Source organism: Salvia splendens, chromosome 3, assembly GCF_004379255.2.
Source record: "Salvia splendens isolate huo1 chromosome 3, SspV2, whole genome shotgun sequence".
Taxonomy (NCBI): Eukaryota; Viridiplantae; Streptophyta; class Magnoliopsida; order Lamiales; family Lamiaceae; genus Salvia; species Salvia splendens.
In genome coordinates, this window is record NC_056034.1 from 4,827,876 (window position 1) to 4,928,836 (window position 100,961).

At 36.9% G+C, this 100,961-nt stretch overlaps 9 protein-coding genes, 2 long non-coding RNA genes and 1 pseudogene across 18 annotated transcripts; 4 read left to right on the plus strand and 8 right to left on the minus strand.

Moving 5' to 3' along the window:
• Window positions 1-2,394: 2,394 nt before the first annotated feature.
• LOC121797293 (IRK-interacting protein-like) lies at window positions 2,395-4,959 on the minus strand. The gene is made up of 2 exons (XM_042196049.1): window positions 4,457-4,959; window positions 2,395-3,956 (listed from the first exon to the last, which is right to left on the minus strand). Exons 1-2 carry the CDS (start codon window positions 4,643-4,645, stop codon window positions 2,583-2,585), a joined length of 1,563 nt encoding a protein of 520 aa, XP_042051983.1. The 5' UTR covers window positions 4,646-4,959; the 3' UTR covers window positions 2,395-2,582.
• A 4,133-nt stretch (window positions 4,960-9,092) lies between these two features.
• LOC121793620 lies at window positions 9,093-12,456 on the minus strand. Of its 2 annotated transcripts, XR_006049136.1 has the most exons (4): window positions 12,335-12,456; window positions 10,550-10,636; window positions 10,297-10,413; window positions 9,093-9,417 (listed from the first exon to the last, which is right to left on the minus strand). It is a non-coding gene; the product is annotated as an uncharacterized LOC121793620 (long non-coding RNA). The 2 variants fall into 2 exon arrangements; XR_006049135.1 differs by lacking the exon at window positions 9,093-9,417 and having other exon boundaries at window positions 9,971-10,413.
• A 2,194-nt stretch (window positions 12,457-14,650) lies between these two features.
• Window positions 14,651-16,679, plus strand: LOC121794494 (annotated as a pseudogene).
• A 226-nt stretch (window positions 16,680-16,905) lies between these two features.
• Window positions 16,906-19,412, minus strand: LOC121794493 (protein NETWORKED 4B-like). 2 transcript variants are annotated; one of them, XM_042192674.1, is made up of 3 exons: window positions 19,263-19,412; window positions 18,616-18,696; window positions 16,906-18,526 (listed from the first exon to the last, which is right to left on the minus strand). In XM_042192674.1, the coding sequence occupies exons 2-3, from the start codon at window positions 18,686-18,688 to the stop codon at window positions 17,094-17,096; spliced, it is 1,506 nt and encodes a 501-aa protein (XP_042048608.1). In that variant the 5' UTR covers window positions 18,689-18,696; window positions 19,263-19,412; the 3' UTR covers window positions 16,906-17,093. The 2 variants fall into 2 exon arrangements, with proteins under 2 accessions (XP_042048608.1, XP_042048607.1); XM_042192673.1 differs by having other exon boundaries at window positions 19,204-19,370.
• Window positions 19,413-20,432: 1,020 nt separating this feature from the next.
• On the minus strand, window positions 20,433-25,780 carry LOC121794495 (methylesterase 17-like). Of its 2 annotated transcripts, XM_042192676.1 has the most exons (4): window positions 25,278-25,773; window positions 25,069-25,212; window positions 21,086-21,229; window positions 20,433-20,895 (listed from the first exon to the last, which is right to left on the minus strand). In XM_042192676.1, the coding sequence occupies exons 1-4, from the start codon at window positions 25,572-25,574 to the stop codon at window positions 20,617-20,619; spliced, it is 864 nt and encodes a 287-aa protein (XP_042048610.1). In that variant the 5' UTR covers window positions 25,575-25,773; the 3' UTR covers window positions 20,433-20,616. The 2 variants fall into 2 exon arrangements, with proteins under 2 accessions (XP_042048610.1, XP_042048611.1); XM_042192677.1 differs by lacking the exon at window positions 21,086-21,229 and having other exon boundaries at window positions 25,278-25,780.
• On the plus strand, window positions 25,418-26,195 carry LOC121794496. Its single transcript, XR_006049296.1, has 2 exons — window positions 25,418-25,559; window positions 25,839-26,195. It is a non-coding gene; the product is annotated as an uncharacterized LOC121794496 (long non-coding RNA).
• Window positions 26,196-38,705: 12,510 nt separating this feature from the next.
• On the minus strand, window positions 38,706-40,758 carry LOC121793468 (plant intracellular Ras-group-related LRR protein 3-like). Its single transcript, XM_042191480.1, has 3 exons — window positions 40,449-40,758; window positions 39,566-39,732; window positions 38,706-39,480 (listed from the first exon to the last, which is right to left on the minus strand). Exons 1-3 carry the CDS (start codon window positions 40,683-40,685, stop codon window positions 38,865-38,867), a joined length of 1,020 nt encoding a protein of 339 aa, XP_042047414.1. The 5' UTR covers window positions 40,686-40,758; the 3' UTR covers window positions 38,706-38,864.
• A 5,881-nt stretch (window positions 40,759-46,639) lies between these two features.
• LOC121794497 (BAG family molecular chaperone regulator 7-like) lies at window positions 46,640-49,187 on the minus strand. The gene is made up of 3 exons (XM_042192678.1): window positions 48,513-49,187; window positions 47,368-47,649; window positions 46,640-47,065 (listed from the first exon to the last, which is right to left on the minus strand). Exons 1-3 carry the CDS (start codon window positions 49,125-49,127, stop codon window positions 46,856-46,858), a joined length of 1,107 nt encoding a protein of 368 aa, XP_042048612.1. The 5' UTR covers window positions 49,128-49,187; the 3' UTR covers window positions 46,640-46,855.
• An 843-nt stretch (window positions 49,188-50,030) lies between these two features.
• On the minus strand, window positions 50,031-57,296 carry LOC121794498 (E3 ubiquitin protein ligase RIN2-like). Of its 2 annotated transcripts, none has more exons than XM_042192680.1 (13): window positions 57,175-57,296; window positions 55,796-56,220; window positions 55,187-55,264; window positions 54,505-54,591; window positions 54,302-54,423; window positions 53,715-53,811; window positions 53,525-53,630; window positions 52,160-52,317; window positions 51,898-52,035; window positions 51,748-51,815; window positions 51,434-51,661; window positions 50,672-51,014; window positions 50,031-50,433 (listed from the first exon to the last, which is right to left on the minus strand). In XM_042192680.1, exons 2-13 carry the CDS (start codon window positions 56,036-56,038, stop codon window positions 50,377-50,379), a joined length of 1,725 nt encoding a protein of 574 aa, XP_042048614.1. In that variant the 5' UTR covers window positions 56,039-56,220; window positions 57,175-57,296; the 3' UTR covers window positions 50,031-50,376. The 2 variants fall into 2 exon arrangements, with proteins under 2 accessions (XP_042048614.1, XP_042048613.1); XM_042192679.1 differs by having other exon boundaries at window positions 57,164-57,276.
• Window positions 57,297-58,870: 1,574 nt separating this feature from the next.
• LOC121794499 (leucine-rich repeat receptor-like protein kinase TDR) lies at window positions 58,871-64,710 on the minus strand. Its single transcript, XM_042192681.1, has 2 exons — window positions 61,904-64,710; window positions 58,871-59,405 (listed from the first exon to the last, which is right to left on the minus strand). The coding sequence occupies exons 1-2, from the start codon at window positions 64,539-64,541 to the stop codon at window positions 59,020-59,022; spliced, it is 3,024 nt and encodes a 1,007-aa protein (XP_042048615.1). The 5' UTR covers window positions 64,542-64,710; the 3' UTR covers window positions 58,871-59,019.
• Window positions 64,711-68,527: 3,817 nt separating this feature from the next.
• LOC121795760 (protein FAR1-RELATED SEQUENCE 5-like) lies at window positions 68,528-70,680 on the plus strand. Its single transcript, XM_042194353.1, has 3 exons — window positions 68,528-68,581; window positions 69,472-70,234; window positions 70,410-70,680. The coding sequence occupies exons 1-3, from the start codon at window positions 68,572-68,574 to the stop codon at window positions 70,678-70,680; spliced, it is 1,044 nt and encodes a 347-aa protein (XP_042050287.1). The 5' UTR covers window positions 68,528-68,571.
• A 24,933-nt stretch (window positions 70,681-95,613) lies between these two features.
• On the plus strand, window positions 95,614-99,836 carry LOC121794500 (splicing factor-like protein 1). Of its 4 annotated transcripts, none has more exons than XR_006049298.1 (2): window positions 95,614-99,419; window positions 99,498-99,836. XR_006049298.1 is itself a non-coding variant. In XM_042192682.1 (2 exons), the coding sequence occupies exon 1, from the start codon at window positions 95,748-95,750 to the stop codon at window positions 98,064-98,066; it is 2,319 nt and encodes a 772-aa protein (XP_042048616.1). In that variant the 5' UTR covers window positions 95,614-95,747; the 3' UTR covers window positions 98,067-98,101; window positions 98,943-99,836. The 4 variants fall into 4 exon arrangements, 1 of the variants encoding a protein (XP_042048616.1); XR_006049297.1 differs by having other exon boundaries at window positions 99,512-99,836; XR_006049299.1 differs by having other exon boundaries at window positions 95,614-99,411; window positions 99,512-99,836.
• Window positions 99,837-100,961: the final 1,125 nt, after the last annotated feature.

Consider the following 100,961-nt stretch of genomic DNA (forward strand, 5'->3'; position numbering starts at 1 on the left):
CAACTTTTCATTATCCAAGTGATGTTTGCGCATTTTAGTTACGCATCATACATTGTAAGAATGCATATTTCCTATTTTGTTGAGTCAAATGTGAACTTTTATTGTGGGACTCCGCACAAGAAAATTAACGTTGGCCTTTGGGGGACACACGTCAAGACTTTTACTGGGTCTTGGTCTTCCATCTACCTAGATAATAGTAGTAAGAATAAATTTCAGTCTGTCATTCTAATTTCATTGTTTTATTAGTAAATATATACGATGACACTTTAAATTTGAAACTATAAAACCCATTAGTTTTGTTCATCTTTGGTTGTTTTTAAATTTAACTTGCAAAAATTATGCTCGTTGGCAAAAAAATTTGATCAGTAAGAACTAAATCAGGATGAGTGTATTTTTCAATTTATTTCAGAATAATTGTCATTAATGTCAATTTTACAAGTATTTAAATTGATATACTATAAAATTGGAGTAGTAACTTTTCAATTTTTTGGTCAAAAATAAAATTAATATAACAAAATCAAATATGATAGGTTAATAAAACCACATAATTTTGTAGAAATTATGTCAATTTGATTAACATTCTAGAATATTGGGAGGGAGAAGTGAAGACTTTTACTGGATCTTGGTGTTACATCTTTCTTGTGGTTAGAATGTATCACAGTCCACAGTCAATAGAAAAGAAAAATTGACCACAGTATGCAGTTGAATTGTGACGTAGTAGAGGTGCGGGTTGTGAATGCTCTAAACGATGAACTTTAGATACTTAATCAATTATTGGATTGCTTATTCCGCGTAAAAGCCTTAAATATCCAGTCTGTTCACTATAATCCGACAACGCTTATGGTTTATATTACTTTAATAAACAAAAGCTAGTCAATAATTGTAAACAACTGTCCTTATGCTGAGTCCATTGTCCTAATAAATAAGATTAGGCCCAAGCCCAAAGAATACGATAAAATAAAACCCATGTAAAAACTATAGAAATGGGAGGAGTTGTAAAACAAAGCAGAAAGCATCTTTTACCATTAGGCTACATTCTACTATGTTGTTCTTTTATTAATATATAGAGATGTCAGTTTAGACCGAATCACATGGATGAACTCGAATAACCTGCTAAATTTACAGGGCAGTGCTTGCTTAAAAAACACAACCCAATCAAAATTCGGGCTAATCGGGCCAACCAGAATGGGTTGACAAATTACTTTTTTTTATTTGAGGTTTTCAATTTGTCGGTGCAACCAACTCCAACAAATTTGCTAAATCACAGAATCCTAAGAAAGAATCAAATGATTCAGCTAGAAACAAATGATTGTGGCGGAGCCGTTGGCAATTGCTATGGTGCCGCCTAGTGCATAGGCAGAGGCGCTTAATTGTTGGGGAATAATGACAACAACCTTCATTCGTAGAGAGAGAATGGGGTACTATTCCAGGCAGTGGCGGGCGCAATAATTTTTTAGTGAGGGTCCAAATTCCTGTTAACAATTGTTACATATGGTAATATTTTAAAATAAAAAATGTTATTTTCAAATTATATTACTAATATACTCCCTCCGTCCTCAAAGAATATGCACTTTGGATTCGGCACGAGTTTTAATGCAAAATTGGTAAAGTATGAGAGAGGGGTAGAGAGAAAAAGGATTTAAAGTATTGTTAGTGGCGAAAGTTTTCAGAATTGAAAAGTGCATATTCTTGTACGCCAGCTGAAGAAGTTGAACTCAAACTCCAGACCCTCGGCTTGGAAGTTCAGCTGAACAACCAACTCAACTACGCTATGTGTTGCGTTTTACTTCTATTAATATAGTATAGATAGTCATAACGAAAATTGTTGGGGGTCCTTGGGACTCCCATGTCTCCACTTAGGTCCGCCCCTAATTACAGGGATAGAAAAGTAGACGAGGATGAAGTGGAAGAAGTAGCGATAACTAGGATTAAAAATGCCATGTAATCCATTCGGTTCCAATTTTGACCCGCCCGTGGGAAAAAAACAACGACTTCGTAAAGTTTATGATTTTTTCGTACCACTTTTATAATTTATGAGAAATATCAAATTTTAAAAAAAGTTAATGGTTTTAGGGATTAAAATCTCTATAAAAATATGCATGACAAACCCGATTAACATGTTTAAACTCGAAGGTTCAGGGTAAGATTGCAAACTTTTAACCCGAAAAAATGTAAGCCTAATTAGCCCGCAACCGGAATAAGACTAGCCCAAAACCAGTCAAACTGACCCGATTGACATCCCCGTGACAATTCATAAAGTCACTTTATGTTATCCCATATTTTCATCTCACACAAAAAATGTTAAAGAAAATAGAAATGGGCGGCGGCGTTTAATTAACTGTGGTTTTCTACAAAAAAAGGTGAATAATTTGGGGGTCATTAGTCCAAACATAGTTTCCGAGTTAACTTCTGGTAGAATCATTTCCATTTTACCTTGGTGTTTGAGAAAAACACGCATACACAATGAATTTGGTGCTAACATTGCACCTTATATATCCAATCAATACAACAAAAGGGTTAAAAAAATAGAATGGAAAATGAGTAGTAGCTAAGACACAGATTCATATAAAAATGACAAGAGATTAGGACACAGAATTATATCTGCAGAGAACCTTGCACCTAAGCACTTGATCAAGCACATAAAATCCAGGCATCACCATGATTTTGACTCTACTACTCCCACTCCCACCTTGTGATGATCTCTGCCTATCTCCAAATATATCCTCCATATATGCTCCATCAAACCCCATATTCTCCTCCACTCTCAGAATCCTCAAAGGCTGCTCAAACGAAAGCGCCACCAAATGCAGCAACCATATACATTTCGCAGCAACAAAGAACCCCTGCAGGAGCTGCTCTGGCCACGGCCTCGTGCACCCCAGCGTCCCAACAATGCCACTCATCTTATGATCACAGAACCTGCTCAACTCCTCACTATAATATTTGGTCCCCTTCCTCAGCACCTCATTCCAGTCCAGGTCTCTCAACGCAACGAACGACTGGAACTGCACCTGCCGGTGCTGCTGAGGGTCCAAGTGCTCCGTTGCCCCGTTCCTCCTGAAAACACAGTTCTCAAAGTCCTGGTACAGACACTGGTTTATGATGGCCTCCAAATGGTACACCACTGCCTTGGAGTGCTTGGAGGCGAGCGACAGCTTGTACGGCTGGAGCAGCGCGTTCAAGCCAACGATCAGAGCCTCATCACTCTCCGCAACCTGCCACAACAGAGCCTTGCAGAACTGCCTCACTGATGACCTCGCTTCAGACACCATCTGCAAGAATCCCTCCACCATTGCTTCCTCACTCACATTTTCATACATGGATAATCTCTTAGTTTGTCTCAGAGCTTTCCTCAGCTCTTCACAGTACCCCTCCAAATGCTCCAGCTTGCCCTTGAGCTCGCCCAACGATGACCTCATCTCCGCGGCCTGACACAGCGCTGCATCCCGGCTCTCATTCGCCTCCACCAGCTCCCTCCTCAGCCTCTCCCCCCCAACTCCATCGCTCTTCTTCTTCAGCCTCAGCCACGAGGGCAGGGCCAGCCCTCTGGTCCGTGGCTGTGAGCGGAGGGAGGAGTGTGAGTCGGTCAAGGGGACGATGATGTTCGACTTCCCCCCTCTTCGGGCTAGGCCTTGCTCGGGCTCGCTGCTTATAACTGCAGGTTTGCATTTGTTGCAAGAGGAGGAGATCGATGCGATGTCGCCCATGCTGTTTCTCCTTGACTTGGAGTGATGGTGTGGGGATGATCTAACTAGATTGGTTGATGACAAGTGATGGTGATCGGCTGGACAGACATGTATGTTTGTGAGGCCTTTTCTTGAAGATTCATTCGCGCTTGTGTAGTCGGATATGAACGATTCCTCTGCGTTTCCAACTCCGTCGCACCAACTCCCGGCGTAGCTTCGACTGTCCATCATGATTTGCTGGTATCCTGGTAATGGATCATCATCATAACTCTGTCCACATTTTCACCACAGAGTCAATGCTAATGTTTCTAAATCAGTATTTGCATAACTTGCTTCATTTTTAACCATATAACTCAGTTTGGTAGCCATATTTCCCTAAATCTATTATACCAAACATAAATGAAGTTATCTGTTCTAAACACCAATCAATGTTAGCTTAATCATCCAAAACTATTCGGGGTACTTATTTAACATAATTTTTAACTAATCCTAAAATTCTTTGTAAATACTCTAGGTTGAAATAACTACATTGATTCACATCTAATGTAAGAGTAGGATTGGAGAGGTTCTAATGACTAATTTTTATCGAAGAAACCATCTTATTCAAACTAGAAGGAGAAGGATAATTTGGTAACATTAAACTTGTGATATAATACTTGGTGATAAACAGAACATCCAAGCTTAGAACAACCACAATAATATCAAATATACTAATCCCCAAGATGAGATAAATAAAACATTAATGTGAAGGAAAAGAAAAAAATACATACAGGTGTGAAAACAGGGTAATCTTGAGCAGATAAATGTGAAGCATGACGCGAAATGGGGGAAGCAGATGGAATAGCAGCGGCGGGACTGTGCTGCTGCATTAGAGCAGCATGAAGAGCCCTCAACTCCGCCGCTTTCGCCATCGCCGCTTTAATACCACTGCCGCTCTCTTCTCTATACACATCCGCCATTAATAACACTCTATCTATCGCCTCATTATTTGGATTTTATTCACAGGCAACAGGCCAAAACCGAATGAATGAAATCCAACGGCTGGATTTCGTTTGTACACACTCGTGAATGAATCATATCATTTCGTTTGAGGTATGTCGACGATTTTATCTGTCTGCTCTGAAGCAATAGAGAGAAAAGAAAAGAAAAGAAAACTGAGTGCATGTGAACCCCAATATGCAAGAAGAGGAATATTGCTTTTCACCATTTTATCATACATTTGTGATTTGTTCTTCCTTTGTTTCTTTATCCTTTTCTCTTTTAATTCCAACAAAAATCTATTTTTATCTTTTTTTGTGCAGTGGCTAAATCTGTTGTAACATGAAAATCACACAATACTCAGATTTGGTTTCTTTATCACTTTCTTTTATAATCTAAATATATCCATTCCTTCTTCAAGTAACTGTTTAAAGATGTGGCGTGTTGGTGCACTCTATATTAACTTCTGATAATAATTTATCACCATTATCAAAATAGGTGATCTATTGACTCTCTATTATCGGTATAGTGTTATCTATTCAGTGTTTATTATAGTCCTATAAAAAATTATTTAACCGGGATAAGTTTATTTCATTATTTATTACTAGAGCGGTTGTTGTGATTAGTCCCAGTTTATTAACTTATTCAGATCTATACTGACAATGTGACGGAGGCATAACATGACTAGTCTCTAATTTGATGATTAATTCAGGACATGATTAAAATCACAAATGGAATGGACTCTTCTTTTCTTACTATAAAGTGATTATGAAATCATATTGTCGATTGGGATTATCATAATTGTTTCCTAAAAATAAGCCTTTTTACTTTCTACGATTAATCATGTTTCACACTATGGATTCACTAACCAAAATTTTTTTTCTGTCATTATATAATGTCTTACGATGATATTACAATGATGTATGAATTTGAATTTGGTGAATGCTAACAATCTATCGGAATTGCAAAAAAAAAAGAAGATAAAATAATTATATTTTGATAAATAGAAAATTTATGAATTAAACCTATGATCTAAGTATGCTGCATATAAATTTCAAGTTTGACTTATCTTTCCCTATGATATTGCACCGAGGCAGAAATTTACCCATCGCACAGTGACTACAGTTTTATATACTCCATGAAAAAAAGTCTGGTTTTGGAGGGCAACTTACGATCTTAGAGCATCCACAATGGGGCGGACGACAACGCACCGTGTGGCGCGGACGACGGACGATGCGTCGTCCGCGCCCTAAGCTTAGTCCGCGGACGAAGCGCAGACGATGGCTCAGACGATGCAACGCGTTTTGTTTTTTTTTTAATTCGAAAATTTTGTTTATATAAATACCTCATCCTCAGATTTCATTTGTAACTTTTCGATTCACTTTTCAACTCTCAAATTACGCTATAAAATGGATTCCGGTGGATACTCAAGTCCTGGTAGCCCGATATTTGGAGATGGCGCACGATGGCCGGGTACACAACCTGGTGAATATTGGTCGTTCGACGACAACACGCAGTACGACCCCGACTTCAGTACGGATTCATACGGTCTCTCTGACATGGAGCCGTCTTCAACTCGCCCTGCCGCCCCTTCCCGTCGCGCCGCCGCCCCCTCGGCCGACAATTGCCTACTCGGATTTGGCAACGGCCTCGATGGCGCGGACGTTGTTGGATACGCACAACGCCCTTATGAAGTGTACGGATCCGACCAGAGCCGAATACCTCCAGGGGTTTATCGATGAGTTGCGCCGGAAGTTGGGGCTTTTGTAGAATAGTCAATTTTTTTTATTTATAACCATTGTAACTTTTTTTAATCAATGTATTATTTGCCGTTTCTATTTAATCGTTGTGTTTTTTAATTAGTTTGCATTTATATATTTGAAAACATTTAAATTAATTAATAAAACAATAGTAAAACCTATAGGGCGCCCCACTGCATGTGGAAGGGCAGGAGGATAAAATGCTGACGTGTCGGTGCATAGGACGGGCTTTAGGGTGCCCCTTGGGGCGCCCCACTATGGATGCCCTTACTCCATATGCTAAAAAATAAAAAATTACTCTATATGCAAAGTTAGGTAAAAAGAGGTGAGGGTGGAGGGGACAGAAAAGTCCAATTGCTTTCGTAATTTCATTTTCCTTCCTGCGCTTCACAACATGGAATTTTTGTTCTCTTTAACTATGGACCCAACCATGGATTCCAATAATTTCTGTATTGATCTGTTGGAAGTATCCGATCCAATAAAATCCCAACTAGTTTTTTATAATTCATCCATCCCTAATAAAAATATAAGTAGAATGAGTTAATAGAATGTGAGGCCTACTTATATTTATGATAAAAAAAATGGAAGTGGACAATAAATGGAGAATGGACGAACATATTAAAAGTGGACTGAGAGACGGAGAGAGTAATATTTTATGCAACTATAGGTCTATAGCTAAGAAATGAAGCAATCACGATAATGTTGTAACGAAGAAATAATTCCTTTTAACCTTTATTTGATGCGCTCAGACGCAGGACTTTTTTCGTGGCATAATACGGACGAGTATCATTTTGAGGTAACATATTTCAACATATGTAAACTTTAAAATTAGATGATATAGTATTCATTTGCTAATAAATAGGAGTAAAATTTAGAGAGTGATATATGTGTTTTGAGGTAAACTTTAAGGAATGCGCATTATTTATTACTCTCTTTAAGAATGAAATTATAATTATATAGTATTCCGGATAGGATCATAGAGCTTTTGAAGTCATCTATTCAAAAGTTCTTGTTTTATAAAATAAATAAATTATTAATTCAACCACTCCATCTCAAAAAAGCAAACAAAGTTTGTCAACCTCCACATGGCAAAAGTGGTATACCGCTAGCAATTATCTCCTCGAAAAGAATTATTTATGTAATAATTTATATCATTATGCATTTATGCTAAACTCTCTTTCCCACTTAATATGATAGTATGATTTTATTTCCATTAATTATAACATACTACATGTATTACTCCTACTTTCGTCCCTCCATTTTTGAAATGAGGGATCCTATTAAGATAACCATTTTCTTTTTACACATTTATTTTGGAAAAATAACAATTAATAATTAAAGTGGAGAGAAATTAAAATAAGAAAGAGAATAATGTAGAAGAGATTATCCTCTATATTATTCTATCTCTTACTTTACTTTCTCTTCACTTTAACTATTTTATACTATCATTTTCCCAAAACATGTTTATTTCCACCTTTGTTATTTTTAATTAATGAAGCTTTGTTATTTTTAATAAATGAATTGAACATCCATACTCATTTTACTCGTATTTTATTATAAAACTTGTAAGACATTTATCCATGAGCGCAGATAATACCAGCATTATATTAGTTGAAACTTGAAAGTGAGGTTTTGCTACGATGAATGATTTTATTCACACAAGACCTCAACGTAGGGAATCTATTTACCAATAAAAAAGAACGTTATTTGAAAGTGCAGAAAACTTTTTAACTTGAAAAGGAACTTCATTGACATTCCACTCCACTTTTATGATAATCTCCTTTTCTTTCATCCTTTTTAAAGATGATTTTGACTGTATTTCAGCACTTTATAAGGCACTCTTTTTACCCGTCCCAATATTGTAATGATTTGGAAACAACAGTAGTAATGTTTATTTCAACTGTAAAAGTCAATAGTGATATGGTAGTGGTTGGGATTAGGGAACACGAGTTAAGCAAATTAAGGAGCAATTTATAGCTATTGTAGCTCGATATTGGATCCAATAATTCAGTTTTTCTCATTGCCTACTTTTTTTTTATCGGCTTACACCAATTAATTGTTCACGAAACCCTAGTTAGATCAACAAAGAATGTTTGCCTAGTACCTTTTCATTAATAAATACTCCCCCGTCCCACATAATTTGGGACACTTTGACCGGGCACGGGTTTTAAAAAACATAATGAAAAGTGAGTTGAAAAAATTAGTGGAATGTGGATCCTACTTTTATATATTAGTTTTATAATTAACTGTGAGTAGAAATGAGTTAGTGGAATGTGGGGTCCACTACCAAAAATGGTAAAAGTGAATTGAGTCAAATTATGTGGGACGACCCAAAATGGAAAACTGGGTCAAATTATGTGGGACGGAGGGAGTAGATATTATAAGTTAATAATTTTTATGCAATATATGTCTCATTTGGCAGTATCGAAAATCATGATAATCAAGATGCTTTTTAATGATAATAATTCTACCTTTGTTCGTTCTTGAATGTTTGCTTTCACCTACTCCTTTTACAATACACTTGTATTCAGCCGTTCAAAAATTCTTTGTATTTTATTTTGTCCAAGTTATCGGATCCAAAACAACTCTATGGGCACATTTGGTTTGATTAAATTTAATTTTTTGTATCAATCAAAATTTATTATATGGAAACCGAACAGTGCGTACATTAATAAAAATTATGGTATTTCTATAATTATTGATGTGTAAAGTCGATTAGTACTATATTAGATAGAAAAAGATAACAGCAGCTAGCAAATACAACAAAGGCAATAACATTCCAACACCACTCATTAAGAATAACAGCTAAGAAGATGATACAAGAAATGAAAGAAGAAGCCGTGCAAAAGAAAACCAGATAAATAGTCTAACAGAGTGACCATTGAACTGCACTTAGTTTGTTGGCACTGAATGGATATAGGCTGGTCTTAAGCCCATAACGATGAAATGATAAATAGTCTAGCGATGAAATGATGAATGTCTGAGAGCATGTTCTGCATAAGGTAACCAGATAAACTTTCACTATTTTAGGTTAGCTATAATGCAGTGCTCGAGTATCACAGTTAAAACCAGAGATAAGACTTTTTAAGTTAAGTAGAAAGAGAGATAGGTGATTCCTTTTAGAGCCCAGATCAATTCCTCTTCCAATGGCAAAAAGTTGGGAGTACAACACAAGGAAAAATCAAGTACATGGTGAAACCATAACATCTACGAATCAATAATTCTCTAGATATTATTAATCAGGAGTGTGCATGGAGCTTTTGGCTACTAATATCCCATGACTAATCATTTAACCAGCTAGCACAAATCCATGTCCTAACATAAGCTCAGTTTTAACCTCAGTATGATAATCAAACTACATCACATGGCCCAAATCCATCAATGCTATATTTTAACAATGATGCTCCTCTAAATTAGAATCCAAATGCCCTTTCTTTTAGCTCCCCTCCCACATGCCATTTCTAAGCAAACAGTGGAAGCAAACAGCACATAAATTCATATTTGTTGTAATGAAGACTAGAGAAATGTAATGTTCTCCTAGAGTACTAAACAAAAATTCGGAAGCCATTTTTCCACCATTCTTTATTTTTAGCAAAGGATCTAAATATGAGTAACTTACAAAAGGATGCTCATGTGTTTCCCCACAGGCTGAGAACAAATATGTTACATACCCGCTCACGATAGATACATGGTTCCTTTATCAGAAATTCAGAAATTCTAGTAATAAACTGATTATCTCACTAGCAAACCCTCGAACTCTCCAGCACTCATTATAAATTACTGAATATAACTCATAGTTAAAAAAAAGATCAAACTAATTTAAATTCCTAATGCAAAAAAACTGATTGCAAAAGACCCGAACAGTCAAATACCTTAGCAATCTTGATTTCATCCTCTACTTCATGAAGGCGGTTGTTCAATCTCCCAAACTTATTGATATTCTGTTGATCTTCCCACGTCACCTCAGTCTCCGATGCCGATGATCCCGCCTTGCTCATAAGAAAAAAAGACAGGATTTAATATACAAATTAGAAATGAAAAAAACAAAAAATAGTAGAATTACTTCTTACAGTAAAAAATTTGAAGCAGCATACATGTATGTTAGTGTGTGCAATTCTTACTCACCTGTTGCATTGTAGGAATAGATGAAGGTTGAGTGCGCAGAAGAAGGCTTTACTGCCCGCACTGAAGAGAAAGGGAAATAACAAGAACCTACACTTAGATACGAAATGGAGTATTTGAGTAGGGTGGGAAGGTACAGTTGTATACTGAAAATTGTATACCGTACCATAAATATCGTCTGAATTATGCTAAGATAAGTTAGAGCAACTCCAAGAAAAAGATAAATGAAAAGATAAAAGGCTTTACAAAGATAGAATGCTGATAAAATTTCTCAGTTCATAAACATGTAGGATTAAAGTAGTTTTGAACAAGATGTTACTGTCCTGCTAATATTCATAAATATCCAGTTTTAAAATAGTATCCAAATCAATAAAACTCCAACACAACTAAGTAAATATCGTTCACATGTCAATCATCACACTCTAATACAAAAATAATAGAAAAAATTACAATCATGACCACATACAACACAATAGTCAACATCTCACATCAAGTTTTGCAATGAGTAATGGTATGCTCTTCTAAGGTGCTTTTAGAATCTGCTCTCTCCCAGAAGGTTTCCATCTTACATCAAGTATGTAAATCTCATACTATAAAAAAGTTATGTAAATCTCACACTATAAAAAAGTTATGTAAATCACATAAGTATAAAAAAGTTATGCAAAAAGTAAAATTTCATCAACAGACAACAATATGTGATAATTCTCAGTTCATAAACATGTAGAATTAAAGTACTACCTCCGTAGCGCTTTAGCAGTCCTAGTCACTTTTGAGCACTCGTTTTTGTAAAAATGATAATAAATAGTTAAAGTGGAGAAATGGTAAAGTAAGAGAGTATAATGTAGAGAAGAGTCTTCAATACATTATTCTCTCTTTTACTTAACCATTTCTCCACTTTAACTATTTATTATCATTTTTACAAAACAAGTGCTTAAAATTGACTGGGACTGCTAAAGCGGGACGGAGGAAGTAGTATTGAACAAGATTTTACTGTTCTGCTAATATTTATATATATACAGTTATTCCAGTTTAAGAAAAGATGTCTTTTCTTAACAAGTTTCTTATGTGAATGAAAGCTCAAAATATAGTTATAAAATGCAACAATCTCTTAACTTGTCATATCATGTCAAACAAACTAAACAAGCAGCTAATATATGCAGTAAGATTTGTGTCAATAGATGAATATAATAGATTGGTGTTCCAAATTTCCAGCTATAGCAGACACATGTAATCTGGTTTTAGTTTACAAAATTTGAACGCAACTTTTAACATTACACGATTTTCACGAAGAAAAATACTCCCTCCGTCCCAGATAGTTTGTCCATTTTTCCATTTCGGTTCGTCCCATATAGTTTGTCCCATTTCATTTTTTACTAATTTTTGTAGTAGACCTCATATTCCACTAACTCATTTCAACTCACCGTTTATTATAAAACTAATATATAAAAGTAGGACTCACGCTCCACTAACTTTTTCAATCCACTTTTCATTATATTTCTTAAAACTCATGTCCGGTCAACGTGAGACAAACTATCTGGGACGGAGGGAGTAAAAGGGAAGAAGGTCCACGGTGTTTGTCTAATTTAATCCAAATATCTACCCTAGAAACAGAAAATCTAAGCCAAAAATCAAAGTGTTACATCCAACAATGAGAATAAAGGCATAACTTAGCATTTCAACAAATGCCTAATAAGAATTTCAGTTCAAGTAACAAAAAAATCAGTAATTAAATCACTTAAAAAAGAAGACAAGAACGGCGGTGAACAGAGGTCAAAAATAAAGGTTTACCTGAAGAGGTGAACGGCCGTGAGCGTTGGCTAGCGGCACAAAAGATGGCCGGAGGAGAGTTGTCGACAGACAGACGAGATGAAGAGAATAGGAATTGAGGTAACGGCGTGATTTTCTTCAATAATAAACTGATTTACTAGTGTTTAGTTTTATAGTAGAATAATTATATAGAAGTTCTTCTCCATTTGACAATTAATAAAGTAAAATAAATAAATAATAGAAATATTATTGATAAAAAAATGAACTATAAAAAAATTAAAATTAAAAATGCATAATTATATAGGAATGAATTAAAATAAAAATAATTTATATATTTTAAAGCAAAGAGTGGAGTAATACGGAGTATTTTATTAAAATATTTTATAATGAAAATCGGGTATTGAATTTTAGGGGTGGCAAATCGTGCGTGTCGGGTCGTTATCGTGTCGACACGATAACGACACGAACACGATAACAACAAACACGAACACGACCCGTTAAGAAAACCTCAAACACGAACACGAACACGACACGAAACCCCACGACACGAACACGACACGAACCCATTAACGACACGAACCAATTCGGGTCAACACGACACGATAACAACACGTACATGAGATGACACGATAACGACTCGATAACAACACGACCTGATAACGGTTAAACCTATTAAAAATGAAAATAATAAGAATTAATAATATTAAAATATTATTTGTTAACGGATAACACGAACACGACACGAACACGACACGGACACGTATTGTTAACGGATAACACGAACCCGGCACGAACACGACACGGAATTTTCGTGTCCTTAACGGGTCGACCCGATAAGGACACGAACCCAATAAGCTCTGACCCAAACCCATTATTTTCGTGCCGGTTCGTGTCGTGTTATCGTGTCGTGTCAAAAATTGCCAACCCTAATTGAAATTGAATCCTGAATTCAAATATTCGGGTATAGGCCTGTCAAATGGGTATCCCGAATTTTTCAAAAACTGATACCCGATACCTGATCCCAAACTGATTTCGGCTATCCAGTCCCGAAAAATTGAGTATCCCGTCCCAGTTTTGGATTATATTTTTTTAGAAAATTAACTATAAACTTTTAGAAATACAAACTTAAAGTAGTTCGAATTTAAGAGGAAAAATAAACTAAACAACATGTATAAAAAATGACACTAAACACAAAATGAGCATTTCATCGTCAAACAAAAGTAACTAAACAATATTAATCCATAAAGTTTCATGTGAATTTGAAACTAAACCATTGCCAAAACATATCATGTATCAGCTCACATTAAATAAAATAAATAAGTTCTATAGATAAATATTAACACTAATAATTAAAAGAAGTCCATTGAAAATTCTAAATATATCTCAGATTTGAGATTTTTATTATGTTGCCAAGTGTTAACACATACATACACAATAATGTCTCCAAGTATTAATCGCAGTGGACTTGGTTTTATAATAGGCAAAGTATTAACATATAGTACATAATTTATTAAATTAAAAAAATTTAAAAAAAATCGGGTAATTCGGGTATACCCGATCGGATATCGGGTAACCCGATACCCGACAATTCAAAAATCTCACTACCCGATCCCGATCCGAAACCCGAAAAATTGGGTATCGGGTATCCAATTACCCGGCTTTTCGGGTTTGAATATCAGGTACCCTATACCCGATATCCATTTTGACAGGCCTATTCGGGTACATCTCCACCTTATACAAATTGAAATTATGAATTCTGATATTCGGGTATGTGATTAGTAGAGTTCAGATAACCAAAATAAAATTCGGAAGATTCTCTACAAAATGAACAGGAAGATGCAACACCAATATGCAATTTGTTAATAGTATACTGTATAAGATTTTCTCTATTAGTTAGTTGAAAATGGGCCCTATAATTTTTTGCTTTTATATATCTTTTGGTGAATTATTCGGTCTAGGAATAAATCCATTTGTGATTTAGTGGGGTCCCATTTACTAACAAAGCCAATCTATATCGATTAGCAATTTAGCATTAAACTTTAATTTTGGGTTCAATCGAGAGTCTTGGTCGAGAATTAGACGCCATGGAAAGCAAATAACATCAACTAGTTCCATTTATAAAATTATGAATGAAATCAAATTGTACTAATTTGGCTTAACAATCTCCGACAAAACCTTTAATTTTATCGATTTATTAACTGTAGTGGTAGGACCAAAGGTAAGATTTCCTACATCTTCAATGAATTAACTAGTCTCCTAAATACGTCTTCCAATCGCAACTTTTAAATTTCTTCACATCACATCTTTTTCACACATTTCCTGTTTTCTTCAACGAATGACATATTTGAGGTACGAAAAAGGGGATCAAAAGAAGAAAAACAAATCCCAGCATGTTGAAATGAGTATGAGCCCCAACCAAAATAAAAAGAAATATATTCACTATGTATGTTTATGAATATATAAATGTAGCTAGTGAGTTGAACGCGCACACACAGACAGGCTTAGAGAGAGGAATGAAGGATAGTAGTAAAAGGAGAGGAAGTGCGGCGTCTCCGTGCGCCGCGTGCAGGCTCCTTCGGCGAAGATGTGCCCAAGATTGTGTTTTTGCGCCTTATTTTCCGGCCGACGAGCCACACAAGTTCGCCTGCGTGCATAAGGTCTTTGGTGCTAGCAATATCAACAAAACGATCCAGGTCTCCCTCTCTCTACTCTCTCCATACATTCCTTTTTTTTTTTATCTTTACGAATGCTATTTTGATAGAATGTCATCCATAGAAAACTATGCTACGTTACTACGTATATACAAAAACTATTTGATAAATCTATACCTATATAAAAAAATAAGGAGTCTTGTATTACAAAATTTGGTTTACCTATCATAATTTTTGCTATATACTACTACATACCTTATGTGGGCTTCTTATTAATATTTTGTATAACACGAACTAATTAGGATATTGATATAGTACAAGATAGATTTCATATATATGCATTTGATATGGTAGATGCCATTTACAGTATATATCATACTCCCTCCGGCCAATAATACAAATCTTATTTTAAATATCATATTCTTATTTTAATCATATTTTATTACTCCGTTTAACACTAAAATATAGAGTACTATAAAATTAGGAGTATGATTTATATTTATTTACAAGAGGGGAATTCTAACGACGGATGAAGTATTATCTTGATTAGTGGAGTAGGGTGTAATATTGGTTGTCGACTGATATGAACATGTCAAACAACATTAATTAATAGTAAGATATTTCAGTGGGAATCTTGATTTTCCTCGTTTTTTTCCTTTTGATTTTTGGTGCTAAGTGCCACCTTTACTTTATAATTTGATTGGTACGGGGAAAAAAGTATATGGTGGAGCATTTTTCCGTTAATGACTTGAACACAAATTCACTAAGCCGACACTAACTATATATCAACACAGCCTTTCCTTCCATCATACCAATATTTACTATTAAGTACTTAGTACTCACATAATTTATCTAAAATGTATACACCTGCACACCAAGACTCGTGATCTGTTGCTAAATTTCTTAAATTACTAACACTGCTAACTCTTTAATACAATGCATTAAAAATGTCAACGCGATCATATTAAAATGTCAACATAAACTTAGTTGATATTTTAATACACTGTGTTGATATTTATATTTAAAATGTCAACACAGTATATTAAATTATCAACACAAATTTGAATTGAATTTTTAATGTGACTGTTGACATTTTTAATGCGGTCGTGTTGATATTTTTAATACATCGCTTTGATAAGTTAGCAAATTCATCCTCTGTTCTAAATCAATCCCAAACAACTTAGGTAATTTACAACAAAAATCTGGATGAGCGTGGATCTTTATGTTGACCATTGATCTTAATCAATAATAAAAATAACAATAATAAAAACAGCTTTACTTAATAGTAGCATACATTAGTACTAATACTGTTTAGATTTGGTAATGTTAAAGTAAAAGAAAAAAGGGAAATGTAGGAATTGGAGGAGCATGAAAGAGGCGACGCAGTGAGGTCGATGGTGTACGAAGCGAAGGCGCAAGGGTGAGGGATCCTGTATATGGATGCGTGGGGGCAATTTCGTCTTTACAGCAACAGATCGACGACCTCCAGACTCAGCTGGCCCTTACGCAGGCACAGCTTGTGCACATGCGGATGCACGCACACAATAACCACACTCACCAGCCACTAGCATTCAACTAACTTATAGGTTTATTACATGATTACCACTATTCACCATATTGTAAATGCTTTATATAATTAATTATCAAGTATAGCTACCATAACTCTATCTATGTGCTTTTTGAGGAGTAACAGTAACACCCTTGTTTGATGTCAACTAACATGACAACACTAAACACAAACTAGTTTCTGAAGCTCAAACTCTCTGGTTGTTCAGGTGATTGCAGCTGAGCTGACATCCTATTGTTTTATCTCATTGTCTTACTACTGGAGTACAAGTTTTACTGTTTTAATGAATTTATTTACCCATCACAAATGAAAGACTTACTAATTGGGGATGGACTAAGTATATAAAACCAGAAAAAGTGAGAAGGCATCAGAAATCGAATAAAATCATAAATAAGCTTAACAAACAGAAAAATGCATCAACTATTTTACACAAGATTATAGTTTCTACTTCACTCTCGACATTGATTCAGAAACATGCTGCAACATAACATGAAAAAGCAATAAGCATATTGCACCCCCGGCTCATATAACTATCGGAAAGAACACCCCAAGGAAACAACAACTACAACGCGATAGCTGCAGGCCGCCTGCGAATTGCATATTCCTTGCACACTTCTTCATATGCGCTTCTAAAATGATCGATTGAAAAGCACAGCTGCCTTATAGCCTCTCTTTTTCCCTCAGCCGTCTCAGAGATCACTACTGTCTGCATTCCAATCTCCTTCTCTAACTCAACAATTCTTGACTTCAGTTCCGATATTCGCTTGTTAGCAGTATCAGCCTCTGCACGTAGATGCTCTTCTTCGGATTTCAATTCAACCAGAATGCAGTCCAAACGCTGGATTTGATCATCACGGGCACTTATGTCAGTGTTGAGTTTCTGCAACTTTGCATCGACTCCATCTTTCTCCGCCATCAGGATGCCATAATTTAGGTTCAGCTCATCAAGATTCTTACTCAAAGTGTCCACCACTGAGTTTTTCTTGGTTAGCTCTATCTTCACTGACTCAAGATTATCTTGCAAGCTCTTTTGCAGAGCTTCATGCTTTTCTACAATCTCAATTCTATCAGCTTCAAGTGATTCACATTGCTTCTGCAGCTCATTGGATCTTCCCTCATGGACAGTCAGACGTTCAGATAACTTAGAAACGGAGGATTCGAGCTGCCATTTCTCTAGAGCAAAAATCCCTGAAGCATCCTGGAGGTCAGAATTGAGCTTCTTTATCACAAGATCATAATCAGACAGCTTTGCTGTGTGCTTTTTCACACTCTCCTGCAGCTCCTCAACTTGTCCTTTCTCCAACTCAAGTTTGGTTGCCAAATCAACAATCTGGTTTTGGAGCATCAGAGACCTTTTGTTCTCCTTGTCCAAATCAGCCTCCTGCAACTTAAGCTGATTCTCTGCTGACGCAAGTTGAGCTTCCATGCTGCCCATTTTAGCAATGTATGCTTCATTTTTCAGCAACTCGCTCCTCAGTTTGGCAATTTCTCCTTCTGCAGAAAAAAGTTTTTCTTTCGAAGCCTTCAGTTCTTTTTCACAGTCAGAAAGCCTCATTACCATTCCTCCCATTTCTGAAATCTCGGTTCCCCCATTCACAAATTCATGTTTCAGCATTTTGGCAACAGGAGACAAGTTATATGATTCGGAATCAGAATCTGATGACAGCAGTGAAGAATCAGAGCCTTCAACTGGAGTTGTGTCCGAAATTCCACCGCCGGAACTCAAAGATGAATCTGAACCAACAACTTGGGATTCGATGTTTTGCATGCCCAGTTTCTTGTCTGGTGTTAAAAAAGGATGGTTTAATCGGCTACTTATCTTGTAATTCATCATTTCATTGTAGTGGTGAGCAAGCAAATGGTGCCTGTGGGAGATGTCCTTGACACAAGCAATTAATTCAGGCTGCAAGAGCTGATCATCTCCAAGCTTCTCCTCAGAAAAATTCCCATGGTTCTCAACCAAAAGTTGCATTTCGTTGACAGCCTGATCCAAACCTAGTATAGATATTCAAGGATTCCATTATGTTTAGGAACATGATGTCAGTCATATGAGCATAGATCTGCATACAGAGTTTAGATCTTACCCTTAATATTCTCAGCTAGCCATTCATGATTCTCCACACGAATTGATGATGGTGACTTCACTTCATTCTCCATTTTTTATCCTGCTTTTAAAAACATAAACAGTTGGTAACTGAAAAGCAACAGTTCTAAGAGCACTATCTTCTCTAAATTCATGAATACCAAGAATTTTTTTAGCAAGCAGGATACTAATAACAATAAGTTCTATCCATTGAGGATTCAAAAACACATCCGAAGGAGGTTAGTATAATAACAACAACAGCTCAGAAAATCCTCTGCCACCATTACTCAGCTATTTCAGCCTTCAACTAGAGTCATCTTCAGCTAATTCAAATTGCAAATCTCATAAACTGTTCAATAACTTCACGATTCATAGAACTTTAGTAAATTGAAGTTTACATTAACTCTATTGAATCATGGCATAGACAATTCTTTCTACGAATTACTAATTTAGTTAATAGAACATCACAGCAACAAGATCCTAATACAATATGAACAAAATAATTCATAATCGCGCAGCAAGTAAGTGCCGTAAGTTGTGCAAAAGGCAGAATTTCACAAACATTCATGAACAGGGTTGAGTCAAATACCGAGGAAACACAGTTGAGTGAAGAAAAGCAGGAGAAAATGGAGTGGCGGGGGAACTCACTTGTAAAATGAATGGAGAAAAACTGAGATTTGGGTAGAAAGGGAAATGAATTGTAGGGAGGGAAAGAGTTGGAACTTGAATTGAACCAAAACAAAAAACAAGGAGAAAATGATGAGAGGGAAAATATGAATGGGACACAGCTCACATGATGGCATCACAAATTGACAATGACTCCATCCCAAAGGGCCCATGTTTCCCGCCTTTAACGTTATGAATTTAAAATTTAAAAGCTATCGACAAAAAGTTGTACCCATTCCATTTTCACTTATATCGTTTTCTTCTTGTATTTCAATTTCTCTATCATACTCAATTTGGACGAATAGACCTCTATTTTCTAAAATTTAGGTATAAAGGACACAAAAACATACATTCGCACACATATGAAAGATTATAGACTCTAATTTAGATTTAGATTGAATATGACATGAAACAGACGACAACAATCCAAAAACTAAGAAACACATGAAAATACCCAAATATGAACTAATAATTCATTTCCGCAAAGAGAAGTCCATAAGATGCGCATTAGCTATCACAATTATCAGCTCCTACCATGGACGGTATCACCAAAGTTATGGTCGGACACTGATCTGACTAAGGAGGGGCTTAAGCACTTCCCAAATTAATTTTTTTTAGTTGTATTATATTATTATCTCATCCAAAATTTAGAATATATAGACCCTACACTATTATAACAATTTTCTGCATCCGCCCCTGACTCAGAGTATTCACAACGGTAGAGAGGGGATTAGAGTTGCTCGTAAGCCACCATTAGTTACATTATATTACTACATTTTTGTCCTTCAATTTTATACTCTCTTTGTTTAATTTAAAGCGAAACATTTTTTTGTCAGGAGTTTATATGCAAGCCTAATGTGTTAAGTGGTGAGATAATAAAATGGAGATAGTGGTGTTTTCATTTTAGAAATGTGTGAGTTTGAATAGAATATCCCAAAAAGGAAAATGTGTCATTTTGAGTGATACGGAAAGGGTAATAGGATTAAATAACTAATGCAAATTGTCGTTAAAAATGATTAATTGGTAAGACGTTTCACCTCCAATTAGTAAGGTGACAGTTCGAATCATCTAATTTACATAAATGTGAATATGTTTGAGTTGTAAGTCAAAGCAAAAAAACATAAACATCCATAAATAGATAGATAGATAACATTTTACACAAGACTCTTTATTCATGTTCAATTAAAAATATCCACAGATTCCAATGTGCATGGATTTGTTCCCTCCAATTAAACTATTAAAGCATCTCTAGACTTCACATTTTAATAGATACACTAAAAATTAAATATTGTGGTTGTGATGAACATATGGAGTAGTTGTGGTTGCATGAAATGAATCAATATCCAAAGGAAACAGCAGCCTTGACTAAGAGACCAAACAACAAGAAGGGAGCAGAGAAGAAAGGGCTGTGATCACTCTCCAAAACATACACATGTTGAGGCGGCCATTTGCTGATCATGGCCTCTTGTTGCTCTGCTTTTATTACATTATCCTGCGTCGTTTTGATGTAGATTCTCGGCACCTCATCTTCATCCTTCTCAGCTAATGGAAATCTAGCCGTTACTAAGGCCTGAACCGGCCCAGGCCTTAGCAGCATCTCTGCTAAAGTCGCATCCTGAATCCAAATAAATTGAAATCAAACATACTCTTCTTTCATAAATATTAAAAGCATTTACTTTTTTTTAATGATTAAATAAATAAAAATTTAAAGGTCGCGTCAGGATGGATTCAAATCCAACTTTAGTCTCATAATTAATCACTCTACTGTTAGGCCAACAAACATACACAAGAAGCATTTACTTCACCTCGTGAGGGGATAGATTGTAAATGATCTTGCGCTGGAATTCCCTTTTTATAAGTGTTGTAGTTGGAGGATTATCTTCTCCCAATCCAAACCCAATATCATATACTTCATTCAATTTTCCAAATCCTGTTAAGTCTGGGACTCCCTGTTATTTATGCACAGCATAAAAGTGAAGATTATGCTAATGTGACCATTCCAAATTTCCAAATAAAACATCACTCAACTTTAACAAATTTTAGATATAACGCAACTGTGTCTTACAATTTTAATAATCACGCTTATGTTGCCCCATATATAAGTCGGTCCTTAAAACTTAAAAGTTCAAATTATTCACGTGCTTGAAAAGTCCTAAATTATTTAGATTTGGGGAAATAATTGCGAAGCCTACTTTATTTTAGTGAGTCTTTTCTCTATCAACATGACTCGACGATTCTTTTCTTTCCCACTTTTCACATTTTTCAAAACCATTCATCTTTTGATGCTTCCCTACAATCTTAGAAATTAATAGAATTAAATGAAAGTAATTATCAAAACAACATGCCCCTGACTTTAATTACATATGTTTTCATCCAAAGTAGTCCATCAATAAATATAGGGAATAAGTATCCCGAGCTTTGGAGCATTTTTAAAGATCGATATATATGAAGTTTCGACTATTTTTTAAAAATCTCAAGGGATTTCAATCTTGGTCTGTGATCCAGAATTCAGTATAGAAAAAAATGAATTAATTAGCTCGGTAATGAGAACCCTTGTTTGAAATAATAAAACTCGTTCCTATCTCATGTATTTTATTGTCTATTCCATCATTCCATGTAAGAATTTGGTGACATTATGTCGATGATATGCAAAAATTCAAAATTTCCAAGAAATAAGGATGTAAGAGGAGGGCTAAGAGCATAAATAACCCCGTCCCAAGTTCTGGCCCCAAGTCCCCTCCACGTCATCATTCCTCTACAGTTGCGGTCCGGCCTGAGAAGCCTCTAACCCTGCAGGCCGCAACTCGGGCCGCAACTAATAAATGACACTATTCACAACTCCTACCTATTTTAAACATAAAATAAAAAAACGCCAGAAATTTATAACACGGAAAATTTAATTTCGCCGAATACTGCAAAATTACAACATATAAATTTTAAAACTGAAAATAAAATACATAAAAACATAACGTCAATGCTGGAAAACGTTGGTGCGAGTCCAAATTTCTTCGATTAGATCGGCTTGGTGGCGAGTGTGTTGTTCCTCTTGGCGCATCGCAGCTGAACGGGCCATGACATTGCGGATGTCGGGAGGAAGGCCCTGCACGGGCGGCTAGGTGAAAACATAGTCACTCCCGGTGCTGGCGAGCGGATCGTCGCTCCACGATGTGACGTTATCTTGCTCGTCCTCAACGACCATGTTATGCATTATGATACATGCATACATGATGTCGGCGATGTGTGACCGCTGCCAACCACGGGCCGCTCCCTTCACGATAGCCCACCGCGCTTGGAGGACTCCGAATGCACGCTCGACATCTTTCCTAGCCGCCTCTTGCCTTCGGGCAAACATTGCCCTCCGATCGGTTGTCGGAGCTGTGATAGTCTTCACGAACACGGGCCATCGAGGGTAGATCTCGTCTGCCAGATAGTACCACATACTATACCGACATTGGTTGGCCGTGAACTCTATGTTCGGTGCTCGCCCGACACACAAGTCGTTGAACAATGGAGACTCGTTCAACACATTGAGGTCATTGTTGGACCCCGCGACACCAAAGTAGGCATGCCAGATCCACAATCGTTGGTCGGCAACGGCCTCCAAGACAATCGTCGGATGTGTGCCCTTGTGCCCGCTAGTGTATTGTCCTCTCCAAGCCATTGGAAAATTCTTCCACTGCCAGTGCATACAGTCGATGCTTCCAAGCATCCCCGGGAAGCCGTTGGCTTTCTCAAGTACGTATCCTTGAATTCTTCGATGACTGCCCGACAGAATCTCGCGAGACACTCCCGTCCAGTAGGCTCGCTTACATGGAGATACTCATCGAACATATCTGATGTAGTTCCGTAAGCCAGTTGACGAATGGCAGTCGTGCATTTCTGCAACGTCGATATACTTTGCCGGCCCACAGCATCGGTAGTTTGGCCGAAATACATGTCACGAGATACAACTGCGTTGACAATGCGTAGGAACAAAGGCCTCCGCATCCGGAACCGGCGACGGAACATCTGATCACTCCATCGCGGATCTCTTAAGAAATAATCCGTGAAAAGCCGCAACGCAGCTGCTTCACGGTCCCGGTGAATATACATCCGGGAACGTGGTACCCGGGTTTATTCTTCGTTCCAAGCTTGGAAGCGTTCAACTTCGTTGTTCATTTCTTCTTGGATTGCCGGCAGCGCCTCGCCTAACACCCGGGTCAATTGATCTTCGAATATTCTTTGACGAGGAGGCATTTTTTGGAATTATAAGAAGAGATTTGAAGTTGAATGTGGATGAAAATGGAGTAGTATTTATAAAAAAAATTTCGAATTTAAAAAATAAAAATCGGTTGCGGCCCGGCCCGAGAAGCGTGTAACGCTGGGCCAGGACTCGCGAATGCGTCCCGGCTCCCGAATAACGCCGTCCCAGGCCGGGCCGCGGGACGGGCACCAGGCCGCGATCGCGGCACGGGGACCGGCCCAAGCCGTGCCGCCTCCTCCTCCAACGCGCGGGACGGGCCGGGACTCGCGAGATGCGGCCCGGCCCCAAGCGTTATTCATGCTCTAAAGGAATAAAGCATAATCACATTTATATGATATGAAGGTCGGTCCCATTAAGGTTGCTAATAATAACATAACATGTGCAATGGTTCGAAAGATATGCGATGGATAGATTGGACTCAGACAAAGACCTGAATTTTGTGACAGTTGTCATTTCTTTTGAACCATCCAAATTAAAACCCAACTTTGAAAATAATTTGGTATTCCTTTTCAACTTAATCAAATTGATATGGTAATATCAATCACAACCAAACTTTGACAATAATTCCGTTACCTAATGGCAACCCAACAAATTAATAAGCCCAAACAAAAGTGTCGATGGGGTAGTACTTAGTATGCATGACAATAGTTTTTTATCCTTAAAATATGATTGAACGTCGGAAATGTTTCTGAAAAATAATAGTATGATGTTTTTTTTACATATATATGTATTTTAAATTGATATGTATTTCATACTTACCGGTTCATCTCCAAATAGACAAAAGGATAAAAGTAAAACAATAAAAGAATAGGAAAAGAGTTGAGGGGAACGCATTTGGATTTAGAACAATCCACTTAATCTATTGCGTCTCACGATAACAAGATTAAGTGGAATTGAATTTGTTAATACTACCACTTTGTTCAATTCTTACTTGGTATCATTATTAGTGCCCTTTAAGATCTTACAGAGGAAATAGTAGCATTGAGGCATAGTATTAGCTAATTAACTCTCGTTTGACCAACAAAGTGCTAATATTATGCTTAATTAATTTTACTTTCAACAATCCTATCAATTAGTCTATCGAAATGCTAATTAAATTGGTTGTAGTATGTACACTAAAGATACCATATATACTTATTACCAAAAAAAATATCATATACTACTAGTACTCCGTATCTATTGAGGCAATAAAATAGTCGAACAATGAAAACTGCAATTCCATGTAATGACGTTCAAGACATTTTTTGAAAACCAACAATCAGGACAATTATATAAGTAAACTTCGTTCTAATAGTCATTTCATCCACAATTAAATAAATTGATCATCTTATCAAAAACTAATAGTATCTTCATTTCATTTTTAATAAATATGCATTCATATTTTATTAATATATAAATGAGAATTACTACTCCATATACTCACTTTTATTTTATTGGGATATTATATGGTGTAGATGATGGGCATTACTAAAATGCTAGCTGCCAAGCATGCATACATAGATATAGAAATTAAAAGGGGTAAATAAAAAGAATAGGAGTAGTTACGTGTTTAAGGTCTTGGTTGGTGAGATAGCCTGATTTCAACATGGTAGCTGCAATGAAAATAGCAAGCTTGATCTTCTTATTTCCATACCTATGAATAGCATCACTCAAACTCAGCCCTCCTGCACTATGCCCCACCAAAATCACCTGCGCCATCAAACATATCCATGATTTATTATATGATGACAATTGATGGGTGATGAAACAAACACCTGTTGGTGGTCGTGCAAGGAGGAGAGGAAATCAAGGAGTGGCTGATTGTAGTCTTCAAACGAAACGACGGCGTTTGGGTCAGTTTGATCCATGCCGGCGCCTTTCAGGTCAAGGCATGTCACCTTGTATCCACAATTCTCCATAAGGCACTTCATTTTGTACCAACACCACGCGCCGCCGCCAATCCCATGTATCAGCACGAAGTGAGCCGCCGCCGCCGCCGCCGCCGGAGGATCATTACCATTACCATTCAACTTCCTCTCCTCTTTCATCATTACAGGGTAGTCTTCTCCCATCACTACTTCTCTCTCTCTCTCTAAAAAATTCACTGTATTATTTTTTTTGGGTTACTATAGTGTGTGTAGACTTTGTTGGTATATTTTCATTTATATTGAGTAGTCAGACATGTAATTCTGTATGCATCCTAATTTAACCCATAAAATAAAACCGGCATCCAAAAAATAATATCCACTATTCCCAAAAAATAATAAGCCATTTAGATTCTGTTATTTATTTTTCAATCTATTTATAATTTGTTGTTGTTGTTTCAACTGTTCCAGGATTCCAGCCAGGCCTTCTTGTTTGATGAAAAAAATAGTACTCTCCCTATTTAAAATCGAGTATGATTGATAGTGGCTGCTACCAAACATGACGACCTCAGATGATTTCCAAGTGCTCCATTACAATTCTTCAATAAAAGCATTTTTAGTGTCGCACCAAACATTCATGGTTCAAAATCAATAGACATAAAGTTTTAAAATAGATAAATTAATTCGACAGTAGCACGAGAGGTCTGACAACAAAATCAAGATAGAAAATGAATAGAGCGTCAGATAATTACTGTTTTGACATTCAATAATTTTGTCAGCTTTACTTGACAATTATCTCCTTATCACAATGCAAGAATTATCTGAGTGACCAATATCTACATGGTCCACAAACATGTTTTTTTTTTTGGGTAGATTTTTTTATTGTAAGAGAATAAAAGGTAGTAGTAGATTTTTCTTTTTTCCTTTAGCCAGCCCAGCAGTGATGCTGGTTGGCCAGCTGTTTTACTCTCTTTCTGAATGCGTTACAGTTACTGCCTACTAAATATATTGCCCAAATGCTTTGAATCTATCATAAATTACAAAACCTTGCCGAATTGTTAGTCTGATGTATACATATTGTCATATTCTAATTCTGGATCCAGTAATTGAACTATTTTAAGTTAGAGTGATGCTAAATGGCCATAATGTGGCCGGCCATAAAGAGTTAATTTAGTCCATTTATATGTATAAAAAAATTAGAATTACCAATATAAACTTATATGTGTGTGAATTGACTTGTGAGTTGATACTTATCTTTGAATTCCATTACGTAAAACACATTAATATCACGAATTACTGTATACGTTGAGCAACAATCAAGAAATGACAGTAGTAATAAGTTGAGCAAAAACTACGAAAGAGCAACACTAACATGTTGAGCAACATATAATGAAGATGATATAAAAGTAAAATCAAGTACTATTAAACAAAAAAATTTTAAAAAATTAATTTTTTTTGTTATTTAATTAATTTATGGCTGGCCATAATGTGGCCGCATAGCTTTATTCTTTAAGTTATCGACTTATAATTTTTTAGATCCGCAACTCATAAAAACAGTGAAACAATAAAAGAAGAATTAGGGGCTTTTTTACCATTACACATTCCAGTTCCAACATAAGTTTTCAAATGTGATTAAATTATTTCTCCAGATTATCCTAATTTCTCTTTCCAATGCATATTATTGTATGCGTGTGAGTGTCCCAAAAGTGAACACGTACATGTTATGGTTTCATGAAATCGTTCATGTACTATGATGGGGTACGAACTAAACAAGCCCAACAGCAGTGACGGCCCATCAGCCCAAAGCCCAAGGAAGAGTATGAGTTCGGCATTACCAAAGAGTTCGGAGGAGTTCGGCATTACCAAAGAGTTCGGCCTCAGCCTACAGCTCGGTAAAAGCCAACCAATCAAGCTCTGCTCTCAGGTCGGCATCAAGCTCTACTCTCAGATCGGCAACCAAAGCAGTTCGGTCTCAGTATTCGACCGAACAAGGAGTTAGTGGACCCATGCAGGATTTCCACAACTTCCAACACACCCACTACCACGTGGCGTCAACTCAGGCCACGATCTTAGGCCATGACCTACACGACCTCCACGACCTAGAGTGATGATGTAAGCCACGATCTTAGTTCAATGTATAAATAGAACTTAGATCTGATAGAAAAGAGTTAGAATCTCTCTAGAGAAATAATCATATAGCAAGTCTGTGTTGTAAGCTGTAATTCGCAGATCAAGCAATACAAACCTGCCCCCATTTCTCCCCGTGGACGTAGATTTACCTCAGTAAATCGAACCACGTAAAATTCTCTGTGTCGTAATTTATTTTTACGAGCATTTATCATCATCAAAAATTCGCGGAATCATCACTGGCGCCGTCTGTGGGAAACAGAGAACAAAATTTGTGATAAAGCGAATTTTTGATCCATTTTTTCCACCCAAAAAATGCATACCAGATCGCAGAGTACCCGTATTCCTGCCCGTGAGAACCAGGAGGAAGCCAATCCATCCCATAGGTCGGGAAAACAGCCTAGGGATAAATCCACCACCAGTTCTCATGGTGGAGGAACAAGCCGCTCCAAAAGCCGTCACACCGAGTCTTCCCAGCAGCCCGATTTGAACGAGGCTGTCAAGCTGTTTTTGGCGGAAAAGCAGGAGGAATTCTTAACCTTCCTGCAAAAAAGCCAAAAGCAGCCGGGGACAAAAACGGCGGATTCTCCCTCTCCCTCCATACGAGACAGTCACTACCGCAGTAGTGTCATGTCTTCCAGAAGAAAGAATCCTCGGTACCGGAATCACAGGAGAACTCCATCTCCTCCATACCGAAGAAATGTCGGGTTCGCCATGTACGGAGCATTGAGGACTCCGTTCTCGGACGATATTACCCGAACTCCCCTTCCACAGAACTACCGAACTCCGTCGATAACCTATGACGGACTCGTGGATCCTCATGACTTCCTGGGACGCTATCAGTATAATATGGCGAACCAAGGTCTCAATGAGGTCCATATGTGCAAGCTGTTCCCCGAGCTGCTCATCGGGAACGCCAGAAGGTGGTTCGACAGCCTTCCTCAAGGCAGCATTAGATCCTACCGAGATCTGATGGATGCTTTCCACAGGAGGTTCTTTCAGAAAGCGGAAGCCCGAAATACTTCGGCTCAGCTGCTTTCTATACGTCAAGGTCGCGACGAAAAGATCAGCGACTTCCTGACGAGATTCCATAAGGAATGCCTACAGGTAGATAATCTCAATGATCTACTTGTCATTTCGGCATTCCAAAATGGAATCCTGCCCGGAGCTCTCTACAGAAAGCTCGTGGAGTGCGGTCCGCAAACAGCTCAAGAGATGTGGGACCTTGCGGACAAGTTTTCTCGTGCCGATGAGGCAGACCGTCGAAAACGGTCTTTAGACAGCTCATCTAGAGAAGACAAAAAGAAGCCCGGTCATAGCGATCAGAGGCATCCTCGCCGAACACCTTCTCCACTAAAGGAGAGATAGCGGTCATCCGAGGTGATCGAAAAAGAGCAAGTGTGTTCGCAGATTGCGCTTAAAAGTGCCGAGCAATCAGTTCGGCACCATCAAGCATAGCAATCACAGCAGCCGGAATCAGAGGCCGGCGAAATGACCGAAGTCACACCGGAGCCGAACTCGATGGTGTACGGCACTGGAGCCGTGATTCCGGTTGAGATCGGCATATCCAGTCCCCGAACTCAATTTCTCCTCAGAAATGAATGGTGACGGACTAAGAGCCGAACTACATCTGGCCGAAGAAAGAAGAGAATTGGCCTGCATAAAAGCAGCCAAGTACAAGGAGCAAGTAGCCCGGTATTATAACCAAAGGGTGAAAAAGCTGCAATTTCAAGTGGGAGATCTCATCTTGAGAAACAACGAAGTAAGCCGAGCAGAAAAGCTGGGCGAACTCGAACCCACATGGGAAGTTCCATATCGGGTGTCAGAAGTCCTCGGCAAAGGGTCTTACAAATTGACTCACGTGTCAAGAGCACAAGTACCCCGAACATGGTACGTTTCCAACCTCAAAAAGTTCCATTTGTAAGAGACAGTCCGGTCAATGTGCTTTCTTTGGTTTGCTTGGTTTTTGTTCGTCTCTATGTGCTTTTTATTTGTCTATATGCCTTGTCTGTCTATGTGCGTGTCGTCTCTTACAAATGTTACTGAGGTATCTTGTTCTTCGAAGGCTGATCCCCTTCTTAGAACATATACAAGCCCACGATTGTGTGTCAAAGCTTCTAAGGAGGATACAAGACCACAATTCAGCTTAAACAAGCAGTTCGTCCGAAACGAGCTGCAACAAGCCCACGATTGTGTGTCAAAGCTTCTAAAGAGGATACAAGACCACAATTCTGCTTAAGAATCAAGCACTTCGTCTGAAACGAACTGCAACAAAAGTCCGATTCTCGCGATAAAACTTGCCTGAATTAGGACAAGGGAAAGTCCAATCCACGCGATAAAACTCGCCGAATTAGGACGACCAAGTTCGGTCAAAGCAGTTTACCTCATAAGACCGAGGACGACCATGTCTAGTCAAAGAGGTTTACTGCATAAGACCACTTCGGTTAACTGGGAAAGTCCGATCCACGCGATAAAACTCGCCGAATTAGGACAAGGGAAAGTTCGATCCCGGCGACAAAAATCGCCAAATTAGAACACAGACCAAAGACGAGTCCGGTCAAAGATGTTTATTTCATCAGACCAAAGACGAGTCCGGTCAAAGATGTTTATTTCATCAGACCAAAGACGAGTCCGGTCAAAGATGTTTATTTCATCAGACCAAAGACGAGTCCGGTCAAAGATGTTTATTTCATCAGACCAAAGACGAGTCCGGTCAAAGATGTTTATTTCATCAGACCAAAGACGAGTCCGGTCAAAGATGTTTATTTCATCAGACCAAAGACGAGTCCGGTCAAAGATGTTTATTTCATCAGACCAAAGACGAGTCCGGTCAAAGATGTTTATTTCATCAGACCAAAGACGAGTCCGGTCAAAGATGTTTATTTCATCAGACCAAAGACGAGTCCGGTCAAAGATGTTTATTTCATCAGACCAAAGACAAGTCCGGTCAAAGAAGTTTACTTCATAAGACCGAGGACAAGTACGATGAAATTTTTTCGCTAAGCTGTAAATACACAGTGTTAGAAGCGAAAACAAAAACAAAATTTCATTTTCAAATCTTGTTCGGCACACAACTCCGCTACCCTACAAAATGGCGTTACGCTATTACAAAGGACTATTCTACTGTCCAGGGTTGCTGAAGTTAAGCCACCTATCTGCAAAATCCTCTGGAAGCCGATTTCGGTTGTTCCGAGCAGATGAAGAATAAGCAGGTCGACGAGATGCTATCCTCGACCCAACGCCTCTTCCCCGAGCTCGAGAAGTCCTAACACCTCGGCGATGAAGAGTCTCTGCAATAAGCATCTGCTGATCTTGCTCGCTCATAGTCACAACTCCTCGGCGAATTTCAGCCCGTTCTCGTCTTGACGTTTCCGGCTGTTCCGGAGTTCGTTGTTGGCTGGGAGTAGGATTTTGAACAAGGGAACCAGAGGTTTGATCTGGAGTGCGAGCATCTGTTGGCGCGATATGCCGAAGGAATCTTTCTATGGAGGGGCGCCGAGAAAGAACAATGTTGTACCGAGAAGCCCAGCGCCGCAATGATGTCACGACTTGTTGGCAAGCCGAGCTCTCCAGCGCATTGTTCCTCCGGAGTACATTATATTCCTCCCACAGTTCGTCAACTCGACTCTGAGCATCTGATATGGTCATTCCCCCGCGCACACGGATGTAATCCTCGTACGCAGTCCTCTCAGCAATGGTCGTATTCAGCTCGGCCTCCAGATCATTCTTATCGGACTCTAAGTCCTTATTATCGGCATCCAGCTTCACTAAACGAGCCAGAAGCTCGTCATTCTTCGTCTGATCAGCTATAGCTCTTTTCTCAGCTTCGTCTAAAGCCGAAGAGTACAGCCGCTTCCAGTGAAGTACCTCCAGCTCCTTGAGAGTTAAGAATACAAAGCAGCTACGTCAGTTCGGCATTTCAGCTTACCGAGCAGGTAGTAAACCACAACAGGAGTAAGAGAGTACGAAAGGCTAAACGAAGACACAAGAGCAGAAAGAAGAATTTTTTCATTCATAAGAAAAAAAACTTTTCTATACAAGGAGGGCTTCAAGGCCATTTTACATAAAGGAAGAAACTAAACTAAGAGAAGGGAGACGAAATCATACTTCGCTAGCTTCGTCTCCGCCTTCTCGGTGAGGTTCAGCTTCCTTCTCCTTATCTGCTTCAGCTTCAGCCTCTGCCTCCTTGCTCTCCCCAGCCTGCTCGGCGCCACCGTAGCCGATCTGCTGCGCCTCCTGATCGGCTTCCTTCTCCGGATGCCCGGCTCGCTCGACTTCGGCCTCCCGCTCCAGCGGCTCGGCCTCACCCTCTCCGTTGTAAGTCGAAGCGGGTGAAACGGGTCCCACGGAGGCAAAGATAGCCTCCAGGTTCTCGTCCCGATCAGCTCGACAACTCCGGACTCGGTCTGCAGAAAGCAGGACCGAAGATGAAGCGAGCTCCTCAAGGAGCGGCAGATTCTGAAGCCGAGCTGCTATCTCTCGGCTGTACAGAGGCAGTACGACATCGGCCCCCTGCTCGCCCTTATCGGCAATTAGCCTTACCAGACTACCGACAAAAGCCGAGAACTGGCTACTCAAAAAGAGTTTCTCCGTGTAAACACGGAGAGCCTCCCCCTGGGCAACCACGGCGGCAGCATCACTCCGTTTCGTCTGCTCTCGCTGGATGACGAGCTGATTTTTGGCAAACTGAGCTTCATCCTGGGCCGAAATCCTAGCAGCTCTGGCTTTCTCAAAGTTTGCCTCGGCCTGCTCGGCCCGGTGACAAGCAGCCGCCAATTTCCTCTGCATCTCAGCATAGTCGTTGGACGCTTTGGAGAGTTCGACGGCGACGAGCTTGGAGAGCATATCGTTCCTCTGAAAATGGACAAGGAAAAAAGTCAACAGAGGGCACCAAAAATACAGGACAGAAGCCAAGCCAAAGAATCAAGAAGACAATTCACCTCGGCGAAGTCCGTGGGCCATAAAAATGGCTCACAGATATGCTCCGAAGGAGGCGCCAAGACCACATCTTTCTCTGGCGCTCTCGGGGGCTTCTGGGTCCTCCCCTTCCTACTTGCCGAAGTCGACTCCGGCTTCTTTGGACCCGAAGAGGTCTTTTGCCTCTTCGGATTCTTCTCGGCATCAGGCGCCGAGCTGGTAGCCTTCTCTTTCTCCGGCTCCTCAAGCTCGGAGGACTTTCGGATAGCCTTATTCAGCATGAACACTGCCAAAAAGCAAGAAAACAAGGTTAGTTTTCTTCGTTAAAGCAGTAGAGCATAAAGATAAAGAGAAATCCTCACCCTCGGCCTCTTCGTCCGAAGACGAGATATTGAACACGAGGTCGCCCTTGACGAGCTCAGTTTCCGAATACTGTTTCCTAATCATAGGAATCTTATTGAGCTCGCCCTCGAGCTCGGCCAACGGTTCTAACCGAGGATGGGGAATCACGGACTTCGGCCTTCTCCAAGGAAAGCCCGGAGCCGAAGTCCTATTATAAAAAAAGAAACGGTTTTGCCATTTCGGCCACTTGGTTCGGCAGAAGGCCCTAAAAGGCTGTAAGGGGATCAAGTAGAACCAAGATCCCTTCCTTTTAAACTGGAAAAAATTAAGGATTGCCCTCAGAGACAGATCCTTATCTAGCCTACGCAGTTCGGCAGCAAAAGCCGATAAGTGCCTCCAAGAGTTCGGAGTCACCTGACCTAAAGGGAGTTGAAAAAAATCAAGAAGCTCTACAAAAGGTGGGGGAAGAGGAAAACGAAGCCCGCATTCTAAGCAGGCTTCGTAAACGGTGGCATAACCCTCCGGCGGGTCGTTAGCCCTATGATCATCGTCGGGAACCACCGCCTTCCCCCCAGGTAAAAAATATTTCTCGTGAAGGGATATCACAGTATCCTTACTCAAGATACTGTGAAAATACTCTACGGTCTTCTCCCCGGATTCTTTCCGGCTAGAAGACCCCTTATCCCCTTTCCTACCGCTACCCGACACCGAAGAAGAAGAAGAAGACATTTTTCTTACTTTTTGAAAGTGAAGAAAGTCTGAAGAAGCTCTTGAAAGCGGAAGAAAATTTCTCGAGAAAGAGAGAGTATAGAAGACGCAACAGCAAAGGTGTTCAAATGAGGAAGAAAGAGCATATTTATCAGATTCGGCGAAGATTTCAAAATCGTCGCACCGTTTCGAATCCCACCTTTTCAGGATTCAACGGCCGGATTTTACTGTCGCATTTAATGCAGTCACATGCAAGGCACGTCCCCTGACGTCAGCCTCCCCCGTACCTTTATCCAGAATGCCGAAGTGACTCGCTTCGCCGAAGTGATTCACTTCGTCTTTCGGGGGGGGGGTAGTGATGGGGTACGAACTAAACAAGCCCAACAGCAGTGACGGCCCATCAGCCCAAAGCCCAAGGAAGAGTATGAGTTCGGCATTACCAAAGAGTTCGGAGGAGTTCGGCATTACCAAAGAGTTCGGCCTCAGCCTACAGCTCGGTAAAAGCCAACCAATCAAGCTCTGCTCTCAGGTCGGCATCAAGCTCTACTCTCAGATCGGCAACCAAAGCAGTTCGGTCTCAGTATTCGACCGAACAAGGAGTTAGTGGACCCATGCAGGATTTCCACAACTTCCAACACACCCACTACCACGTGGCGTCAACTCAGGCCACGATCTTAGGCCATGACCTACACGACCTCCACGACCTAGAGTGATGATGTAAGCCACGATCTTAGTTCAATGTATAAATAGAACTTAGATCTGATAGAAAAGAGTTAGAATCTCTCTAGAGAAATAATCATATAGCAAGTCTGTGTTGTAAGCTGTAATTCGCAGATCAAGCAATACAAACCTGCCCCCATTTCTCCCCGTGGACGTAGATTTACCTCAGTAAATCGAACCACGTAAAATTCTCTGTGTCGTAATTTATTTTTACGAGCATTTATCATCATCAAAAATTCGCGGAATCATCATACTACGTACATGGGTAAGATAAGTTCTACTTAAAAAGATAGTAATAAATTAAGTAAAATAAATAAATAGTTAAAAAAAAGAATAAAAGAAGATAAAATAGATTAAATGCATTACATTGTGGTGAAACAGAAATACTAGTAGTATAATTTTGCATTTGTAACAACCTTAATAACTAGATCATCCTCCTATTCGATTTGATTTTTGAAAATTCCCAATATTTTAGGCCGGTTCGTTCCTTATCTAAAAGTGCAATATCAAATTTGAGGAAATTTCAGTTTTGTTCGTCTTTCTACTCTACTCTCCTATTTTGGTAGGTTGATAACTACTTTTGCTAGTTTAGAGAAAAAGGGCATAGCAATTTTCCCAAATTGATTTCTATTGTGTATGTATGATACTGGAAACTTTATTGAGGCAATTATTGAGAAAATGGCAATGTTTCAAAAAGTAACTGCAACTGGAAATGATTGAATTTCCTCGGTAATTGAGCATTTAAATAATCTATATTTGTTTTTATATTAAAGATTACCAAAATAAAGAAAATACTGGAGTACTACTACTAGTGAATATATTCTCTAAATTAGGTTGTGGGTGGTGATGGGCGATATGTGCATGTACTATTTCAATGCATTGGAGAAGCAACTTAGGTGATATGTAGCTATCACACGTCCCTTTTTCAGGAATCCATTACCTCTTTCTCAAACATTGCCGCCTAATTTTATAATGACAAATAAAATAAAATAAAATAAAATAAAATTAAATAAAATAAAATTATAATGCATTGTTTATTTATTTTCTTTGGCCGGCTTAGAGTGTCCATTATAGACGGACATAGCCCCAGTTTATTTCTCCGCGCCTATAAAAAAAATTGTTCGCAGCTATAAGGTGGACACTTCCAATAACTCCAAAATTTTTAGTCACTTATCATTTTTTTCGTCTATATTAAATCAATTAAAATTATCGGAATGTAAATAATTAGAAAACGATGTAATTGAGACTGAATATTCGTTGTATTAGAAACGGTAAAATTATACAACGAACATTTAAAAACAATACAAATAAAAAAACCGTCACCGTCTACTCGGTGGCAAAATCGGATTCCTCCTCCTCTTCTCCGCCGCCTCCCCCGCTGCCGCCGGCCGCCCCAGTACAATCCTCATTAGATAAGTCTAGCCGGCGCTGGATCTCCCCTATGAGTTTGTTTGAAAATGATGTAAAATGGGTGGTGGTGGTGTGATATTTATAGTAGAATTTTGGGGGAAAAATTTATGAGGCCGGTCGGCGCCCCTGTAGTGGACAACCTTAGGCACCGGCTGAAACATTGAATAATTCACAATCTTTGTTTTTGTCTGCAGGGGGACAATCTTGTCTATCGTTTTGACTTTATACAAAATTTGCAAGTAGAGAGTATGAGGTAGGCTATTAGATGGCCGGTCAATTCATCTACTATATTTTTTAGGTATATGTAGAATGACTTGGAAAGCATATACTGCTAAAAATAAATTACACGTGAATTGTTCAAATAGCAAGTTTATATCTCATGATTAAATATTATTATATTTTAGGTTTTATTTTTAATTTTTTTTGTTCTTGTCTTTTTTTAATATTTGTGTTATGTTGATATTTTCCCACTAGGATATTAGGTGGAATATATTTAAATAATTAATATATGATGTGTTATTTTATAACGGAAAAGTTAACTGTTCCGTTAAATAAGAATTGTAATATATCGAATAATTGTACAATGATCTATTTGAATAAACAATCAAAGTATAAGGACTTAAAGATCTGTTTTGCCCTTAAATGGATAATCATATGATAATTAGTCATGCAATCGAACGACGCCTAAGGCCATCCGCAATAGGGCGGACGATGGCACGCCCGATGGCGCGCATTGTCCGCGCCAGCCATCGTCCGCCCCATTGCGGGTGCGTGACATAGGCCGCGGACGATCGTCGCGTCCTATACTAAGGGCGCGGAGTATAGCGCGGACAATGTCCATCGTCCGCGCCATCGTCCGCCCCATTGCGGCCTACGCGGACGATGGCCGCGGACGATAGGCCATCGGCCGCCCCACTGTGGGCTACGCGGACGATGGTCGCGGACGATGGCACGCGTTTTTTATTTTCTATTTAAATCTCGTTTCTCATTCATTTGTACGTACGAACATATCGACTATCTCTTTACATATTCTCTCTCAACATCCAACCAAAATGAATCTCGGCGACAACACCAATAGTTCTAGTTCGTCTGAGTCCGGTAGTTCGACGTCAGAAGCATTAGATGCAGCCGTTAAAGAGGCCATGGCGGCATGCTATGCGGCAATGCAGCGCGAGGAGGAGGCGGCGGCAGCGGCGGCAGCGGCGGCAGCGGTGGCTGAGCAAGTCCATAGGCCTATTCGACATAGGACGTATGTCCGACGCGACCACCCGGAAGCTCACAAACGTCTGGTTGAAGACTATTTTGCCAATCAACCACGATGGGGCCGACTGTTTTCCACCGCCGGTTTAGAATGTCGCGGTACTTTTTTCTCAGCATTGTTCGGACATTGTCTTCACGTGATGAATACTTCACGTTTCGGGAGGACGGCATCGGCAAACCCGGCCTTACACCATTGCAAAAGTGCACGACTGCTATTCGTCAGTTGGCATACGGCACCACGGCGGACCTTTTTGACGAATACCTCCACTGCGGGGATTCTACAGGCCGCGAGTGTCTGAAGCGCTTTTGTCGGGGGATAGTAGAGACCTATGGCGACACATATTTGCGCAAGCCGACTGCCACTGATTGCCAGGGTCTGATGCAGATGCACGAGACGGCGCACGAATTTCCTGGGATGTTCGGGAGCATCGACTGTATGCACTGGCAGTGGAAGAATTGTCCGACGGCGTGGAGAGGCCAATTCACAAGTGAATAAAAGGGCAGCCACCCGACGATGATCCTCGAAGCCGTCGCTGACCATCGACTCTGGATCTGGCATGCTTACTTCGGCGTAGCCGGGTCGAACAACGACATTAACGTCCTCAACTCGTCCACCCTCTTCACCGAGCAATGTAACGGCAACGGCCCGACCATCGAGTTCACTGCCAACATGCGCCAATACCATATAGGGTACTACTTGGCCGATGGCATCTACCCACGGTGGCCAGTTTTCCTAAAGACGATCAGTTGCCCTATTGGTGAGAAGAGGGTTTTATTTGCGCAAAAGCAGAAGTCGGCGCGGAAGGATGTCGAGCGGGCATTTGGTGTGCTCCAATCACGGTGGGCAATTGTGAAAGGGCCGGCTCGTTCCTGGTACAAGGAAGTCATCGCCGATGTCATATATGCGTGCATAATCATGCACAACATGATAGTCGAGAATGAAGGCGGAAGCATCACCGATTGGAATGAAGATGACCGTGCATCTAGCTCGTCCGGCACGTCGACCGAGACACCCGATAGAGGGTTACCGTTAGGCTTCAATGAGGTTCTATCTAGACAGACCTCAATGCGCAACCAACAGGATCATGCGCAGCTCATGAGCGACATGATTGAAGAAGTGTGGGCTCGTAACCGCCGTCGCTGAGTTTGCATTTTTTTTAATTCGCATTGTAATGTATTAATTTTTATTAAATGAAATGAAGTTTTTGAAATTCGTATTTTAATTTATTAGTTTTTTTAAATTCGTATGAATTTTGTAAATATTAAAAAAATTATGATGTGGCGCGCCTTAGGGCGCCCCACTGCAGGTGGGGAGGTAGGAGGATAAAACTGATGACGTGGCGCGCCCTGCAGTGGGGAGGTAGGAGGATAAAACTGATGACATGGCGCGCCATAGGACGCCCCACTGCTGATGCCTTAAATATATTCTTAACAAGATAAGTAGAGTATAATTTCTGTTTGAAAAGTAATTCTAGTACTGTAGATGAGTTTTCTCTTCCTGTCTATTGACAACTCAATCTAGAATGACAAATACAATATGTCAAGAAACAATATTCTAGCTAGTTATTACAAATTCATAATGTCTGTTAAGAAGGTTTTGAAACCCAAATACAAGCTATCAAAAAAGAATCTTCTGTTTAATACAACTTCATAAAGTCTGTTAAGAAGGTTTCAAAACTCAAATACTACAAGCTATCAAAAGACGGTATTCGGTTTATTACAAATTCATAAATTCTGTTAAAGACTTAATAAAGTTTAGAAACTGAATACAAGCTATCAAAAAACAATATTTTGGTTAATACAAATTCATAGATGCTGTTACAAATTCATAATCTGAATGGTAAGACTCATATATCAGCTCAACACCACAAATTTAACAAGAGTTACATACAATAGGTTACTTATTCAGCATTATTTATCCAACAACTGAGAGAATATACTCATAGTCAATACAAACTTTAACTTCGTATAACCACAAAAAAGAACCATACATGTATGAAATAATGATACCACTTACAACTGCTGATCCAAAAATGGATCGGTTCGAGTATTTCCTCCGGAATAAACGTTTTGGAGCATGGATGAGCCCCATTCCATCCATCCCATCTCAGAAGACGCCTCATTTTTTGCAGACAAACTTTGTTCTTTCTCAGCTTCCAAAATATCAAGCCGTCTCTTCACCATGTATTCCTTGATAGCTTGAAGTCCTTTGTTCACTACATCTATTGGAGGAATTACAAGTGGATTTTGATCTAGGTTAAGCTTAGTTAGATGTTCAAGCTGATAAATAGTGTCGGGAATGACACGAATTTGGTTGTTGCTAACATCAAGTTCTCTAAGATTTAATAGATCACCAATTGAATCTGGTACCTCAACTAAATCAGTAAAATTGCTGCTCACATTCAAGACCTCAAGTTCTGTCAGTTTACCAATTGCATGAGGTAGACTATGAAGGGAATTGAAATGAGCATCTAAACTTTTCAATGATTTCATTTCACAGATAGAACTTGGAAAAGCTTTTAGCTTGTTCAAATGGACAGAGAGTTTTTCAAGATTCACCAATCCATAACCAATGTTTTTTGGCAAAAACATCAAGTCATTAAGGCCTGCATCCAGCTCAATCAAAGACCTGTTAATTAAGAAGAAAAAATATTCTAAGATACAATGATGCATTTGAGTGGTATGTCTATAATTCACCAGCATTAAATGGTTACCTGCAACCAGCGAGGCTTTCAGGGAGTTTCTTTAATTTATTGCTAGAAACATTCAAAACCTTTAGATTCACCAAGAGTCCAATGGCATCCGGCAAGGTTTCCAAAATATTTGATGACACATTGAGCTCTTCCAATTTTTGTAGTCCTGAAATTGAGTCGGGAATCATCTGAAACAAAGTCATGCATCAGAACTTGAAACACATCAAATTCTATCCAGTAAGCTTGTAACCTGAGTATGTTTACATTAGGTTATGTAAGTAAAGGACCTTGAAACCGTTTACAAAACCAATATGCACGAGCTTCATCCACATCAATGACTAATCACTATTTATTTCAAAAATATCAAGGAAAAAGCATCTCCAAGTGCAATACAAAGAAGCATATTTGTAGACAAATAATACACCATACCATTACCACTCCTCGAGGTTTAAATCATAGAATAAAAAAGAGCGTTTGATAGCTAATTTTATACTTAGTAGTTTCTTAAAGTGGAGACAGTAACAGAGGACAAGAGTGCTCATAAGAATGATGTCAAAAAGTAAAGCAGAGTCGCAATTGATTAATTCATCAATGAAGAATCCTGCAGGTGAGCTTGTTCTTACGAGCTACAGACTGTAGGAAGGAAACAATACAACTCATGACCGTAAAACAAGAGAAGATGATTTCAAACATAGCACCGATAGTATTTTTTTAGATTGAAATAAACGTTAATCATAGAAAATCATCAGAATTAGTGATTCACAGTCAGTAACAAGTTCAGCAGTAGAAATAAAATGGTTGGTTGAAACTTGAAGGTGAGTTCCAATCAATGTGATCAGAAGTGGAATTCCATGACTTATTGAATAAAGCAATCCGATTGAGATCCGAAGAAAAGGAAATAAACCTGGAGTTGATTGTGGGAGAGATCGAGAAGGAGGAGGGCATGAATCTTGCCAAAGAGCTCAGGGAGAAATTTGAGGTGGCGACCGGAGAGGTCAACTCTTTCGACCACCTTACCAACGTGGAGGGCTTCTCGTAAAACCCTAATAACCTCATCATCCACACTTTCTCCTGCTTCATCTTCACCTTCCACCTGCCCCTTTTCTCCCTCATCAATCAACTCTATATCCACAAAATCCATCTCAAATCTCGATCAACTCTACTTCTGATTACATTTTTCTTCAAAATGGGGATTTTAGGTAATTATGACTTTAATCGGGAGTATAAGAATAATTGTTATTTAAATGATTACATTTTGATTACTTTAAAATTAAAATATAAATTACACTCCCCCTCTCCGGGAGTCCAATTTTTTTGGCACAAGTTTTAAGAAATATTAAGAAAAGTAAATAGAAAAAAGTTAGTGGTATATGAGCCTCACTTGTATTTATTAGTTTTAAATTGAGATTCCTATTTGCGGACGGACTAAAATGGAAAATCGGGACTTCTATTCGCGTACAGAGGGAGTACCTACTAATATTTAGTTTTTCATAATTATTTATACCTTAGTCAAAATCAAAATTAATAAAAAAAATCAAATATGATATAATGAAATAGTAGTACTCCTTCCATATTTTAGAAATAAAAATTCTTCTTTTTTAAGTTCGTTTCTTAAAAATAAAAACTTTCTATTCTAGAAAACTTCTTTTTCTCTGATTAGGTGAGACCTATTTTCCATTAACATAGTATATCTTAATTTATCAATTTTGCATTAAAATCTGTGTCTTAAAAAATTTATATTTTTAAGAAATAGATGGAGTATTATTTTGAAAAAAACTATTTCATTCAATTTTGAGTTTCTTATAAATAAGAGTGAACTATAAAAACAGTCTTTGGACTATGCGTTTATCTCGCCCTTAGTCCATGTACTTTCAAAATATCCTCAGACAACCATGGACTAAGCGTTTATCTCAAAAATGGTCATTTTTCACTGTTTTCGATCGAAAATACCCTTTTGGGGGGTTTGGGGGGTTTGGGCAGTTTGGTCTTTTTACACTTTTAACATTTTAAATCTGATAGTATTTCAGTGATGTACTAAATCTGATATTATTTCAAAATTATCATTCTTCTTCCCTTTTATCATCCTTCACTTTGTTTCTTTATTTCAATATTAGATTTAATTTTATAAATTTAAATTTTAAATTTTGATTTTTAAATATCAATAAATTTTTTTAATTAAAACTATTAATTCATGGACACTATAAATATTGATTAAAACTATTAATTTTGGTTATTTAATATTCAGATGAATTAAAGAAGTACAGATTAAATTGAAAAATATGAGCTATTCTATTTAGCCTTTGTTCGGTTATTATAATTGCTTGTGATTAAATATTATGAAGTTGACTAAAAATTTGATACTACTAAAAATTTGAAATAGGAGAATTTTTGTTGAAATTTTCTAGTTAATTTTGATTGCTTTCAAATTAATAAACGAAAATTATATTAGTCTTACATTAGATGCATATTTATTTCAGAATAAATCGTGTTATATGATCTATGTATGATTAAAACTATTAAATATTGATTAAAACTAAGGCGGCGTCGTACCTTATTGATTAAATATTAGACACTATCAAATATTGATTAAAACTATTAATTTGTTATTTAATAGTAATTTTAATAATTAATAAAAATTTATTGATATTTAAAAATCAAAATTTAAAATTTAATTTTATAAAATTAAATCTAATATTGAAATAAATAAACAAAGTGAATGATAATTTGGAAATAATATCAGATTTAATACATCACTGAAATAATATCAGGTTTAAAATGTTAAAAGTGTAAAAAAGGCCAACCCCAAAAGGGTATTTTCGACCGAAAAAAGTGAAAAAAGACCATTTTCAAGATAAACGTTTGGTCCAGGGTTGTCTGGGGATATTTTGAAAGTACAAGGACTAAGGGCGAGATAAACGCATAGTCCAGAGACTATTTTTGTAGTTCACTCTATAAATAGTGTCAATTTACTAAATTTAATGTGATATTGTTGTGACATGAGTTTCGTTTTTGACCATTGTGGCATAATTGCAAAAACTTAAAAAATTGTTTCAATATTTTAATTTTTGAAAAGAGTAGTGATAAACGTACATAAATTCTACGTACATAATTGTATATTTTAGGAATTTCCGTTTCAAAACCGGTTCATAATTTTTTATTATTTTTAAATTAATTAATATATTAATAAATATACTTAGAAAACGTTTTTTCTATAATCTCTCCCCTCTTTCTTCCTATTTTTGCTAAAATTCTGGAGCAATTCTCCCTCCTATTTCTCTCTCCTCTATCTTCCAAAATGTTGCTATGATTGAATGCAGTTCTTTCGTCTCTCCCTCTTCTCTCTCTTCCACATTTTTAGAGTTACCATTATAATATTATTTAACAATTTCTTTTTCATACCCAACTAATCTTCCATGTGTGCAGATTTATGTTATTAATAATTAATAATATTATAAAATATATTTAAATTTTAGTTTCAAATACTTATAAATAATAATTGTGATATTGTATAATTAGTATGTTTTGTTCTTTTACACACACTATAGAAATTAAATTAAATTTATAAATTGAAATATAATATAATACAATTTATAAATTTAATTTAATTTAACTTATAAATTAAAAATATTAACAAATTTTAAATTCTTACTATGTTATAGATATTGTTTGTATATTTTCTTAACTTATAAAGTTTAATTGAGATATTCAATTTTTTTATTAATTAAATTTTATAATGTTATAGTAATATAATAAAAAAATATATATAAAATAATTGCATCCAATTTTATGTTTCATTAACTGTTATAATGCAGTACAAAATAAAAGTTCTGATTAAATTCAGTGATTTAGTGGACATTAATTTTAATATAGTTTATTTTGAAACATTTTATTATCTTGATGATGAATATATGCATAATTTATTGAATAAATATTTGTGGACTTTAATACAGTTAAATGTGTTAAAAAAAGTAATATGGAGTAGCATATAATTAAATTTAATTTTAAAAATATACTCTTTCTTTTTTGAAATGATTGTTTTGCGAATATGAGTCTCGTTTTTTCACTTTAGTCCATCCACGAATAGGAGTCTCGGTTAATTTATAGTACTATAAATGGTAATAGACTTCATATTCCACTAACTCACTCCACACACATTTCATTTAAAACTAATAAATACATGAATTAAGAACGCAATTCAATAAGCATTTATATATCATACGAAGTATAAGTACGATAAGATTTTTAATTTGTTGCATGGTATAGTGAATGAACCAAGAACTGTAACGGAATGTTTTTAAAGAAAGAGAAAATATTAACTATATATTTTTAGAATATTAAATATATGAATTAAGAACATGTGATTATTTTATCAAGGTTCAATGTAATGTTCCAACCAAGCTGCTCTAGTGGCTTGGGAGTTGATATCAGGGAGCTTTCACTTCCTAGGAGGTCGCAGGTTCGAATCCTAGGAAGTGCAGATTTGGGGATTAATTTCTGCTTGGGCCTGTGGGCCCAGAATGACAACGAAGCGCACCTACGGGGTAAGACGCTTCACCTCCAACTGTTAGGTCGGGGGTCCGAGTCACATCGGAGGGTAGATGGGGAACCATCGTCGATCCTCCTAATTTTAAAGAAAAAAAAAAAAAAAAAAAAGTTAATGAGTACTATTTCATATATCATATATTCAATTTTAATTGTTGCATGTTACAATTATTTGAGATAAGAACACTAATATTCTATATAAAAAAAGAGAAAATATTACTTACATATCTTTAAAATATTAAATAGATTAGTTATGAACATGCGATTAATTATTTTTTCGGGGTTCACCATAATCTTCCAAAAATTATATATTAAAAAAAGAGAAAATATTAACTATATATTTATAGAATATTAATATGAATTAAGAACATGTGATTATTTTATCGAGGTTCAATGTAATGTTCCAAAAATAAAGACTTAAAATAAACTAAAATTTTAGAAAGTAAAAAATTAAAATTGAAATTATGAAATTATTAAAATCAATATACGTAAACTTAATGTGTACTATTTCATATATCATATATTAAAATTTAATTGTTGCATGTTACAATTATTTAAGCTAAGAACTCTAATATTATGTAACGAAAAAGAGAAAATACTAGTCACATATCTTTAAAATATTAAATAGATAAGGTATAAACATGGGATTAATTTTTTTCGGGTTCAACATAATCTTCCAAAAATTAAAAATTAAAGAAATTATAATTTTGAAAATTTAAGAGTTAAAATTATAAAATAATTAAGATCAAAACTGTAAATACTAAACTCAGTTAGTATTATTACACCATATATCAAATTTTAACTTATTACTCCATGTTTATTGGGACGAACGAAAAAGAAAATTCGGCCTATTTCTATATGACAAAGAGAGTCTTATATAAAGTAAAAAGAGAAATTATTATTTGAAAATATTAGAAATATGAAATAGATAAGATGATAATATGATATTTTTTATCGAGGTTCGATTAAAGAAATCAAAATTTTAGAAAATTAAAAAAAATATAAAATTCTTAAAATCAAAACCATATACTACTTGATTAGTTACTAGGAGTATATAATATAGTATCAAATTTTAATTTGATAGGTGTTATAGTGAATTGAGCTAAAACTCTACTATTTTATAAACATTCTTGTGACTAAAAAGTTACTAAAAGAATAAGTTTATTAATATTCAAATTTACAATTTAATTAAAAGTAATTATTTTTGTTATACGTTATAGATCTGATTATTTGCAGTTCCATAATTATTAGTAATTAACAAGTTTTTAATATTTCATAGCGCTAATTATTTGTTATTAAATTATTTGAATTAAAATTTATAAAGACCAATTTGATAAGAGATCCGATATTATTTATTTACTAATAATACATATTTATTTAATATTTTAAATTTTGAAGATATATTTTTAAATAAATGCAATAAAAGAAGAAGAAATTTAAAAATATATTATCCAATCATATTTTAAAAGTTGTTTGCCACACACAAGTCATTAAATACATAAACAATATATGCATAATCTACATCTATATCCTTAATACGTGTATTTAATAAACAAATCAATTTAATGGTAATAAAGTATATACACAAAATACAAATTTAATTAAAAACAAAATATAATATACAAATTAATGTTTCTTTTAGGACTAGATATGGATATTTATTATTTAAACGATGAACTATGAATAGGAGATTTAGAATTGCGGTTCATTTAATTTGATGGAGTAGGAATGGAGATTTAGTTAGCAATATAATGAATAATTCACCTAGGAAATATCAAGATAGAATAATGAATAAACAAACAACTAAAGTGATAATGTTTATAGTAGTAATTGTTTTGTAGATACTAATAAATATTTGAAGGAGAAAAAAGGTGATTAATCGATGGGTAAATATTTGAAGGAGCAAAAAAGGTGGAATTTTAAAAGATTAATCGATGGAGTAGGAGTATATAGATATGGAGATCTTAATTTGGAGATTTATATCAAAATTAATTTTAGTTTTGAGAATTTAAAATATAATAAGGGTAATTCAGTAAGTAAATAATATAATTTATGATAAAACCGGTTAATATAAAACCGGTTCGATCCAATTAAAATATTAAGGGCATTATGTACGTAGATTCTATGTACGATTATCTTTTCCCGAAAGGAATAATTAGATTAACGAGAAAACAACTAAAAATTATGATATAATCATATAAATGTCAAATATCCCTTTTTATATTGATACCTTCAATGTTCAAAGGTTAAAAATCATAGGAACCATATTCTGAAGTAACAATACTATTTTCATTTATACCAAAAATCTACCAATAAAAAATCATTATAAAAATTACTTAAAAACTGAAACAATTCGATTTTGTAATAACCTCATTTTGTAGCACTAAAAAAGATACTTTTCAATTTGAAGGAATAGATAACATAAGCTGGAGGAGTGTCGTGAAATGCAAAAGCTTGTAATTGTAATTGCCCAAAACAAAGAAAATTTTTTTCATTTGGTAAACAAACCAAAATGAAAAAAATAAGACAGCATGCATGTGAAAGTATAGGCGATGAACATAAACAGACTCAGTTTGATTCTTTCAATAGAAGAAGAAATTAATGAAGAATCTCTGATGTTCGAAACACGAAAATAAGTGCTGAAGAACAGGGAAACTGCCTATAGCTGAAAGAGCTAGGTGAGTGATAGTAGAATTACAGATACAAAGTTACAACATCCGGTCAAAGCTGAACACCAAATTATTAGATATTTGGAACTGATGCATGATTTCACGAAGCAGCGGACTCCTCCTCATCAAGCATTTCAACCACCTTTGCAACCCCTGCAGCAAGTTCCTTGTTGATCACACCGTCAGGCATATCAAAAGTTCTCCTCACCAACGACGATTTTCCTCCAGGTTGAGGGTCCACAACATCCAGCATTGCTTCCAGCTCGTCCACCATTGATTTTTTTGCACTTCGAACCATCAAATCTGCACCCTGCAACGAGGATAGAAAACAAACATGCAGCATAAAAGATTGCTCCAACAATGAGCTGGATAGAAAACAGTGTCACTTCCGACGATAAATCACACATTTGAATCCTCAAACAACAGAAATTCAACCAGGTTTGTATTTCATGTGTTGTTATTTCTTACGACTCTCATTGGTTGGCAAAACTATAAGCACATGAGTGTATATTTTTTTCTATTGAGACAACAGGTAACAATCCATGATTATAAAAGAAAGATAAACTCTGAATTTGACAAGGAAGAATAACAAATATGGCAATCTTTTGCTACCTCAATGGCATCGACAGTGAGAAGCAGGACAATGATCTTCTCAGAAAACCTTTGACACTCTTCTGGAGCACAGGAAAGAAGGCGACGATATGAGAAATTGTTGAACAGAACCCTGAGCTCCTTCAACTTGTTCTTAGCAATTGCCAGCTCCCGAAGTGCACGCAGAGCCTGAGACCTACGGATAAGATAAGCTCGGAAACTCATCTGAATTAATGCAGCTGCGTCTAGTGGAGACAACTCTTTAGTCTTTCCCTTTTTCTTCTGTGGCCTCTTAGTGAAAGCCTATTACCATAAGTCAAGAAAACATCAAGACAAATATAAGCTGATCGTCAAATACTAGAAAGATAGCTCAAAAGGAATTCACCAAATGCAATACAAATATCCAATATCACAAGTACTTCATACTATCAGAACAACCTCCCATAAACACTAGCATCTCAAGTTAAAATAAACCGACACAATGTGTGAAAATTACAAGCATAGCTCAAGTGCACTAACAAACACATTTCCCTCTGAACCACATTTACATTCTCCTTCTTGGGATGTCTATTATCTTAAAGCACCAATGGGAGACCACTAACTCCTAACCGGCATTTCCTAGAGAGTAACACAGTCACCCTTTCGATGAATCTCTTCAAACCTAACTTGTCAAATCACATCTACAATATTAGGACAGGGTTACACAAACCCACATTGTATCCCCTTTTCCCTCAAAATCACAACTAGAGCTAAATGCTCACATATGCAATATCCAGGCAAGAGCAGTTTCACTCAGCATGAAGAACTCTAATGGTGAATTGATTATCTAATAGTAACATCTAAGGGTATAATCTTAGATTCACATTTTCTTCAAACCACATCAGTAATTATTCATAAGATTATAGCAGTCCCAAGCTTCAGTTCAAAATGCTTCAAGATCGTTTTCATATCATTAATCACATTGAATCCAATGCTTTAGATAACTGTTAGTAATGAACCAAAATCAAACAAAAGTGATTGGTATCCACCCTAATGATAATCTCTAAATGCAAAAACCTAAAATTATAACAAAGATATTCTATAAACTTGTGTACTGTCATACAAAGCCAAAACATAATTTTTGAAATTGATTTAAAAATAAAAAGAAGCTCAAAACAAAACAGGACCTGTCTCAAGACAATGGCGCCATGATCAGAGGGCTCTTCAATCTGAATAGTACGAGGATCTGATTTAGCATTCTCCTTCTTCACTTTGTTTTTCTTCGGCTTGCCACTGGAGACCTCAACAGTGTAAGTCCGCTCGACAGGGCAGCCATCTCCTTTAATCTGAGCCGTCCATTTGTAGGTTTTCTTCTCATCTTCCCCGCCCTTGATCTCGGTACTCCATTTGTACTTCCTGTGCTTCTCCGCAGTCCCTATCTCAGCCGTCCAGGAGTACTTCTTCTCCTCGAACTTCTTCTTCTTTTCCCTCTGTAGCCGCTCGAATCCCAACTCCAAATCGGAGACGCGGTCGCATAGCGCCTGCAGCTGCAGCTCACCGAGTCCGACTCGGCGGAAGAGAGCCGTTTCGATCTGGATCAATTCGGTGACGGCGTCGAATTCATCGAAGAAAAAAGGGGGAGAAGTGTGAAATTGAAGCACGTCTTCGGGAATGGGAAATGCAGGGAAGCAAGGAGAAGGAGTGTCGAGGAAGAGAGTTTTTGGAGGGGAAAAGATGGTTTGTTCGATGAAGTAGGAAGGTCTGCGGCGGTCCACGATCTCGAATCGCCGGAATCTGCTCATTTTTCGAGATGGCTAAACACAGCTAGTAAAAAATTCGTACGTCAGAGATGAGCATCAATCATCCTATACTCTATAAATAGATAGAAACGGTAAGCCGAGTAAAAATAGTTACTATGCTATAGAGCTGTAATTTTTCTTTAACAGCTGCAGAATTGTTATATTTCGGTGCAATGTATGCATAAATTGGGTAAATTAGTTGCAAAAATGAAATTCCCAATCTATAATGGCTTCACTAATTTTAGTACAGACGTCCCAATTACGCACGCCGTTAATCAAATTTAAATATATTTATTTATGCCTGGAAACAGAAGTTGGGACTAATATAAGAAATTAAAAATAATTTTTATTTTAGTCAATCTTTCAAAATTATGCATTTTTTTATTTTAGAAAACTTGTTTAAATGCAACTCATTCTCTACTAACAATATTTCAATTATTTTTTCTTTCTATTTTTCTTATATTACTAATTGTGCAATAAATATGTCCTTTCAAAAGTTTTTAGTAATAGGAGTATTTTTTAGAGATTAGAATGAAATATTTTAAAGGGTCATTCTCTATTCACAATACTCCATTATTTATTAGTATTAAAATTTGTGTCACTTCCAAGGAAAACTCATGCTTACTGGATATCATAGTTTCAATGAGTAATCTAAAGCAAAAATAAGCAATTTGAAGCAAATACGACAGAAAAATAACCAGTGTTTATCAACCTATCAAACCGTGGCAAAACTCCCTTAACATAATAAGGTAAATCAAATAATTGCTCTACTAAACTTTTCTGGCGAGACGTTATTGCATATTTATAGGGGTAAACTAAATACTACATATAGTTGGAAAGAAAATATAGGCAAGAGTGAACGAAGATATGCTCGGAGATTAAAGAAATGGAGTAACTTTTAAGATATAGACGGAGAAGTTACACATTTCATGAAATTAACATCAAAGAGGTATAGAGTAGAAAGACAACAACATTCCGCAGAAGAAGTAAAATTAACGAAAAATCGCAACTACAAAGAGATACAACACAGCCCCTTTCCTTCTTTCATCCATTCAGTTAGACTGAAATTGGCTTTATTCTCCTAACAAAATTAAGTATTTGCACATTTTCTCAAGGATGTTTTAGTGTGTTGCTGCTGTACAAAGGGGGGAGCTTCTACTGCACAAACCTTATAATCATGTGCATTCCGAGCTTCAACACGCTTCAGCCTGCACTGTTAAAAAATCACTGGAGAAGAGTATCGCCACTTCCATCACATTTGCAGAAGATTATTCACAGTGGTCATTGCAGAATTTGTCAGCTGCAAATCCTGCATGTTTCAGTGGTTAAATCATACACTTTCCCATAATAAATAAGTATAAGAGATACCAGCAGTTTAAGTTGTCTTTACAATGCGATAGGAAGGGGAAGAAAAAAAAGAGAGAAAAGGATTTAGTGATGATCAGATCTGCAAGCTAGCTAAAGGACTTAATATATATCAAGATAAACAGATAATGGGTTTCTATAATTGTTACAAATAAGCAGAGCATCATTCAGTGTAACTGTACCTGAATGATTACATCGTCTGGAACATGTGGCAGCACTTCTCTAACTGCTTCGGCCATTGCAATTATGTTTTCTAGGTTGGTGTTGGCAGCAGTAGATGTTGACCTCATATGCAAACCACTAGTGCCTCCAGGATATCTTGTTGAGGCAGCAGGAGGGATAGCTGATCTGGAGGTACTGGTCTGAGATGGGTTTGGAGGAAACAGACTCCACGCAGCATCTTGAAGCGTACTCTGTGCATAAGTTTCTCCAACATCAAGTTGCCTCATTAACATCTGAACACGATTTAATCCAGATGGGCCAGCTCCATCTAACCCCAACCAACTTAAATTAACACCAGTCCTCCTACAAGGGAAAAATGAAAAGAAAAGAATTGCATCATTGCTTCTGAAATTCAGGAATTAAAGAAAGCTAGAAGAATAGCTAAGCACTGGAAGAGAGTAGAGCACAGAACAAGTAGGCCATATTTTAACAATCAAACAAGAAAGAAGAAAAGAAAAGAGTGCAATCAGACCAAATACATCAATCACTAGTAATGTCTCATCACCAGTGAACCTTTCACAATCTTGAAGTAACATGTAACTTAGAAAATTCAGTTCTCACATATAAACATGGGACGGTAAGAGAATTCATCCTAATCAGCAATCAGCATAATTATAACCAAGATGCCACTACATAGGCAAGAGCTTTCTTTTTTTACTTATACGAAAGAAAGCCCTATCCAAATATCCGTGATCTATTAGAAATCAAGAAGGGATTAAGACCTCCAATCGCTCATTTCTACATTCTGTGCCTGGTTGGGAAAGACTCCACGGTGCATGTTATGACCGGGAAGATCTGGCCCATTGAGTGCAGTACTAATCTGATGAGCAAGTTGCTCATCCCTAGACAAATCTGCAGCATTTGGATTCACACTACTTTCGGATATGCTTGTAAAGAGTGGCTTCCGACAAGTGGGGCATGAGTAGCTCTCATTTAAACATTGATCCAACCTGCGTTGACACATCAATCAAATGATACTTCTCACAGCTACAACAACTGCAAGAAGGTGTCTTCAGAAATTACATATCAAACTTACCAAGATCTCAAACATGCAAGATGGAATAAATGATTACATGACAGCCTCTTAGCTTTTGCCATCGGTTCCTGTGATTATTGGAATACTCGCAGGTTTATATACACTGTGAAACAATGAAATTTGTAGCGAGAAAATATAAGTGAGCATTACCCTACAAATTGCGCACTCATCATCATATGCTTTGAGCTCTTCAGATGTAGCATCAGGAAGTGCCCCATGAAGGGTTCCCAAAGCCATTCGCAGTTTGACGAACCCTTTTAAACGCTTCACAGTAGCACTTAAAAGGGCCTGTAAAGTATGATCAATATTCAAAATAAGTACAAACCAGTAAGGGGAAACCAGAGTTACACATACAATACGACAACATCATAAATGCACTTTAAGACCATAAAAGGGAGACTAGAGAACTTGCACGAATATTTAGGAAAAGGACCACATCTATAAGATGAAATGCCATGCCATGAAGCCACCAAATATATAGGTAGTGAGCGACAGCCGTTAGCAACGTCATCATGTCAAGGAAAAATCCCAAATTCCGGATAAGCTTGCCCTTCCATTCCCCCAGTGAACCTAAGAAATCAATAATACCCAAAGAAATACTTCAATAAACCTCGAGGGCTCAAATTATTTCAACTCATTATTCAATATTCATAGTAATGCTAAATGAGAAATACAATCATGGAACTTGGAGTAGCTTTACAGAAAATGTTACGCACTTGATTCATGGCCTGGGCATATAGTTTTTTTTTCTTAGTTGAGTTAGTTATTTCAGTCATGGACTGTGAGCCTGTGAGTCGCTGACCAATGCACCTGTCAGCACTGAAACTTATGCTCTTTTTCTTTGATGGTAATTTGATGTATAGCAGGTATTGAGTGGCAGCAGAACATGGCCGGTTAGGGATAGTTATGTCCCTTTTGCAGGCACACTCTTGTGTTGTTAGTCTACAGAAATGTTTATAGGAGCAGAGTGTTGAGTATGGAGCGTGAAAGGAAGTTAACTAATCCCAGACGGCGGCGAAAAATTGGGCTACGGTAGAATTATATTTTAGGCCCATTCTTATCTTGACTAGGATTAGCCAGCGTTCATTATTTTTGCCTTTACAATCTGCTCTTCCATTGTATCTTGTATCCGAAAATTGTATAGTGAAAATTCCTGGATTGGCATCGCCCCCTCACGTAGATACACATCGTATCGAACTGGGTAAACAGTTTCTTGTGTTTCGTCTTTTATATTCATTATATTATTTGTGTTTATTTCCCAACACAGACAGTGGTGGAATACTTGTTTCTTGTTGTTTCTATCAAAGGTTTGCAGATAGATCTATCCAAGGTGTTGCTATTCTACGTTCGCCAATTCCTACTTCAGTCAAAGGAGCGAGGGGTTTTTTGGGCTCAACTTAGGCATATAAAGTCAGCTCATCTAGAATTTCTACAACTTTGGAGACTGGCGACTGTTGCACTTGGGAAGTAGAGTTATCTCTTCAGATTTTATTTTATCATTCATGTTTAGTAATCATTCCTACCTGATTAGTAATAATCAGCTTCATTATCATTTACTATAACAGAAAAACAAAATCACACATTTTCCATCTAAGAGCACCCAATGAATCTCAAACCTGCTAGATTATATTTGATTTTTCTATTTCAGCACATCTATCTGAACATGATAACAAATAAATATATCGCATCGACCATAATTTCTACTAAATGGAGGTCATTCAAATATGATCACACTTATCCTATCCTGTTTACAAAAACAAAATTATTAGCAGAATACCTGCTGAAAACATATTGAATATTTCAGATAATCGGAAATTTGATGCATCTCCTGCTGAGTGATGCATCCATATATCAAGCAACTGAAACCCATGGACCACAATGGCCTGTAGAAGGAATTGCCAAACTGTCAGACCCAATTGGTTCACCATATTATGCTTGTTTTAGTCCAACATAAAAGGTAACAATACCTGTAGTGTCTCAAAAGCTATGCTAGAAGGCTCAAAAAATAACAACAAAAATATTGATGAAGTCATTGTACTGTATATTCTCAGACATATCAATATCCTGCAAAAATAGACCGATGCAAACATCTCAGGTAAAAACATCACAGAAACCGTAAAGTAGCGTAAACATGAAGTTCAAAGGTTTTTAAATATACAGTAACAAAAAATAATCTCAGAAGTCTTCTCCCAATTGTTTAGAATTCAGAATTCCATACAAGCCATGCGGGTAAACAAAATCAGGTATCCTTCACATTGCTATAGCCCTTCACTTAGGTACTGAATGTAGCAAACAACTCATACTGTTTATTTCTTACATATGGGCGAAAGAAATACACAGGATAATAAATGTCTCAAATCTGAGTGGATCATGTGGATTTATAGGAGTGTTTTCAGTATCTGACAGTCATCTATATCTAGAAAAAAAATCACTGAGCAATTATTTTTATGTACTTCAACTCAATATAAAATTCAAAATAATCAACTAGTGCTTGCAAAGAGAGGGAAACCACAGCATATATGATATAATGACACAGAAGGTGTGTAGGAAGTACCAAAGCAAGTCAACTGAGAAAACAAGCAACAAAGCAGAATATACACGGAAGTATGTCCATGGAGTGACAGAAGGAGAAGCATTCAAGCGTTCAAGTCGATCCCTAGCTAAAGCTTGAAACATCTGCATAATTAGTGAATATTAGATCAGCTGTGCGTATGCCATCATGTTAGGCTAATTATCTCGTTTTCTTGTAATGCGTACCTTTAAGAAGCAAAGCATGGCTAGCCAAGTTGACCATAGACCTGCTTGAAATATTGTTGGTGGGACTACCAATGGAAGAAAAGTCCCCTGTCAAAAGCTGAATAATCACAACTCTTTTAACAAAACAAGCGAAGCAATCTTGATGCATGTATCACTAGATCCTCATTGGATAAGTATTTTGCTCATCAGTTCAACAACTTTAATAACAATTTCACACACACGAGCTTATAACCCCTTTCCATGAAAATAATACTCCCTCCGTTTTTTAAAAATAGCAACTATTTCCATTTTGGGTTGTTCCTTAAAAATAGAAACTTTAGAATCTTTCTATTTTAGGACATGGACCCCACAATCCACTAACTCTACTTTCACTACTTTTTCTCTTCTTCTCTCTTACTTTACTCATTTTTCTTTTCCTCTATCTTACTTTACTCATTTTTCTTTTCCTCTCCCTTACTTTACCAATTCTTCTCACTTATTTTACCAATTGTGCATTAAAACCCGTGCTGTTTCAAATGTTTCTATTTTTTGAATACGGAGGGAGTAATAAAAATTGCACCACTTCCCCAACAAAAAGATTGATGATATAACCTCAGGCACTTTATAATCAGAAATTTCAAGTATCATTATATGCATCTATTGCTGCAAGGATACAATGTCATAATTTGAATAAAGATTAAACCTTGTAGATGATGTAATTCACAAGCTTTTCAAGCATTTTTCGGATTTCAGATGTATACAGCTCCGAAAAGAATATTGTCTGCATTAAAAGAAAAAGGAAAGATTATAACTTTTGTGAAGCAAGGCAAGTTTTGCTTGCCAAACAGATCTAATTGACAAATCGTCATGATTGAAACCATCAATCTGAGCAGAGAGACTATGGCCTTCCATGAAACCCAGATCAATATGCATTAAGTTGGGATAATGTGGCACGACTACTCAAGTATTATGTAGAAACATGCTAATAAAACACCACAATATTGTTCGTTAACTAAATAATTTGGCAGCTATTCCAATCTAAGCTTAACTTAAGTCACCACGACTGTTACCTTGCACTGAGTCAGAACATACTTAAGAAGTGATAACTACATATCAGTGAATGTTAGCATAATATAATATGAGTAAAAGTAACTAAAATTCTCAGGAGTCAACCCTTTGTCAAATAGATTAATAATGTTAATGATACTACTGCAGAACATCTTCCACAACGTTGGCATAACAAAGAGTAAGATGTTTCCACACAGGAAGCTTAAACATAATAAAGTGATTTCATAAAGAAGAAGAAACTTACTTTTAGGCCTAAGATTACCAAGATGGTGACATTAAATGCCAAACTGGAAACCAACATAAGGGTCGTGTATGAACCAAATAGAAGCTCAAGAGTATGGGTTGCATTTTCTGAATTAATAAGATCATTTACAATCAAAACATCTGATTGATGCTTTGCAAGTGAGATTTCTGTCCAATACTGAATGCCAACTACGCTCAGAATGGTACAGACAGCAGAAACGGATAAGAAGTTGACACCCATCATAAATATGTGAAGTTGTTCCACCAAAACCAGAATCCAAATTTTTCATGAGAGCGATCTTAGCATTGTCCTTTGCCCGCAAAAACAATCCTGAAATTTCACTGGAGAGAAACAGATACAGCTTTAACTAGTTTCAGAAACACTCCTCAAAATTATCAGGGTTTATACAGCTCCAAAAGTACGTCCTGGAAAAAAAGAAATACCATAAGGAAGGATCATATAAAGATTAAAAAAACATCAGGAAGGCCTACAAATGTCAAGAATACACAAATGATTTTATTAAAAATCTGTTAATGACAATGCACTTATGAAAAATCGACAAGAACTTATGCCAATTGGAGTAAACAAATTTCTCAACCAATGTCCAGTCTAACTCTTATATCAATGAGAAGACAACCTTCCATACACGCCTTCAACTGAGAGCCATGCCACATGCATACACAAGTAACACAATATTCAACAGATGCAGTCAATAGATTGGAGTTTTGTCAGCTAGGACTCGGACACACATTCTTGCAGATTCTTATTATTTACTAACTTCTTTTGTTGGGAAACCAGATGACCATAAAACAACATACAATTGTGTGGATTTTCCAGTACAAGACACGCCCAATGTCTAACAACTATGAAACCTGGAAGAAGAAGCACATCAAGAAACAATTGCTAAAACAAGAGCAAGAAGAAAAACACAAATGGGCACCGCCTTTACTTTTTAACAAATAACAGAAATATGAACAACAAAATCCACATTCATACAAGCACACAATCGAGGAATTTCGTATGTATGCACTTGCGATTTAACCCTCCTTTTTTCTGTGTTTTTTTTTATTATTACAATTGCTCAAATTTGACGCAATTCGTTCTAAAAGACATTCGATTCCTATAATTAGAAACCTTTCCAAAATGAGAAACCGACCTAGCCCTACAGATTGAACTGTAAGCTGCACAATTTACCTCATCAGAGATGTCAAAAATCAAACTTCAGACCGGAAATCGTTGACTAAATTATAATCATACACGATTAAGGCAAAAGGAAGAAACAGAATGAAATTGTAATCAATCGAGATGCATAAGGAAATATGCGTAGTTAAACTAAACCCAAATTCAACAGAAATTGAATAGTCATACGAATTACGGACGATGATTTGAAGGCTTCTGATAACAAGCAGAATCTGTGATATCTATTTTTCTCTTTCTATGTTTTTGCGGGAAGGAAAATGTCAGTGAATTTCGGATTTTATATCTACTTTTATAAATGTACACTTAATTGAAGTGTATCGACAAAAGTGGCGATTAGTCTTTGGGCATTAATTAAAACCACTATATTAAAAACTAAACATTTGAGAAAATAAGTATATTGTATTTTGTCATAATGCTGACATTTTATTGTGTTCGATTAAAAGTTTTCATATCTCACCAATTTTATTGATGGGATATTGATATCTAATATCATGAAACTTTCAAAAAGTTGGGTTTTTCCCACGAATTTTGAAATTGACAAATAATATCACGAACTTTACTCTGAGTTTGTTATTTCTCACCAATGAAAAAATTCCGGCAAATAATATCATTTTTTCGTAATTTCTCGACAACAACTTGAGAGTTTCAAGATTTTTAATCTTTGAGAATAGTTTTTCTTGAAGAACACCCTCCAAATTTATTCTTCAATATATTAATATAGCCGAAAATTTTTCATTGGTGGAAAATAACAAACTCGTGGTAAAGTTCGTGATATTATTTGTCAATTTTAAAATTCTTGAGAAAAACCCAATTTTTAAAAGTTACATGATATTAGGTGTCAATATCCCTTTAGTATGAATTTCAACAGTATTTAAAAAAGTCACACACAAATATTTACAATATTAAAAAATAAATATAATATTGATATTATATTAGAAAAATATCGGCATATTTTTAATTCTAAAATCAATGAAGATAAGTCATCGTTAGGATCTGAAACATACATATATAACATTTGTTTTCAAACTCTTAATAGCTATAATAAGGTGTTCTTTGGAACGGATTAGTGAGACGAACAAGCTCACTATTTTAGGGGCAAAATTCTTAATTAGATCGAAAATATAATACTATAGGTTTCTAATACAGGAATGTATCTTTTTACAAAAATGGTGAAAATGCATTTCTACGGATCCATATTTAAATAAATATGCATTTACAAATATATGAAAATTTTTAATCCAAATTTCTCGAACTTAACATAAACTCACATCAATATTGAGCCTGATTGACGATTTTCTAATATCTCTTCTATTTGTGCAATATATACTATATACCAAGTTGTTTAATGCTGTCGGCTTGAGATTTTTTACTATATGGTATAAACATATTTTAAATAGAGGATTTTGAAATTTTTGATTTTATTTTTGAAATTTGAACTAACCTTTTTCAAACTTATTGCATGAATAAATTGGGAGTGTGATAACTTATATTGGAGTGGTAAAATACTTCAAAGGCCTTGCGAGTATTGTGTGTGTGAACCAGTTTTTTAACATTGGACGTAATTTTTTCATGTGAAAGAATTAGAATAAACATGAAGGAGAACGAAACTTTGACAATATGGAGATTGATAAACTCATAAACTTTACTATTTTGTAAATTTAGTTAGTTGTTTAATGTGCATTTTGTCAGGTTTATAGCCTGAAACTTTACTCTACAACCACTATATAGTACTATAAGTTTATAACACATGAAAATTAAAAATTGAGAATGGCAAGACTGAGTCGCAAGTCATTATTTATATTAGGCCTAAACTTAGCGATTTGCTCTTTCTTTGCTTGGGTCAAATATTATTTGGGCTTTAATTAAAAGGATGCCTAGAACCATAATATTAGTGGTAACATTTCATTGATGAAATTCAAACACCAGAGAATTTCTTCTTCTATACCATCCCCACAATTCTACTCAAAATGCAAAATAATTTTCACAAAACTTTACAAACACACAAATATAAAAATATAATGATTCTAGTACTTGGTCTCCGAAAAATCCAGAACCACATCACCAACACCATTCTCGGGCAATTTACGCTTGGGCTTGGCCTCTTGCAACATGGAGACGACATCCCTCATCGAGGGCCGGTCAGCCGGATTCCGGCTAGTGCACAGCAATGCAACCCTAAGCACTAGCATCATTTCCTCCCTCACATAAGCACAAGATGCACCAGCATTTTTGTCTAACACATCTTTTACATCACTTTTCATCCTAAGCTTTGATTTTATCCAATCAACTATACAATTCCCATCGCCAAATTCTGATTCAACCGATCTTTTTCCGGTTAATATTTCCATCAGCACCACTCCATAGCTGTAAATATCACTTTTCTCATCCACTTGTAATGTGTAAGCATATTCTGCACACAAAATAAAGATAAATATATAAATAAAACAAATATTGGTGGGTCAAAAGTGTAATGAAAAAAGTGAAAAATAAAGGAACAGCACTTACTCCATGCTAAAAGTGGGGGTATGCACCGAAACAGTAGCAAATCACGGCGACAAAGAGGTGAATATTAAAGAAATGCTTGCTTCTTACTCTGCTATCATACTATCTAATTGGTGGTGGGGTGCCTTACCTTACATTACACCTCTAGGTGTAGGTTTGAATATTAAAGTTATAAAATCATGCCCATGCCTAATGGGAAAATATATTAATTTATATCTCTAAAGTTTGATATTGTTCTTTTTTTAAAAAACAAAAGCTTGATATTGTTGCATTCTGAATATAATTATTGAATGAAGTAATGATGAAGAGCATGACTATTTGTAGACAAGGTATGACTAGAAGACAAGCGGCACTATTCATCTATAGTTAAAAGTCGCATGAAATGACAAGCACATTCTGTATGATCAATGGCATGTTTCGTCACCCTACACAACGAACTTAACCCATCATGCCTTGACATTATTATAGATCAAATTCAAACCAATAACAAACTAGCAAAAACCCCACCACCCACCATATCACAAAGAGAATACTAAAAAAGAGAGAAATAGATATATTCTGCATGTTAACCCTAAGGGCATTAGCAATGGGGCGCCCTAAGGCGCGCCCTAAGGCGCGCCCTATGGCGCGCCACGTCAGCAGTTTTATCCTCCTACCTCCCCACCTGCAGTGGGGCGCCCTAAGGCGCGCCCTAAGGCGCGCCCTATGGCGCGCCACATCATCATTTTATTTATTTGTTTAATTGATTTAAATGTTTTCAACTAACAATTAATAACGAGTAAATAAAAAGGTCGAAATAACAAACGGGGACACATTAATAAAAAAAGAAGTTACACCGTTCAACTTACAAAAAAAAAAACTAAGTCGGTGCAATTCCCAACTTCCGACGCAGTTCATCTATCAATGCCCGGAGGTATTCGGCTTCGTCGGGGTCGGTACACTTCTTGAGGGCCTTGTGCGTCTCCAACAACGTCCTCGCCATCGACGCTGTCGCCAACGACGAATACACTTCGGCTGCCTGGGGCGGGAGCATTTCCGGGAGCGGAGGTGGGGTTGCAGCGGTCGAGGATGAGGTCGCGGCCGCCTTCCCTTTGGCCTTCGCAGCCTTGACGCCGGGAGGACGTCGGGAGGACATCGGTGTGCCGGAACCGCTGTCGTCCACGTACAACCGGTTGAGGTCAACCGGTTGATTGCCGCTGCCGCTGCTCGTGTAACCACCAACTTCGGTGGTCTTCATCCTCTTTGGCGCACTAGTGTGCAGAATTCCACCTTGGAATTTCTGCTTGTCCCTCAAAAGCGTCCAGATGGCCTCGTGCTTGGCCGCATTGTAGAGGTCGGCGATGCGCTCCCAGTACGCGAACTGCCTCTGGTTGTTCGCGAATATCGGATCTTCCGATATATCTACCCAACACCGGGCCAAAATGAGAGTTTCCTCGTCGGTGTAGTTTGTACGACCGGGGGCGTACTCATCGCAATCACCGGGAGGCGGCAACTTCTGCGCCCGCTGCCGGTTCCGCTTCTTTTTGGCTGGGGCGGAAGCGGTCGCGGCGGGGTCGGGATCGGCCGCTGCGGCGTCACGTCGGGAGGGGGCGACTGGTCGGGTTGGAGACGGCTCCATGTCCGACAACCCATACGAGTCCGTACTGAAATCGGGATCGTATTGGGCGTTGGTGTCGAACGAACGATATTGGCCGGGTTCTGTACCCGGCCAACGCGCATCTCCACTAAACATAGGACTATTTGGACTTGAAGCCATTTCGTAGTAATTATGTAAATGTAAGTTTCGAAAGTGAAATTGTGAAATGAAATGTAAAACGAATGAACTCTATTTATAAAACAACCAAACCGCGTGCCATCGTCCGCGACCTATCGTCCGTGTACGCCACAATGGGGAGGACGATGGCGCGCCCGATGCCTATCGTCCGCAGCCATCGTCCGTGTACGCCACAATGGGGCGGACGATGGCGCGGACGATAGGCATCGGGCGCGCCATCCTCCGCGCCCTTAGTATCGGCCGCGACGATCGTCCGCGACCTATCGTCCGTATCCGCAATGGGCGCGGACGATCGATGGCGCGGACGATGCGCGCCATCGGGCGTGCCATCGTCCGCCCATTGCGGATGGCCTAATTCTCGTCTCTAGTGATATTACATTATTTATGAACGAGTGTTTGTCTGGCCAGCTCTCGGATATGCACACACATAGTTGTACAGATAACTCAGCTCAACAGTCTTTATACTATTGATAAACATATTAGAAGCCTTATGATTGAACAATGATAAATCAAGCCTCTTATTCCAGAAGATTAAACTTGATGCTAGATAAATAATCAAATTATATTCATTGAAACAAACTCATGATGGTTTTATTTTTCTTTAAATAAAAACACAGAGATAGAGAGCATACCGGGGGCAATATAGCCGTAAGATCCAGCAATAACGGACATAGACTCATCGCTCTGAATCAACTTGGCGACGCCGAAATCGGCCACACGCGCCTCCATCTCGGCATCGAGCAGTATGTTACTGGGCTTCAAGTCACGGTGGACGATGACCGGATCGCAGTCGTGGTGAAGGTAGCATATCCCCTGAGCCACCCCCAATGCAACCTTGTATCTGGTAAACCAATCCGCCGCCAACGTCTCCTTCCCATGCAGCAGATCGTCGAGGCTCCCATTAGGCATGTATTCATACAGCAGCATCGTGCACTGGTTGTTGGTGCAGCAGCCCAGCAGCCGCACGATGTTCCGATGCCTCACATTCCCCAGCACCTCTACCTCCGCCAGCACCCCGCCGCCGTCCCGCCTCTTCCTCACCGCCTCCTTGTTCTTCATCCACAGCTTCTTCACCGCGATAATCTCCCCTCCCGGCATCTTAGCCTTGTACACCGCCCCCGCCGCCCCCACCCCGATTATCTGGTCGCTCGCTTTCAGGCTCTCCAGAACATTCTCCGCCGTGAAATTCAGCCTCTGGAACGCCGTCAGCTTCCACGGCCCCGCCTCCTGGTTAGACAACCTCTCGCCGTATTTGGCCTGGAAGCATCTCGTGCCGGCGATTAGAATGAACAGGCCTATCCCGAACGCCGCCGCCATGATCCACACGATGGCTCCGGCAGTCTTCTTTGGCTGGTAGCGGGCTGCCTCTCCGTCGCCGGAGGCGACGCCGTCTATCCGGCAAGGTTTGTTTAAAACCTTGCCGCATAGGCCTTCGTTTCCGGCGAATGAAGAAGCATGGAGACTTGGAAAGACGAATCCTGCAGACGGGATGGGACCGGTGAGGAGATTAAAGGAGACGTTGAAGGTTTCGAGAGTGGTGCAGTTGTTGAAATTGGAAGGAATGGTGCCGGTGAGGAGATTGTTTGAGAGATCAACATTTGTGATGGAAGGAAGGATTGAGATCTCCCATGGGATGATTCCTGTTAAGGAATTCCCACGCAGATTCAGACTGATGAGCTTCATACAGTGGCCGATATCCCACGGAATGCTGCCGGTGAGATTGTTGCCGTCCAGCTCTATCCTGTAGAAACTCCTGCACCCAACAAAATCAGGGATTTTACCAATGAGTTTGGAGGAACTCGCCAGTAGAATCTTCAAACTCGGCGAGTTCCATATGTTGTCAGGGAGCTCGGAATTGAACGAGTTTCCTGATATATCCAAAAACTCCAATTTCACTGCATCGCCGAGATCTCTCGGTATAGGACCGGATAATTGATTCTTGCCTAACTCAATGAAACTGAGATTCGGCAAGGATCCAAACCCCACCGGAATCGAGCCGTTGAGGTGGTTGTCGTGAATCCTTACACGCGAGAGCGCGGTGCAGTTTGTTAACGATGAAGGAATGCCACCAACAAACAGGTTAGAGAAGAGCACGAGCCTGAGAAGCTTATTACTGAGGCAGAGATTGGAGGGGATTGGGCCCCACAAGGAATTGGAGGACACGTCGAGGCGCAGTAACTTGGCGTTGGAGCCTAGCTTTTGAGGTAGATTTCCCGTTAGAGAATTGTTCCACAGATTCAAAATCTCGAGATTCGGAAGCTCACCAATCCCATCTGGAACTCGGCCTGTCAGATTATTGTTCATTAATGACACAATTTTCAGCGCCAGCAGTGACGAGATTCCGCTCGGGATCTCCCCTGTCAGTTTATTATCCGATAAATCAAGAAGCTGCAGATTCTCCATTTCAGCTAAGCTCTCCGGGATGGATCCGGATAGGTGGTTGCCAAAGAGTATCAGAGTGTCGAGCTTCGACAAGCGGCCTATCTCAGGCGGGATGTTGCCGGAGAGATTTGCTGATGCGATACTCAGATAGAGTAAACTGGAGAGACCTGAAATTTCCGGCGGCAATCCGCCGTCGTACTGGTTGTACCCGATTTCGATGTGCTGGAGTTGAGTGAGTGAGCTTAATTGGATTGGAATTCTGCCTGTCAGTAAATTCCCATGCAAGTGTAAATACTTGAGATTGGGAAACCTGCCATAACTGGTGGGGATTGCGCCATCGAAGTAGCACCCGCCGAGGTTGAGAGTCTCGAGATTGGGGAGGTGGATGAAGTCTTCGGGCAGAGGGCCGATGAAGTTGTTGCTGTAAGCGCTGAAGTAAGAGAGAGATTTGAGGTTGGAGACACCAGGTGGGAAGGTTGAGTTGAAGAGGTTGTGATTCAAATCGAGTGTCCGAAGATTAGGCAGTTCAAAAATGGGGGTTGGGAGCGGACCATCTAGGGAATTCCTGCTCAAATTCAAGTGATGCAAATGCGATAGATGTCTGATGTCGGGTGACACGGCGCCGGAGAGGTTCCGTCCGGACAAGTCCAGGGCGGTGACTTGGGATGTTTTGTGGTTGCATTGGACGCCGGACCAAGAACACCAGCTGCCGGGAGGTGCGGTGGAGCCATCCCAGTCGCGGAATGTGTTGTGGGGGTCTTTGAAGGAGGATTTGATGGAGAGGAGAGAGAGGAGTTGGGGAGGAGGAGTGGTGGCGGTGGCGGAGAGGATGATGAAGAAGAAGAAGATAATGGTGGTGGTGGGGAGGAGGAGGAGGTTGAGGTTCATGCTGCTAGCTAGAAAATGGTAGATGGAATTAGTGATGAGACATGAGCAATGGAGGAGTGAGTGTTGAGAGGAGGAAGTCAAATTTAAGGTGGGGAAGTTTTTGATGGATGGTTTTGCTTTTTCGGAGTGCAAAGGCGCAGGAGGCGTTTCATCATGATTCACTTCACGCCGAGAATGTGTGCGTTTCATGTATTTAACAACAATCCAACCTTAATTCCTCCTTCCTAATACTTCACTACCGTACAAACTGCAATTTTGTCAGTTACATAACTTCAAATTATGAGAAACTTGTGTATATACATACACACATGATTCATACTAACACCAACACCAAAGCCTATTCTTGGTTAATTACTTACTAATTTACTTCGCTTTCTTTTAAGCTACTCTTTGCTTTTTCATTAAGTAATTCAGTAAATCAAAGTAATCAGTGATAGCATAACACGTATACCTCATTTGGTAACTCTCTTTATAAGAATAAAACAATCGTTCATTTTAATTAACTAGATACAAAAAAATCACATGATATATATATATAATTTAATTAGTAGACGGCTGGACCCGCGTATTGTTTTCATTTTTCATTGTTCTCAAATTTGAGTTTTGTACTTAAAGTTTTCTTGAATTTCTCTTGTCTTCTTTTTTTTCTCTCCCACAACTACTTTTCATTATTCTTTATGCTCCTTTAATTTTGGGCCAGCAACAGTTATTTTGATTATTAATATGGGTACAAATAAGATCAGACCTTTGTCGCGGGATCCGAGAAAGTGATAGTATATCACAATTTCCCCAATGTATTTTCTCTTTGTATTGTGAGTGCGATGCATATTTGTGTATAATTGTGATAAGATAAGATATTGTAGCTCGATTGAGAAAACTTGTAATAGTTAATTTAGTAGTTAATTACGTTGAGACTCGGACATCATCCAAATTTGCCACTACCAATCATCCAAATTATATGAAAGGTTTTTTTATTAATATACATGCATGTGTATGCGCGTGTTTAATATGATAAAAATAAAACTATTTTCAATTCTTTAATCTTGAAAATCTACTATATATAAATTCATTACTTTATTATATACATTGATGCAGGTACAATCAAGGATGGAACCAGAATTTTGAATAAGGCGATGCTAAGATATTGAGTTCACTTTATTATTCTCACTTTCTTTATTTATTTTAAAATTTTATATTTTATTATTCTCACTTTCTTTATTTATTTTAAAATTTTATAAAATGAAAACACAATAACATATTGAGTTCCAAATACTAAAAAATTTCATTATATTTTTTATATGAGATAATATTCATTGAAATTAAAAATTTTAGTAAAATTTTGGTAAGTAATATTTGAAATCAGAATATTAAATCGTAAGCTTCAATTTTTTCACAATCATCACCTACGATTACAAAATGTCGTCTTTTGGTGATATTTAAAACGTATTTTATTAAAATAAGAAAAAATAAAAAATATGTAGTCTCATAAAAATTTAAAAAGCCATGATTTTATATTCTATTTTCAAATAAATTAACTAGATTTTGACAAAATTTTTATTATTTAAATGACTATTAGTAATATTTTACTCTATATATTGACGTAGATATACATAAATTGTGATATTATGGAGATATCATATGTAAAATAATTTTTTACGTTTAAATTAAATATTAAACTATAAATGCAAGAAAATTAGTATATAGTATTATTCAAAAATAAAATGAATACTAATTTGATTATATCATTATATCCACTATTATAGTACTAATGTATTCCCAAAATAAATAACAGAAAGTTAAACGTAAATCAATAGAGGACCACACAACTGTAAATTAATTAGTCATAATTACTTTCTAAATCTCTCATTTTACCCCTTTCGTCTTCTTCTTCTTCTCCCTCACTCCTTACCCTTCCTTCTTTTTTCTTTCTGTAAAAAAAATGTAGTCACAGGCAGCAATGGGAGTACGGGCACCGGCCAAGCCCCGGCGGCTTATGCCTGCCTCCGTCCGTACAATTGACGAAGCTTAAAAAATTATGATATCGAATTGACTTGTAATTTGTACAAGACTTGCAAAATGAGTTGATTAATAAAATTCAACACTCATCTGTGATGGATTTTTTCCATCGAAGATCGTTTGAGAGGTAAAAATGCAACTTCATTATTTTTCCAAATTTTCATTTAGTTTCCGTAATTTTCTTTCGTTTCATTTTCAGTCTAGTTTTCAAGTGGAAGGGCTTTCATTATAATACAACTTGTCTGGCTAATTAATTAGTACTCCCTCCGTCTCCTATTAAGAGTCTCATTTCTTCATGCATGAGTTTTAAGAAATGTTATAAAACACGGGTAAAGAAAAGTTAGTGGAATATGAGTCTCACTTGTATAGTTTTAAATAAAATGTGAATGTAATAAGTTAGTAGAATGTGAGACCCTATTACCTTTTATATTAAAAATGAACCGGGACTTTGTGGAGGGACTAAAATGAAAAAACGAGATTCGTATTTGCGGATAGAGATAGTATATCTTTAGAGATTGTAAAGTTTAAGAATATTTTCTTTTGAATGAGTATATTTAAGATAATTACATCTTGGTTATAATATTACTACCTCCATATAAAGGAACAGTATAAAATTAGCTATCTAGTTATTTATAGCTGGAGCACATTTATACATACCGGCCAGCTTTATAATCATTGATGTTGTTAGGAGCAATGTTAACTTGGAAGACAGACATAAACATTTAATCATTGTTCATCCATTTCCCATGCTCACAAACTTTAGCCTTATGGTACTTGTTTTCACTAACCAGTGTAGTAAGTTTGATAATAGAATGAATGGATATAAGTATCTTTTATTTTTGATTAATTAATTTTAAATTTATTGATTATCATATTCTTAAATAATACTATGAAATTTGTGTGCAGTCAAAATGAGACATATACTACTTCCTCCGCCAAGCATATATACTCCATTTTAATTTAGCATATACAAACTTGGAACAACTATAGGAGTAAAGAATTAGTGAAATGTGAATTTTATCTGAATTTTGTAATAAAATAAATTAGTAGGATGTGATTTATCGTAAATGAGATATAATGAATCAATGATGAACAAATCAAAAATAAAAAAATGAATGCATATTATTAGATGGGGGAACTATGCATTTATGTAAAAAGATACTCGAGGAAGTATATGTGTAAGTAAAAAGGTTTAAGCTTGGCGTGACATTAATATGAATTCATCCTAAGAAATTTTTTAAAACGCAGATCATATGTTTCATTTGTTTGATTTGATTTTCATCGAAATAGTAGGTCGGAATCGAAATCTCGTTATTGATGTCGGATTCTAGATCAGTGTGCCTCCACCATGACCATCCCAAAAGTTTGGTAACATGAGTAGAGGGGGATCATTAGGGTGCCACTATAGTTAGAGTAACAACGTACCAACAACTTCGTGCTGCCACGTGACACGCTATCCTGCAATATTAGGGGCGTATCCAGCAATATCATAATAGACGTTTTAGATGGATTTCTACTGATTGCATGATAGTACTTCGTATTGTTGAGTATTGCATTATTGTCTATAATGCAAAATAACCAAAGACAAAAGCAATCTATATATATATATATATATATATATATATATATATGTATATATATATATATATATAGGGATGTATTCATTTCCTTTTCTCATATTTTCTCCTTTTTCCTTCTTGATCTCAACCGTTTATTTTCTCCATCCAATGGCCGAAAATTGGGGAATTAAATTTTACTTTTTAATAATGTTTAATACGCAGGAGGGTATAATAGAGAATCAATTAGTAGGTGGTTATGGAAATATCCATGATTTACGCCATTCATGATCTTGCCTTTTATTTTTTCACACGCAGTTAGACGCATGTTTGCCTGCTTCCATCTTTGCAAATTTAATAAAATTTGTGCGACGTTGCAATTGTTGACTCTCGTTTGCCGGATTCTAGGGCGTTCCACATCAAATAACGGCGTTGCTGCAATCGTTTTCCCGTCAAATATGGAAGAAGGTAATTCAATTGTTTTGTTCTCCATGTGCGTGTAGATGTATAGGTATAGGAGGTATGAATAATAATTCAGAACCGTAAATCTGACTGTGCTGCTTATTGGGCACGTATTGAGTGTGTGTTGATATATTGGGAAATATATTTGGGCCGGTTTCAGTTGTCTTCCGTTACGGTTCTTGGCATGGTTTAGCTCTCGGCTTCTCCGTTTTAAACGATACAAGTAATGAACAATTTGATGAAGTCTAATGAAAAATTTTCTCTATATAATTCACAATAAGTGTGCTGCGCTGTATAGGGTATAAATATCGGGTTATAGTATTGATGTTTATCACACGTGTGTTGTGTCCCGTTAGGGTTTAATAATCCTAGGGGCTAGGGTATATTACCAACTCGTTAATAAAAACATATAAGAGTAGCTTGAGGTCGACACTGCATTAATCTCGTAAGATTCCACTGTACATATTGCACTTTCTAAAGTTTGTTTAAATAATGCACCCAATGAGTATTTGTAATGCATTGGAATTGCTGTATAATGCATAATAAATCAACTAAATATGGCTTCAAAAATATAGGGTTTAGGTTAAACGAATATTTGAAGGACCGCGAGTATGCCTTATTCCTTTAGGTCTTAAATATAGGTTAGTAGTTTTGATGTTGTGCACACGTTTCATGTTTCACGTAGGGGTTAATAAGCCTAGGGGGTAGGCTATAGTACGTGCACATAAAAAACAACGTTCAAGAATAATGAGCGTTTGACGTATGCATAAATCACGTAATTGTCGAATGTAAATATCGTACCAATTACATTATGTAAAATCGTCCATTAATTGTCAGCATACTACATTGCAAAGTTTTACTTTTATGGTGACCCCTTTTCCCCCTATTCTGTACAGTGGTTGTTGTACCTGAATGTTCTCCCGAGTTGAAGCCTGTGGTTGGTCAGAAATTCCAATCCTTGGACTTTGCTTTCGCTTGCTACGAGGTATATGCTCGAGCTGTTGGATTTGAAACGCGCAAACAAGCTATGAGGAAGGTTGACGATGTCACGACGTGGTATCGTGTTGTATGCAATAGGGAAGGAAGGAAGAAGGGTGATGAGGACGACCAGTTGAATGCCCGTTCTGGTTTCACTATAAAGCGTAGGAAGTTATCTAAGCGGTGTGGTTGCATGGCTAGCATATCGTTTAGGTTTTTCTCGAAAGATTGCTTGTCAGGTTACATAATTGAGGAGTTCAGTGAGAGTCATAACCATCACATGGTTGAAACGGAACATCAGCATTTCATGATGAGTAATCGCAAGTTGGATGATGTACATCATAAATTCATCCTCGATTGTTCCAAGGCTAATATAGGACCCACGCTCACATTTAAGGTGTTGAAGGAAATTCTTGGTGGGTTTGACCTAGTTGGTTGCACTGTTGGGGATATCAGGAATGCCTCACGGGACATCAAAGCATACGCACAGGGATTTGATGTGCAAATGGTGTTGGATGATATGGCTAAGAAGAAGGAGTTGTCTGAGGCGTTCACCTATCACTACGAAGTTAACGAATCCGACCAGTTGGTTGCCCTCTTTTGGTGCGACGGTTTGATGAAGCAAAATTACCACATGTTTGGTGATATTGTCAGCTTCGACTCCACGTACAACACAAACAGGTTGAAACTAACTACTGTGTTGTTTACCTTGTAGTTTAGTGATATGTTCTCTATCGTGTGCATTATTACTTTACCTCAATGCATTATGCACCACCACAGTTTGCATTATTCAAGTCAACAATTGCATTATGATCTGTTTACATTCTCTGATGCCATGTTTACACGATTTATTCAGGTACTGTATGATCTTCACCCCTTTCACTGGAAAGGATAATCATGGTAGTCCTGTGACATTTGCGGCCGGATTGGTGTGCAGCGAGAAAACCGGGGCTTTTGCTTGGTTGTTCAGACATTTTGTAGATTGTATGGGTGTAGCACCCAGGATGATTGTGACCGATCAAGATTTGGGTATGAGGTCAGCGATTGAAGAGGTCCTAGTTGGCACACGTCACCGAGAAAAGTTTCACCAATTTAAAATTCAGCATCATATGACAGAGAAGGTTTGACGCATCCATCAATAAAGACTCTGCTTCAGAAAAAACATATAATGCAAAAAGTATTTCCTATAATGCGTTGGGCAAAGCAAATAATGAACTTACTACCATAATATCACATATTTATCCATATAATCATCAACCTGGAGCTTTGCTTGTAATGTGAGTCAAATAACAAATACAATCAACAAATCTGTTGTGCTTCATATTCTCCTCATTATACTCTTTTATAATGCAACTAAAATACGAAATAATGCAACCATACTACGAAATAATGCATTTTGTACACCGAAAAATGCATCCATATTACACCAAATAACTAGTGACCAATATCAAAAATACATTACATCTTCATAATGCACTATATATGATATATAATGCGCAGTACCCGATATATAATGCACATTATAACATAAATAATGCATAACATAACCATGTGCATACTGTGACCGAGTCACAACACGTATTAATGCATATTATCCATACAATAATGCAGAATTCATGAAGCATAATGCACTGTCCACAATAGATAATGCAAACATTTGATTGTGCCTAAGTGCAGTGCTTAAAAAACAACCACCCCAATAATGCAGATGTAATACACACAAAGACTAGTATACCATCTCAAGGTCAACCACAAACTACACCAAATGCATAAATACGGATTCATAATGCACCTCCCCCACCAAACAATAACAATATGTACACTTTGACAGAGTTGCTAACGCCACAGAATCAGTACCCGTATTACTACATCATATCAAAAGCATAATGCAAACATTTGGTTACATAATGCATAGAACAACATATATAATTCATAAGTACAATACTACCTGAATCTAGTCAGTTATAATCAGCACAGCCTACATAATGCATCATATAAAGCACATAATGCCACCTACATATAGCCACACTGCATTACGCAAACATGGAATAATCGTACCACAAAATCAACATATAACATATTGAATTCCAAAAGCAGCGCCACAAATTTACCTGCAACTTGGGATGGTTGTGAATGGGGACGTCCTCGCTTAGGCATATTCTATCTATCTGGCAATAACGAAATCAAAATTAAAAACAAACAATGCTCGCAGAACCAGATTAAATGAAACCCATTCGGATACAGAGCAATGTAATCACAAACTATAGGACACAGTCGGCCATCAAAATTCCTGCTTTTACACCCAAATCTATAAATTCCGGTGTGAATTTATTGTTATGCCACATTTGTCGCTGTTTCACGGTACAAGTGTCGCACAAACGCAATTAATTAAGCACAGAAACATACCCTGATGCCGGTAGGGTTTCGCTGTTACGAACGCCGGCGGTCGCGCGATGTAATTGTGACTATTGCGGTGGATTACTCTAACCGGTTGCAATTTTTCCACAGATCTAGGGTTTGGGAGAGTCGATAGTGGCGACAGTGGATATTTAGCAGATTTGGTGTCCGGCGTTTAATGACGAGAATGAAGAGTAGGAAGTTTCAAATCTCGTTAATTGCGGCCTTTCCATATTCTGGCGGTTTTAGTATTGAACAATTACTATTTTAACCTTGTAATGCACATACAAAGGTGCCATAATGCAACACGGATACACATTGGAATAGCCAATCTGGACCGTTGGTTTAGTAGATCTGACGCCTCAGAATGAGAAGAAGAAAGGATATTTTGGTTGAAAAGGAGAATAACAGGACCCTATATATATATAATATATATATATATATATATATATATATATATATATGGATGTATTCATTTCCTTTTTGTATCTTTTGTTCTATTGTTCTTTTTAATCTCAGCTCCACGATTTTGTCATCCGATGGTTAGATTGATGTCACGTGTCATTTAATAATGCAGATTTGTAGTTGAATAATCCACACCGACTAATAATGCACCATTATAGTGTAATAATGCGGATTTTCAGTTGAATAATGCACACCGACTAATAATGCATCATTATTGTGTAATAATGCAGATCATCACAACCATCCAATTCAAGGATCCAAGGGATGTGATTAAAAAGAAGCTTGGACTGAAAAGCTACGAAGGACCTTAACATACCCCTATATATATATAAAGGATGTTGATCAAAACAAGTATGGTTTTAAATAAAGAAATACATGTCAAATTTTAGCCATAGGATCTGGCGAGATCATCTTGATTTTAAATGATCTGATGGCTCAATTAATTCATTAAATCTTCTTATTTTATTCAATAAAAATCCAATAAGGTTAATTAAGTAATTAGCTCTATCACGTTGGTTATGGCATCTCCTATAATCTTGCCATTCCTCTTTCCACTATCAAAGTATATGCGTGAATTATGAGATAAATTTCTTCAACTGCATCTTCTACGTATATTCATCTTCTTCAGCCACTGTAACATCAAACTTCCATTATAATTGTTTCAGATTATTATTTTCCATTCTCAAATATATATCATCGTCGTTGGAAGATCATAACTCCAATCGCGTTCCAGATTAGTCTGTTCAATTTTATATTCTATATCATCATCATTGGCAGATCCCAAACTCCAAAAATGGAATCCGACACACATTCTACTTCGCACGTAGATAATCAATCATATTCTGATGACGTTGTTGGGAATACATGTTATGGTCATATTTTTTATTTTCATTTGTTTGTTATTCTCCGATTCACATATTTGTATCTGTTTATGTCATCGTCTTCGTTTATATGAATCTTTTTAAAAATATTATTTGATCGATTTGTCCGCTATGATTCGATTTCTGTATAGTATGACACATTTTAGTTTAAGATAGTTGATAAGTTGTATGCCGCGATTTCATCCTATTATGACATATTATCATTCTACATCCAGTAGATGGAAGCTTGTCTTTAATTATCAACTTTTTTTGGTGTTTTCTGATTATGATTTATTACAGATGTAAATACACCAGAATGCCCTATAGAACTTAAACCATTTGTTGGTCGTATCTATGTGGTTAGTTCGTGAAGCAAGCAACAGATTTTTGCCGATGGCGTAGTAATGTCTACAGCACAAAAGAAGAAACTAATAGAGAACTTTTATTGGGTAGAGGCACCCCAAGAAGTAGATGTTCACCCACCAGAAGTCGTCAGCACGAAGGGATCTGGTAGTAGAGTTCCCACAAGAGTGGAGAAGGCTTTGAAGCTTAAGAGCAAGCCTTTGCATCAATCCAAGAAATGTCAGGAGTGGGGTCACCGCGATTCAAGGAATTGCAACAAATTCAAAGAGAAAGAAAAGTGGCGGTCTAGAATAAATACTGAAGTTTGATACTATGTATTCTCTTTTTTAAAGTAACGTCAGTTTAAGTTTTTTATTGGACTCCATTTTATTTGCATTGTCAGGTTGTTTGAAATTACTCAGTTCGTTCAGATTTGTATGAGGCATCTTGGTACTCGGTAGTTTTATGTAATGACTCGAATATTGGATTATTATGACCCAATTTACCCATAGGTTGACATGACCCAAATATTCATTTAGTATGACCCAAAGAATGGTTAATGCTTGGGTTATTGTTTGTGTATTCTTCGCCCGTATTAATATTGGGTTTTTTTAATATGTCAAAAATATGAGAATAATCGTGTATTTTACTTCAGTTTGTTTGATACGAACATTTCGATCAGATTTGTATGACGCATTCTGGTACTCCTTGGTGTTATATAATGACTCAAATGTTGCTTTATTATGACACAAATTAACCATACGATGCTATGACCCAATGTATGAGTTCTCATATACTATTATTTTTTGGCCTGATTATGCTCATAATGACTCTTACATGCATATATTATAACATGAACATGCATATTTTGAAATGACCCAAATATACATTTAATATGACACAAAGTGTATATATTATGTCTTTTCAAGTTTAACTCACCTCAGCTCATTTTCTATGCTATTATTTTCATGTACGGATTTGGTATTTGTTTTAACATTTAATGTCTTGTTATTCTCATGATGACCCTAAGCTGTGTTTTCTATTACTTAAATTGATTCTGGGGGTACTCACATTGACGGATTCGAATACCGTTTTCCTGGTATACCTATGTATTCTGTAATGACTCGAAAATTTAATTAGTATGACCCAAACTGGCAACAGTATTGTGACATCCCTAACCCGAAACATGCATAAATTTGCATATTTATAATGTTATTTGCATAAGTATTTTTTTATGCATATAAAGTATATGCGTATGAGTACTTTAAATATTAAATAATTAACTTTAAATATGTGTGCATGTGTACACACGTAACTTTTACTAAAAAAAATGAAGGATCACATGTTTAACACATATTCTATACGTGTACAAATTAAATCCATACAATTGCATGCATGTTATAACACTTGTCATAATTTTAATTGTTTAAATATCTTGTATTGATCGAAACACCCAATTTATGAATATATATAAATGTTTGCCATATATATATGTATTTTGAAATTGAAGCTGAGCCACACATGTATTGTTTTAGCATGATATATTTAAGTAAGTTAGACCGACATCTTAGTTTATAAAAATAGAGGAGATGCACTGTAATATTACAGAAAGGGAGAGATAAACTCAAAGTGATTATACGAAGAGAAAGAGTTGAGGGTTTAAGTGATTTAGCTGAAGAAAGAAGAATGAGAAAAAGAGAAGTACTAAATTCACGGCTATATATGATTGAGGGCGGTAGGTAGATCAGGAGGCAGAGTTAAGGGTTCGATTATTGTCGCCATCAGGTGTGTATAAATCACACTTTTAGTTTTACATGTGTTATGTGGTTGATTGTTATATGTTAAATTGGAGTGAATTATTGAATTATATGGTGTGAAATTGATATGATTATGAATTATTTGATTTTGATGGTCGAATATGATATGATTATTTGATTGCTTAAATGGACATGTTTGTTTAGATATATTGGATAGTTTGATGGAATATGATATGGATATGTTATTGGTGCAAAAGATATGTTTATGATACCGATTATGTGAATCATTGGATTAAAGAGGATCTGTGACGGTTTTGCCCTGGATCTGAAATCACAGTGGATATATTGGGACCTTTGGGTCAAACATATTGGGACCTTCGGGTCAAACATATTGGGACCTTCGGGTCAAATACAGAGGGACCTATGAGTCCAATTACAGAGGGACCTTAGGGTCATAGAGGAATCCCGGGCAGATACCAGGCTTGACTGTTACAGAATAATAAATTGAATAGAGTGGCATATACATATGAATATGAAATGGTTTGTTTTTAAATTATGATATATATTGTTTCTGATTATATGTATTGATAAAAGAATATGCTTGATGTTTGTATCATGTGAGATTAAAGGTGGAAATTTATATATACTGAGTTGTGGCTCATATAAACCACTAAATTTTTCAGGAATAAGATAGCAGTAAAGTTTTGACTGACATGGGTCATAGGAACTCCACGTGTTATTAGGTTCGGCGGCTGACGCATATTGGCAACCTTCTCCTCCACATCATTTTGCATGTAGATAAATGTATAGTATATAGAGTGGTGTGAGGGTTCCACTACTTTACATGATATTTTGAAATATGTATCGGATAAGTGTTGGTTTGAACTTATATAATATGGGTGTTCTATGAATTAGACACGTGTATTGATTGTTTCTATGATAAGGGATTTATTTATTATAAGAGTATACGTCAGAGGGGTTTAGGTGTGACAGTTAAGGTGGTATCAGAGCAGGGATAAGGATCCCGCTGGGACATTGCATCCATGCATTCCGTATGATACGTATTGGTTATAAGTTTCTTTGCATTTGTATTATCATAAACATATCTCACTGAGGAGAGAAGGGTCAGCCGCCCTGCATCATCAATTAATTATAGAAGCATCTCATATACATGTTGCATCATATGGTGATTTCCAGTAAATACATGGACCAATGATGGAGCAAAAAGGTAGCAATTTTAGAGAACTCTGAAAAATGGAATTGTTGACTTTATGAGACTACTGATCCGGCCGAGGCTAAGATATGGTCGAAAAGGATAGAGAACATGTGTTCAATCAGATGTGTTGTATGTCAGAAGAACGTTTTGATTATACAGTGTCTCTTCTTTGAAGCAATATTTACTATTGGGCAGAAACAGTCCCACAATCTATGATACAACCTCTAGTACTCAGTTCAGATGATTTTCCTAGAGAATTTAATGATAAATATATGCAAGAAGTGTATTGTGATGATGAAGTAAAGAGAGATTCTATCTTTAAACAGGAACTATATTTGTTGTTGATTACGAGCTAGCATTGTTTCAGTGTACACGGTTTATCTAGACTGCGTGGTGTGAGTTAATTCAGTTGAGCTGCCAGCGAATATTGATTCTCTTATTCATACACAAATTTGATATTATCATGGGTATAGATTAGTTGTCACTTCATCGAACTAAGGCAGCTTGTCATGTTAAAGAAATGGTAATATAATCATCGAGACGAGATCGAGTGATATTTAATGGTATCGACCAATTGCAACTTGTCTTATATTAGCTAAATCGACTTTTCAATTTATTCAAAGTGGAGATTTGCCTGGATTAGCACCTGATAAAGAGACAAAACTTCACTATTGAGTTACTACCAGGTACTGTATCTATTTCTATTCATCCATATCAAATGTCTTGATTAGAGTTTCAAGAGTTAAATAAATAGTTACAAGAGTTGTCAGACAAGAGATATGTATGACTCAATGTTTTACTTTGGAGAGCACCAATAGTATTTTTGAAGAAGAAAGGCGACACACTGCGACATTATATACACTATTGGAAGTCGAATCAAGTGACTGTGAAGAATAAATATCTATTACCGAGAATAGAAGACTTATTTGATCAATTCCAAGGTATGCAACTGTTTTCGAGTACTGATTTTCGATCAAGATACCATCAGTTGAAGATAGCTAAAGAGAATATTGCAGAAACACCATTTTAAACTCAGTACGACCATTATGAGTTTTGGTTATGCCTTTCAAATTAACTATTGCACCTAAAATTATTTATGGCATTGATGAACGAAGTCTCTCAACCATTCCTATATCACTTAGTGATTATTTTTATTGACTTACGATTATATTTCACGAAGTACAGATGAGTATGTTAATAACTTGCAGTCAGTATTACAAGTTTTGCGAGATAAACATCTTATTGCAAGGTTGGGTAAGTGTAAGTCTAGCTAGATCATATGGTATTATTGGGACACATGGTATCAGGTTGAAGAATAGAAATGGATATACAGAATATTGAAGTATTTGTCAACTGAAAATGATTCTCGATTATGGTTCAATTGATGAAGATGTTATTACGGAAGAGTTCTCCTCTTATATGGTCAAAACAGTTTTGATGAGTTGAAGCATTGATTGACTATGTCGTCTATATTGGTTATTTCCACAGGTACATGATATTATGTTATTTACAGTAATGCACTGCAACATGGATTTGGTTTTCTATTTCTGATCTGGATTTCTATTAAAAAAAATGGAAAGTTTATTGCTTATGCGTCAAGGACAATCACGAGTACATGAAGCTTCTTATTCTATTTTTAATCTGGATTTAATAGTGTGGTTTTCCTTTGAAGATTTGGCATCATTATTTGTATGGAGGACTACGTCGAATTCTGGTTGATCACGAGAGTTTGAAATATTTAAAGAATGAGAAGGAGTTGAATATGAGACTAAGACATTGGATGGAGTTTCTTACAGAATATGATTGCACCATCGAATACTATCTTAAGAAGGTGAATGTTGTTACAGATGCTTTGAGTTACAAGTCAAGCAGAGTGATTACATATATACAAATATCATTATTAGAGTATTATTGTTGGTCGAAGAGGAAGAAGAAACTCGTAGAGTTTGTTTCAAGGTGTTTGATATGTCAACAGGTTAAAGCAGAACAATGTGTACCTACAGGTTTGTTGAAGCCTTTAACTATTCTAGTCTCAAAATGAGAACACATTACCATAAATTTTGGTACAGGGTCACCGACAGTACATTTCTTACCTATAAGATGGCGTTGTTCGTTATATCACTTAGCTGAAAAGTACGCGAAAGATGCAGCACGACTATATGGTATTCTATCTTTTATGTCTACTGGTCCGCAATTTACTATCTATGGAGACATGATTATATTTTATTAATATTTTTCACCCTTAGAAAGATGGTAAGTCAGAGAGAACTATAAAGACGTTGGAAGAAATGTTTTGTGCTCGTGTTATTGAATTTCAGGCTTCAGGGGATGAGTATATTCTGTTGATAAAGTTTGCGTATACTAACCAGTTTCATTTATGACATTGTATGAGACATTGTATAGTAGAAAATGTAGAAGTTCTATATGGAGATTCTAGAAATGTCAGAGATTATTCGAGAAACTGTCCAAGATTGACATTATTAAAAGCAGATTGAAAGCGACATGGGATAGACAGAAGAGTTATAAAGGTAAGTTGAGTCCTCGTTATATCGGTCTGCATGATATTGTAGAAAGAGTGGGACCATTGACATACAGTTTAGCATTACCTCCAGAGTTAGAGCAGATTCAGAATGTTTTCCACGTCAGTATGCTTCGACGTTATCTATCTGATCCTTCACATATTTTGAAAGATACTGATATACAGATTTCTGAAAATCTAAGTTACATAGAGGAACCAGTTAATATTGTAGACCGACAGGTTAAACAATTGCGAAGAAAAGAGATTCCAATGGTAAAAGTTATTTGGCAAAATCACGGAGTCGAAGAAGCGACTTGGGAAGCTGAAGAAAAAAAATTGAGAAAGAACTATCCACATCTGTTTACGGGTTAGTGATTTTATTAGATGCATTAACTCATGGGGAAAGTGAATTTTGCGGACAAAATTCTTAAAGAGGGGAAGAATTGTGACATCCCTAACCCGAAACATGCATAAATTTGCATATTTATAATGTTATTTGCATAAGTATTTTTTTATGCATATAAAGTATATGCGTATGAGTACTTTAAATATTAAATAATTAACTTTAAATATGTGTGCATGTGTACACACGTAACTTTTACTAAAAAAAATGAAGGATCACATGTTTAACACATATTCTATACGTGTACAAATTAAATCCATACAATTGCATGCATGTTATAACACTTGTCATAATTTTAATTGTTTAAATATCTTGTATTGATCGAAACACCCAATTTATGAATATATATAAATGTTTGCCATATATATATGTATTTTGAAATTGAAGCTGAGCCACACATGTATTGTTTTAGCATGATATATTTAAGTAAGTTAGACCGACATCTTAGTTTATAAAAATAGAGGAGATGCACTGTAATATTACAGAAAGGGAGAGATAAACTCAAAGTGATTATACGAAGAGAAAGAGTTGAGGGTTTAAGTGATTTAGCTGAAGAAAGAAGAATGAGAAAAAGAGAAGTACTAAATTCACGGCTATATATGATTGAGGGCGGTAGGTAGATCAGGAGGCAGAGTTAAGGGTTCGATTATTGTCGCCATCAGGTGTGTATAAATCACACTTTTAGTTTTACATGTGTTATGTGGTTGATTGTTATATGTTAAATTGGAGTGAATTATTGAATTATATGGTGTGAAATTGATATGATTATGAATTATTTGATTTTGATGGTCGAATATGATATGATTATTTGATTGCTTAAATGGACATGTTTGTTTAGATATATTGGATAGTTTGATGGAATATGATATGGATATGTTATTGGTGCAAAAGATATGTTTATGATACCGATTATGTGAATCATTGGATTAAAGAGGATCTGTGACGGTTTTGCCCTGGATCTGAAATCACAGTGGATATATTGGGACCTTTGGGTCAAACATATTGGGACCTTCGGGTCAAACATATTGGGACCTTCGGGTCAAATACAGAGGGACCTATGAGTCCAATTACAGAGGGACCTTAGGGTCATAGAGGAATCCCGGGCAGATACCAGGCTTGACTGTTACAGAATAATAAATTGAATAGAGTGGCATATACATATGAATATGAAATGGTTTGTTTTTAAATTATGATATATATTGTTTCTGATTATATGTATTGATAAAAGAATATGCTTGATGTTTGTATCATGTGAGATTAAAGGTGGAAATTTATATATACTGAGTTGTGGCTCATATAAACCACTAAATTTTTCAGGAATAAGATAGCAGTAAAGTTTTGACTGACATGGGTCATAGGAACTCCACGTGTTATTAGGTTCGGCGGCTGACGCATATTGGCAACCTTCTCCTCCACATCATTTTGCATGTAGATAAATGTATAGTATATAGAGTGGTGTGAGGGTTCCACTACTTTACATGATATTTTGAAATATGTATCGGATAAGTGTTGGTTTGAACTTATATAATATGGGTGTTCTATGAATTAGACACGTGTATTGATTGTTTCTATGATAAGGGATTTATTTATTATAAGAGTATACGTCAGAGGGGTTTAGGTGTGACAAGTATGACATTATGGAGTAATTCACACAAATATGGCATGTTTGACTATTTTTACGGTTCTCTTTTTTTTTGCTAACATGACCATAACACGCATAGAGTATGACATAAAAAGGGAGCTCGTTTGACACAAAAAAATGACTCGTATTCATATATAAATTGAAGAAACAATAACATTAAATGCCATTTCTAAAACACCATCCAAATATGTAAAGCTGAACTGTTCAAACATCCTTAATTTAAAATAGTGGTAAACTATAAAAATGAAACAAAGTTTAAGTCTTTTGATTTATGACATAACAACTGCTTAAGATATGTAGTTTGCTATCATTTTTTCAATGTCGACCTTCGCGTTCTTGTAATTCAGCTGCATCAACATTTTCTACCACAGTACCTGTACAGATAAATGAAGTCATTCTTATTCTTTTTAGGGCATAATAGAAAGCATGACCTAAAATGAACTAAAAATGACATCCGTATTTTTCAAATCCAAATTTTTAAATTACATACAGCCTGTTTAGACAACACAAAGGTCATTCTTAATATGTTTTTTATGTAATGATATTAAGCATGCTCTAAAATTATGTAAACAGAAACTAACAATGACTTAAAAAAAGTACAAATGTTGTGGAATAACCTGAAACAATCCATAACACTAAGCTCTGTTCATTCCAATTTTTAAAAAATAAAATTGCAACAATCAATGTTTCTGAACTATGACACAAAACAGTCAAAGCTATGACCTCATTCATTATTTGTGTAGCTTAGCACATTAACTTTTAACAGCCTATGAAACATCCACTACGACAGTCCGAGTATGTGATCCTAAGTTGAACTCAATTTGTAGACAAAATTCATTGTTTCAGTGTAGAAAACCATAATAACCTAGTACTACATGATAATAACCTAAAAAATAACACATTAACCTTGTTTTGGCTCATCGTTTCCAGTCGCCTTTTCATCTGACGTGTGTGGAATAGTTGAAGTCGCTGTTTAGGAAGACAAACACCAACAGAAAAGATTTGTCAAATGAAAATTCAAATATGATCCGAACAGAAATGACCCAAATATTTTAGACAACATACAATTTTTCGTTGTTAATTTTGGCGGTACCAACACAAAAGAACACTATGTCGGTTCAGATTGCACATTCTCAAAAACTAGGGATTTAGAAACCCTTGCTAATCTTTTCCGTCATCCTTCGCTGCTCCGGCCGAGCGTGTATCCACCATTGCTGAAGAATCGTCGGTGAGGAGAGTTTTGGTTGATTGGAGAAGCGAGAGATAGAGTTGATTAGGTTTTGGGTTTCTGATTTTGGATTTAAGCCGTTTGATTTGGGTGATTTCAATAAATGAGTGATTTTAGTATGTGCAGTAAACACTACCATTAAATCCGCCCACTAAAAACGGTAATGACGGTTCCTAATTTACCCCTCACATGACATAAATCGGTCTTATTATGACCCAACAAAAACGAGGAGTCATTCCAGATCGTGGCCATTCATCTCCAGATCTTACGGTCCATTTTTGGTCTGTATTTCTATACTTAGGGGATTCTTTTGGAAGATTAAAACCATATATATATATATAGGGGAGCGTTATTCTCCTATTCATCCCTTAGATCCTTTATCCTTCTTAATATGGGCCGTTAGATCTCATTCATCAACGGTCCAGATGATCTGCATTATTACACTATAATGGTGCATTATTAGTCGGTGTGCATTATTCAACTGAACATATCCATTATTACACTATAATGGTGCATTATTAGTCGGTGTGCATTATTCAACTGAAAATATGCATTATTAAATGACACGTGGCACCAATCTAACCGTCGGATGACAAAATCGTGGGGCTGAGATCAAGAAGGAAAAAGGAGGAAATATGCAAAAAGGAAATGAATACATCATATATATATATATATATATACTGCAACTGAAACATTATATGCCTATACTGCAATACTTATCAATCTACACTGCAATCCACATATTACTATCATGCAATCTGTAAACGCCTACTAAATAAATATTGTTGGATACGCTTCTAATATTGCTGGATAGTGTGCCACGTAGCAGCACGAGATTGATGGTACGTTGTCACTTTAAGAAGGGTTGTCATCTTAATACAATCCTATGAGTATATTACCAAACTTTGTTAAAGATTTGCTGCAGGGAAAAAAGGTTATCATATTTTGTTGGATTACAAATCTATATTAAATGTTGCCTAATTTCAATTTGTTAAAGATTTTTTGGAATGATCTAAAAGAAAATTTGCGCGGTCGGGCTTAATTTAAGGCGGACAATATCAAACTAATATGCAGTCGACGATCCTAACAAGTAGTGTCAAAGCCGAGGTGGCTTGGGTCGGACCTGAATTACTCATATTCGAGTTGGGCCTAGGATGACTCAAGTTCAAGTCAGACCCGTAATGTCTTGATGTGTCGATTACGTTCTCGATGCGTGGTCTCAGTGTAACAGGGTGGCTTGGGTCAAACCTATAATGTCTTGATGTGTCGGGCCTTAGATGACCAAGGGATGGGACCCTGAATGACCCATGTTCGAGTTGGGCCCACGATAACTCATATTCGAATTGGGCCCATGATGTCTCGATGTATCGACTGCGCCCTGATGTGGTCTCGATTTGAAGGGAGATTTGTTGATTTACAAACCCATCCCACATCGGATGAGTGAGACAAATGGGAAGTTATATATAAATGTTGTCCAATTCCAATTAATTTTCAACCTTTTGAGGGTGACCCAAAAATAAATCCATGCAGGCCGGCTTGACCCAAAGCGGACAATATCAAACTAATGTGCAGTCGACAGTTCTAACAGACTTGAGACTATGAGATGGCTCACAATGTGAGGATGAGGTTGGCCTGTATATTAATGAGACAGATTGCAGTTGTAGTATGAGATCGGGTCAAACTAGGGCTGGGTAAAAATACCGAAATACCGAAATACCGCCCTTACCGTATCGAAAAATACCGAAAATACCGGATTTTCGGTATACCGCAATTTTCGGTAAGGTATCATACCTTACCGATTTATTTCGGTATGGTAACGGTATGAATTTTCATATACCGAGGTATACCGGGGTATACCGAAAATACGATATATACCGTAATTTTAGGTATATACCGAAAATATGGTATATAACATAATTTTCGGTATATACCGATATCAATATATGCCAAATTATATCAAGTAAATTCATACTTTTACCAAACAAATAAATATTTACATGTAGAAATCAAATCTTGCCTCATTATAGTTGTGGGTAATCATGTAAATATAAAATCAAATAAACTCAATTTGGAAAACTTGATATCGTTGAATCAATTAGTTTCAAACAAATATAAGATTTTAGTTAAATTAGTTCCAAACAAATATCGTTGAACGTTATGTGATTGCGTGGAGTTTAATTGTTGCAGTTTTTTTATTGAATATGTTTGAGTTTGATTAAATTTCATGTTTTCTAAGTATTTTTGAAATTTTATTTTCATTTGTGATTGTATTTAGAATTATTTTCAAAATAATGATATTTTGGTATGTCGTATTGCAGTCTGATATACCGTAAAACTTTGGTATACCACAAAAGTACGGTATACCGAATTTAGATATGACATACTGAAAATAAGGTATGGTATCGATATTGAAATTTGTCATACCGAAAATAAGGTATACCGAAGTTCGGTATACCAAAAATTTTGGTAAGGTAAAGGTATGATTTTTTCTCATATCGAATTTTCGGTAAGGTATACGGTATGATGGTTTCGGTAAGGTATACCGTACCTACCCACCCCTAGGTCAAACTGCATGAATGTGTGCAGCCTTGTCAGTAGTTGCGGATTTAGGACATAATGGGGCAGCCGACCCTCGGATAGTTCAGAGAACTTAATTGTCCTTTAAAGGCTAGGCGGAAAACACTATGATCACTAGTAAGTGTAAAAGTACATTTCTTGCCAATTCATACTTATCTCATTTTGTTATTTTGATTTATCCGTCATTATCATTACACTTTTATTAAATATAGTATATATATCTCACATTCCATTAAGTTGTTTCATTCACCATCGTTGTAAAATAAATAAATATATATGTGGAATCACATTTTATTAATTTTTTCTAAACACACATTTTATACTTACATTGCTTTTTAGTTTTATTTCTATTAATTTTTTCTAAACACACATTTTATACTTACATAGCTTTTTAGTTTTATTTCTTATTTAAAAATAATTTTATCTTCATTCGTCCGTAACAAATATTCATAGTATGTTTCGATTTTAGTTTATTTGTAAAAATGAGTCTATTTTATTTATAGTGTTTTCTATCTATAAGATAAACTTCATTCTCCTCTCTCCTACCCTACCAAACTTTGCATTAAAGCATGTCTTAGTATTGGATGGAAGGAGAATATACTTATTCTATTATAGTACCAAAATTTAACAGTACAGTATATATTGATTTAGAGGCGCACAAAAAGAAACGTCTTATTCTTATCGACTCACTCTTAACTCTTCTTTTTTATTTTATGAGTGTAGATTCGTAGACATAACCTTGGTTTCAAATAAGATTGCGTTTGATCATTGGATTTCCTTTTACGAATTGGTTCATCAAAAAACATTTAAAAATATTTGTGCTACTTCGTCCCATAACATTTAAAACAAAAACGATATTCGCTTTAGATATAAATTTGAATACCCTAATTAATTAAAAAAAGAATAGGATTTTTCATATTAAAAGTGGGGAAAAGAGAAATGAAGTCCCGACATGGTGATTGGGACTCTTCATATAAGTGTAGCTGCTTTTTTTTCTAGTAATTCACACTCACTTGCAATTTACAAATTTGTGTGTTTGCATTTGCATTTGCATTCGTATTCAGAAGAATGAAGATGATATCGCCTTCTTCCCAAGTTGCTGTCTACCTTTTCTTTCATTATTTTTAATTTGTCGGATTTCTTAAGACAACCTTATTTCTAAATAACGACTCGTGTTTTTTTTTCCAATTCAGACAAGTTCAAATTGCGCCTCGCTGATATAATTCTTTACTTTTTTTGTGCATATATTGAATTGAAGGTTTCGTGATCTTTCATTTCAATTAAATGCAAATTGCACTATACAGGACAACATCACAAAACAAATTGAAATAATATGCTTTGTTCACTACTTTTTAATGTACTACTATCGATTAATTACATTAACTCATAAACGTTTTTAATAAAAAAAATTTGGTAATGAATCCATGACGTTTTAGGGGAGTATAAATCATTAAGCTCTGAGGGTCAATGGATATTTGTCAATATAGAATATTTGATGAGCACGACATATTACCAAAATAATTAATTACTACTATTTGGGAATATAAATCTAAGAAGAGGAGCAGTCCAAAATTTATGGGTTGGGATGATGGATAATGATTAGCAGTTAGTTAGTGACTGAATCACAGGTCCATACCCTTTTTGAATTTTAATTATAGTAATCATAAAAGAGGACAATTAGTGGATCCTATGCGGTCTATTTATATTTATAATAATCTCTCTCTTGAAACCTCTCTCAAGATAAGAAAATTTTAGGAAAATGGCAAAAGCAATTTTCAAAAGGGTCCCGTTTTTATCATTACATGTTAGATCATATCATTTACTTTTTGTAAATAAAGAAGCTTTAGTTTGCGATGTCGAAATCCCATCATCCACTCTTCCAAGTGTAACATCATATTTGTTGAATACATTGTTTCAATAATTTATAAGGGGCAATATTTCAGTAGCCTATTAGTTATCAAAGCTTTTGCATAATTGATTGAGTAATATGAAAAGTTGGAGAAATTATAAATTAGGAGGTTAATATAACAAAATCTTCCATAGTTAGAGATCTTAAGTTCAAATTTAGTCTACGTGTTATATAGGAGTATCTATATATATGTAATTCTAAAAAGAATATATTGTAGTAGAGTTGATAATTTTTAATATTGCGTATAATTAAGACCATGAACAAATAAGGTAGTGTTGATGAGTTTTTTTAAAATTTAAGTTACAAAAAAGGAAAAGAAAAAATTAATGCCGAGGATATGATTTTGATGTTAATTCATTCTCTATGACTATAACACCACACACACTGACACACAATTATGTTTTTTCACAAGGGCCATAACCAGGAATTCAAATTGAAACCAAAGCATGGATTTCTAAATATGAACATTGTCAGTTATTTATAAATCGCTATAATTAATTAATTAATTAACCAATATCTTTAAAAGATCTCCAAAGTTAATCATTGATGGCACCATTGGATAAAACAAGATTAACAATTTAATACTATGTTGTTTTACCATAAAAGGAAATTAAAGAAAAACATGATTCCTTTATCATCAAAACTTTGCATTTGTTTGAATAATATTAGCATGACAAATCTGCAATCTTGTTATTTGCCTATTCTAAGAACAGTAATTCTGATTACTAAATGGTAAAAAAAAAAGAGGAAAAGAAAAGATGAAAATGAAATAATGTCCACCGCTACAGCAGCCCATAAAAGATAAAGTTGAAAACAAAAAAGCTCATTATGGTGTTTTAGAAGATTGAAGTCTTTTACATTGTATGCGATATTTTATGATTATGTTTTTCCGTAATAGAAACCTAAATTCCAAATCTTTAATCATAATCTCCCAAATTCACTCTCAAACCCTATTATTACCAATGACTTGTGTGGTTTGCCAATTTGGAAGACAACCCATCACTCCAATCACTCATCAATCCTACTTAATTAAATTCACATTATCTTAGTAAAAAAATCTAAATTCCACTAAGGAATTATATGCTCTTCCAATGTAGTTCACCTAATAACTTGGCATGAGAGGTTGTTACTTTTGTTATTTTATTTATAAAAAAACATCAATGTACATACACCTACAACAACCCCAACGTGAGTGCGCATACAATTTTGTGAGTGGGTAAAATTCAAAATTTCAACTTTTCAATTATATCATCATCACTCCTGCAACTAATTTTTGTTTCGCAAAAGTTGGTAAGGAGATTGCTTACAAACTACACAAGACTGCATGCATTGTCACGCCTCAACAAACATTAAAGAATAAAGTGATCAATTTTGAAAATCAAATGATGAGAAAATTTTTTATTCAGAGGGTAACCCCAACCAAGTTATTGGGCTTTTAATTACAGACCATTCATAGTGATTTTTTTTCCCAAACTACTATCAATTTTCAATCATAATCCTCTAGCCAACCGGGTTTCGGAATATATTGACATCTATGGCTATCAACACTAGCAAAAAAAACAAGGATATCTAATCACTACTTCCCTATACAGAGTCTTCCTAATAAATTTCAATTTTAACTAAACTAAATGAGTCGAGTGGCCATGACTAATTTGTCATGGAGTATTATTACATGGGAAAATAAAAGTGGACTTATATTGAGTCATAAACAGAGACAAACAAGATAATGGCTGAGAAAAGATATTTCAAGCAATGGATCGCCCTAGTATATCAATAAGTGCAGCATCACATAACATTTAGAGGCAAACCACCAAAACATATAATTCTGGGGAATGCAGGTGATAGAAGAAAGTAAGAGCCGCGGAAGTGACTGCATCAAGCTGTTGATTTTACTGGGTTTATGGTATAAACCACCACATCAGCCATGTCAGGGCTCCTCACTGAGTACTGAAATATCCAACCATGGCATGCACCTGCATGGATGCCATTCTTATCGACTGCAAAAACGCCTCCGACAAAATCAGGGTATTTCCTTGCAATGGCATCTTCAGCAGCAAGCTTAGGTTCCATGCCTAACCTCAGACTCTCCACGACTTGATAGCTACAAGAATAGGGCAAGATGGTTTAGCTCAAGCATTGTGAGAGGGTTTACAGGTTTACTCCAGAGCATAATCCTAATTTAGAATGTGTGTATCACCATAATGCTTTGATTGATTGAATAAGTTTGAGCTTGTTTGATCATGTGGAGTAATTCTTTAAATACCAACTCATATATACCGTCAACATAATATATCCTCAACCAGAGAAGCTTTCAGCTTATGCTAAAGCGGAGATGGCAAATAAAGATAGACATTCTAGCATACCAAGGGAGAAAGCGCATCATGATATCACCATCGCCACTTGCCCCACAAGCTCCTACATCGGTGTCAGCATAAGCAGAAGAGCCAGCAATAGGTCCATCACCAACTCAACAAGCAAGAAAATATATAGAGCATATAAAACTCGGTGTATAAATGGCTCGATAAATAGGACGGTAGTGCTGATTGTGACTTTATGTTTATATACACAGTAAAGAAGTGTATATGTGCGCTAGAAGTGTGGCAAGACACATGCACAAAAAGTTTGATATTAGTTTCCGAGATCTAGTCTCATTTCAACATTTTTCATCTCATTTTCAAGAACTTATGAAATCTTGAATAGGTCAACCAAATAATTAGTACACCAATGAATGAGTGAAGGCAGGACTATGACAGTGCATGGGTAAAGTAGGATTGCTAAGAAACATTCATATAGTCATTAGATAATAAAGATGTTGATAACATCGATGCTAGACTTATCAAATATGCTGTAGTTAAAAAATAATGCAAATCAATACTGCTATAACCTGCCAGGGATCTTAAAGGTGGCGCCATTCGTTGAGGTACCAACAGCTATAAGTCTTTTCTGCAAAAGCAATATACTGTATATCTTAAAGGGGATTCATGTATTGAATTTTCATTAAGAGAAGAGCAGCTTACTTTGTCAATAACAGCCATTGCTATAGTATCATGGTTATGGAGACCAAAATGGTAGGACCTAGATTCATCAAGACCAACCCTCTCATTGTTCGAGAATAATTTCTCACCCAGGTTCGTGCTACTATTCAGATGATATGGACCACAGTCATTAACTGGCAGCACATTTTTCCGAAAATTTGGCTGGCAACTATAGATTCTTCAGAGCTTAGGTTAGTGTGGCCAGGAAGACCCATATAAATTGCTAATCTTGATGCTTGCTCTCCGACAAGCAAAGTGTGTTCTGTATGCTGCATTACTAATCTAGCAGTTTTGATGCCATCACTGACATACCGCATTGCAGCAACTGCTCCAACCTCCATTGTCACCTGTTCATATCTTAGAATATGCAAAGTATAAACAATCAATTAAGCACCTTGTGTGGCTCTGCTCAACAAAAATGTTCAGCTAAATAAGGAACGTTAAATATTCATACCCCATTCATGACCATCGCATCAATTGTAGTTTCTCCATTCTCATCTGGGCTTCCACCAGGACCAACTGTTCGTAAAAATAAGCATTTGTAAAACATTGAGTTGATGATAAATATTATTTAGTGTGGTCAACTAAATTGCCACCTTGTAAATGGTTAGCTACAAAACTGAATGGAAATAATTCTATTTTGATTTCTCCAATAATGACGTTTTTTATCCGCTTAATTAACAACAGAAAAATAGTTCACAAGAACAGAATACGAACATGATACATGGACAAAAGAACGTCCATTTTTAAAAAATCAAGATACAAATACCAGTCAAAGAGAGGTAGTTTTTTGCTGCGGTGGAGGAATCTCGACGATATATGTAGATTGGATTCAAGAGAGAAGTGGGGAAAAGAAGAGGGGAGTCCTGTGATTTTAGTGAGTCTTGTTTGTTTCTGGAGGAGAAGACGGTTGAGGAAGTGGCGGTGGCTGCATCGTGGCAGCAAGTGGTCACTCGAGTTTGGTTCCTGGGAAACTAGAGAGACGGATGAGGGAGAGAAAGTGAGAGACGGGGAATAAGAATAGAGGAAACCGTACCACCTAGGCAAAGGAAACCCTTTGCACACCTTGCATTGGATAAGTAAGACACACACACAGAATCTCCATAACTGTTACATTTATCATACTTCAGGCAACCAAAAAAGAAAAACCTATTAATGCTAATTAGAAATGACAGTCTAATTAATAATGTCTTTCCATGAAATGTAAACCAGTTTTCAGGCATAAACAGTGACCAAGCATTACAATTGGACAAACAAGGCTACAAAAAGGTAGTATGTATTAGAGAGGCATCCACCCATAAAGGTCCTTCTCCTCAGTCGTCCCTTTTTGAAGAATAAATCGAGGAGCAAACAAAATCAATGATAAAGGTGGAAATCCTAGGGACTGGAAAGGAAGACAAACTACAGTTCTGAATCTCAAAGATGTAATGTGAAAGTAGAGCCATCTCTTCTTAACGGCTAAATAGTAATGAAAATCAGGAAAACTCAATACTCATATATTTGAAGAAAGAACTACGGGAGTGCTTACTTTGAGTGTAGGATAGATTGATAAATTATAGGATTGACTAATTGAACGATAATATGGCCAAGAGTATCAACGAACAAGAATTCCATATCTTTCAAAGTGAAACAGTTTTTGCACTTTTGGCAATGTGTGTGATTCTGCAAATGTGACCTTCACAATTCCGTGAAATCGATAAATGAAGTTAAATGAAATGGAAAGGAACGTGCATGTGGCATATCCGGATCCTAACCTGTACCATCGCATCTCAGTAGCTCACATGCAGAGCAGCCTTCTACGACTGCATCAATCGCCGAAAGCCCACTCTCTGCAGTCCTTCATGCTGCTCTAACTGCTTCCTTGAAGGACCATGTGCTCACAACCATAGGGAATTTCACAGGTCTGACTTCATCTCCAATTGTCTACTTAAACAAGAAGTAACGGGGTTTCATCAGAGTCTATGCAACAAAAGAAATTAACTACACTAAACTTGAATCTAGCTTTCGATAGAAAATCAGGGCAAAATTCTCGTTTTAGGGAAACACATCAATGTTAGTGATGTTTAAAGAGAGTATAATTTGAACCCGCCAATAGCATTGGTGTGTACGCCTCTCCTCTTTTAACACTTCCCTTTAATAAAATACAAAAAAGCTTTTCATTCAATCAACCTTTTTTCTAAAATCACCCAAAACAAGATGTTTTTTTTTTCAGAAAATCAGACCCTCTTTTATCTAAGACTTCACTAATGCATTGCTTATTTAACTGGACCTTTTCATCTTTCCGACATGATAGGCCCTTGATTTATCGAACTAGAGCACCAACGATTTGTAGCGAAATGAAGAACAAGATAAACCATAGTTGAGGTGCTAGGGGCAGAACCGAGAAATGTGAACAAGTTTATACTTTATTTCTCAATGAATGAAAATACGATAATTGAAATAAAAGATTACAAATGATATGGAATATAAATAAAGATAAATAACTAAAATAAAAGATACGCTAAAATATTGGAGATGAGATTTGCTAGATCGAGGACCCTATCAACTCCCCCGCCGTTGAAAACCACCTTGCCCTCAAGGTGGGTCATGAAATATGAACATCAGTGGCTTGATTTGGTTAACCATAGCAATGCCGGATTTTGTGAAAGCTGCCCACTCCAACTTATTGAAAAATCCATCGTTATCTTCATAATTGTCGATACCACCATGGTCATAATCTTGAGCACCATTCTCGTAGACAACTAGCTCAACATATGCCCTATTATTCCATGCCTTGAGCATCTCAGCAGCTGCAAATTTCTCACCAAATTTAGCCAAGTCAAACACTCTTATCTCAACAAATGATAGAATGGCAACTAAATCACCATAGGATGCAACAACTCCAAGGTAAGCAAAATCATGGAAATCCTTTGTACTCGAGCCAAACTTGAGGAAACGTCCATCACCCATAGAGTACAACAACATCCTGAACATAGCAGCCACCTCAATAGCATCAAGCACCGTGACACTGCAAAGAGAAGCATCTACCGCTGAAAGTAAAGGATTCACAACGTCTTCATAGGAAATCCAAGTTTTAAAATTTGACCCACCAGAGATGGTTTCAACCCTCTTGAAAGCTCCCGGGTCAAATATGTGAACTCCCTCGACTACACCTAATCGAAGATTTTCACACCTCTGTTTGCTCTCTCCAAATATTGGCACCAGGGAACGATTGTGTTGGGAAGCGGCCGTGCCGTTAGGCAAAGCCGTGGGCAAGCTGTCCATAAAGGAGTCATGAATATTCAGCGCCAAAGCAGTGGTCTTGCTGCCATAAACGGTGGCATGTGGTTCGAGCTGGACCTTCGTGATGGAACTGGCGGTTAGCGATGATGCCTCTGGCGGAGCAGCCACTGGCAGTAGAAGGGCACATTCAGACTTCTCTATGATATGACTAGCTACATCATCATGTTTTATTAGATCAACATCCACAAGCATTGAAAGCAATGGAAATTCTTTCGCCGTAGCTGCAGATTCTTTGGAAACAATAGAAGCATCTAGTCCATTAGCTACACATACCTCCGAAGAACTCTCAGGACCCTCTAAGTTCGCAACCGGGCTGAAGTCACTAGGAAGCTCATTGCACATCGGAAGCACGCGTGCATCCTCTAATATCTCTACTATGCCCTCTGCACCGGCACGAATTATGTCACTGGCGTCGACACAAGAATGACCTGTAGCATCGAATATCAATTCTCCGATGGCAGCGGGTTTCACGCGGTTAATATCGCCGGAAATCCCTCGAATATGTCGAGCAGCATTCTGCCAATTATCCTCTTTCACGTGCCAACTTGAGAGTTGCAACTCAGCTTCCACACCCAAACATCCCAATTTAGAGTATGACTTAGAACAGGCAACGCGGCTAACGGGATCAAAATCATTTAGTTTTTCTATCACCACATGAACTTTAGGCTGCTCAAATTTATATGCAATATCAGCATTGATACCTCCATCAACGACTAATTGCTTCCCAATTCTCATAATATTGTGAAACCTCATCCTTGATTAATTCTGGAGCAAAGTGCTTATGAACTGCAAACAAGAAATCCTCCCAATCCTTGTCGGGATTATTATCCGTCCAGTAAGCCATCCAGTCTGACGCCGGGTGATCGAACAAGTATTTTGTAAGATAAAGCCGATCCGAAAGAGGCATGTCGTTTTGTGGGAGTTGGTAGGCATCAGTATTCTTCGCGGTAATCGGTATCGGCGCAAGGGACCCGACTGTTATCTATTGATGCTCTAGTCTCTAAATCGATTGGTTTGGTTATCTATTGATGCTCTAGTTCTACATCGATTGGTTTGGTTACTTAAAGTTGGCCAAAGTATGATTTGTAAGATTATATAGTGGAAATAAATTCAGACATAAAAATTGTTGGGAATTCAGAATTGATTGAGTAATTTATCTATAACAATCTACGGGTTAATTTTATAAATGATTACCAAATTATGATTTTGTATCAAATCGGTTACTAACCTTTAATTTGTTAATTTTATAAATAAAAACTCAAATAATACTCATAAAGTAAAGTTTAGTACATATTTTGAATTAAATCAAAATTTAATAACAAGGAGGCAGGATCTTTGATAAGAAATTCCCCGTGCCAATCGATTTAGAGCATCTCCAACAATACTGCAAAACTTAATATGCAATAGAAAAATACTTCCAATAGTACTGCAAAATCAATCCTATTATAGTTTTTTGATGAAAAACTATATTAAAAACCTTTTTAGGTTTACACTAAAACTATATTAAAAACCTTTTTAAATTTTGATTTATTGCATTAAGTCTAAATCATTTTATATTTATCAAATGAACAAGGGAAGGAAGATAAATAAAAATACAAGAAGGAAAGGAATGGAAAAAACTTACAGTAGTTCAGTAAAACACGCAGACGGCAGGTTGGAGAGAAGATAACAAATAAAAACCTAAATAATTCTATTAATGTTATTTAATTATTGATTAGTGGGCTGGCCCATTTCTTTACACACGTTTTTTTATATAAAATTAAGTTAAAAGCAAAGACTAAAAATCTAATATGATTAAGAATATAAAAATATAAAAACACAACCTAATCAAAATATAAATATGCAAAAAAGATACGTGACCTAAATAAAATAAGATTAATTTATTTAATATAATTTAATTTAATTAAAGTTGTTGACAAATTGCTATGAAGTTAGTGTGTAATTTAGATAAAATATATAGATATGATTGAAAGGTATAAAAAGTAAGTGAGTGGAAAATATTCTTTTATTTAGTTTAGTGTAAATAGTTGAAGTAAAATTAAATGGTTGGAGATGGTCATAATAACATTCACAAAGTATGTGTAGATAAGATATAATAACAGTCCGATATCCCATTGAAATCCAACGATTTCAAGATTAATTTATTGGTCCTGGGCCTAAAATATAAAAACGTGTTGCTGTAGCAAGGTTCTTTAGAGCATATTGAAGGGAGAAATGTATATTTCTCATTTACATTATCAAAAGGATTATTAATTTTTTTATCTATTTTATAAAAAAAATAAAGATATATTCTCAAAATTAAAAAATGTATAATATCTATACCTCCTCAAATATTCTTTTCATTAGAGCTTAAAATTTTACGAAGAAGACTAAATATATTAGTTATTTTATTTCTATTTATCTCTCCATTTACGTCCGGATCAGTATTAATTTTAGGGCCAGTCCGTCAACTGTTGGAGTTGAAACCTAAATTCGCGTATATACTATACGCCTGTACGGCTCTCTCCCCTTTCCGTCTCATAATTTCTGCATCTCATCAATTGCTCTCTCTCCCTCCAATTCAATGGATACTCTTCAATCCAATTACACTGATTCCCCTTCTCAGCCCCAATCCGAACCCCAATCTCAACCCCAATCTGAAACCCTCGAAAAAACCCTAGACTCCTCCAACAACGGAGCTGCCGCCGCCGATGCTTCTATGCCCGTCCTGAAGCCTGATTTTCCGAAGCCCCTTTTGTCGGGGAATGGTCTCGCGAACACGAACAGCGGCACTGACAAAGATTTCTCCGGGGGCGAGGAGGAAACGACAAGCCGCAGGCGGAGGCGATCTAGGTGGGACCCGCCCCCGAGCGAGTCCAGCAACGATGGTAACGCTGCCAACGGCGATGGAAATTCTGGAACCGGTGGGAGGAAGCGGAAGTCGAGGTGGGCAGATGACGAGCCGAAGCCCATGATCCAGCTACCTGACTTTATGAAGGACTTCGCCGGAGGTATTGAATTTGATCCTGAGATTCAAACTTTGAATAGTAGGTTGCTTGAGATTAGTCGTAAGTTGCAATCCGGTATGCTCTTGGATGATCGGCCTGAGGGAGCTAGGTCGCCCTCCCCGGAACCTATTTATGATAACATGGGAGTGAGGATTAATACTAGGGAATATCGTGCTAGAGAGAAGCTGAATAGGGAGAGGCAAGAGATCATATCGCAGATTATTAAGAAGAATCCTGCCTTTAAGCCCCCGGCGGATTATAGGCCGCCCAAGCTTCACAAGAAGCTATACATACCGATGAAAGAGTACCCTGGTTATAATTTTATTGGATTGATTATTGGTCCAAGAGGAAACACTCAGAAGAGGATGGAAAGGGAGACTGGTGCGAAGATTGTTATCCGGGGCAAAGGGTCTGTGAAGGAAGGTAGGCTGCAACAGAAGAGGGATTTGAAGCCTGACCCCGCAGAAAATGAGGATTTGCATGTGCTGGTGGAGGCTGACACTCAGGAGTCTCTTGAGGCTGCTGCTGGTATGGTCGAGAAACTCTTGCAGCCAGTTGACGAGGTTCTTAATGAGCATAAGAGGCAACAGCTTAGGGAGCTTGCTGCACTGAATGGTACTATTAGAGATGAAGAGTATTGCAGGCTGTGCGGTGAGCCTGGTCATCGACAGTATGCATGTCCTTCCCGCACCTCAACTTTTAAGAGTGATGTTTTGTGTAAGATTTGTGGTGATGGTGGGCATCCTACTATTGATTGCCCTGTGAAGAATACTACTGGCAAGAAAATGGATGATGAGTATCAGAACTTCCTGGCAGAACTTGGAGGAACAGTTCCGGAGTCTTCAATCAAGTCGAGCTCTGCAACACTTGCTCTTCCTGGGGGTTCAGGTGTGAATCCTCCTTGGGCAAGTTCTACCAACACTGTGATTAACACCACACAAGCTGCTCTTGGATCACCACTGCTCAAGCCAAAGGAATTTGACGAGACAAACTTATACATTGGTTACTTGCCTCCCACTCTGGAGGATGATGGTTTGATCAGTTTGTTTTCTCCTTTTGGTGAAATTGTGATGGCTAAAGTTATCAAAGACCGTGTGTCTGGTTTGAGCAAGGGTTACGGCTTTGTGAAGTATGCGGATGTTCAGCAGGCAAATAATGCAATTGCAAGCATGAATGGGCACAAGTTAGATGGGAGAACAATTGCTGTGCGAGTCGCAGGTAAACCACCTCAGCCCACAGTGCCTCCAGGCCCTCCTGCTCCACCTATGCCAACATATCCTCCTCTGAATCATCCCATTGGTGCCTACCCCTCCCAGCAGTACAATGCTGGTGGTCCAGTTCCACCTGGCATGTATTCTGCGGCACCGGTTCCTTGGGGACCTCCACCACCTCCTTCATATTCCCCGTATCCTCCTCCGCCACCAGGATCGACAATGTATCCTCCAGTTCCAGGTCAAGCAGTTCATCAATATGGAGTGCAATACCCTCCGCCTCCAATGCCTCCAGGTTCATCTGGTGTTCAGACTCAGGCTGTTTCTTCCGCTGACTCATCTTCTGGGGAGATGCAGCAAAGTTACCCTCCAGGAGTACAATCTCAGAGTAGTGCGTCAGTCCAATCTATTCCAACTTATGCCTATGGCAATTCCGTAACTGCAATGTTACCACCAAATTCCCAGACTCCTTACCCAGCACCTCCATATAGCTATCCTCCTCATTATGGTGCTGTTCCGCCACCCCCTCCTGCTGCACCTCAGTCTTTTTCAGACCCTTCACAAAGCTTGAGTAATGCTCCGTGGTCCTCAAATCCATCTGTGCCTCCTCCTCCACCTTCTGCTGAGAAAAGTAACCACAGCACGGACTCTGAATATGAGAAGTTCATGGCAGAAATGAAATGATGAGAGAATATTCCAAAGATGGCTTTCAGGATGAGGTAAATATAGTCCTGCTTTATGTTACTCTCTACGATTTACAAGTTTTGATATTTGCTGACATATCACTTCATTTATTCATTTTTGGCACGTCTAATATCTCACTGTACGGTGTTGCAGCAGAATTTTTAGTTTATATTCAGATGTTGGCATAGAGGAGTTCAAATGCATGATTGTAATGTGGAGAATTTTTCTGAGCATCTTTTGGGGGATTAAGATAAAATGGATGAGGCATGTGTTCAATTGTTTATTAATATAGCACTGTAGAATTACATTAAGCTTTTAATAATTGTTTACACAATGAATAAGGAAATACTATGTTACAAAGCAGTATTTTTCAAGAACAAATTAGGATTGATTAGAACAGGCAATCAACTTGTGGCCAAAATACATATCAGAGTATAAGAAGATCCTGGATGCCATTTATTTTTTAGACATCACATTGATGACCCTGTAGTAATAAAATAACCCTTTAAATTAGATATATTTGCCAAGGTTTATTTCATTTTTGGTTTTGCTTGTTATAAATTTATAATCTGTCATGATCTTGTCCTGATAAAACTGTAGCACTAATTTGAAAAGCTCATATGCTGTTTGAATTACATATCTGTTCCTCACATAAAATGCTTTGTTAGTCTATGCAGATTGCCATTGTGATACAGCTTTCTATGTTTCAGTGGGCAACAGCTCTACCATTTCTTGGAGAATTGGCCTCCTTTGGGCCCATTATTCTCTTTAATTTCTGATCATGCATGCTTTTAATTTTGTACAATATTATCATTTTCATTGATTTTTAACAGATAATAACACTTGTTTCTTTGTCGCTATGCAACATCTTTACAGGCTGTTTACTGGAGCACTTCTCATCCTGGTTTCTAATGTCTCTTTACTTGTTGGAAGTTTGGGACTCACATAACCTTGATGTACTGTTACATTTGCAGAAAGTTTCCATGAAGCCATTCAACCGTGTTGCAGGATCAATTCGCTTATATGTCTGTTGAAATCTCACTTTGTAGGATCATTTCCATTCAGACGGATATATCTGCATTTAGCGTGTCTGACTTTCTTATATTTTCCTAGATTATATGTTTGAACTTGTTGGTCTCTCTGCTGACCCTTTTGTCGACTATCTAACAATTGCTTGTGCTCTTCTCTACTTTGTCTTATTCTAACGCCCGCTGATTTGATTTGGTGCACCTTTTGCTTCTTGTTACTACAACTATTTGTAGTGTTTGTAGCTTTATACTTTGAATCCAGGCTGATGCTTGTCTCTACTAATCTAAATCAAGCGAGGCCGACCTTGGATCATGAGGTCAGATGGTATGGCTAATCTGGAAGTTTCTTTCTGAACATGTCTGATTCCATTTTCTTCTAATTCTTTCTAATGCCTTCTCGTAGTTCATTTATGGCAGGTGGTGTCATTGTGCTGGGATAATCATTCATGTGTTCTGTTGGTTCTCGCCTAATGCTTATGTGTTATTGGATTGAGTCTAGTTTTTGCCTTTTTCACCGATAGTAGAAAATGGTTGTAGCATAAATTGTTTGGTTACTTGAGGATTTGGAATGTGAATGGTTGCAGGAAGAAGATACATGGTGCTAAATGAAGTTGGTAGAAGTATTTGGTTAGAGGTTTCAGTTGTGTCTAAATGGAATACAGGTCGTAATTGTATTGAATGATGTTTGTGTTTGTGATATTGACAGCTAAATGATTATACAAGCGTCCCTCAGGTTTTAAAAGTCTATTATCTAGCTTTTTGGAATTTCGCAAATGATTGAATCTAGCATCTAGCACATAAATACGAGCTAAATTGTGTTACATGTTTAGCCTGCTTATTGAAGAGACTTGCATGGTTTGTTTCAATTTGGTCTTATCATACCTAAAGGGACTTGCATGGTTTGCTTTCAAAGTCTAATCATTGATTCTAGTTTATCAGCAATCTTCTGATTGAAATTTCTTAGCGGCGCTTGCAGTTGCAAGATGTGAACTTCAATTTCCCTTAAGATGTGAATCTTTGTTTCTAGGTATAAGTTATTTAGTAGTGTGTATAGCTGAAGCTGTAATGCTCGGCCTAAACTTGCAGGTTCGTTTACTGTATCTGGAGTGAGCACTTGAATGTTTTAATTTCCTAGTAAGATAGTAATGCTTTTTCTAGGACTAGCACTAGAATTGCATATGCCTCGATCTACTGATGTTGTATCTAGTTGGGCAAACATGTCTTGGTCGTCAATGGCTTCGGTTTGTTGCTTGTCTGCAAGTTTTTTTTTTATCACTAATAAATCCGATGAATTGGGTGACAAAGCATAACATCTTGATTGTGGAGTACAAAATTCCTCACTCTTTCCTCCTTGAAATCTTCCTGTATCTTTTGGATAGTGCTATGTCATTTCCAACTAGTTAGTTGGGCACTCCTTTCTTTATACTTCAACCAACTTGTTCTTTTAGCTCACAACCCTATTTCCTGCACACTTGCAGCTCATTTGAATATTTTATGTAATAAATCATGGTGAATCTTACTCTTGAACCATTGCACCAAACCAATAGGAGTACAAAATATGAGTGTTGATGATGAAAAGAAATTCGATATTATCAAGATCTTAAGTGATCGATTGCTCACAATGATTTTGATTTTTTTTATGCAAATCAACATCTCAAGTGACTTATAGCTCGCATTTGCTGCAATTAATCTCGAGTCATTTTGATCTTAAAAGTGCTTAATCTTTTATTAAGCTCTATGGATTTTGAATTTAAACTGCAAAATTACAATAACTAAAGGTTTGTAGAGGTAGGGGGCGGGGCTCCACCCATCCCGATGCGACCACCGACCACCCTCTTTTAGTCAACTCTAAATATAAAGTTTTTAT

Bases quoted from the DNA above. Each gene is read 5' to 3' on its own strand.
- LOC121797293 (XM_042196049.1), bottom strand. From the start codon at position 4,645: ATGGCGGATGTGTATAGAGAAGAGAGCGGCAGTGGTATTAAAGCGGCG. The intron at 3,957-4,456 runs GTATGTATTTTT...AAATGTGGACAG, and splicing joins ATTACCCTGTTTTCACACCT to AGTTATGATGATGATCCATT.
- LOC121794493 (XM_042192674.1), bottom strand. From the start codon at position 18,688: ATGGAGAATGAAGTGAAGTCACCATCATCAATTCGTGTGGAGAATCAT. The intron at 18,527-18,615 runs GTAAGATCTAAA...TATCTATACTAG, and splicing joins GCTAGCTGAGAATATTAAGG to GTTTGGATCAGGCTGTCAAC.
- LOC121794495 (XM_042192676.1), bottom strand. From the start codon at position 25,574: ATGGGAGAAGACTACCCTGTAATGATGAAAGAGGAGAGGAAGTTGAAT. The intron at 21,230-25,068 runs GTAACTACTCCT...CATAAATAACAG, and splicing joins CCAACCAAGACCTTAAACAC to GGAGTCCCAGACTTAACAGG. The intron at 20,896-21,085 runs GTGAAGTAAATG...ATTTGGATTCAG, and splicing joins ACAATCTATCCCCTCACGAG to GATGCGACTTTAGCAGAGAT.
- LOC121793468 (XM_042191480.1), bottom strand. From the start codon at position 40,685: ATGGATTTTGTGGATATAGAGTTGATTGATGAGGGAGAAAAGGGGCAG. The intron at 39,733-40,448 runs GTTTATTTCCTT...ACTTTGTTTCAG, and splicing joins TCTCCCACAATCAACTCCAG to ATGATTCCCGACTCAATTTC. The intron at 39,481-39,565 runs GTAACCATTTAA...CTTAATTAACAG, and splicing joins GAAAGCCTCGCTGGTTGCAG to GTCTTTGATTGAGCTGGATG.
- LOC121794497 (XM_042192678.1), bottom strand. From the start codon at position 49,127: ATGAGCAGATTCCGGCGATTCGAGATCGTGGACCGCCGCAGACCTTCC. The intron at 47,650-48,512 runs GTCCTGTTTTGT...TTATGGTAATAG, and splicing joins GCGCCATTGTCTTGAGACAG to GCTTTCACTAAGAGGCCACA. The intron at 47,066-47,367 runs GTAGCAAAAGAT...TCCTCGTTGCAG, and splicing joins TCACTGTCGATGCCATTGAG to GGTGCAGATTTGATGGTTCG.
- LOC121794498 (XM_042192680.1), bottom strand. From the start codon at position 56,038: ATGATGGGTGTCAACTTCTTATCCGTTTCTGCTGTCTGTACCATTCTG. The intron at 53,812-54,301 runs GTACTTCCTACA...CTATTTTTGCAG, and splicing joins TTCTCAGTTGACTTGCTTTG to GATATTGATATGTCTGAGAA. The intron at 53,631-53,714 runs GTATTGTTACCT...TTCCTTCTACAG, and splicing joins TAGCTTTTGAGACACTACAG to GCCATTGTGGTCCATGGGTT.
- LOC121794499 (XM_042192681.1), bottom strand. From the start codon at position 64,541: ATGAACCTCAACCTCCTCCTCCTCCCCACCACCACCATTATCTTCTTC. The intron at 59,406-61,903 runs GTATGCTCTCTA...TTTTGTGTGCAG, and splicing joins TTACGGCTATATTGCCCCCG to AATATGCTTACACATTACAA.
- LOC121795760 (XM_042194353.1), top strand. The intron at 70,235-70,409 runs GTTGAAACTAAC...CGATTTATTCAG, and splicing joins TCCACGTACAACACAAACAG to GTACTGTATGATCTTCACCC.
- LOC121794500 (XM_042192682.1), top strand. From the start codon at position 95,748: ATGGATACTCTTCAATCCAATTACACTGATTCCCCTTCTCAGCCCCAA.